Genomic DNA, 129,936 nt, shown 5'->3' on the forward strand with positions numbered 1-129,936 from the left:
GAAACCAATCTAAATTAAAATGAATTTAAACAGATTGAACGGTTCAGACATTGAATTAGACCAGTCTAAAATGGTCTAAAATATTCATTGGATTGGATTGGACCTGATCCATTTGTAATGGATTCACATTGGACTGGATCGGATTGGACCAAATCTAGTCCAATTGACACCCCTAGCAGAGATGACGGCATTAACCCAATTAAATAAATATTTACACAGATGCTTGGGGCCGAGCTACCCCCATCTTGTATAGCTCCTCTTATTTTTATCAAATAAAAAAACTTACTGAGATAACATCATCACAGAATTTCAATCTTAATTCGGTTTTACTAAGTTACTTCTATCCTATTTTGTAATTACTAAATTAACGTTAGATCGCGATTTCTGATTTTTTTTTTCAATTAGAATTTTTTTTTGAGGAGTTTTAATAGGATTTTATTAATGAGTGTTTTAATAGATTAAGAAATTTTCTTGAGCCATAAGGGTGTAAGTTTATATAAAGAGTAGTTAGGGCAAAACTAAAGGAGATTTTGATTGTCTTAAGTATTTAGTGAAGAGTTATTCTTCCTGTTTATTTTGATTTTTACTCTTTTCTTTAAGTTTCTCTAAATGTGATTTGTTTCCGTATTACATGCCAATTCGACAAAACTTCGGATTTGTAGCCTTGTTATTTGTTTGGTTTGGACTCATGGCCTTTGTCCTAACTCTTAACGGTGGGTTTCATGCAATTAGTGTTTTTTGTTTTGTTTGGGTTTCGTGGGTTGCGTTTGTTGGAGCCCATATTGAACATGTTAGGTTGTGTTTGGTGTTCGTGGGTTTGTTGGGCTTAGTGGAATTTGTTGGGTTTGGGTTTCATGGGTTTGCTTGGAGGCATGTTGGAGAGTGTCTGATTTCGTGGGGTTGGGTTTGTTGGGCCCATTTAATAGGGTTGGCTTTATTACCGTTGGGCTCAGGCGTCAGGCCCACCTTTGTGAGTTTGTTTGGAGGCCGTGTTGGACTTGATGTTTTGGGCCCAATGGCCCGTTGACACCTCAAGCTCGAAATAAAGTTGGGCTTGATGTTTTGAGCCTGATCCCGAGCCTAGAATCCTAAATTCTTATCCAAGCCTGACCAAGAATGGACCAGGTAGCTCGATGACCTATTGATAGCTTAGAGTCGAAAAAAAAATCAGGCTTGGTGTTCTGAGTTTGAGCTTGCAAGCCTAAATTCTTGTCCAAGCTTGACCAAGAGTGGGCCGCATAACCTAAAGACTCGACCTAGCCCGTTGGCAACCCTTAATTAATTAATTAATTAATTATTGGGATAGGATTGGTGTAGGCTATAATTTAAATAAATTATTATTTAATTTAATAATTTAGTAAATTCAATAAATAAAAATTGATAGATAATAATTACTTAATTTATTAAAATAAATAAATGAACAATTTAATTTAGTAAAATAAATAAATAAAAACTCATTTATTATTGGGATGGGAGAGGTACAGGCTATACCAACTAGACCTGTTCATGGACTGGGTAGCCCAATAGTTCAGCCTAACCCTTTAAAAGTGCTAAATTAATTAGTTAAATAATTTGAAATAGCCTTTACCAATCTTGTGTTGATAATACATAAATTTTTATTTATTTATTTACTTATTTTACTAAATAATTAGTTAATAATTTAATAATCTAACAAATTATTATTGCTAGCAAAATAAGACCTAGAATCTGTATATATTTATATATAATTACTCTCTCGCTTGATTGTCTATCTATCTCGTTTATTTTATTAATTATTTTGATTTATTAAAATAAATTAATAATTATTTAACTATTTACAATTATACCACTATATAAAACAAAAATACAATGACAAAAGTCATTTCTCCCTCTTTTACTCTATTGCCTAATGGTCCTGATTATTTATTTATTATTTTATTTTATTAAATAAAATATATTATTATCTATGAATTTTTATTTATTTTAAATAGATCTTTTTTCTAATAAACTTTTAATTAAAAAATTTACCTTTCACTATTTTTTTTCCTCTACACAGTAATTTACCTTTGGCAAGCCACACTAGTGCCCAGTAGTTTTTTATTTCAAAATCGATCATCATCTAAGCCTTATCCCAATGCAATTGCATGGGGTAAAGTTATTTCTCAATACACTCCTATGAATTTGTTTTTTCTTTCTTTCTACAACAAATAATCAAAACATTAATTATGTAGTTCATCATTTTTGCCTTTGTATCACAGAATCAAGATCTCGCATCTGCAGCAACTATCGTCTTGGCAACTTACAGCGACCACCAATCAAAAGCGAACACGTCAGTGTTTATTTTTTTGGCTTTTAACAGTAAGTTAACAGGACACCTGGCACTGGTACAAGGTGCCTGTATAAGCTGGCATTTAACGTCATTGATTGCATTTGCATCACCGAAGTATAAACTGGCTACATCAGGAAAACATCAACCACCAAAAACATAAAAACAACCAACATTTCGTAACTTCTCTAACAATTGTAGTGGATAGTGGATTTAGGGGTGCAAATGTGATCCGATCCTATTTGATCGAATTTAGATCACCCCTGATCGGATCTTCGAATTAGATTGGATCCTATTATCCGATAAGAAATTGGATCAGATTCGGATCATTCCTATTTGATCCGAGAAAATTTGATCTGATGTGTACATTGTAAACGCAAATGCAAATATGTACACGGCATATTTACCCTTTTTTCGGTCCATGAATGCAAATATGATTCACATTTTAAATCGTTTTTGCACTTATCTTGTTTGTTTGAAATCGGTGTAAAGTGTGGGCCCATCATTAAATGCTCTAACTATCTTATTCTCTAATGCCTTAACTTTGGTCAAAAAGTTAATTATCAAAAGAACACAAAATTGTATTAAAAAAATAGGTACAGTAATGTTCTCTTATGAGAGTATAAAAGTGTCAGAAAATATATTTTTGATCTGAAAATCATTATTTTTTTACATATCAAACAAGCTCTCGCAAATACAAATCGGGGTATATAAATACCCTAGTTCAGCGTTTGTATCGCAAACAAACCGAACCTTGAGAAATACTTAGCGGAATAAGTATTTCTTTTGATTCTTAGGTAAGTTATATAATTATTTTTCTATCCATAAAAACTCGTTATTAGATTGGAAAAAATTATTATAACCTCTCATGTCAACTTTCCTTCCAAAGTTAATTATGCACTTGGGAGATAGATATCTTATCCACCCAGAAAAAGTTCTGGGAGTCCCATATGAATCTAGGAAACAAAGCAGCCAATGGAAACAAAGCAATCCCATTCGACTTGATCGATGAAAGCTTATGGTCCGTTTGGTTGTTGAGAAAGGATGGGATGGGAAAGGATGGAATGAGAAATGAATATATTTTTTTCCCATTTTGCATCCAGGGTTTGTTTCTTGAGAACTGTATGATCAAAATTCATTTTCCTGTGTTTGTTTTCTAAGAAAATTTAACAGTAAACATATTAAACCAAGTTTGTCATCCTTTCTCACCTTCTTCAATGACATTGCATAGTCGACCACATGAATGTGTAAATTTGCCACGTGGCAACAATGAGGTGCATATAAGATATCACAATCACATTCGACAAAATGGTAACTATCATGTTCCATATTGTGTATGGTACTTGATTGCATTACATATTGTTTCTCATTCCATATAATATAAGATAATCATAGCTACTAAGTTGATCCCAAGAAAACTAATAATGAACCATTTAAAGCTTTCCAATGCACCTGGATCTAAGTAGCTAGTAAGCAAACTAAACACCTATTCACCTGTTCAAAACCTGTTCATTTATGCAAGAAATTCATTCTTAGAACGAGTTATAACGTACAAATCATTCATTGAAGATCTAATAGATGAACACCTGCCAACCTGTCCACATAACATATCATAATAGATCAAGGAAACCTGTTTAAATTCAGCCATACAATTAATCATTCTCTCATCCATGCATGAGAGCTATTGGATCCCATAAAATGAGATCTTATCCTGTTAGTCACACAGTTCAACACCTGTTCAAATCAAGCATTTTAAGAATTAGAACAAGAATGCATGAATCTTGCATTCATGCAACATTCTGAGATCAACATATATAGAAACTAATTAAGTTAACATTCGTGCAAGTTTATTCCAAATCAGCAAAGCGTAAAAGAAAAAAAAAACTTGTAAAAAATAGGGTAGTGAAAGAAAATATTAGATCTGAGATAACTTGTTACTTGAAGCCGAAATCAAATGCTTTGTTGTTTGTGATTACCTAAGGCTTAGTTTGGAAGGAGTACAAATGTAAATATGTAGAGTGCAAAACCTTATATTCTGCATTATTTAGTATGTATTTGCACAGTATATATTTGTATTTGTACTCTTTCCAAACTCAGCCTAAAACAAAAAAATAACACAACCTCAAATCCAAGTTCAACCGAAAAAAAAATGTTTGAATCAAAAGATATATTACCGTGTCGGAGAATAAAGTCCAGATCTGGAACAACCATATTCTAGAATCCAGATCTGGAGATCGTGCGAATAAACTCAAATGACTATTTGGTTAGAAGCTAGATCTGGTTCAATCATGCCAGATCTAAGCCTACCTTCACCGAGAACACCGGTGATGAGGTCTAGATGGCCAAGGACGGATGGACACGGTGGTGAAATTTCAATGGCCACCCATCAAATGGAACAGGAGAAAAACGGTATAAAAAAGAATGGGAATGAAGAGATAGTGTCAGAACTACACTTACCGTCCGACGGGAACGCCGGAGATATGACCATTGGACAAGAGGAAGGGAGGTGAGGATATTCTTCAAATATCCTTTCTCGGGTTTTCTTTCCTTTCCTTTCCCAGTGTTTTCATTTGGGAACCCACACCCCTAGTGTTTCATTTCCTTTCCTAGGTTTTCGTTTGAAACAAACACACGGGAAAAAGAATATTCTTCAAATATGCTTCATTTCCCATCCGTTTCTCGGAAACCAAACGCACCATTAACGATTTATACCGTCTTAGACAAAATTTATTTCTATTCGGATCGGGTGCCATTGTTGGATCGACTTGGGTTTTGGCCTATTGCGCTACAGGATTGTAATTGGGCTTGGGGGCCAGATCTATCTCAATCTACCTCAAATCTGGAGAGGATTGCTTAAACCTTGTTAAATACATTTTTCAAGTTATAACCAAAACATTAGCCCTTAATAATACTGTTGAGCTTTGAAAAGGAGTACAAATACAAATATGTAGAGTGCAAATCGTTGTATTTTGTATTATTTTATATGTATTTGTATTGTATACATTTGTATTTGTATTCCTTCCAAATGTATACAGTGCTAATACATGTATACGGCATCTTTAAACCTTTTATTTGCAGTGTATATGTTTGTATTTGCACTCTTCCAAAACTGATCTTTGAGAAGAGTGCAAACACAAATATGTTCAGTGCAAAATCATGTATATGGTATTTTATTTTATTTTCTTGTGAGGATGTATATGATTTTTCAAAACCCTGTATTTGCACTGTACGTATTTGCATCTGTATTCTTCCCAAACTGAGTTATGGAATTATCAGTGCTTTGGTGGATTATATTTAACTTTTAAGGGTGAGTTTCTAATAGAAGATATAATTCATGTGAATTATGGCACAAGAATCTGTTACATATCCTTTAGGCTATGTTTGGTTTGAAAGAAAAGGTAGGGAAAGGAAGGGAAAGACAGAGAAATCTATATAAGGTTTGTAAAGGTTTTCCTACTTTTTCCTTCCTGTCCATGCATTTTCCTTCAACCAAACATAACCTTAGAGAATAAATACCTATTCAGGACCCTCACCTTTTAGGTTAGAACGGTTCCTTGACATGGTATCAGTGCCTGTTTGAAGTTCAGCTTCCGTCAGGGCAAAGCCCATTAGAGCAGCCTTTATAGCCTTCCAATTGAGAATATGCCCCTACTTGTGTGCTTTATTTCATGGGAAAATATTCCCAATGAAAGGTTGCAAATGTCGGTTGAAACGGTGTAAACACGGGATTGCCCTGAGGGAAGCTGATCTCGCCTGTTTGACCAAGTGATTTTGGTGTTTGTTCCTTCTCACCCCTATTATAATTAATTTGCGTTGATACCGAAAAAACCACTTTTTCTAGGTGAGGATCAAACATGGTCCATTCATACTGAAATGTAATTAATAAATTGATTATAAATTTACTTGCATTGCAACCAAACACAGCCTTTGCATTTGTAGTTTTTGTGTCGTAATGCTAATTTCAACCTTGGAAGCAACTCCTACTCCCATTAATGTTTTCGTACAAAAGTTATATAGCAATGTTTTAAAAACCCACTTAGAACTGGAAGCACTTTGGTCACCGGTTTATGGGTCAGCGGTCCAACCGACTAATCCGAACAGACAGTCTGTTGCAATTTTAAAAGAATAAAAATAAAAACAGCCAAAGACTGTTGTTAGGATCGAACAGGCTGATGGTTTGACCACCTAAGTCAGCAGATCCTGAATAAGTCAATGGGTTTTTGACAAAGTTCCGGTTCAGGGGTGAGATGGAACATGTTGCTTTAATAATTTCCAGGCCAAACAGTCCAACCATCTGGACCAACGACAGCTCAAAAATATGGTATTTAATGCTGATTTAGGGGTGATCATGCACTAGCTCAGCAGTATAAGAGGGCTTCCTTCAAGCCCGAAATTTGTTGGTGGGCCGGGCCAGACTAAAAATATCACCGCTCGTAATCACCCTGGAGTAAATTACATGCACCTCGACTAGGGTTTCCATTAAATACTAGCCCCGTTTGGTTTGTAGGAATAGGGGGTTGGAATTGGAATCGGAATCGGAATAGGGGTTGAAAGCAAAAATAATACTTTTATTAATTAATAAAATATTTTTCTGATTTAATTCTTTCCTTTCAAAAGTGCGGTATAAGTAGGGGTGAAAAATGGGTCGGTTCTACTCGGAACTGATTGGAACCAGCCCCCACCCAAACTAGTTTCAGGGTCTGGGGGTTTACTATACCCGAATTGACCAGAAGAATCGATATATATTGATTGGCCTTGGTGGAATGTGTACGAAGTTGTATTTTATTTTACATTGAAATTGCATTTAACTAAATTGTGGAATGTGTGTGAAGTTGAATTATGGATTAACAATGATAATGTGATATTATCTTGTAAACGGGAGCGGGTTAGCTGAAGACAACATCATACACACCAGGCTGGGCTGCCTATCACGAGTGAACACGCCAGTGCTCACTGTGGGCCCCATCTGTACTGAATACTGTTGTGTTCAAGTGTGATAGGTAGCTCAGCCTGCTGTGTATGATGTTGTCTCCAGCTCATCTGGATTGCTTGAAACCGACCAGCCCCTATCTAAGTTCTGCCTGATTGGAACCAAATCAAATTTCCCCTAAACCAAATTAACCCACACTTACCTAGGTATAAGTAATTGAAATTGATTAATCCTCTCTTGTTCACCCTTTTCCAATTATTATTAACCTGTATTTTTCTTTCTTTAAAACTTAAAATCTACCAAGTAAGATAAATGGAAACAAAAATAATTTTTTTTTTTTTCGTTTGAAAACCCTAAGATGGATTCCATTAATGGGACTCAAATTAAGATTTTAGGTTGCAAGGTTTCTTGAGACAATTACTTAGTCCACCACTTCACTAACATGTCTCATCAGTTTTAGTGGCTGAAAATCAGAGAAACGCTCAGGTGACACAGTCCTGCATATGGTAAGATATATATCCCCAAATTTTAATTGATAATAAAAAAAGTAGATGAATATTCATTAGATGTTGATGGAACCCCACAGCCTTATTTGACATTCAAATTAATAACTTCTTAAAGTTTACTGGGTCTGAGAGTCAATGTTCTCATCAGTCAAAAACCAGAATATTTATATCCAACTCTTTCAATGTTTCAACCAAAGACGCAAATAATCCATATATATCTAATAAAAAACCGAACCGGTTAGACTGTTACAAGGATCTGTTGATGGTGTGCTTCGCTATGTAGAACCAGATGGTCGTCATCAACCCCAGTCAATTTCCAAGCTCTATCAGCTTCCTGAAACCAATCAGTTTGAAGGAGAAAATACACCATTGATAACAGACAACAAGCCTCAGCTGCCAACAGTCCTAACCACAGCCCCAAGAACCCAAAACCAAGGCGGAAAGCTAACAAGATGGCCAGAGGCATTCCCAAGAGATAAAATGCAGCAAAGTTTATATTAGCTCCTAGTCTGGGCCTGGCACATCCCCTCAGGACTCCACAACCAGTCGTCTGTGGGCAATTGAAGAGCTCGCAGAGGCCTATGATGGGCAAAACCGTGCTGGTTAAGTCAAGAATTTCACTATCATCTGTAAACATCTTCCCCCATATGGAGCTGACCCCAGTTGCAAATGTCATTGAGAGAAAACCAAAGAAGGACGACAGGAGTAGAGCAACAATCATGACTCTTCTAGCTTTCCAAGGCATGTTAGCACCCAGTTCATTACTCACTCTAGTAGACACCCCGAAGCTGATGGATGAAGGCATTATATAAAGCAGAGAAGTTGTTTGTATTAATACCCCCATGGCTGCAACCTTTGGCTTAGGATCTGAGAGCAACCCACATAAGATAATCATGAATTCATACCACCACCACTCCAAACAGACTGAGAAACAACTTGGGATCGCCAGCCCCAATATGGTCTTCCACCCAGTAAGGCACTCTAGTGTCACCCCTCGGAACGTCATTTTATGTGAACCCCAGAAGCAGACGTACAGAAATAACATCAGAACAAGATTGTAACTCGTCCAGACAGATGCAAGCGCAGCTCCCTTTATGCCCATGTTCATGCTTATCACTAGTACAAAGTTTATGGGTATGTGTAGGATCAGAGCAATTGTGGCACAGGTGGCAAGGGGGAGAGTTATCCCTTGTGTCCTTAAGTAGATCCTGAGTGGGTGCAGAAGGGATTGAGCGAAGAGATCAGGAATGGAATAAGCCAGGTAGGTTGAGGCCATGGAGGTGACCATGGGGTCTTGGCCACACCAGAGCAATAACCTTTCCATGCTTAGCCATAAGAAAATTAGAGGCAAACAAGAGAATAGCAGGATTACTACTGTCCTTTGTAGTGTGACAACCAGGAGACTCCACCTCTTAGCTCCAAAAGCTTGCCCACAAATCGGCTCCATTCCCATGGACAAGCCAGTGATGATAGAGTAGCCCGTGATGTTGGCAAAGCCAATGGAAAGAGAAACAGCTGCGAGCTCCAACTCACCCAGATAACCAATGAAAAGCATGGTGATCATGGCTCTTGAATAGAGAACCACACCTGTTAGTGCTGTGGGACCTGAAATTTTACTCAATGACTTCACCTCATCCACGATCTAGCTTCAAACACAAATATAAAATACTCAAGTTAAAGGGGGAGGACACATAAATTAGAGAGAGAGAGAGAGAGAGAGAGAGAGAGAGAGAGACCTCAGTCCATGGGGGTAGGGAGTATCTCTTGTAATCAGTTTGATTGAGGTGATCAAGTGCTTGATGTAGCCTCATCCTTTCTGGGCATCAGCGCGTCTGAAGAGAGGCCGTGGTCGTTGGCTTGTTTCTCCAGTACTCTTTAATGTCTTTTCTTTTATATATATGTAGTTGGGTTGTGGTCTGGTTGCCTAAAAATGACAAGAAAATCTTCTCCCAATATGCCAAGAAATCTGGTATAGCTGTTTCTTACTAAAACACTAAACGACTAAAATAGAAAACTCCAAGTATCTTTATAGGAATCGGTGCCTGAGAATTTTAGCCTCAACAACCAGTGTTTATGTCATTCCCAACATCATCTTCTTTATATACACAGCCTAGGAAATAGAGTATTATAAAATAAATGAAAAAAATAATAGACAAGAGCTAGGGAAAATTCCTGTGAATTCATCTCCCATACCCATGAGGCCTCTTACAAATTACAGTCTTCTTCTTCTTCTTCTTCTTACCTCTCAATCTTGTTTCTTTCTCTGGTTCTCTGTGATCCTGTGTGCCTTGTGAGTTGAGACTTGAGAAGAATCATTGTGGCAGAAATCTCGGCTCATGCTTAGTGGCTGATTACTCTCTCTAGCGTCCTTCTTCTTTCTTAGTGTCTCGCTTGTTTTAAGCACTAACGGGTCACAACTGACTTCCCAACGTTCTTTGTTGATGAATAAGAAGACATGCTGGCTATAAACACTACACAAATAAACAAAGTATGGGAGTGCTCGCCCATTTCACTTGGTTTGTATCTTGTAACCAAGATCATGTAATGGATCGGGGCGGACCCGGTCGGACCTATTCATGCACGCATCTTGCCAAATCTTAATTTTGCTTTCGGTCTGGATCTGGGTCTGTTATGGGCACACCGCCCGGCAGCGCGCTGTGGCGCAGGCATAGGCAGCAGCACACACAGCGGGCCGCCCAGCAGCACGCACCGCCCGACAGCGCCGCACATCAGCCCGGCAGCGCGTACAGCAGCACGCACCGCCCGGCAACACGCAGTACGCACCGCCTGGCAGCACGCAACAGCAATAGGGCGGGGCCCACATGACAGCTCATCAGGGTGGGTCCACACTTATCTTACCACATCAGCTCTGCCTGCCAACTCGTCGCCAGTTACACCATTCCTTATCCCTTATCCCTTAGCTTATCTTATCCTTATCTTGATATTATCTTAAGTAAGAGTTGTGTTACCATTAAGAGTAGGTAATTAGGAGTTTGAGTTCACGTTGGAGTTTGAGTTTAATTAGTAATTTCCATCTGTAATCTCCTATTTAAGGAGCTACGAATTGAAATAAAGCATTCAGTTTTCCCAGTCAAGAGAAGAGTAAGGAGAATTCGGGTGGTCTCTTGGACAAATCACCCATTAGGAGAGTTCGGGTGGTCTCTTGGACAAATCACCCATTCGGTTTTCCACAATAGGTTCTGCATGCAAGGGAAAGCAGGGCTTTCTCCCCGTGGACCGGCCCGTGATGAGATCCTACGCGCGGGCCCATAACAGGGTCGCCCACACCCAACAAGTTTAGAGATTCAATCGGTTTAAAGTCAACTCACAATCTGAACCAAGCCATTTTTATGTCCCAGAAATAGATCACTTGCATTGATTAAGGGATCAAATCCAGTAGGCACAACAAAGTAAGCACTTAAACGGGTACTTGATAAATATTTTAACAACTGTTAAAAGTGGGTATTAATCTTTTTTAAGAATAGGCTTAGGTATTTTGAGGGACAGGTGTCAAAAAAATTTCTAAGTGCTCATTAACCATGCTTTGCCTATCTGATCCGAATTGATTAGTTATGACTTCGTTTGTTTTCCGTTTACCGGGCGGGTAAGAGGTTTCTCCAAATAAGTAATTTTTAGGAAAGTGTTACCTAAGTAATCACAAATACAATGGGTGCAAATGCTTTGATGTTTTCAACATCCATTCTCTAAGGGAGTATTAGTTATTCGAGTAAAAAAATATTGTAGACACTATTATAGCATTGACCCAAACACGAGATTATTACATTTCCACATAACCCACCTATTTACCTCCATTTTTACTGCAAAATGAATGAGACCTATATGGGTTTATCTACTTGGTAGAGAATGGCCGGAAGATCCATTAATTGGTACAAGATTCTCATCATGCCACCAATTGTCCCTTTTGGTGGGTTGTGCGTCAGGAAGACTATCTGTATCTCCTTGGGTCGACGAGAATGAGAAGGCTGATTCATGTCTCATATCTGTTGAGACAGAGTGAGAGAGGTGGCTTTCATGCAAGAAGAAAATTGCTCAAGGTTGGGTCTGCATCTGGGCCACCTTTCCCCAAAGAGTAAGATGTCAAGACTCCGAATAGCCTGGATTCAACATTAAGGGCCTAAGTGGGTGATGAGTGATGACCCATTTTTTTATTTAGGGTTTTGACTTGACTGAAAATTATGTTGGACTTTGGATATTCCGGAAATGGGTTGGGCGGCTGAGCAAACATTTCACCGACCAACCTACAAGTGATTGATGGCTACTGCCGGAGGCCGGTGGAAAGATATAGAAACTATCCAGAACCCGGGACCCAATTGGGTTAATGACAGTTTGAAAATGAAAACACTGTTATGGGTTGCCAATTGGATCCGGTGAGGCGGTGGCCTCCTGTCCACAATTAAGCTGACAGGTGAGTTTGATGATGACAACTGAATCACGGGAGCTTTTCTTTTCTGTTACACAAATAGGCTAATCAATGGCCCGATGACTCTCATTACTAATTCAGTTGGTCACTTGGTATGTAATTGCGGGTTGAAATCCATTCATATAAGCACAGGCTCTCCGTGTTGTGATTTGTGAATGCTAGTTGGGCTTTTCCTGGGTCCAGTTGGGTCTAGTGTATTGCACCTTATTCTAAAATTGGGCTGGGTTAGTCCAAACCCAATCCAGATAAAAGTGAGGTTGGGTTGAAGTTTGGATTAGGTTGAAAATGTAAATCCGATTAAATTTCATATTTGTATAAATATTATATAAAGATGTAAATATGTGTATAAATAATGTTTTAAAAATTGATTTAGAATTGGAACCGTTTTGACCACGGGTTTATAAGTTAGCAATTTAACTGTCTGGTTCGATAGACCAATCGGTGTATGTGTATGCATGCAACTATGCATGTGTATTTTAATGAATGCATAGTTGCATGCATACACTAAGCTAGAAAATTGGATCATCAATTAGGATGTATTTTGAGAGTTCAAATCAGCCCCTCACAAGATTGCCCCCCCACGATGTCCCACAGCACATCCCCACTGTGTATTAGGAACATCTCTCAATAACAATATCATTATTTCTGATATTATCATCAGGAGATATTTCCAATACACGGCAGGGATATACTGTGGAACGTTGTGGGGGCTGATTTGGTCTCGTATTTGAATGCATGATGGACCAACCAGTGTATGTGTAGTTAATGATCCAATATTTACCAAATCATTGGTAAATATTGCATGTGTATGCATGCAACTATGCATCCATACTGGCCAGCCTAAAGGTTAGGTTGAGGGTTCAACAGCTTGGATTTGTTTAATGGTTAGGATTGAACTCAACCCAACCTGATCTTAATGAGAGGGATGTGAGATTCAATTCCAAGTTTAGTGTAAGTGAATCCCAAGTCTTCACTACAACTAACCAAAGGTTTTATCAATTGGATCATTAGGATGTATTTTAATGAATCCACATGTTTCATTGAGAAAAACATGCACCTTACCTCAGCTAGAAAATTCACATTAATAGAAAAATGAGGAACCCGTTTTTTGTTATTGTTTGGGATCAACAAAAGCAAGTGAAGTGGTCATGAGGTATTATTATATTCTCCATAAGAAGGTTCATCTGACCATCTCTGGTATAATCTAGTATACTAGTGTATATGTAAGCAAATGTGACCTAATTTGGCATTTATTAGCAGATTTATTTGAATATATAGAATTGGATCCCTTCTTTCAAATGGAAACTTTTATATATTCTATACAACATCTATGCTAGCTACCATCCAACAATTCTAATTTGATTTCCATATAGTATAGATAGTTAGTTAGATCCCCTCCTGATTGGGCTTGGGGGCCCAGAATGATCTCTCTTTCTCCGAGCTCAATCTCCATGTAAAACAACATATGGGCCAATTAATCTTCAATAACCACCTAATCTTTTGGCCAAGTCTTGGCAGATGATTTGAAACACAACAATTCAATTGAAAGCAGTTTCACTTGTCAGGATACGGAAAAAGATGGATTTTGAAGAGTATATAAAACTTTTTCTATGATTATAAGTGGATTGAGGGGGATCTCCTCCTTTGGCTTTACTCACCACACATTTCAAAATATATAACCTCGTTCATTTTTTTATACAAATTATTTATTCGCTCATGTTCTTTTGTTTATCAGGTAAATAAGATAATAATCGTTTTAGTCATAAAAAACCATTATTGAAAGGGGTAATTTTGTTCTATCCAAGTGTTGGCAACTTTTCCCTTAAGTGAGAAAATTAATTACTCACTTTGGAGATGAATATCAATTTGAAAAAATAAATTTTCTGTGGACCACACATAAATTTGAAAAAAAAAAGAGTTCATTGACCAATGGGAACCAAAATCCTATTGACCAATTTTCCTCTCAAAATCCAAAACACGAATGGACCCTAATGGATTAAACATAAAGGGTAAAACTCTCTTTAACTGTTCATTAAATTTTCAAAACAAGCAACTGAAATTCCTTATCGCCACCTCTAGATCTGTTAGAGATCAATGGGAATGGCTCTAACGTTTCATTAAGGTTATATTTGGTTTGAAAGAAAATGCATGGAAAGGAAAGTAAAGGAAAGGTAGGGAAATCATTACAAACCTTTTATAGGTTTCCCTGTCTTTCCCTTCATTTCCCTACCTAATTTTCCTTCAAACCAAACATAGCCTAAGGGAAGGCCTGTTTATGCCTTGTAGGGCCGTCTTTCTAAGTAGTTTTATAAAACATGGAGTATATTTAAGTAGCTTTGTCAAACCACATGGCCCTTTTATTATTAATTATAAAAATCTTTATTATATATAATGTTGTTACTTGCTTGGCTTCACATCCATTCTATAATAGTTAAATAATAATATTTTAACATATAGTATTATGTAATGTTTATGTTTGCGCAAATGACACTTGACCACCAATGAGTTAAGATATTTAAAGTATAATAAAATATCCTTCCAAAACTAAGGCTTTGTTTGTGTACTTTATGCTTTGTACTTTTGATAGTACAAGAGTAATTGCATATTATTACCCTGTACTTTGGGCACTTTGGTATTAGAACTTTTAAACATGTTACTACATTACTTGAATTTCGGAAAATTATCACTTTGGGCTCAGTAGTTAACATTCCATCAGTTATTTGATGCACAAGATGTTACATGCGATTTAAATGTTTCAAAATCTCAAAATTACCTTTTATAAGAAGACACTATTCAATGTCTTCTTCTTGGAGACTAAACCATAAAAGCAGTGAATAGATTTCCAAATCCACCTCCTCTCAAATATGCCCCAAATGCCATCTCGAAATCATCTCTCGAAGTCATATTTAAGAATTCCTTGACCTAATACTAAACAATCTTGGACAAACAGAGAAAGTCCCCTTAATATAGGTGGCATATGGAAGAGAATAAGTTGTCGATGACTTGTAGAATATGAGAGTATTTTGTGCTCCTCATCTGTTGGCATATAAAGAGACCAATTTGTTGATTCTATAAACATATTTCATCGTTTGTGATATCAAAGGGCAACTTAGTAATTTTACTACCCACTATAACACCCATAAATGGTGTTGAATTAAAGTGTAGTTTCAAGAGTTCAGATATTATAGTGGCATGTTTTAAAATTCAGGTACTAAAGTGAAACTACCCTCAAGGCACATGTAAAAGTAAAAGTAAATTGTTTGAATGAATTTTTTTTTAAATCATACTTTTCTAAGTAAAAGTAAATAATGACATTAGGATATAACAAAATTCTGTACACGTGGTCAAGCCACATACGACATGGCAGAAATGTGTCACCAATTACATTCAAGTGTTATGTGCCATCCATATATGTGTCAACACTTCTTGGCCCAATAGAGAAAAGAACGAGAATAATCTTAGAGGTGTCAAGAATGAATGATCTCTACCTCAAAGAGTCTCTTATATATTAAAAGATATGTATAATTACAAGAATGTCCCTATAGGGCTGAAAGAGAAAAGAAGAATAAGATGTAAAAGTAATATACAACAGTGATTATACTAATAAGGTACATCAAGTTGTAGAGTCTCCACACCCCCCCTTAAACTGATGCCTCGACATAAGCATCAGTTTGTCTATAAAAAAGAGATGTCGAATTCTAGTCATAGCTTTGGTGAAGATATCAGCAATCTGCATGTCTGAGGCTACACGAGAAAGCGGTATAGACCCAGTAGTGAAGAGATCTCGGATAAAGTGGCAGTCCACCTCGATGTGCTTGGTCCTCTCATGGAAGACAAGGTTAGATGCAAACTTGATAGCACTCGTATTGTCTGCATAGAGAGGAATAGGAGTAGGAACCTAAATGCCAAGATCCATAAAGAGAGACTATAACCAAACAATCTCACTGCAAACCGAAGACATGGCCCTATACTCTGCTTCAGTGGAAGACTTGGAGACTGTTTGTTGTTTCTTATACTTCTAAGAAATGAATGAATCACCCATAAAAACACACCACCCAGAAAGTGGACCTATGAGTGTCTGGACAACCAGCCCAATCTACATCAACATATGCTCTCAACTGAATAGGAGAGGAGGATGAGAAGAACAGTCCCTGGGAAGTTGTGCTTCTAACATATTGAATGATGCGATGAACAATAGTTATATGAGGCTGACGAGGAGCAGAAACAAATTGACTAACAACCTGGACAACATGAAAAATATCAGGCTGAGTCATAGTGAGATAAATGAGGGACCCCACAAGCTGGCGATATAAGGCAACATCAGGAAGTAATGGACCATCAGATTTAGATAGCTTAAGATTTATCTCCATAGGTGTATTAACATGCTTTTCATCATTAAGAACAGCAAATTTAACAAGGTCAGAGGCATACTTCTGCTGACAAACAAAATACCCTCGACCACTGTGATGTACGCCTAGTCCCAGGAAATATGTGAGAGAGCCCAAGTCCTTCATGTGAAAGGAATTACAAAGTAATAGTTTCAATTCATGAATGCCTTCAGCATCATTCCTAGTCAACAACATGTCATCAACATATATTTGGATAATGGTAATACCTTGAGGTCGTTGCTTAACAAATAAAGAGTGATCAGAAGAACTCTGGCTATATCCAACAACAACTACAACATCGTGAAAGTGTTCAAACCATGCCCGATGAGCTTGTTTTAGACCATATAGAGATTTTTTGAAGCGACATACTAAAGAAGGATCACTACAGTATTCAGGAGGAGGTTTCATGTAGACCGTCTCCTTCAACTGACCATGAAGAAAGACATTCTTCACATCAAGTTGGCATATGGTCCAAGACTGAGCAGCAGATACTGCTAAAAGAACACAGACTGTGGTGATCTTTGCAACAGGAGCAAAGGTTTCTTCATAGTCAATACCATACTCTTGACTATATCCTTGGCAACTAAACGTGCATTGTATTGATCAAGAGATCCATCAAACTTTAGCTTAATGTTGTAAACCCAATGACTCCCAACAATGGATGCATTTGGAGGAGCAAGGACAACATCCCAAGTGTCATTCTCATGTAAAGCATGAATCTCTACATCCATGGCTTCCTTCCAATGAGGGCTACTATTAGTTTTCTGGTAGGAGCTAGGAACATCTGTGGAGGATAGGACGACAGACAAAGAGCTATGGTTTGAAGGAAAACCATAGCAGCCAGGAGGTCTAGATATACGAGTAGAATGACGAAGAGGAACAAAAGCATGAAGAGTGTCTGAAGTAGAGGTATCACTTACAGGAGTAGTGGTAGGATGGTGATCTTAACCAAGAGGAAGGAAAGTCGCAGGTACAGGGGCTGGAGTACGCAACCGCTTGCGAGAAAAGACGAGAAAGTCCTCAGTAAAAGGAGGTGGAGCATCATGTGAATCAAAGTTTGGCAAAATAAAAATAGACGATGCAGATAGTTTAACAATTTCAGCAAAAAATGAAATGTGCTCAAGTAAAACAACATTGCGTGATATACGAATGCAGCGAATAGAGGGATCATAACAAAGAAATCCTTTGTAGCTAGGACTGTGACCCACAAAGGAACACATAACAGACTGTGCAGACAATTTAGAACGTTCATGAGAGGGAAGACGAACGAAACACATACATCCAAAGACATGAAGCATAGATAAATCTGGAGAATGACCAAATAACTTTTGAAAGGGAGACATATTACTAAGAACTAAGGAAGGAATATAGTTGATCAAAAACACAGCTATACTGGCTGCCTCTACCCAAAAGGAAGGTGGAGTATGGGACTCCTACAATATTGTCCTCACAACACTAAGGATATGTCCATTCTTGCGCTCGGCCACACCATTTTGTTGAGGAGTATCTGGGCAAATTCATTGCATTTGTATTCCATGGTCCTTTAAATAGGATAAAAAATCTCCATCAGTGTATTCTCCTCCTGAATCTGAATGGAAAATACGCACTTGTGATTGAAACCGAACTCACACCATAGCATGAAACAACTTAAATATTGGGAACACCTCAGACTTGTGGCGAAGAAGGTATATCCATGTGTACTTAGTACAATCATCAATGAACGACACAAAATATTTGTATCCAAGCCTAGAAGAGACAGAAGCAATACAGACATCACTATGTATAAGCTCGAAGGGAGAGGTAGCATGCTCAAATATGTGAGGAAAAGGTAAGGTACGACTCTTAAGCAACAAGAAACACAAGATGTATCAAAGGTGTATAATGAATAAACTTTATTCTTAATAAGGCATGAATCAAACAAAGATTTTAATTTTTCATAATGTAAATGACCTAGACGTTTATGCCATAAGTCCCAAACATTATTTCTATGATTCAAAAAGGAACTAGAAGTGGAGGAACTAAAATAAACTGATGATGCTACTATTTGAGGCTTCTCGAACTCCAATGCAAACAGACGACCCAACTTGCGCCCCTTCCCTTTCTCCTTCTCAGTGTTCCAGTTCTAAATCAAACATCCATCCTGAGAGAAAACGAGAATGTTACCTTCATCAATTAATTGGCCAACAAAAATCAAGTTTGTAGTGAGATTAGGAACAAGAAGGATCTTGGTAAGAGGGAAAGATGCAGTGGGTGAAAGCTTAAGAGACAGATCACTACTACCAATGATGTTTAACTTTTCACCATTGGTAGTAATAATATGTTTGTGATGGGTTTTGGTAAGGTTACTAGGTTGGTTAGGGTAGGCTCCTATCATGTGGTTGGTAGCTCCAAAGTTAATGATCCAAATATGAGAAGGAGAAGCACAATAACCGAAAAACTCACCAGGTAAGCCAGTAGCAGAAAGAGTAGAAGGAATAGCAGATGTTACCAGTTGTTGAATGTTTTACTCAACCATAGATGCCAGAGAATCACCTTTAACAAAAGAATCGCCAGTATCGGAGGCCATTTCAGCAAGAAAACAACAGTCCAGGCACAAGGATATCAGAGAACCAAATTCGGCAATCAAGAACTCAAGATGACAGTCCAAAAAAAAAGGCAAGTTTTTAAGACTGTCGAGTCTAAGGCCTTTCAAATATGAATCTGAAGTTTGAATCAAATAAATCGGAGGCAAGAAAACCCTAGGACAACACCAGATCTAGGGTTATAGGTTGATCAAGGCAGCTGATTGAGAGAAATCTATGATTTACCAAAACATCAGACGTCTTCTTCACGAACAATGAGGTATCTTATGTTGATTGAGGCAGTCCTTAAAAACTCCAAACCAGAAACCGAGTGTAGGGTTACAGAGAGCTTGAAATAACCCTTCGATCTGGAGAGAAAAACTTAAACCGTAGGCTAATGTTGAAGGCCTGAAGTCCAAAAATGGAAACTGTACAGTGCTTCCACCCGAAGAAGAAGATCAGAACTCCTTCAAAAACTTCACCAAATCAGATGTTGTTTGTAGGTGGAATAGATCAGGTCTAGGCGATACAAGATCTGAAGTCCAAAGCTGTTGCAGTCCAAAAAAGGAAATTGTACAGTATTGTCACCCCAAGAAGAAGATGAGAACTCCTTCGAAGACTTCACCAAATCAGATGCTGTTTGTGGGGATAATATATCAGGTCTTGGCGACACCAAATTTGATGTTTGGCCTCAAACCAATGTCTCCCAAGAGAGATCTAAAGAAATCTCTCATGCTGGTTGCGCAAAGAAAAAAGAACAAAAAAGGGTTGATCAAGACAGTCCTAGTACGATAAGTTTACTGCTTTTAGTAAGGTTCAAGAGAGTAAGAAAATAGATTAGAGAGCAACCTACTCTGACACCATGTCAACACTTCTTGCCCGAATAGATTAAAGAACAAGAATAATCTTAGAGGTGTCAAGAATGAATGAACTCCACCTCAAAGAGTCTCTTATATATTAAAAGATATTTACAATTACAAGAATGCCCATACAGGGCTAAAAGAGAAAAAAAGAATAAAATATAAAAGTAACAAACAATAGGGACTATACTAATAAGGTACATCAAGTTATAGAGTCTCCACAATATGTTGCCCTACCACGTATTAATTTGATACACCCAATATGGGGCATACTGTATCGTATCTTTAAGCCTTGACACACTTGTTTACAGGTGTTTTTACAAATTCTTTTTTATTAAATAATATATATAATTATACTTAAAATTGAAATTTAAAAAGAAAAAAAATCTAAAAAAAGGCATATTGGTTAAAGTACCAATACACCTTTACCAATATGGCACAAATGTCATTTAGACATGCCATTGAATATGTTCAAATGTCACATGCCATCTATATATACTACAACATAATTAAATACATTGATATACCTATGCTTTCACATGGCATCCATATATGTTGCCATGTGATAGAGTGTATAAGTATGGTGAACATGTTTTACAAAGTATAAAATATGTGAAAGAGCTAAAAGCACAAATTATCGAATGACTTCATGCTTTTTGTATTTTTTGTATTTTTATTATATTTTTTAAAAGTAAAAAGTATGTCAAACAAACACAAAGTGGTGTTTTTTGTACTTTTATACTTTGATGTCTTAAATCTTTTCAACCTTTCATTTTTGGTACACATGTGGATGACATGCCCATTCCACTATTGAATATAAAAATAAATATGATGGTTATGCTACATACAATGTTTGTAATGAGCCATCATGTATCAGTTATCCTCCTTCAACCCAATACATGTCCTTTGTTATGATTCTTGGCTTCCATACGTGATACATGTGGATGACATGCCCATTTCACTATTGAATATAAAAATAAGCATGATGGTTATGCCACATACAATGTTTGTAATGAGCCATCATGTATCAGTTATCCTCCTCCAACCCAATATATGTCCTTTGTTATGATTCTTGGCTTTCATACATGACACCAGTTGCCAAATTAATTTATTACAAGATAGTCATGTTAAATTAAACTAGTAAATATGCATGTGTGTTACACGTGGCAATTTCAGAACATTTAGAACCATTTAAAAAGGATAACTTACCAAAGCAGGGTGTACTAGTGGATTTAGGTTTTATATTTCATTTTCATTGTTAAAAAACAATTCTTATTTATTATATTTATTTGTGTTTAATATAATAAATATATAATATCATAAATGTGCACAAATTTTATAAATTTTTTTTTGTGTTTATATATTTTTATTTCTATATATTTTTTGAGTTTTTATTGTATAATTATGACATCATGTGCTCAGCTTTTTGACTTAAAAAAAAGGCAATCTCAGTTTTAGGAAACTTTAATTTTGTATTCTATTTACAAAATTAATTCTAAAAATATTTATTGCTTATCACACTTATTTTTGTTTGATATAATAAGTTTATAATATATTAGATATGTCAGAAATTTCTATATATTTTATGTATTTTTTGTTTTTATTTAATTTTCTAAATTTTATTATTTAGTTATGACATCATTAGTTAATCCATTTACCTAAACAATTGGATCACTATGGTGCAAGTCAAGTAGGTTGGGCTGAATTTGAGCTTAACCTAGGCCCAAAACTAGGCATTGGACCTAAGGCTTCAGACCAAAGTCAAGCCTAATCTGTCCAACTTGAACCCAACCTCCAACTTGGATTGAAATTTGATGCGCTTGGGTTAGTCTTGGATTTGGGTATGTCAATTAGCCCTATCACAAAATTGGAAATAAAATTTGTGTGTATAATTGTGTATACATGCATGTATGCAAATATATGCTATATATGCATTTACGATTGTATGTATATAATCACACTTGGCTTTATCTACCTAAGGGATAGGGTTTGGGCTCATTGAAAATTTAAAAAAGCCCAAAGTTTTGAGCCTAGGCATAGGTCCAAGTTGAGGATCAAAAATCAAAGCTAGCCTATCTAAAATTACGAGCTGTGTCGTTTCAAGTTCAAGTTAAGCCCACCTAATTTGCCTTCTTATGGACCATTGACGTCAATTAGATGCAAAAATGATTTTCTTTAAGTTAATTTAGTTTTTAATTCTATGTCTATCATGAATAAAAATAACTCTCATCTATCACACTTATTTTTGTTTAATATAATGAATACATAATATTAGATATGCATCAAAAAGTTTTTTTATAAAATTTCTTTATTGTTTTTAATAATTTTTGTCTATCATTTTTAAATTTTTATTATTATTTTTGATATCATGGGTTGATCCATTTTAACCTAAAAGCTTGAACCATTAACCCACCATTTGAACAGGAAAATGGTTTCGTTTTAGGGTGAGTTTTAAATCTTGTATTTCATTTCCATTGAATAAAAATATTTTTATTTAGCATGTGTATTGTTGTTTGATATGATAAATAGATAATATTACATATGTGCTTAAATTTTTTTCACAAATTTTTATAAGTTTTATGATATTTATATTTATATTTATTTTTAATTTTTATTATTTAACTATTAGAACACTAGTTGACCCATTTGCCACGGATGGTTGAACTATTTACTTCCCACTTAGACAAAAGGGGTGGTTTATATAATTATTTTTCATGTTTGTATTAAACATAGGTTTTACATTATTAAAAATATTGGATATAGAATTTATAGATAAGAAACAAAAATACTTTTTTTTTTTGAAATCCCATAGGCTGTTTCATTGCATAGAATCTTTCAGAAGTATAGGTAATAAGATAGTAGGAAAAACCAACCAAGAATTTGATCTTAAAATAGTACAAGCATGTTTTGCCAAATAGTACAAGCATTTTTTTCTTTGAAAAGAATCATGCAGATCAGACATTGGAAAATTGCCACCATAGAAGAGGTTGGGTCCTCTACTAAACTGGAACATTATCCATGGTATATCCATCAAAGTTATACTCATTCTCAAGAGATCCAATGCCTTCTTGCTGCTAGAAAACAAAAGAAAATGTGAAGAGAGTAAACAAAAAGCACCCTCTGAGGCCTTGAGGTTTGACAAAAATACAAAACTAATCACATAAAACTGACCTGCTTTAAAAGTGTAGGCATGAGATCATCATGAACATAATGCGGAGGAAGGAGCAAGTTATCACTGCTAAAATCATGCATGGTTTCATGCTTTATCCTGAAGGCGTTGTTAACAAGAGGGTTATTATTGATGGGGTGCTGAACACTATGTTCTATCTTCCTTAATAATCTGTTGCACATCTCCTTCAATCCATAAAATCTGCAAGTCTTTCCTAACAGCAAGAGCTTCAATGACCTCGGGAGATCCCAATGAATGTTGGCGACACGACCTAAGCAAAACTCCCTCTTGTGGTTGTGAAACACTCAAGACCAGACTGGATATCGTTAGAAGCCCCATCAAAATTCATCTTAATGAAGTTAGCTGGCGGTGGAGACCACGATCTAGAATGCTGACAAGGGAATGCTAGATAAGTTTTGGCACTCCAAATCTTTATGTTTACAGAGCTCTGTGAGGCACTCCTTTAGGCTCAGTTTGGAAAGAGTACAAATATAAATATATACCGTGCAAATACATACAAAATATAAGGTTTTGCACTCTACATATTTGCATTTATACTCCTTCCAAACTGAGCCTAATGATCGATTTAGGACAAAATGCCTCACCCTTCTTTAGTTTTTTGCACCTGGCTTTCCACGAGTCCCACATTATAATAGCACACATTTTAAATGGAACACCCCCATTAAACTTCCATCTACTTTGGGCATATGCCTCGCCATGTTAGTGCTAGTTGGTAAGCAATGGGTTAGGCATCTCCAAAGAAATGTGAGAACCCTTGGAGGTAATTAAAGTCTTTGATGCTCTACAACTCTTTTCAAGATACATTTGGAAATGCCCAACAGCTACATGAAGAACTTGCTTCGTTTTCACACAAATTAGATGTTAAATGAAAGATTTCTAGTGTACAAAAGTCAGGAACCTTCATTTGAAGCTTTTGGATTTTTAGCCATTTTGGGCTTTTATGAGCCTAATTTTTAGGGAATAGGTCTTTTTCATCGACTTCCTGTCTTTCATTACTTAGTAGAGAAAGACCAAATTTTAGTCTTCCAAACATTGAAAACTCGAAAGAGCACACAAAAAGACTTGCCAAACACGCTCTTAGTACTTTTACTTTCATCGTCAACCTTGTTATTTAGTAGGTAGAGGGCAAAGTGTTGGAATCTAGAAGTTTTGGGGGAGATGCAAAACAAAGTTTGTTGGGGGTCTAAGTGTTGTTTCCGGATATGCTCCCAACCAAAGCACTTCCAATAGGCTTTATCTGCACAACTCAAATATGTATGTTTGGACACATTGATGGGGTCATACTTTTGAGATAGCAATCATGTTTGAGATGTGTGGATATAGACCATGTTGGAAGTGTTTTTGTTGGAAGCAGATTTGGACTCCTAATTGCCACCTCGTAAGGGTTGACTATCAATAATTTACCAAAAAAATAAAAAATAAAAACATCAAATATGGGACCGGCTTTTGAAAAAAAAAAAACATACGTAGGGCCAGATTTCAAAAAAAAAAAAAACATGAGGCCATTTAAATTCTCCCACAAATCCAAAATCCTTTCCATTTCCGTACCTCACACTAACCTCACATTGTTTTCATCTGTGCATTAAGAACATTTCTTGTACTTGATTTTGTCATTCATGGGAAGGTGTTCCCATTGCAGGACTGCCATGTGCTGTGAGGTTGGTGTGAGGCACGCTATGTGAGGAGTAAAGTCAAATTTGCTTTTTATTAGGAAACTAGTTCTAATGAATCGCTTAAAATATATAAACATTTTAATAAGTATCAACCCATAATCCGTAGATAGTAGGGCTGACAACCGGTGGGGTCTGGGTCACTTCTAGGTAGAACCAGTCCCGAACTAACTATTAATTAGGACAAAGACCCAAGACCATAATAGTGGGGTATTTGGGTCCTATGGGGTCTTACCCGATTGGCCCGATTATTCTGAAAACTATATTTGTTTATTTAAATAATAATTTAAAATGTAAATTTTCATAATTTTAATAGAAATGATAATAAAATACTAAATTATTTATATGTTAATAAATTAGACATTTTTAATTAATATTATCATATACATTATCTATCAAATTTACTATTTTAAATATAAAATATAATAAAAGTTATAATAAAATTAGAAAAACATTATATATATATATAAATTTAATAAAATAATTAATTTGGATCCTAATCAGTTCACAACAAACAAAAACCCGAACCAACCCGACTATTAATGGGGACAAAATCATGAAACCAGAACTAACATAATCATCAATTCGATTGGATTAATTGGGGCAATCGGGCAGAATCGACCCATTGATAGCCCCAATACATAGCATAATTAATAGGTAACCAAATAAAAAAAAATGCAGGAGATCTAATTTATACAAATAATCTGCTCTTTTTGTTTAGATGCCTCTACCGATCAGACAAATTGTAAACTATTTAATCAAGATCCTGGATCCTTCTTTGCCAGCCCCACGAACCAGTCACTAGGTATTCCGTGGACGACGCATTGGTGGATAAACAATGCCATGCGACTATTGGTTGCATGGCCAACATCTGTTCAGCGTAGCCATTGGAATAGCTGAATCTGTTGAATAATTAAGCTACAGCTGCTTGACCAGTTGTTAGAGCTTCCTTTTGCTCATTTTTAGGGTAAATTACAGGCATCCACCCTGTGTTTAGGGGGTTGTGAAACTTTTGATTCCCTAGATTTTTCTTTGCAACAAAGACCCCTCATACTTTTAGATTCCAACAGTTTGCCCCCTATCAGTTAATATGGATAATCATGGTTTTCGAACTCTCCGATCATTCGGCCTGAAAATCAGTCAAGCAATTGGCTCTGTTTTACCCTTGAATCATTCTTTCGCCAAAAACTGTTAATTTAATCAATGATTCATTGACCCGAATGCTTAAACCGTCAACCAATTTGACCTAAACAATAGTTTTTTCAGATCAGATGGTTGAACTGTTATCCCAGAAACCAGTGGCTAAAGCGGTTCTGATTCTAGATTGGATTTTAAAGCATTAGAAATAATGGTGAGAACTAATGAAATTACACAAATTATAAAATCACCCTTTCTTTTGGTAATGTAACACAACAACACCCATTTTAAGAACAGTATTTAAATGTGAAGCCTCTCGTTCAAGGCATTCAAGACCACTTGCTCGTTTAGCAACATTAGTTAGTGGTTGAAGACCGGCAGTTGTAGCCGGAGAACTTCACAAAAGTTTCTTCTTCATTTTTCATTCAAAGGGAGGAAGCCGCCATGAGTCAAGACAATCTGAATTGATGTTCAACTACTCCATTCCTAGCAGTACAACGAGTTGAGTATAATTAATAAATTAATAATAACCATTGGCTCACGACTTGACTCATCGAATCCAACCCAAAAACACTGATTTTAATTAAAAATACTCCAAAATTATCAATAAATACATAAATTAAAAACTCGTGACGGGCAGTCCACTTGACTCGGTAGGAGAATTTATCACAATAGAATTTATCACAGTAGTATAGATAGGGGGAGGTTTGGAATAAAAATTTCTAAAGGGAGCAAATCATAAATTTCCCTAAGGTATTTTAAGAAAAACTGATTATTTTAAATGCTAATAAACATTATTTCCAGTCCTCCTTAAATTTTGAAAAAAAAAAAAAAAAGCTATAAACTATAAACTATAAAGTGCTAGCTACAAAATAATGATACATGCATCATTTAATTTCGTCATATCAGGGTGTATTGATATTTTGAACCTTGCAAGATAATGCGGTGGGATTATTCCACTCGAATCCTGTTTAAAAATGGGTATTTTCTGATGTGAATTGTTTTTCTTGTTTCCGGTTCCAAGAACAGAATAAAACCAGCTGGTTTGAAAACAAATTAATTCTTAAAACAAAGGGAAAATTTATGATGCGGGGAAGACATGATACTGGCAGAAAGAGTTTTGATCAATCAAAACCCACACGTAAATTTTGATAAACAAACGAGTTCAACTATGATATGGAAAAGATATGATATCTGAAAAACTTCTGATCAGTCAATTGGAATCATAAACGTGATAGCCAGTCGGGTGTAATTTATCAAAATTTATGGGTAAATTTTGATTGGTCAAAACTCTTTTCATACCATATCATAGATTTTCCCTAAACAAAAACATGAGAAACATAAACGTTCAGGAAGATTGGTCTACCTTTAATAACTATTAAACAACCGAGAAGAAGTAGGTAGAGGTTGATCATGCAGCATAGACAGATTGCTATGATCACATTTTCCTTTGAATGCAGATTGTAATTAGAAACATAAATTAATAAACCTCTCGTCTGAATATTGATAATTAAGCTAGCTGTTGCCTGTTGTTGATTAAAATCAAGAGATATTCAATCACACATTCACAAACCCTGCATGGAATGGGAGCATCTGTCTATGAACTATGAACTACTGCACTCACTGTGTAATAATTAATGCTTGATATAAACACATAATTAACAGTTTTCAGAAGGAAGCTCTATGAATTGAATTTGCCAAACAACACTACTTAGAATAAGAAATGGATCGAAAATCAAGCCAACTACACATCCTTCACTTTTCTGTTTGATGAATAGATTAATCAACACACCCTCACAGTTACAGAACAAATTAAGAAACTAATAGAAATCCATATAATTAATACAGTTAAAATCAGGCAATAATAATCTTCAGAAGAACACACAATATGATTAACCATGAAATAATTCGTATTCTCCGTGAGTCTAAGACTGCTGGGTTTGGGGGTATCCTATCCCATTCCGCTTGCTGGGAAATATCACAAACGTAGAACTGGAGAGAGCACCGATTATGGGAGGCAGAATCTTCAGCAACAGCTCCTGATCTGACTTGAACGAGGGATAATAGCACTGGACAACGTTAGGGTCCAGGAGAACCACCACCATGAACACAATCAGTGAGAAGAAAGCATGAACGAAGTCCCTCAACTGAAGCTTGTGGTCTGAGAGGTTTACTGAATCTGATGATGAGGGCCACATTCCACTCGTAGTTGCTATCCCATACTTGGTGTTTCCCTTGCTATCTGTGTAGCTGTCTGTGAAAGATAACACACAGCAGGAGATTCCACAAACAACAAGAAGAATCCCCGTCAAGTACTTGTTACTGGTATTGCATTCGCCATTGTTGGTTAAGACTGGACTCAGGAATTGAAACAGGAAGACCGTCCCGGTGGGAAGAAGCTTGATGAGGTTGCCTACTCCTGTAAATGCTTTGCTTGTGACTGCTTGTGTAGTGCTGCTCTCTGTGCTTGAGCTCTGGCCGTCCATATCTGTTTTTCTTTCTGGGGTTTCGAGTTTAGACCTTGTAATTAATTCTGTCGATCGGTAGATGGATTCTATGTATATATAGGGTGAGGGTGGAGGTGGTGGTGATCGGGTGACTGCCTGACTGGAGTCTAGAGCTAATTAACTGGGAAGAACTTAATTACTTGTACGTAAAATTGTTTGAGTTAGATCAAATGGAACACGTTTTTGCTTCTACTCCTCAGAAGTCAACCCAACATGTCAAACCTTCTTGGGGCTGTGGATGAGTCAGATTTCCATTTCCATTCTAAGTATGCCCAAGATATGTATCACATCCCTGCTTACATATTTATGTGTAAATCCACCCACTGAGAGGCTTGGCATTCAGTGGGATATTCTTTCTTTGGAATTGATTCTTCTTCTTCTTCTTCTTTTTCGGCTTTTAATTTTCACTTTGGTACCATGGTGTAGGACTATAGGGAATTATTATATATAGCATATATACAAGAGGGAATACTGTGATACGTTTCCTCAGACTGCTATAAGTAGCTAGATAATAATAATCCAATAGATAGGCACCCATTTTGGTATTAGACAAATGGAGTATGTTTGATTTCACCTAATTTGTAGAATTAATTTTTTTGTTAATGCTATGATGACCCTTAATTAAGAACCCATGATCCATTTACATTTAATGTAATATCTTTGTTAACTAATTAGGCAGTGATAAGTGATAAGGATCACCTGATGGGCCTGGCCTGTTCAACCACTGATTTGGAAGGCCCACAATACTGTTAAGTTACACTGTCAACATTGGAGATATGGGTCCTTTAGGGTGTGTCTGGTTTGAAAGAAAAGGGACTTATACAAACCTTCCATAGGTGTTCCTAACTTTTCTTTCAAACCAAATACAGCCTTTAACATCTCTTGAGTTGAACAATTCAATGACTTAAACTCCAAACTAGATCTCATACCACCACCCAGCATCCCCATTGGTTGATTATACGTACTTTCTTCTGTCAACAATATACCCCTGAATGCATCTCCAAGCAGCACACTTAATTAACCACCAGTCAAATGCGAAAGAGAAGAAAAAAAAAAAAAAAGAAAATAACAGAAAACCCACCAGTCAAATGCAACAAATTTATTGTTGCTTCATTCAACAAATTGGACTAGGCCCAGCCCATATGACTTTTGGCTACTGTGTTCCATGGGGATTCAATCCATAGTATGAAACACGAACACGCTAACCCTACAGAATTTCTGCTTGTTGTGTTGATGGTATTTCCAGAATAGTATGTACCCGAATTAAAGCACGGGAAAAGTAGGGACAGGCCCAATGCAAATTTCTTAGTTCCACTGTAGAATTATAAATATTCAAATTGTCAAAAACCCCTATTCTATATACCAATGCATGCCCGTGAATTGGCATTAATTCCGAGCTGGCACCTATCCCAATTATACATTGGGCCTAAAAATTCTGACCCTGGGTTGAACCGTTATTCTCCCATTAAAGCACTCCATGAATTTTATTGGTCCTTTTTTATGAAATTGGTTGATTAGCTGTATGTGTAAGCACTTGGTATTATGATTTGTGAGAAGAGAAATTTTTAGGTGCCTGGAAATACAGAATTGGAAATATTCTCTTTGTATGTTGTTGAAAGATATTGGGAGAAGTACACTGCAGCCCAATTTAGAATTCTGAAATTACAGCCCCTATAGTCTACTAATAGCCCCCTATAAACCGCCATCAATCCACAATTAGATTCATCCCCTGTACAGTAGGACTAAAATTTTTTAGCTGAGCTGATCAATCATTCTCCCATTATGTGGTTTGTTTTGTGGGTACAGATGTGGAAAAAGTTTGTGGATAAGAGATATCTGCTGCTGATGACTTACTGACTTATTATTCTATGTGTATGAAATACCGTCATGTTTTTTCATGATTCATTACTTAACCTATTATGGACGTAATAGGTAATACAGCCCGGCAAGCGGCGGGAGGCAGACCCGACTGAGGGTCAAATCAATAGGAATGAAAAATGCATGCAGCTAGGAGAAATTTATTCAGAGAAGTATGGATAGGCCTAATGCAGAATTCTGAATTCGACTGCAACTCTATAAATATTCAAAAGGTCAAAAACCCACACCCTATGCATTCCTATCCGCCCATGAATTCTGATCTTGGGCTGAACGGCCATTCTCCCAAATTTATTATACATGGAAATTGAATGTATAGATGATTGACAGTTTGACACTTGACAGATAGATAGCCGAAATTGAGATGAAGCAACAGACAACAAGAGAGAGAGAGAGAGGTTTGGTAGTTAGAATTCAAGAGGGAATAGGAGAGAATCAGAGATCAGCTACTAGTCTTTTATTCATCATACTCATAATTTCCTATTACTCATGTGATGAACAAGATCACTCGGGATTTGCTTTTCGCACCGTTGGGCAGCAAGTGATACATAGCGAGCTCGAACAAGATTTTTACAATCCTAATATACTCCTTTTTATATCCAAAAAGGAAACAAAACATGCATACATGAACATCAACGGCAACAGGCTGGTTTTGGTCTAAGGATGAATATTGCACCAAATTAAGTTATATATAATGAGCTAAAATTGTTAGGGATAGGGTTTTAAAAAGCTAAAGGCGGATGCGAGGCGATTGGGTGCCATAAGGACAAGGGATAAGTTCAATGTGTTTTCTAACACATCTTTTCGATTTCTTTTGAGGGATTACACAACAGGGGTAGCCCATCCCTCGACTTAAGTGCAGACAGGATTTGATTCCGAGTACGATCAGTAAAAGACGTTACCAACCAGCTGATTGACACCTTGTTATAAAAATAATACCATATATAAATCTAATTGTTCAATATCAGGAATATGGATTAGCAATGTAATAAGCAAAGCATTCATGTTTTGTTTTACATCTCTATATGCATTTGTGAAGAATAATCACTGTGCATTACATGTGTTTTAGAAGAATAGATTATTAGTTATGAGGTAAACGGGGTAAGAAGAAAGAATGAATAATACAAAAAAACAAAATATATAACAACAAAAAAAAGTATATTTTTTTTTTACATTTATTTAGTATTTTTATATTTATTTATCTATATAATACACCGATACAAAAAAAGCATGAACTATTCATAATAATTTCGAAATTAACATTGAACTTTTAAAATGAATAAAATAGAACATGAAATTAATTATGAAATATCAAACAGAATAAGAAAAAGAAAGGAAAGGAAAAAAAGAAGAAAACTTTGAAATAACAGATCCCGACTGAATTTTAAGGTCAAATTAATAGGACAGCTCTCTGGAAATGGAAATGAGAAATTCATTATACCTGAAAATTGAATATACATGCATGGATGATTGACAGTTTGACAGTTGACAGACAGGTGGCTGAATTGAGATGAAGCACAAGGCAACAAGAGAGAGGTTTGGTATGTTAGAATTCACGAGGGAATAGGAGAGATCAATCAGCTTGTCGTTTATACCAACGGAGGGCTGGCTCGTTGGTGTGTTAATCGGTTTGTTCCAGCATTGCAATCAAATCTTGTAAAACCTTATATATATTTTATATTATTTTGTATATTAGCGGAGGGGGCTTTGCGCTGCGCTGCAGGGGTTCGCTCATAAACTATCAGGTTTGAATTCGATTTGAATTAGAAACTTGAGTTCGAGGTCGAGTTTGGCTCGAGTCAAAGGCTCAAAAGTTCAAGCTCGACTATCTTTGATTGCAGGTCTCTCAAGCAGTCGAGGTGCCAAGCCGAGGTCTCCCTCAATTGTCGAGGTGCCAAATCAAGGTCTCCCTCAACTGCTGAAGTGTCGAGCTGAGGTTTCCCTAGCAGGCGAGGTGTTGAGCTAAGGTCTCCCTTAGTTGACAAGGTGTCGAGCTGAGGTCTCCCTCAGTTGTCGAGGTGCTGAGCCGAGATCTCCCTCAGTGATCGAGGTGCCAAGCCGAGGTTTCCCTCAGTGGATGAGGTGTCATATAGCTCGAGCTCGATTCAAATTAGAGAGACTTAAGCTTGAGCTCAGAAGTTCGAGCTTGGCTCGGCTCGAACTCGACTACCTTTGATTGCAAGTCCCCTAGTAGTTGAGATGCAGAGCTGAGGTCTCCCTTAGTTGGAGAGAGAGAGAGTGGCATTCTTGTAATTTATAAGGAGAGAGAGAGATGGCATTCTTATAATTTGTAAGAAAAAGAGAGAGAGAGAGAGAAAGAGAGTTGCATTCTTGTAATTTGAAAAAAAAAAGCAAGAGAGAGAGAATTGGTAGAGAATAACATTCTTGTAATTTCTATGAAAAAAAAAGGCAAAAAATACTGTTAGATTCCATTTCCCTCATCCTTAGACCTTCTTAGGTACACATTTCAGCTTAATATATTTATATAGATATTGATATAGATATTTGTAATATACATATTTAAATATTTATATTCTTTCACAACAGAGCCTTAAGAAAAAAAAAAAGGTAAGGCAAAATTATTAATGATGCATGGCACCTAATATCAAAAACAAAACAGCTTGTCATTTCTTATTCATGTTCATAATAATTTCTTATTATTACTCATTACCATGATTAGCGTATACACAGCGCAGTGCAAGTGGTATATCCACTAAAAAACTAAATCGATTGGTTTTTGGTTTGGATTTTATAAAAATGATCAGTTTGGTTTAAAATAAAAGTCCATGCATGGTTGGGTCAATTGAACCATGAGCACTCCTAACATCAACGATAATGAACTGGCTTTGAGTTAGGAATACTAATTAAGTGCAAGCTCAGGCGTCTTGAGGTGTAAGCCTTTAATGAAAAATTAAAATTTACATATAATCCATAAATAATGAAGACGTGAGAAAAAGATAAAACTAAGATTTTATGTAATTTTACAAGCTTTGTTTGATATATTAGACATGGTTTTGAATCCTACTAGAGTAGTTTTTCTTTACACTATAAGAGCAATATCATACAAATCTAATTTTCAATTCAAGGATATGAACTAGCAAAGTTAAAGAACAAGACATTCCTATTTTGTTTTCTACACTTTGCATGCCTTAGTGAAGAATAATAACCTATTTATTGATGCAAAATTATGGTAGTGCAAATGATTTGGGTGCAAATTTTGATTTATTTTGGTTTCAAATTTTACCTTTGTTTGGTTGCAGTATAAATGAAGTAAAATAAAACCCAAAGCAGAATAAACTAATGTCTAAAACAAAATCAAACAAAAAAAAATGTGTTTGTTTTTTCATTTGCACTACCATACATTTGTACTAGTGCAAATAAAATTGAATTGCAACCAAACACAGCCTAAACAACAAAAGTAACAATATGACTAAAAATAAACTTAAATACTTGTACTAAACGTGCATGTGAAGAAATTTTAAATAATAATAATAATAATAATAATAATAATAATAATAATAATAATAATAATAATAATAATAATAATAATTTATTATAATAATAATAATAATTTATTATTATTATTATTATTATTATTACTACTACTAAATTTTGTGTTCCATTTCTATCTAAAAAATAATAATTTTTATTTAATATGATGATTATATAACATTAAAAATGCTCCAAAATGCCTTTGACAAAACTCTATACTTTTTTACTTTTTTTGTTCAATCTTTTTTAAATATTTATTATTCAATTATGACATCATGAATTTCTTTGAAAAGTTGGATCATTGATCCATCATTTAGATAAGAAAATAGCTTTGCTTTCGGATCAGTTTTAAAGTATATATTTCATCTACATTATATAAATAATTTTTACTTATCACACTTAATTTGTGTTTGACATAATTAATATATAATTTTTTATATACTCTTTTGATCACTCGTAATTTTTTATTTATTTTAAATATTTATTATTTAACTATCAAATCATTAATTAATCCATTTGACCTAAACCACTAACCCACAACCCAAAAAAAAAGTTTGATTTCTATGTCAACATTAAATTTTGTATTACATTTCCATTATTGATAAAATTGTATCTTATGTATAATATTTATTTTTGTTCAATATAATGAATGTATAATATTATAGATGTACCCAATATTTTATTTTTTATAAATATATAACATTATATATTATGTACAACATTTATTTTTGTGATTCTTTTTTTGCTATTTCTAAAAATTTTATTATTTGGCTATGACATCATTTCATTTCTAGTTTGATTTTAGTTTTGGCATTCCATTTTCATCATTTATAAAAATACTTCTTACATTTCATACTTATTTTTGTTCAATATAATGACTATACAATATTAGTGACATGTCCAATTCTTTTATTTTTTTGTATATATTATATTTTTTATTATTTAATTATGGCATTATTTATTAACACATTTGACCCCAAATGGTTGAATTGCTTACCCACCACCGAGAGGGAAAAAATGGTTTTGCTTTCAAATTATTTATATTTATATTATTAAAATTAATGTTATGGATTTAATTAGTAGAATTTAATAATGAGAAAGATATATCTTAAATATAGGATTTAATAAGATAATATACGTTAGATATGAGATTTAATGAGAGATAATAGGAAAATAGTTTTACTTCCAATTGGTTTTAAATTTTATATTCCATTTCCATCATTAATAAAAAACATTTCTTATTTATGATCAATGTTTTTGACCTGTTGTTGACTTGGCCAATTGAGTCATTCAAATTGTGTGTCACTCGACCTTGATCCTAGGTTTAGTTTTGTTCAAACTCCCCCTTTCAATTTAAACCATCTAACCCAGGCGGTTCAACCATTGCCTCGTTCGACCCAATAACCAGGTTGTAGGTTGCGCACTTAATTATGTGCAAACTTTTGGAAGCCATAACTTTGCACTCCAACGTCTGATTGGGGTTATCTATTTTTTTTTTTTTTTTGAGTAACTTTTCAAGATTTATACATCCCAAGGGCCTTAGGTGCCTCGTCTTGCTATTTTTGTGAAAAAACCCTTTTTGGCCCCAAATTGTAATTTTAATATTTTTATAAATAAAAAATTAAAATCTGAATTAAAAAACATAAATAAATGTAATATAATACATATATTATATGTAATATATGTAAAACATAAGTATACTATTTATTGATAAAATATGTATTTTTACACACACACACCCATATAGTATTGACGTTGAGCAGTTTGACTCGTTTGACCTTGATAGTAAAATCGAGTGACCTGTGACTTAAAGGCAAAAGCGTGTTGGCTGCCAAGTCGGTTTTTAAAACATTTTTTATCATACTTATTATTGTTTAATATGTCAAATATATGATGTTAAAAACGTTTCCATTTTTTAATTTTTATATTTTTTTGCATTTTATATATTTTTGAATTTTATTATTTAATTGTGGCAACATGGATTGGCCCATTTAACCCAAATGGTTTAATTTCTTACCACCACCTAGATGAAAACACTATTTTTTTTTACGTAGATATTAAAAGTATAAGTTCTTATGTTATTGAAATTATTAATTTATTATGTATAGATTTAATTATAGAATTTACTACCCTATTTGCCCTCATTTTTTATCAATAAATTTAAATATAGTGGGGTAAATTCTGTCCTTAGAAAATTCCAGAAATATTTTTGAGGCTATTATATATATATATATATATATATAACAAAGCATGAACTATCCATTATGAGTTAAGAACTAATATTGAACTTTTAAAAAGAAAAAAATAGAGCATGGAACTAATTATGGAAGATCTAAAATTGAACTGCTGAACAAAGCATGAAGAAGAAGAGGACTAAGGACTTACTTGTTGCCTCTTTTAACTTTGCCTTCTTCTCCAATGGAGCAGTGAAGCTTCTTCTCTAAAACACCAAGAGAGCCTTCTCATCATGTTCGGTTTTGATCTCAAACTCTTAAGTCTCGATGGATATTGGACAATAAACCCTAATTCTATTCTTTATTTTTTTGTCTTAAATTTCTATTTTACCCTTATATAAACCTTCATACTCAACAATATTAATGGGACAAATATCTGAGACTCAAACCTTAGAAATTATGAGGCCAAATGCCCAAAGATGTAACCCTCGAAATTAGGGTTGTTCATAAGAAGGCCCAACCCGACCAAATCAACCAACCTGAACTGACCCAACCCGAGTCGTCCGGGTTTTCATCAGCACGGATCGGTTTCGGGTTGTGCAAATTCTTAAACCGACTCGAACTGAACCGACTTAGTTCCTAGTTCAAACATGAAGTTCCAAAGCCCATTAGGCCACTTAGTTTTTGAATGGTTGCAAGAAACTTTGGATTAGTGAATGGTGATTAATGAACAACTTTTATGATTAACTTTTCATTTAAGTTTTATCATAGGAGATGGCTGAAATGATGTTCAATTTATGACTGTTTTTAAAATTAGCAAGATTTTATCACAGGGATGAACTTAGAACCGAAACCGACCCAAACCGACCCAACTCGACTCAAACCGATCAGGTCGGTTTTGCTTAACATTGGGTCAGTTTCGATTTTTATGTCAAGTAACCCGATCAAGTCAAGTCGGATGGAAAAACCGCACCGACCCAACCCGACCCATGAACAGCCCTACTCGAGATAATCAATGCATAAACCTGGTGGGGTCTGACCGTCTGAGACCATTGAGGTGAGGTCTTTTTCTTTTAGCGTAGCCTTGAGGGGTTCAATGGTCATTTAAAACATTGGTCCCATGAAGACCCACAAAAAATCAAATGTTGGTAGATATTAATTCCACAATTGATAAATTCATTGTTGTTTTATTTCCTTATTGCTTTATTTAGAAAGTTAAGGCCTATAGTTTGTTTGCAATGCAATTTCATTTGTATCCGTTGCTTTGTTTGTTTGAAATGCAATTCCGTTTGCATTAGTACAAATACATAAAAGTGCAAATAAGAAAATTGCAAGTTTGGTCCATTTTTACTTTAGTTAACTTTAAGTTTTATTGAACTTTATTTACAATGTAAATAAACAAAACAAACTAAGCAAAACCCAAAACAAAAATGAATCAGAACCTCCACTGAAATCATTTGTCCTCTCATATTTTTGCACCAATGCAAATGAAATTGTACTGCAATCAAACACAAACCCGTGAAAACCAATGGGAGTGCATTGATTGTAAATTTTGTGTTATTTCTGCTTTAAATTTCACTTTATTTTATTGTTTGCAATGCATAATGCATATGAAGTAAAACAAGGGTCTGGATGTAGTAGGCACCTTAGGTAAGCATAATGAGTGAGTACCTAATAACTGTGTGACACCTCTCACAGCTAATGTGCTTTTTCATCTAAAAGTTTTTATTTTGTTAGAATTAATAAGTAAAAAACGTAAAAGGGGAATCGTAGAGGAGAAGAGACGTACCTGGTCAAAATTTTGGCCTGAACAACAATGCTGCAAGAAACTTTTAATTTGATCCGATTTGGGATTGTTAACACTTGACTGGTGATGATTTTCTTGGATTTCGGTCGGGGTAGCCACCAGTTCAAACAACAGAATTCACAGAGTAGGAGCTCAATTGATGATTAGAATGACAGAGCAACGGCAGTGGGGTGATAAGAAGGAAAACTAGGGAAGTAAACAGGACCGGAAGAGGTTGGGTTTCTATTAAAATCGAATGGGAAATCTGGAAAGGATTGCATCGCCATAAGTCATTTGTTCTTGTTGATGGGGAACAGAGAACATGGAGAACTGCAACTGTGGCTCATGGGAGGAGGAGGAAAAGGAAAGAAAAAAATATATATAATTGATAAGGGAAGAAAAGAATGAGGGAAAGAGATGGAGAGGATGAGAGAAGAGGGATCACTGGGGAGAAGCTCAAGGCGGCCGCCGCTGGTTCGCCTTCGGAAGAAGAAGACAATAAACAGTAGAAGAAAAATAATAAAATAATAGATAACTCTTGTCTAACAGAACAAAAATGTTTAGATGAAAAGCACATCAACTGGGACAGGTGTCATAGTATAGCAAAAACAAAGCACAATTGACACTCCTCTCGTTTGTATTCCCGACTCGAATGCCCGTTTGCCCGAACGGCCTGGTTTGCAAGCCCACTTTGCTTTCACCCTGTTTTACCCCCAACATATGGCCACCTAGAGGAATTCAAAAGAACTCCCCTATATAGCGCCTATTCTGAATGCACAGAGAGGATGTGTCGTGGGGTGCATTTTGTGAGATGTTTAGTCTCAAATCGTGTTTTGTTGGCAGGAGAATTATGAAAACTCCGCAACTCTTAGAACTTCCAATTCCGAGTTCTCCTAACTTTGTTGGTAACATTAATATTGGCAAAGTGATCTCCTGCTGTCTTCCCTATAGCAGCTGCACCATCATTTTTAACTGAAGCATCAAAACTTATTTTATTTGATTGAGCCGAGGGGTTTCCAATTCCAATTAACAAGGCTAGCTTCCTTCATCCTCTTCAAAGGATTATCATTGCTATGTTTTCTGGAATAAAGGAAATTTTGGTAGCAGTATTTTCTATGATAATTGCATTTTTATTTTTAAGGATAACTGCATTTCATATTTTCCAAAAGTTCCAAAGGAAATAGTTAGGTTAACCTCTCCCCTTCTTTATTGGATCAAATGTTTCCTTGATTTTAACAATCTTATGTGTGCATGCTTTCATCTTCTTTGGGTTTAATATTATTTGTATGTAAAATATATATTTTTCCTCCAAAAGCATAGGTTTGTTTGCAATTGAAATCTGAATCAGATGCAAATTTTGCACTCAGTCCAGTTTTGCACCCATTTGCTTGTAACAATGATTTGCACTCTTATTTGATACAAAATTTGCATTTCTTGTTTAATTTGTAGTTATTGGCAGTGCAAATTTTACATCTCAAAAACTGATGCAAGTGCCTAACCGTCAAAAACTACACCATATTTTAAGGGACAGGTGTCAAAAAAATTTCTACGTTCTCATTTAACGTGCTTACACCGTTGTCCTACCTGATTTGGACTGTCTTAGATGGTGTTTGGTGCTGTTGTCATTTATCTTAAAAACTACACCAACTCAGTTCAATGCCACCTAAACGTTTTTCCTGAAATATAGTTAAATCATTTATCAAATAAATGTTTGTCTCATTTATCTAAGATCCATATGTTGATGTAAGCCTTTTTTTTATGTTTTCTCAACACCAAAGCATTTTTTTTTCACTATTCAGCTTATGGGTAATGTGCCTAGCGGTAAAAAAAAAACGTAATAAAATGAACATTTTTCACATTTTTTCTTATTTTTCACCCTTAATTATAGTCCCTGAAACAAGGGTCATTACCACGTATATTTTTGGTTCTAGTGTGTTTCTTTGTAATTTGTGTTTTACTTCTTTTTTTGTGTCTAATAGGTAGGAGACTAGGAGTATTGGTAAAATACTCAAATTTCTATTGTTAGCAACCTTAATTCAAAATTACAAGAAAGAAACAGAATTGATTTTTGATTAGCTTCAAAATTTTGATACATATCGGGGCTTCCCAATATACCCCTACAGGAGTTGTTTTAGGGAGTGAACGGACCCTTAAACTGGTCCCTTTGAACCAGATTTGAAAAAAAAAAAAAACAAAAACTATCAATACTGCCCAATATGCCTACACTGACGTATCGGGCATATTAATAGATATGTACAAAATGACAACAGCCGAACCACCACCACCGTGAATAGAGCCGAACAAATGGTCTGAATCACCTACATGGCATGGCAGGTCCCACTTTTATGATGGGTCTCGGTCAGAAGGTGAGATGTGTGGTGTACGATCATGTTAATAGGTTGTTGGAATGATTTTTTGTTGGCAGGAGATCCCAAACTCAATATAAATAGCCTTTTAACCACTGGCTCTTGTACCCAACACGTAGCTTCTCTTGTACCCAACACATAGCTTGGGCTTTGGAATAATTTATTCACCACCACCGTGAATTAGATGGCCATGGGCAGTTCACATCCATATACAGACCCATTCTGAGAAATAAATAAAGGAAAAAAGAAAAAAAAAAAAAAAAAAACAGAAAAGGGAGTGAAGAAGGAAGAGAAAAAGAAAGGAGAATGAGAAAGGGAATTGGGTACCTACATTGGGTTACTGAAAACAGAGCAAGCAAAGAAAAAAGAAGACGAGAAAAAATAATGGAGGGAAGAGAGAAGGAGATAAGAAAAAAAGAAGAGGAAGAAGAGAAAAAGGGAGGTTAGATGGGGTCACCTAGCTGGTTCGGTTGCACCCCTATTGGACAGCAATGGAGGAAGAGAGAGAGAGAGAGAGAGAGAGGAAAGGAAAAAGGGGAAGAAGAAGGAGAATTAAAAGAAAAAGAAGACAGACAGAGAGAGAGAGAGGAAAGGAAAAAGGGAAAGAGGAAAGAGGAAGAAGAATAAAAAGAGAAAGAAAACAAGAGAGAGATACAGTCTTCAGAGGTATGTCATGGACCTGAGGCTTCAAATTTCCAAATTTTCCACAGCTGAAGTTGGTATTCTTCTCCTGTTATTTTGTTAATTATCTTCTGAGAACCAGAAAAGAGCATGACCTTGTGATAGCTGCCTTGAGACCAATCAGGCCTCCATGTCTGAATCATAACTTGCGCCATGCACACAAGCATCTTAATCTGAGATTTATGCTATTCTTCTTATTACAATTTCAAGTTTTTAACCATACTAATCTGAGAAAGCTACTAACCACCCTACTAAACTGGCAGACCAATTTAAATTTAAATTACTAATAGACAGAGGGGAGATTTTTCCCCCTATCCTTCTTTATATTACATTACAGAAGAAGAACAAGAATGAAGAAAGAAGAAGAAAAAGAAAAAGGAGAAGGAGGAGGTTTACAAACAGCAGCAACAGAGCAGAAGCTTCACCATACTCCATACCCCCAAACTGAAAAATATAAAACAAACTACAAATTCCTGAAATTACAACCCAGCTTTTTCTGCCCCTAAACAAACCTAATTCATCCATCCATATACTTCTTCATGGAGATAATAATGATAGATATAGACAGACAGCTATCATATCTTTTGTAGATTAGACCATTTCTGGCTCGTCCCATATTCCAAATCTTAGTCCCGTTTAAAAAAAATCACGAGAAATTTGAGATTTGAATAATTCCGAGCGACGAGAATGAGGCGTGTAACGGGTCTAGATTTAGGTACCTGTTTAATCTTGTCCCATAATTAAGTTAATCAAGTCCAAGAATACGCCTTAGATCTTTTGTTGCAGAGTCGTCGAAGAGAGCTGGCTGGTCTTTCTTCTTGGAAAAACTCGGCAAGGGAAGAGCGCTAGGAGAAGGTGAGATAGAACAAGACGATCCAGCGTAAACGTCGGACCGCACGGCTACGCGAGGCGAAAACAGTTTCGCATCGGCGATTCGAATCTGCTTAGGCACCATTTCTGGCTTTGGTCCCAACCGCTCCGTGCCGTAAACAGTCTTCTTCGTAGAAAATTCACTTTTTCTATCTGGGTCGAGAGATGATTGACCACGCTTTACGATGGCCGCCTGTCCCACGACCAAATTCTTCGGCAACGACGGTTTCGAATAATCAAAGCTTGCAGTCGATCTATGCGAAACCGAGGGTTCAGTGTGAGTAATACGTTTTCTAGGTTCAGGCCCGATGCTCTGTTTCCGGCAAGGTCTATGGTTGCCGGCGTAGGGCTTGCGGCGAGGAAAGACGGCCGAGTTCACTCTCAATTCATCGATTAAACAGTATTGAGGACGTAAGATCTCCGTTCCCATCTCACAATTGAAAATAAAAATCTACCAATTCCGGTAGAACCTGAAGGTAGTGAAGGAAAAGAGAGAGAGAAAGAGATCAGAGAGAAGAGAAGAGAAGAGAGTTAGACTCTATTCTACTCTTCCTCCTCTTCTTCTTCTTCTTCCTCCTCCTTGACGGAGGATTTCTCCTTCTTCCCTTCTCTGTTTATTGTTTTACTGCCCTGCTTTTGGGAATTTACGTGAATCGGAGGCATTTATAGAAGGTTGGCCAAAACTTTAGCTGTTGGGGGCCAACAGACTGAGAATTTCTGGAGATGCCACGTTATTCTGAAAAAATGGATAAATTAATATAATTATCTTAATTTAATTTTACTAAAAACCAAAGTATGGGCGTGAACAGGTAAACCGCCCAGAACGTGCAACCCAGAAACTGTCTCATCTCAACAGCCTATGCTGTTGGACCCCAACAGCCAAAATTAACCCGGGGCGTTGTGGGGCGGGGATGTGATCTCCCATTGGAAAGTGACACGTGGCTAATTAGGCTGGGTATTCCTCTCTCATATGTGGAATGGTCTCCGTGTTTTTCTCCTCTTACATTTTAACAAGAAACGTGGGAAGTTAGTTACCCAGAGATAAGTAAGATAACAAATAACGTAAGTGGTAGGCCCATCTGGTTGGACAGAAGTTTAATGGCCCATTACCTACCCATTGAATTATGGGGGAAGAATTAAGGCACCCAGCTTTTAAAATTTGGATATTATGTATTTTGTTTTCTTCCCCTAAGGTCACTGCCGTATTGTCTTTGCCTTTCAGTGTGGTACATTTATTTTCTTCTTTTTCTCTCCTATACTCACCAATCTAGCTTCATCAATAAAATAAACCAAACCTGATGACGTGCGTTTTGGCAGTTCTCGGTTGGTAAATGATTCGAATGTCTAGTTCAATAACTCCTATATGTAATGTGGTTCAAATGTGCTGTTACTTAGAATATGGTTAGGATGTCTAGCTGAATAATTCCTATCTGGAATGTGGTTTGGACGTCTAATTAAATGGTTCCTACCTGGAAGGTTGCTGGGATGTCTACCTATGGTGATGAGTTGTATAGCTTAGTGAGGCAACCTGCAAGGAAACAATGTTAGAATGCCTGTGTTGCTTTACTCGGGGTGGGCACTCTGGTGCTTAGTCAATGAGCTGGAGATTTTTTGAGAGAGCTAAAAGCGAGATAGAGAGTTGCGAGAGCTACGAGAGCTAAATTGTGCATCTATCTTCTAAGGTTGGAGGTAAGACCTTTATATAGGCATTGTTTGGCATGGGTATCATGCACCATGTCCGGGATCTCCGAGAAGACGTGCCTAACTGGTCCAAAGTCCTCGGAGGTAGTCGTGCACATAGGCCAATCTTTGCGCCTTACTCGGTTTCCTCCAAAACGTTCGAGGTGAGAACTGACTTCCGAGATACCCGGGAGTGACGGGATGCATGCAGAGTTGGTTGGCAAGCACATCTCGTAGGTCACCACCTAGACCTCAATCAAATCGGCAAACCATCAAGGGAGGTTGCACCTCAAGTCGAGGTCACTTCGATCAATACTGACGAGATACCACAAGTTGACCCTGGACGAGGTGCTACTAGCCATGCACGTCAGGGTGCCTGAGTTGTAGACGAGGTCGCTAGGTCGACAGAGGCAGGTCGCCAAGTCGGCGGTAGAGGCAGATAGGTCACCAGCTAGGACTCCATCATTTTGGCTAAGACAAGTCATCGCTTAAGTGATACCAAGGTGTCATCTAACCTTTTTAAGATGCCATGTGTCAAGAAAAGCCTACCGGGCCCATACAAAATGACCTATCAAGTATCACCCACTTGGTTATGATTTCTGAAAATCATAAGTTGATAAGTCATATTTGAGACAAGGTACAAGTCTTTTCTTATTCATGATATCTGCTTGCTTCCTCCCTTTACTATTCCCTTAGAATATAGCTAAGTAAAACAAAGCAAAAGGGTTTTTCTCTTTTGTTGGGCTTGAAGACAACGTTCTTTCTTGTGTTGTGGGCTCACTTCACGTGGGCCAAATACAATGCCAACCATTGGTTGTGACTTGAGACCAAAAGCCATGGGCCCCTCATTGGATTGGTTCGTTTGGACTCATTCAACCTCCAAGCAACACCCATACTGTACTGTGTACCATGATGGGTGAAACTTCTACTTTTTTTTTTTTATTAAAAGCAAATTAGGAAAGCAACAAAGATGCATAGAGGTAGCTGCGATGGTGTGTCTCAGGGATCTTTGGGAGGGCCTAGTTGAAGATTCAGCTGCTTTGTAGAGCAATAAGTTATTCAGAGAGGCTGAAGTGGACAACCCTTCAAATAACTAAAAAACAGCCAAGTTGGGCTGTCAAGATTTCTTACTAAACGTTTATACCATATGAAGTAGATGTTATTGTCTTTAACTTTGATTCGGATCATAAAAGTTAAATTCAAATATCATATATCATATATGGTTAATTCTTATTTGTACACACGGGACTTACATCAAAAAGACATCTGACTCACAGTTTTCCTTTTAGTTTTGTAGTGTTAAGGTGTAGCTAAAAGACATGGGTCGTCTCTAACACACCCTGAATATGTTAATTTCATAAAGAAATGGTTTATTTTGAATTGTAAATTTTGTAATGGTAAGGAATCAACAAGGAATGATGCTTCTACATCTCTTTGTTTCTCTTAACCTTTTTAATTGACTTGTGGGACAGAGAAATAAACGTCTCATGACTCTCATTGTGCAGAAACTCTAGTTAAAGCATTTATGTTTTAGAAGGAAGAGGAATGTCATTAATAAATAAAAGCTTTTATTCTTTGACTTTTCAAATTTCTTTAGCATAGTACAGTACTTTTTCTAGCAACATTAATAATTCTTCTTAATAGGGCTGTTCACGGGTCGGGTTGGGTCGGTTTGCTACAATTTTTCCAATCGACCCGACCTAGTCGGGTTACCTGACATAGAAATCGAAACCGACCCAGTGTTAAGCAAAACCGACCTGGTCGGTTTGAGTCGGGTTGGGTCGGTTTGGGTCGGTTTCGGTTCTAAGTTCATCCCCGTGATAAAATCTTGCTAATTTTAAAAACAGTCATAAATTGAATGATTCAGCCATCTCCTATGATAAAATTTAAATGAAAAGTTAATCACAAAAGTTGTTTATTAATCACTATTCACTAATCCAAAGTTTCTTGCAACCATTCAAAAACTAGGTGGCCTAATGGGCTTTGGAACTTCATGTTTGAACTAAGTCGGTTTGGTTCGGGTCGGTTTCAGTTTTTTTGTGTGAAAACCGAAACCGACCCGAATCATCGATTTAAGAATTTGCACAACCCGAAACCGACCCGTGCTGATTAAAACCTGGCTGACTCGAGTTGAATCGGTCCGAGTTGGTCAATTTGATCAGGTTGGGCCTTCTTATGAACAGCCCTACTTCTTAAAGGTAGTGAGAGCCGATAGCAAGACTCTAAACTGCATCTCACTTGAGACTACCCAATTTGCATGCCAATTGAACCACAATCGGTAGAGTAAGGCAAGTCACTTGGTCAGAACAATTTGTACTGACTACGACTTAGTACTAAGAACAATATAAACAGGGACACCATGCCCAAATGGAGACCTAGCTAGTATTCATTTAAGAGAGGAGACCCAGATCCTCAAATCTCTCTCTCTCTCTGACTGGAGTCCATGCATGTTCCAACACAGGAAATCATATATATGCCATGATAGGCCCAATCTTTTACACCATTGGATCCTGATTTACAGATAGTCTTTCACAAATTCGCATTGCTAGAGCTAGAATCAATGGTGGAACAGATGGTGTATGTTCATTTGGTCCTAGGCTAGCTAGGGAGCAGTTGAGCAGCAATGAAGATTGGATTATCGGATGCCAATCCAAGGGTAAGATTGGATTATCGGATGCCAATCAAGTAACCATTCAATCTAAAAGTTTAAGTTGGTAGATGAGGTTCTTAAATAGTTTTTTATTCTTAAACACACTCCTCTTTTATGCAAAAGTTTTATTAGGCTTGAAGCATAGGCAGACATAAATCCACCCATATCTTGTCTTTAAATTTAATTAATTATAATGAGAGCGGCAAAAATTGAATATACTATATCAAAAAACTATTCAACCTAAAAGCTTAAGATATTAGATGACATTACGCAATAGGTTTTTATAATTGAAAGTAGTCCATCACATGCACCATTTGTTTTATTGTCACTTGTAAGTTGTATATGGAATTGACCACCATGCCCACAAATTTGTGACTAGGTCGCAGGGGAATGGGATCTGCTCCTCACACGGGGGCGCCTCATAGGCACATCCACCATGCATTGGGAACATCTCCCATAAATAATAATTCATAAATACGGGAGATGTTCCCAATGCATGGTACAATGTGCAAGTGAGGCGCAAATGAAGCGCCCTGTGTGAGGAGCAGATCCGGTCTCAGCAGGCTGCTGATGTACAATTCCTTCCTTCTTCTAACTTACTTTTTTGACCAGGTCGCCTTCAATGACCCCAAAAATATTTCAGTCAAATTGAGTACACTAAATAATAACAATTTGTTTATTTGGTTTTGGAGTTCAAATCTGCCCCCCCTACACACCCCACAGAATGCGCCCTAAAAATATCCCACTAACACATCCCAAGTGTATATTGGGAACATCTCCCAATGATAAGTATGGAAGACGTTCTCATATATTTTATATGTATTTATAATATAATATTTTATATGTATTTCTTGTTTTTATTATATATTATAAATTATACATATAAAAATTGAAAAACCAACAAACCGAATTAATGATTAACCGAATCGGTCAATCAGTTAATTGATCGGCTTCGGTTCGATTTTGATCATGGTTTTCTAAAAATCAATAATACCGGTTCAGTTTGAAAATTAAGCCCATATTTCGATTAACCAAACCGTCATCATCCCCACCTCACTATATGGGTCGTGCACAAATCCGAACTCACTTCATCACTCTACTCTATTAATTAAGTTCCTGTCCTTTGCCAAATTCGGAATCTTCATATTACAAAACAAACCTCAACCTTCCTTATGTGTGGTTATGAATTAATTCTTACAACTTAAGGATTACAACAAACCTAATTTATTTTTTTTCATCACCCATGCATATTTTGTTCAACATTTTTCCGATGAGAAAGGATTCATTGAAGCCTGTATCTCTTCTAGTGTTCTCCCCTTGGTCTCTGGTACTAGATATGCCACGAATACAACAGTTAACCCACAAATACTTGAGAACATGAAGAAGGTTCCTAGCAAAATAAAGAATAAATAAATAAAATTTGTGTTTCCAGCAAATTCATCATTTAAAATTAAGGGCATCTTCAGTACTCTAAGGCTATGATTGGTTTGAAGGAAAAGGTAGGGAAAGGAAGGGAAAGACGGGAAACCTAAACAATGTTTGTAAAGGTTTCCCTACCTTTCCCTTCCTTTCCCTGCATTTTCCTTCAAACCAAACATAGCCTAAATGTAAAGCATTGACATATATACATGCTTCAGTCATCATCACCTGATGAGCTCCATTTCATTAGAAAGTTGAAAGCGTATGAGACAATCCAAGAACCAAGCCAGCTCACCAATGTCACAAGACTACCGGCTGAACTTTTCATGTTTATAGGAAATATCTGAAATCACACAATACTCCATTCATCTGATCTCCAAGTGAGGTTCAAAGTATTGATATGATACGCCCCGTATAGTATCATCTTGGGATATATATATAAAACTGAAATTTGGAAAAAACAAAAAAATAAAAGGTGCATGGTTTAAAGTACTGATACACCCCTGCCGATACACAAAGGTGTATTGATAGTTTTAACCATGTCTCCAAGCATTCTCACCATGTAAGTATAACATGCAATTGATTCTTATAAATTGGTTTACCTCTGACATTATAACCCATGGTATTCCTCCCATGCCCAATGAGAAAGATCCTGTATACACCTAATCACAGCAGCACACAAACCATGGAATATTTACCCATCAAATCAACACAAAAATATATAAAAATAGAAATACATGGAAAGCTTAGCATAATTTTCTAGGCATTAACAAGCCTTTTTCCCCCCAGAAAGTTAGAATTCTTCCAATTCTTTGTTTCAAGTGCAATACAGAATAACTCTTCTACACCAGTCTCCCATGGACAAAACTTATAATTGATTTTGTCAAGAACAACAGAGAACACACATGGCCCCATATATAATATTTCATGAGAAAATTTATTCGATTATATGCATTACCAGTACACCTATAAGTGCCATTATGGAAGTCCCCTCCTTCCACCATTGATTGTCCTGTTTCATTGCAAGGTCTGCATTCAGGGAATGGTAACCCAAGAATATGACAAAGAACCAATGAAGAATTAAAGTACTTAAACTGTATTTATTAGAAACCTGCAAGAAAAATGATGTTCCTACAAGGAAGCAACCCAGGCATGTTCCAGCTGCAGAAACCTGTAAATGTTATATAGTAGTTTAATCACTTGAGTATTTTTCTGGCATTCATCAATATCCTCATCAGAACTTGAAAGTTGGAGAGGTACTCTTCTGCTATTCTTACCATTAAAAGTTTTCTGCGTCCAGACTTATCCATTAAGAGCACACCGAATGTGGTCATAGGAATCTGCAGAGAGGAGCATCTACATATATTAAGTTATCAACTCTATATGCATTGACTCTCAACCACAAATATGAAGGATCTCTGCAATGTCTAGGACCTGAACTGCAGCCATGAATATGGTCCCAATGTTTCCCGAAGAGAAACCTGTCATTATCCACATAAGTTTTGTGTCTTCATTAATGATTTTTGAAGAGTTATTTGAATTTTGAAGCACAATGTTTTTACCTGCTGATACAAAAATTGCACTCGCATAAAATGCAATCCCATTGACCCCTCCAAACTGTTGTAGCACCATCAGCCCAACTCCAACCTAAATACATATTTAATGAATCATAGAGGGGTCCAGAAGTGATGGAACATCAAATTCACAGCTGTGACAGAATTAGGAGTCTCACAATAAGAGAATGTGCATATTTCCATTGAAACAAATCTAGTATTCTAGCTTCTGAGAGGCGTTGAAGGGCCTCTGTGTAGTCCTGGAAAACAACAGCAGAGCGGTCCATCTCATAAGAACCCATTTCATTTTTTATTCCATTAAGATATGAAATTAGACAATTCCATACTCTGATCTCTGCTGATTCTTGAGAAATATCAGCATGCTTCCCCCGCAGGCGCTGTAATGCAGCTTCTGACTCTTTGGCTTGGCCAACTTTTGCCTGAAATAACATTTGTATGATAAGTTGACCCCTTCTACAATCTATATTGGGAACTTCACTTGACATGATTTGAGATCTGACTAACCAGCCATCTTGGAGATTCAGGAATGAAGAATAGGCCCAAGAGCTGAACTAGGCATGGAATAGTTCCTGCATATGAAATCAAATACATGGAGCCATTTGTAGAGTACATGCAATACTGATCAACCAATTCTGTTATCTATCTTTCTTCCCATCTTGGAGTTTCAGTTAAGGTACCATCTCATATCCCATACAAATAGCCCAAAAAATGGTAGAGTTATTTGTGGAGCTCTATTTCTGACCACCTAGGATGTAGGGCGGGGATACAGTATTAGTGATACTATTCAAATTAAGCAGATGGAACTGACCCATTAGTGCCAAGGTACGCCAGGTCACTATTGTTCCAAATAGGAATGTAAGGGATGCACCACAACATATCATTAGCTGCAGAATAATGAACAAAGAAATAAGCCAAGGGCCCAAGGTATAAAGAAAGGGAAGCATGCTATCTGACCAAATTCTCAAGAATATGTTTTTTCACTTTACCTGATTCACAGTCGTAAATGCTCCTCTTATATTTTTGGGAGTTATTTCTGCTATGTACACAGGAACCTGTTAGCCATTTGTTTTCATAATCCTATCAGTCGCCTTGGATATAAGAACATCAGTAAACAGTTGGCACAGGATGCATTTAGAAGAAAGAGTAGACTTCCACCCAGCTTACCACATAAGAAAGGAGTCCAATTCCATATCCCATGGACAGTCTTCCAATGTCGAGCCACCACACATCCTTTCATGTTCAAAATGTATTGAGCATATATCATGGCCAACCAAACCAAGTAAATACAGATTATACCAAAGAAATTGTTCTACTTTCTCCCTGTTCAAACTTCAAAGTGTTTATTCCTTCTATTGTTTAAGAACAAACCTTGGAGAAAAAAATTGCAAGCCAGCCCATGGTGCAGAAAATTTCTGAGACCCCCATTGCCTGTTTTCCAAGAAAAATCAATTTGAGCATAACTGGTACATACAGGTTGGTTAGTTATTACAGACTGCAATGCTACATTGCTTTGGGAGAGCAACAGTATCTATACTTACACCTCTCCGACCAATGAGATCAGCAATCCGTCCACTCGTTATTGCACCAATCATTGCTCCAATTGTCAATATTGAGCCAAAGACTGAATACTGCTCTTTAGCACACAATAACAATGGAAATTGTTAATAAAGTTAGGGAAGTTTCATTCATATGAGAACCATGGTTCGCAATATCAACGATATTTGGCTAAATATCCCTGATATGTCTCATTTTGCTAAGTGGTGATACAAAGTTTTCCGGGAATCCTTTTTTTCAAATATCCCTGATATTTTGCAGATATGCCAGCGACATTTTTGGATTTCATTGATAGACTATACATTTATGGTTTAAAATTTTAGGATATTGCTAAAAACTTTTCAATATTTCATTAAAATCATCATAAATTTTTTAAAAGTATTTTTCTAAAAGAACCTGTGGAGAATTGGTGATTGGATAATTGGTTTATTATTTTCATATGATTCACTTACTATGTCACTATATTTCAAAAAGAAGAAGAAAAATGCATATAACTACAAAAGAGTATTCTTCAATCTAATCAAAACATATAGTAGCAAAAAAAAAGACAAAAGTCAAAATAGCAAATAATTGACATATTTGATTAAGAGAAGATGGCTAAAAGGCTAAAAGAGAGATAGAGAGAGATAGCTATTTAAGTCTCTTAATTTTCTCCTATATTTGATTTGTATGGTTCTTTGCTATGGTCTTTTGAGCCTTGAGTATTTCTAATTCCATGTTTCTTATAATGATTCCTTAAAGGTTTATTAACTAATTCCATGTTTCTAGAAAGCTTTTCTGATTTTTTAGATTTTCCAAATATCTTACCGGAATATCTCCAAGATATTTCCATGGTGAAATGTCCATCAATTTAGAAATTATGAACCATGGTGAGAACTATAGTCTATCTATCAATGCTAAAACAGAGCATTCTCTTTCTGTTTACTCACTATAACTTGGGGATAAGACAACTCATTGACCATGTTCCAGGTCCAAGAGCTCTAATTGATGTGGGTTCTGAGTTCTGAGCATTTGTCACAGAAACAAAATTGAGCAATAGTCCATTGGGTTCATCTGCTTAATTGGACTATGTTTGATCATCATTTTAATCACATCATGGCATACTACAATAGGCCATTTTCTGAAATGGTTTTGATGCTCCCAAGTCCAACCAATAATCATGCTCTGTTAAGCATAGACAGAAAGAGCACATCCTGATCCAGCTGGTTCAGCCCAACCCGAGCCAACCTGACCCGAGCTGCACAATACATGAGAAGAGTTTGAAGCAAGAGTACCTCTGCCAGAGAGAGCCCAAGATCGTTCATAATTCCGAACTCTGTAGGTGATGAATATCCAACCTGCATGAGATGAGGATTACCCACCACCACCAGCGCCATTAACTCAAGTCCAAACTATGTAAAACAGTAGATTTTGTTCGAGGATTTTCGATGTGCTAGTGCTACTTACAGCGGACCCGAAAACGTAGGAACCCGAGGCAGCGATGAAGGTGCTCAGTACAACTACTGCTATGGAGGTGGAGGATGTTCCTTCCTGCTCTACATGGCCACCGCCACCACCACCACCTCCACTACAAGTTTCAGGGTTTTCTTTCAGAATCAAGGGCCTCGATGTATCTCCTTCCTCTATGCTTTCTCTGTCCATTCTTCTTCTTTTTTCTTCCGGATCTGGAAACGAGGCTCAGAAAAGGAATGGGTGGGGGAAGTAAGGGGAGGCTGGACAAGGGAGCAGAAAAAAGAAACAGAGAAGGCGATGGGGTTTTGTTTATTAAGGATTACAAGGACGAGATGGAGAAATGCCGGGCGGATTTTGTCGTTTGCGATACTCATCGTTTCGTTTGTCCTTTTTTATTTCAACAGCCAACGTCCTTGTCTGTGTTTGTCACATTTCCACGGCTTCATATTCCGAACTCAGTACGTTCTTCAATCTCATTTGTTCATTTATTTTTAATGCGATAATAATAGGGTTCTTTTTTAGGAGAAAAAATTGAAAGCAATGATAATGTTCCGAGTTCTCCTTCCAATTTTAGGTGTAATAATAACCTCAATTCAATCAATGAAGATATCTCCGCCATTGATGTGCTAAAATTTGAAAGGGGTAATTTAGACGCTTTTGAATCAATGTGTTCTTTTTTTTTTTTTATAAAAGAATCAATGTGTTCTGCACGCAGTAGGGAATGCTGATACAATTGATTTCTCTCTGTGCCAACTTGAGGGAAGGGGAAGCATTGTACCTATATACGATATATGAGGAAAGATGGGGTTATTCCGCTCCAACAAACCCAGACGATGCTACTAATGTCTCAGGCAGACTATACAACCTTCCAGTATCTTAAAATGATATCCAAAGCGTATCCCGTTGAACTTATAGAGATGGTTTATAAAGCCATCTTCGGTATCGTCACTTGCAGTCGTGAATTCTCTAGGATTCCATGAAAGGCTAAAAGAGGAAGAAGATAAAACATCAGATATGTCATCTACTGTTGTAGCCGAAGGTCTACTTTTTAGGGAGATCTTCTCACTTCTAAACATTATCTCCTTCCGCCAAAAAAAAAATTATCTCCTTCCAAAGTTGGGTTCTATTTCTTTCGTCTAAAAATAGAAAAGGGTCTAATAGAAAGGGTAGCAATCCCAAACGAATGTAGTTGCAATCTTGTTTCTCTTGCTTTAGCTGTTAAGAATGGAGAGCTAAAGGAGGGAGGTAGGTGAGCCTCCCCTCATAGGTGAGACCTATTTATTAGGTAGATATTTGATGTTATGGACATTAACTAATTTGATATTTGAACTGTCTAGGTAATCCAAAAGTTCAAAGTGCAGAGTTTCACATTGCATCCACATGTTTCATGCACAAACTATTGGAGCATAATGTATCTCAATTTGAAAGTCCAAATGGTGAAAGATATAAATGAGTTAAAACATAAACAGGTTCTGGTTTATATAATCAATGTATGTTTTTCAGATGAAGTGGTGAATAAATCCTGGTAAGTATTCCCTCAGGTCTTTCCGGGGGCAGCATAAAATCTTCTTGCTCTCTCCAACCTGCATCTTATCAATGAAACAATGAAAAAAGGAAAATACCAGCAGAAATGCTTGTTTCCCCCTTTTATTTTCTTTGATCTTCTCTAGGTGGTATTAATTGCAGCCTGAATTTGTTCCAGTGTTCGCCCCTTTGTTTCAGGTACTACTTTGGCCACGAACAGGATTGCTAGTCCATTAATTGCAGCATAGAGGATAAAGGTGCCTGAAAACCACAGAAATAGTAAGTCTAACCTCTCTCTTGTGATTGATAGATGTTGCTTTATTATTGAGGCCCTTTATACACCAGAAAATACAGTAGAGCAATGTAATAAAAAATCCATGTAGTAGCTAACACTAATTCATACAGCCTCTTTTTATGACAGGGGTAAGGCGGGGCGTGTACATCTGTCCCTCCCCAGACCCCACATTGGTGGGAGAGTCCAGATCTGCTCCTCATAACACATACCACCCGCACATCGGGAACATTTCCTGCACTCAAGTGTTCTTATTCATGGGTAGATGTTCCTAATACACGGTGAGTTGTGCTGTGAGGTCGGTGTGAGGTGTGCTCTATGAGGAGCAAATCCCGATTCTTGGTGGGAGCCTCATGCACTGGGCTGCCCTAAGGTAAAATAGGGCCTAAAAATTCTTAGGTTTTCAGTATTCAACATCTTTAGTTTAAATTCTCAGATGGGTTTTATTAGATGATGCTGCAAAGAGACTTTCCCTTTCTCTCTGATTTTTCCTTTTTCTGTTCTTCTGTTTCCTTGCCTCTGTGCTCAGTATGGAGAGTAATCATACCATAAGAGCTCCAGCTCATGAGGAAGTTGAAAGTGTAGGAAATTGCCCATGCACCAAACCAATTCACCAGTGTTGCAAGGCTTCCAGCAATTCCTTTAACATTTATTGGGAATATCTACAACAAAAGCAATTTTCCTTTTAGAAGCATGATACAATTATGTGCACAATAATTAATGAATTGATGAGCCTTATGAATATCAAGATACCTCAGACATTATAACCCAAGGAGTTGCTCCCATTCCTGCTGAGAAGGATCCTATATACACCTGAACTCTTAAACAAGCAAAGGTCAAATGGAAGACCATAAAGGGAAAAGAAAGAAATAATTTTGCAAGAGAAATATATAAACTTATAATTATTAAGATGTTTACAAACTAAACTCTTCTGGATAGACAATCATTTATTACCAGTATGCCAGTTACAGCTAGTGCTGGGACTGATTTGATTGACAATTCATGAACCTGGTTCCAAAAGATATTTCCATTTATTAAATTAGGTGATGCCACAAAAAGGAAAGTTGTTAGGTTTGATAGTTTCAGAGATACCTTTAGATAGAAGGAGATGGCAGTTAATATGCAGCCCAAAACCAGCCCTGATGCAGAAACCTAGAAGACCAAAAAAATGCCTTTTATCCATTATGAGAGGATGTATGCGATACTATATCTTTGATATAAGCAAAGTCTTTCCGTTCTCTTGTTATTACTATTATCATGATTGCTATTTATATTTTATTTTCTTACCAATAATAGTGGTCTCCTTCCAGCTTTATCCATTAAGAATGCACCCAATGCAGTTATCACAACCTGGAAAACAAAATCATTTAATGCAATTTCACAGGGCATGATAATTCAGATTTCAGATGTATTGAGACAAAAAGAGTTGACACACCTGAAGACAAGCATAGGTAATAGTCCCCACATCAGAAGGAAATCCTGAGAGATTAAAGATGTGATGATTTTAAGCATATAAACATATAAAGATATGAGAGATCATTTGTTGAAATGCAGACATCTTTCTCTTCCCATGACTAAATAATAGGTACCACATCAGGCATACTTCTGATGAAGAAATCTTAAATGAAGTTATTTACCTGCAGATACAAAAATCTGGCTCACATAAAAACAGATTCCATTGATCCCCCCAAATTGCTGAAAGACCATCAATCCAACTCCAACCTGATGATTAGAAATTTTGCTGATCAAAATGAAATTTAAAAAAGAAAAGGAGAAGGAAAATAGTTGAGCATCAAGTCCTAATCAACATGTCTAAATGGGATAGCCGGGGGGGCATGGAATTTCAGTTCTACAATTTGATGCAATCTCAATACTAATTGGACTAAGAAAGATGTTTACAATGACTGAACGCAAGTATCTTCGCTGAAACAAATCTAGTATTTTTGCTTTAGGAAGCTGTTGGAGAGTCTCTATATAATCCTGACAGTTAACAGTAAACCCCCATCATTTTTATAATTGTGGGCATTCTCTTGCATCATGTAAATGTGTAGGTGTCTTGAGAATAGAGTTAAGAAATGAGAACTTGGATTTCTGCTGCTTCATGAGAAATATCAGCATCCTTGCCACGGAGCCTTCGCAGAGCAGCATCAAACTCTTTCTGGTATCCCATTTTTGCCTGCAATTATGGTTAAAAATAAATTGATATAGATTATCCTAAATGCTGTTTTAATATGATGCAGTATACAAGATATTTTTCATTGCTTTCTTACCAGCCATCTAGGAGACTCTGGAATGAAAAAGAGGCCCAGAAATAGAATAAAGCATGGGATCAATCCTGTAAGCAAATTATATCCGTCATTCCCTTGTCACAGTACCCAATTCAATAGATGTTCTTTTTTATGTACCTTATATTTCACAAAATTAGTGTAATCTATTAAGGTTCTTAAGATAATTGTCACAGAATTTACTAGTGCCTGAAATATTACCAGTTAGAGCTAGAGCTCGCCATGTTAGAACTGTCCCAATTATGTAGGCAACAGACACACCACTACAGATCATGAGCTGCAGAGTTAGAAAGTAAATACATATTATCCATGACTTTATCATTCATAGAACAATAGATATCCTTCATTTTATCTTTTATTTATGAGTGATCCACATACAATACTAAGAAATCATCCCTGTAGCATATCAAGGACAAAGGTAATAACAGTGAATCAAATGAAGTTATACTATCAGTGATTTTTATTGATTTGGGCACATCTTATGTTTTCATAAATAGGCACACACCATGTGGAAAGAGGAAAATTTTAAATAAAAAGGAATAATAATAAGCAACACTAGGGTGTATCAGGTGTATCACTGGATCCCCAGACTTCATTCTGCAGGACATACTAATGTCTTCTAGTGTGTCTTTTAGCATACTGAAGTTGGGTGATACACCTTCATGTTGCTTGCTAGAATAAGTATTAACTAGGGTTAAGATCTGGTTATGTAAAAATAGAATATGCCCAAATCACACCGTTATATGTTTCTGTGTGTCTGCCCGTATGTGTATATGTGTGTATGTGTATAGATGGATAGATATAAAGATATCTGTATATCTATGAAATTTTTTTTTTCTTTTCTTGATGGGCTGTATATCTGTTTGTTTACGTGAAGGTTTTCTCAACCTGGTTGACTGTTGTCAGGCCTCCTCGAAGATCTTTGGGTGCCATTTCAGCTATGAAAACAGGTACCTGTTCACCCATTTACTCATTAGTACATTAATCTTGCACTTGAAAATGCTGAAACATTAGACACAGAAGACATACCACATAAGAAAAGACCCCCATTCCATATCCTGTTGATAGTCTTCCAATGTCCAGTAACAAGGCTCCCTTTTATGCATCAAGATATAGAGCAGTTTTACTTGTGAGAAATAATAATGCCAATTACGAAGTAATGTTGATGAAAGTGAAGGCTTCAAAACTAAAAGGAGAGAAGAGAAAACCTCAGCAAAGTAAATGGCAAGCCATCCACCAGTGCAGAAAGCAGCTGACATCCACATTGCCTGCTTACATTTCCATGAAACAGTCAACAGTTTTTAAATAGACTTAGTTGTCTTTGTCTTGGAAAATACATGCTTGAATATAATCAACTTCATTTGGTTCTCCCTGTGCTTACCCCTTTCCGGCCAATGAAATCAGCAATAGGCCCACTAGTGATAGCACCAATCATCGCACCAAAAGTTAATATGGAGCCAAACACAGAGTACTGCATATAAGTAAGTGGCATGATTTAAACACATTCATGTAATGTGCAAACTTTGCAACTTGATAATCCTATCAGAAAGCTGGATCTGCTTTCAAAAGTGATCAATAAAAGAAAAACAGAAAAGAAAAAGAGTACTTTCTTAATCCAGTGAATCATTTTATGTAGCCTAATAACCATTATTTCAAAAGTGTACAAAGTGGAACTCCGAGCTGCTGGCTTCATAGGCCTATGCAATATCATATCATAGCTACATAAACCCCAGTGCACCAGTAGTAGACTAGTAGGCACAGCATATATATATATGGAAGCATGCATAAATGCATTACCAAACAGCAATACATTTTGGTTCATGTTTTTTTTTTTGTAAGCCATCTCTATATGAGTTTCCTACAACTTTCAGGCTTTTATGAAGCCATATGTGAAACATTCATCTAGAAATAACAGTCATTTGGTTATTGGCATAAACAAACACCTTGAGTGGGCTTCCCTTTGTTTTCAAGAAGGTGCTCTGTTATCTATCAAAAATAAGCCAAGTTAAATCTAGTGAACAAATCAATCCAAAGAAACTAAATCTGTATGCATACCTGAGCGAGAGATAGTCCTAGATCCTCCCTGATAGCAGACTGAGTAGGTGATGAATAGCCAGCCTAAAGGAAACAAACCAAAGAGCTTCCTAAGAACACCTAACCTTGTCATACTGAGACTATGATCCGAAAAAGTAAAGCCTTTCTGCCCTTTTTTTTTTTTTCTGGAAACTCAGCAACCGACGTGATAAATCACCCTGGTAGCTAAACAGGCAAACAGCCCAGCCCACACCTTGAGGTGTTTCTGAAAAGGAACTGGATTAGCCCTTCAGGGTATGGAAATCTCAAGGCAGGGATAAAGTTGCACACAGGGATGTTCTCATCTGACAGAAATTATATACCATAACCATAGAAAATGGAAATAAAAGCTTGGGTCAAGTCAAATGGTGTGTTTCGTTGCCAAAGACCAATCATCCTAAGACCCACTAACCTACCCAAGTAATAAGGCCCATGGCTCAGAATAAATTGGTTCAGGTGTTCTTTAATCTCCAATAAGACTAGAGATTGGAAGCAGGTTAAGTGTTTCCAAATCCCAATAGACATGATGCTGGTTTTTTGACAAATGTTCATCCTTTTCTGCTTTTGGGAATGAGAAGTGGTACTTACACAGGATCCAAATTCGAAAGAGCCACAAACTGCGACAAATGTGCTGAAGTAAACCATCCATACTTGCTCTTTGCCGCCTTTGTTTTCTCCATGTTCTATATTCCGTATCAGTGGTTCTCTTATCCTTTGTTGGATACTGATAATGTTCTCTGCAGCTTCAGCATCCTGGTCGACGGCCATGTTTAATACCGAGAGGCGAGACCAGATATTTGACTAAGAGATGAGCTTTTAGCTTTGCGCTGCTAAAAGAAGAAAACGAGAGCCGTCTCTCCACACGATGTGTGAACTTTTCAAACCATTGTCTCCTCCTAAAATATTGAATATTCTTTGCCCACAGCCAGTTTTAACTGGCATCACCTAGACAATGAAATCTTTGTCCTTTGTCCTCTCCATGATTATTTATGGACTCCATACACAGATTACTACACTTCATTCAATTTTTCTATGTTCCATCCATTTGGGGTAGGAAAAAAAATATTTTTTAAACAACTGGAGTCTGGAGATGAGTGCTGAACTGAACTTGGTTTACCATCTGATGCTGTAAATTGGTGGCAAAATAACATTTAACTGTAAACAAGGACTAACACCCCATATACTTTCATTTTTTCAGTATGAGGAAGGTAGTAATGATTAATGATTAGACCCCCAACTAATGGTCTATGCATTTATTATCTGAACAGTCAATATTGACGCTGAAAAAGAAGAAAAAAAAAAAAAAAAAAAAACTCATCCTGATACTGTAATGGAGAAGTGAAAGAGGAATCACCACTCACCACCAGGCAGTCAGACCTACCGTCTCAAAACAAAGGAAGTCGACTGGGGGCCATAACTCATAAGAAGGGCTAGGACCCACCATGTATGAGGAGTTTAGATCTGCTACCAACCAGACGCTCCCAACTTGCCCCAACCAGCCATTCCAGCCATACATTGGGAACATCTCTCCATGAATGATGATAAGGGAGATGTTCCAATGTATAGTTGCAATGGCTTGTGAGGTCGTTATTGGGAGCGTCTTGTTGGTAGCAGATCCCTACCCATGTATGAGATATCCAGGCACAGATTATGAATGTCAAGTGTTTGAAGAGATCAGATTGATGCCCCACATGCACATCTATGCATTGAAGAACATCTCTTGTAATTATCATGGGGAGATGTTTCCAATACATGGCTGGGATGGGTTGTGGGGATAGGGCGCTGATGTGAATTCGTATTTGAAGGGCTTTTTGTTGGGAGGAGATCCAGACTCCCTCCTTCCCCCTTCGTTTTCCTGTCTTTATCTTGAAGCAAGTCAGATCCAGATCAGCTGCATGACAGTAGTCTTTCAATGGACGACCAGTCTTGTGGTTCAGTCCACATCTCCTCCCAAAAAAACGTTCTAACATGATCTATGCTGCACATGGTTTTTAAAACCGGATCGGACCGGACGGTTGGACTGAAAAAACCAGGAATCGATCACTTGACTGGTTCTATTTTCCTCCAAAACCGTTGATTTTGGTCAACAAACTGCTGAACCGGTTGATTAACCATTTGAATCGTTTGAACTGTTTTGACCGTTTTTCAATTTTTTTAATTTTTTTATTTTTTGTCAAAATGGGTCAACTGTTCAGATTAAACAATCAGACTGTTAGAACCGATAACTGAACCCCTGACCGATTTGATCACCGGTTCATTTTTAAAAACCATGATACCGCACATCCCCAGTCCCCTATTTTAGGACGGTTTTTTTGGGAGGAGATCCCAAGGTGGTCCAAGTGGATGAAAGAGCTCTGACTTCTGAGCCTCCTCGCATCTCCCTTTTAGGCATTTTGTTTTTAAGTCCCATCTGCAAAAATAAGAATAAATAAACCAACAGAAACATGAAAAAGCACACGGAAGACAAGATTTGACCTTTTTTTAATAATAATTGGCTATATTCACTGATGAGTGATGATGCCCTTCACCTTAATTTCAATTTTCAACTGGGATTACAAATCTAGATTCTTTTGTTGTTTGCAGTGCGGATTTCAGTTGGGGGCTGAGTGTAATTTTTTTTTTTTTTTATTTGTTGCTTTGGATTTGAGTGTCTTGTCTGTTTGTGAGAAGTAGAAATAAGAAGTAAAATGAAGTGACCACTTTAAATAGAATCGGAATCGCGCATCTCACAACACCGACCTTACATTCACATCCCACCATTGAAAACATCTCCCATAAATAATAATACAAAAGTATAGAAATATTCTTGATAGATGGTGGGATGTGCCTATAAGGAGCAGATATGGACTCCTTTAAATAAAGGATAAATTGGTGAATTTTTTCCTAAAGCTTTTGGTTGTTGTAAAAATTTCTCCTAAAAGTTTGGTAATTACAATCACCTCTTCTGAACTTTTTCATATAGGTGTAAGTAGATCCTCTTTGGTATAATTTTCTAAAAAAAAGGCATGAAAATGTCCAAAATACCTAAACATTTAACAAAAATATTTATTTTTCAAATTATCATTTCATATGAATCACTACCTCAAACCCTCTCAATCTTTTTTCTAAAATTTATTTATTTTTCAAATATTCCCTTCATATCAATCACTCAAAGGTAAAGTTGCAATAAATTTTCTTTGTTTTTGTTGTTCATAAAAGTTTGTATTGTTTTTTTTTGTAGAAACCAGCCTTAATAGTAACTGCATGTAGGGGTGTCAACGGTATTCGAAAATCCGATTTCGAATTCAATATTCGACATAATCAAATCGAATTCGAATAATTCGAATATCTAATCGGTCAAATTTGGATATCCTATTCTTATCGAATAGTTAATCAGATTCGAATTCGGATATGACTTGATTTGATTCGATAAATATCCAAATTCAATCGATTACTTAATTCTTATATAAAATATTTTATATAATTCATATATAATAATTATTTTATATATTTATATACTTTATATCAATAAAATATTTATTAATTATCTAAAATAATTAACTAATCAAATTTGAATTGAATCGAATATTCAAATGTTTAATCGGATTAGAATTCGGATTTTCTAATCGAATTCGAATTCATATATTACTTGATCCGATTTGAATTCAATTTGTTTACACCCCAACTACATGGGTATTTTAGACATTTTTATTACTTTTTTTTAGAAGATTCTACTTGTAACTGTATTTATGGGTGCAACTTGGGTGGGCCCAGCTCGAGCCTGAACCAGCTCAGCCCAAAATTTTACACGGGCTAGGCTTGGCCCCAAGAAGTCAAGCTTTTTTTATTTTTTAGGTTGGGCTCAGGCCTAGCCCTTAGGTAGCCCGAACCCAACCCAAGCCAGCCCAATTATATTCATTTATACATACATATTTTGCATACATATATACATAAATATATGTATACATATTTGCATAAATACATTTATATATGTATAATTTTAGAGTGGGTTCATTGACCAACCCGAATGCATCAAATTACAGTGTGGATTGGGCTCGAGTTGGGAAAATCGAGCTTGACCTCAGGCTTGGTCTGGGCTCAGGCCTTAAACATGTCAAGCCTGGGTTGACCTTAAAATCGGGCCAACTTGCCCGACTTGCACCCCTAACTATATTAGAAAGTTCTGCAAAGGTGATTGCAAATTTGTAATTACTAAACTTCAAGAGAGGTTTCAACAGTTTACCCTTAAGGTTGTGTTTGGTTGTAGTGCAATTTTATTTGTACTAGTACAAATGTAAGGGAGTGCAAATTTAAAAAATGTAAATTCTTATTTAATTTTGTTTCGGATTTTACTTTGTTCTGCTTCATGTCTTAATTTACTTCATTTGTACTGCAATCAAACAAAATAAGCTAAAATTTGAAACAAAAATAAGTCTGAATTTACACTCGAATCATTTGCACTGTCATGGTTTTGCATCAATGCAAATTTGTTTGCATTGCAACCAAACACAACCTAAGGCTCAATTTGGAAGGAATACAAATACAAATATGTAGAGTGCAAAACCTTTTATTTTGTATTATTTTGTATGTATTTGCATTGTTCATATTTGTATTTGTACTCTTTCCAAATTGAGCATAAATAAAAGAGAATGGAAGTAGAAGGGTTATTGTCTAGGAATAAGGTAGGATGCAAAATTGTGTTGTCTCCACTTTATATGAAAAACAATTAAGGTAGGATGAAGGTAATCCAAACTTTGCATCAATTGTTTGAGATGCAAAATGTGCATTGCCAATGAATCTTAAAAAGACAAAAGGTACAAATCTTGTATTAGGTAGGAATGCAAATCATAGTTATACAAACAAACAAAAGCAAAACTGAACCGATTACAAATTTTGCATTCGGTCAAGATATGTATTGTAACCAAACGCAACCTTAAGTGGCCATTTCACCCTTCAATTAAATGGTGTTTGAGATGTAGTTGCAAAAATTTGGAGGAGAAGCTCTGAGACGTATTTAAAGACATTGTCTTTAGAACATTATTTGCCCCCATTCAAATGGCCAAATTTGCTATTAGGTTGTAGGCAAATTTGTTTTCAAGATATAACAGAGCCTCGAGTGAGAAACTACAACCAACAAAGCTAAAGAATCTCCAAGGAAACTTAATATGAGACAATAATAATTCAGACTAAGAGAGACAAGTGTTTTATGTTGTGAACTTTTGAAAAGCTTGTGTATAAAATGACTTGACTTACATCCTTTTATAGATTTTGGAGAATCATCATTAAAAAGGAATGTGTTTGTTTTAAGAGGTTCTTTGTACAGTCACATATTCAAACTAATAATTAAGCACATGTGTTGCATATGCAAATTTTTTCTTCATATTAATTAATTGAATTTTAGATATATCATAGTTAAGATAAAAATTGAAAATTAATAAAAAGTAACAATATGATTAAAAATAAACTTAAATGCTTGTAGCAAATTATTATTATTATTATTAAATTTTGTATTCTATTTCTATCATAAATAAAAATAGATTTTATTTGAATAATTATTTTTATTTAACATGATGAATATATAGCATTAAAAATGTTCTCAAATGTTTTCGACAAATTTGTGTACATTTTTATTTTTGCTGTTCTATCTTTTTTAATATTTATTATTCAATTATGACATCATGGTTTTTTTTTGAAAAGTTGGATCATTAACCCACCATCTAGATAAGAAATAGTGTTGCTTTCAAATTAGTTTTAAATTAAGAAAACTTATAGTCAGAATTGGTTGTGCATTTAAAATTATGCTACAGGTTGGTCTAGAAACCAACAAAACTCAAGCAACCGGCTCTACGTTTTTAAATTATAAAAGCCCTCGCCATGTCATCGGAGACTTATGTGGCTATTGCCAATATGGGACTCTTTATAATTAGAAAATATAAAAAGAGTTTTTAATTTCTCTCCCACTCTCTCTCTTTCTCTATCTCCCTCCTACTCTCTCACTCTCACAGTCATCTCTCTCTTCTCAACGACTGTGTGATTTGAAAATAAATAAAAATGGTTTTCAGTTTTTGTATTTACACTCTATCTATCAATTTCTCTTATTCTCTCTTTCTCTTTCTACCTATCGTTCTCCCTCAATCTCTCTCATTTTCTTTATCGGTCGATCTCTCCTTCTCCCTTAATTTCCATCATCCTCCCTCAATTTCTCTCCTGCTCCCTTTCTCGTTCTTTTTTTTTTTAATTTTCTTAAACACTTATATGCATGGTGTTAATCAGACCGTATAAAAGAACATGAAACCAACTTGGTATGGTTCAAAAATCATTACACCAATTTGATAAAAATTCACAAGAAACTCTTGGTTGTGAAATTTAAACTAACTTGATAGAAATTTATAACTTAATTATATAAGTGGTTGGTCCCTTTAGTTTTTTTATACAATCTGATTAATATTATATAAGTTTGTAAGAAAAATAAAAAAAGAACAAAAGAGGGATCAAGAGAAAGACTAAGGAAGAACGATAGAGATTGAGGGGGAAGGAGATATTGATCGAGAGAGAGAGAGTGAGGGAGAAGAATGAGAGAGAGTGTGGGGGAAAGAAACAGAGGTTTTGATTTGGATACAGACCAAAACTGAGAGAGTATGAGAGACAGAGGGAGCGATAGATCGAGACATGACTGCAATTGTGAGAGAGAAGGGAGGGAGATCAAGAGATAGAGGGAGAGGGAGAGAAACTGAAAACCTATTTTTGGTATAGGCTTTTTCCTGTGTCCAACATGGATTAAGAGTCTCATGTTGGCAACAACCACATAAGCCTTAGATGACATGGCAGGGGTTTTTATAATTTGAAATTGAAATGTAGAGTCGGTTGTCAAAGTTTTGTTGGTTTCTAGGCCATCCTACAACCTAATTTTAAATGTACAACTGGCTTTGACTATAATTTTCCATTTAAACTATATATTCCATTTACATTATATAAATAGTTTTTACTTATTACACTTAACTTTTGTTTGTCCATGATATCAATTGAAGCAAACCACTAACCACCATCCAAAAATAAAAATAGTTTAATTTCTAGGTAGACATTAAATTTTTATTACATTTCCATCATCGATAAAATTATTTCTTATGTAAATACTTATTTTTGTTCAATATAATGAATGCATAATATTAGAGATGTACCCAATATTTCATTATATATATGTGCCCAAACATTTTTCTATAATTTTTATTTTTGTGATTCTTTGTATTTTCTATTTTTAAAAATGTTATTATTTGACTATGACATTATTTCATTTATAGGTAGATTTTAAATTTGGCATTCCATTTTCATCATTAATAAAAATACTTCTTACATTTTATACTTATTTATTTTAATTTTTTATCATTTAATTATGGCATTATTTATTAATTCATTTGACCCCAAATGGTTGAATTACTTGCCCACCAAAGGAAGGGAAGAAAACGTTTTTCTTTTCAAAATATTTATTTTTATACTATTAAAATTAATATTGTGGATTTAATTACAAGAATTTAATGATGAGAAAAATATATCTTAAATAATGGATTTAGTGAGAGAGAATAGGAAAATATTTTTATTTCTAATTGGTTTTAAATTTTACATTCCATTTTCATCATTAATAAATTATTTATTATTTATCATACTTATTATTGTTTAATATGTATATTAAAAATGTTCCCAACTTTTTTTATTTCTATTTTTTTCATTTTATCTATTTTTGAATTTTATTATTTAACCGTGGCAACATAGATTAACTCATTTGACCCAAAATGGTTTAATTTCTTAATTACCGCTACCTAGATGAAAACACTATTTTTTCTAGGTAGGTTTTAAAAGTATAAGATTTTATGTTATTGGAATTATTAATTTATTAAATATGGATTTAATTAATTGAATTTAATGCTGAGAAGAAACAAAAATGACTTAAATATATGATTCAATGAACATGAATGCAAGTTAATAACTTAAATGTTGGATTTAATGAGAGGGAACTGAATGCTTGAATATCTTAATTAAAATTACCTCAGTTCAACTCATTTGATATCAATAACCGACTACCCTATTTGCCCTCATTTTTTTATCAATAAATTTAAATATAAAGAGGTAAATTTTGTGCTAAAAAAATTCCAAAAATATTCTTGAGGCCATTCGTGCTTTTTAAAGTAGTATAGATTATGTGACTATTTACAATTGGTTAACAGTTAGTTACCGTTAACATTTAAATGATGTTTCTTGATCACACTTAATCAAGTTATGACTGTTGGATTTAACTTAAAATGTCAACAGTCACATTTTGAGCCTCTTAAAAGTGTTTGAACACACCCTTGTAAATAAAGTGTGGTTCACCACCTGGGTCAGATGTATTTTGCGACTCACAATTTGTGAATTGTGAATTTTGATTTGCAACCCATGATTTGAAATTCACAAGTAGACCTATTCATGGGTCGGGTAGCCTGATGGGTAGGCCCAGCCCGATCTAAGTCGGGCTTGGACAAGATTTCAGGCCCGCGAGCTCGGGCTCGGGCTTTCTCAAAAAAGCCCGGCCCAAGCCCAAGTCCGACTTGATAATGTATTATATTAATAAAAATATATTTTATAATAAAAAAAGCATATATATAATATATTTTTCTCTTTTTTCAAGTAATAATGAGACTTTTCAATATTTTTTTAGGTTTTGAGGTCTTTTAGTATAAATAAAACAACTTTTAATTGAATTAAAAAGGAATCTTTTTTTTCCAAATTTCTAGTTAGGCTCGGGCTCAGGCCCGGGCTTCAAGCTTTATAGTCTGGCCAGGCTTGGGCTCAAGACCTAGGCCCAATGGTCGGGCCGGTCTCGGGCTCGGGCCTGAACATTTTCTGTTAATGTAAAGGCAAAGCCCGGCCTGAACCCGACCCGGCCTTGCCCATGAGCAGGTCTATTCACAAGGACAATCTCACTTGAGATAAGAAACCTGGATTTTTGTGGCTCGTGATTTGCAATTACCACCTGTGACGGTCTTATCATCTCACCTCCTCTCATGCATCTCATGTCATGTCATGTCATTTCTTCTTGTTGCATGTGACCTTAGCGTACCTCCATGTTATCTTAAAATATGTAGTTCCTTTACATGGATGTGAGTGGAGTGCAAGCAAAGTGCACATCTAAAACACCTCGTTATGCCACTTTCCTCCCATTCTTCTAAGGAGTGTAAGTAAGCTCCTATTTAAAAACCTAAGAAAAGTCTTGTAATTTTGTAATGTGAGACAAAACTCAAAAAGGGAGAATACAAAACAAAACAAGAGTTTTGGTGGGAATTAAAAATCATTTCAAAGTTAATGTGTTAAATGTGCTTAATTAATCAATCAAACACCCATAGAATTTAATCTTTAATGTGATAAAAATCCAACAAAAGGCATCCAATAACACATTTTGAACCAGCATGGTCAAATATGGCAGCTCTCTATCAAATTGAGAGGGACTTTTGTATGAGAATCCAATTGAGATGGATGAAACCGATAATGTGATTGGTTGAAATTTTGATTTAACATGCAATAAATATTTGAAATGTGTCATAGTTGAACTCCATATTCATTTTCTCCAAACTAGTAAACATTTAAACCCCAGTTATTCATGTTATATATGTATGTATTATTTTCTCCAAACTGTTAAAAGACAGTTTTGATCAAGCAACATGATACTTTTGTTATAATGTTTAATAGTTACCCAAGACTCTTTGTAGATTTGAAATTTTATTGATAAAAAGTAAATCGAGTAATGTAACAAGTAGTACTCTTGTTTCCATGTAGCATTTCCTCTCTAAACAATAAAATGAACAAGAGAGTCATCGAATTTGTGAACCAACTTTTCTGAGAAACAATTGAGTAACATGTCAGTTTCCCTCTAAGAAATATTCATGGAAGCCTGAATCTCTTCCAGAGTTCGTCCCTTCGTTTCTGGTACTAGCTTCGATACAAAAAGAATAGCTAGCAAATTGACCAAAGCATAGAGCCCAAAGGTACCTAAAAACCAAAAATGAAACTCATCACACTCTGTAGGTGTGTTAAATAGGGCATAAGAAATTTGGAGTTATATGAAGTTCTTCTTTACCATAAGAGCTCCAGCTCATGAGAAAGTTGAAAGTAAATGAAACTACCCATGACCCAGACCAGTTCACCAGAGTCACCAAGCTTCCTCCTATTCCTTTTATGTTTATGGGGAATACCTGAAATGGAGGAAACTCTTAGCCACAATTTCATAGCTCATGCATACTATTGACAGAGATACATGATTTTTTGATAATGAAGTTACCTCAGACATTATAACCCATGGAACTGCCCCCATTCCCATTGAAAATGAAGCTATATAAACCTAATATGAAAAGAACTATCAGAACAAGTTACCTCAAACAAGTAAGAAATTCTTCACATATGGAGTACTACTATTCAGTACTCACCATTATGCCAATGAGAGCAAGTATTGGTACTGAACCTAGTGATATCTCATGTACCTGGTTCACAAAAGAGTCTTGATGTATCTAGAGAAGTTACACAAACTCAAGCACAAAGAACTTAGAATAATAGTTTGGAAAGTACCTTCATATAGAATGATGTACTCAGTAAAACACAACCTACAAATAATCCAGATGCAGAGACCTGGAACAATGAATTAGAATGGTGTAGCTGTTTAGGAGTAGTACAGAAAATTAAATTGGACTATTAGAGCTGAACAATTCCCATACTACAAGGGCTTACAAATAGAAGAGGTCTTCTTCCGGCCCGGTCGATTAACAATGCACCAAATCCAGTTATAGGGAACTGCAATAAAGATCATCTGTATCAACATCAGGGCAAGAAAATATTTGGGTTTCATGGGTTTGAGTGGGGCAACTGAAAACCTGAATGCAAGCATAAATTATGGTTCCAATGTTAGAAGGAAACCCTGAGAGATCATAAAGAAATGGTGAGAAATATATTCTTATTAGTGTAGTGTTGTACCTAACCAGAAACATTCTTAAGCAGGGTAATTTACCTGCAGCCTCAAAAATATGGCTTACATAAAAACAGATGCCATTGATTCCACCAAACTGTTGAAAAACCATCAAACCTACTCCAACCTGATCATCAAAGGTTAAGGACCAAAAACATTAATGGAGAGAAGAAAAATAAAGATGTTAAGAAATTTCTTGTTTGTGGTGAAGACTCACTATGACAGGATACAAGTATCTCCTTTGGAACAAATCAAAAAGATTGGCTTTAGGGAGGAACCGAAGAGTTTCTATGTAGTCCTGGCAAGCAACAATTAATCAATTTGTCAATGTATATGGCTTTTCTCAAAAATTGAATATGGTATGAAGTGAAACAAAGTTTCAGAGATAAAATTTACCAAAATCTCTGAAGCTTCCTCAGAAATGTCTGAATCTCTTCCACGTAGCTTTCGCAGTGCGTCTTCGAAATCTTTCTGGCGCCCAACCTTGGCCTGAAACACAAATGTTTAATCATGTGTCATTTTTCATTGTTAACCATAAAATACCACTGCTATTTGTTCACTTTTAAGAGCTTACCAGCCATCTAGGAGACTCTGGAATTAAAAAGAGACCCAAAAGCAGTATTATGCATGGGATGATTCCTGCAAGTAATTCAATCTATCCATCAATCACTTTCCATCCTATTATGTAGGATCCATGTTTCTTTTTGTTTGTTATCTTTTCCTGTTTCATTCACCTCATTAGAAAACATCTGAAATATATGAAATTACCAATCAATGCAAGAGTCCTCCATGATACAAGGGTTCCTATAATGAAAGTTACTGATACTCCACCAACTATCATAAGCTGCAACAAGCAGTAGTAGAACATAAGCTGCTAACTACACATTAACCAATTATGAATGTAGTTAGCAGTAATGCAATAACCAGTTTCATCATCAACTTTTCCTACCTGATTCATGGTAGCAAGAGCCCCTCTAAGATTCTTTGGTGCTATTTCTGCTATGAACACTGGTACCTATTCATTCGCCAGCATAAATGGTAGAATTTGTTGGAAAGAAGTTAAGAAGCAGAGGTACAGGTATGGCAAACATAGAATAATTGGGGTAGCTAGAAAACCTGGAAAGAAATATACAAATTGAAAAATGAGACAGGAAGAGATGCGATACATACCACATAAGAAAAAACACCCATTCCATAGCCTGTGCATACCCTTCCAATGTCTAGAGACACTGCTCCCTTCATGAGGTCCAAGCATAGAAGGATCAATCAGTTTGGAGGATATGATTTTGGCTGGGTGGGAGTTTGTATGTATAAAAGGAATTTCAGATGACTGAGACTGATGAATTGAGAATTGAGATTAAGAAAAACCTTGGAGAAGTAGACTGCAAGCCATCCTGCAATGCAGAAAACGGACGACACTCGCATTGCCTGATTCCATTAAACAAAGTAATTTAACTACATCCTGCTAATGCTCAAGTTCAGTAGATCTCACTACTGTAAATGGTTTTTGTGACCCTCAACTTACCCCTTTCCGGCCGATGAAATCAGCAACCCGACCACTTGTAACTGCTCCAACCATGGCACCGATATTTCCAATTGATCCAAAGACCGAGTACTACAAAATGTTATACAAGATTAAGGCTGTTTTCAGGAAATTTGGTGGAATAAATATATAGCACATTCATGTATAAATACAATGAAGGATGAGTCTGATATTATATTGATCTGTATAAATTATTTGATTTAAGAATCATTTGTCAACTGTAGACCTTCAACCCACTTAGAGTTCCCTCTTCATCAACTCATTGATCAAACCCCTCATCCCTACCATTTATTGTTTATGACCACATGAAACAAATTTTTCTTTTTCACCATTCACTCACAGAGTATTTTACCATGTATCAGTGTTTAAATTTGAGGGGTTATGGGTATGGGGGATAGGCTACCTTTGGTTGTGTACTTGTGTAGTCACATGAAGCCAAAAATGGAGCAATGGATCTTAGAAGAATTCCACTTTGAACAGTATGACCCTTTTTGTTTCTGTAGTACTGGCATTTTAGTTGTCTCCCCTCTTCTTTCAATCAGTTTGACACAAATAACTCTGTTGGCCCCGGCTCCTACTTTTATTAAGCAATGGACAGCCCTTACCCTCCTCTACCATGTTTTTCCATACATACATACATACATATGTGTGTGTATTATATGACATCTATTTTAAAAATTTTCTTTGAATCATTTCAAGGGTTTGCTAGGGGAATTTATAGAACAATTGTCAAGTACTTAGAATGCTCTTCAATACTTACTGTATGCTCATTGATTTTTTATATTCAACAGTACAAGCCGTTCCTTTAGGTGCATCTTTTTATTTGATAGGTGAGATGAAAAAATCTGGATTTCATCCTCACAAAATTGGTCCTCACAACACTTTTAGCTGAGCATTGAGAATATCTTTCCATGAATAAAAACATACTAGTATGAAGATGTTTTCAATGCATGACTACGAGTATTAATCAATTTTGTGAGGATGAAATCCCATAATTGAGTTCTATAACACTTGTTACAAAGTGGTTGATTAGTATTAGAAGTAAAGATATAAATATACATGTTAATGCCAATTGGGATCAGTTCCTCACACCGACCTTACAATCATATTCCATCATGTATTGGAAACATCTCCAAGTATGGGAGATATTTTTCATGTGTGACTGGAACATGTTGTGAGGTCGGTGTGAGGAGTAAATCCAGACTCTACTAATGCATGAATTTGTGGAAATAATGATAAGAAACTAAAATTAAGAACTCCTATGCAATATTACACCAGGAAACATGTGATCTAATTTTATAGTTTGCATGTGAACCAATGCAAATATCTGACTTATATTGATAAAAAAATATGGAGAAGTACAGACAGGCCTAATGTAGAATTCTGAATTTTGCTACAATTCTATAAACATTCAAAAATTCAAAAATCCACACCCTATGCATCCATATATGCCTGTGAATTGACATCAATTCCAGCTAGCACCTATCCCAATTGTATTTTAGACCTATGAATTCTAACCCTGGGCTGATCATTCTCCCAAAAAAATTAAGCATTTGAAAGCTAATTACAGATCTACCATGCAGAGGACACCAGTGGGTAGCAGATCCAAACTCAGAAAAATCTGGTGTGCCATGATATGTCACATGTGTGTGATTGCTCAAAAATCAGCTATTCTTGTTGGAATGAATCGAGAACTGTTCGTTCAGATAGTACACTTCACACAGACCTCACAGTCTCATGCCACCGTGTATTAATAACATCTCCATATCCCTATGAATGGTAACACAATACTATATTCCCCATACACGGTGAGATGGGGTTGTACGTCTGTGGTGTGTTTTACGAGGAGCAGATCGGGAGTGAGCGTTGGAATACCTCTGTCCTAAAAGCGTGAATCACGGCCCTCAATGTCTTTGTAGTGGCCCACCTTGAATTGAATCGAAGGCCGTGATTTCACGGTTTTAGCTCAGAGCATTCCGTATGTATACGGGGACTATACATAATTAGACACCATCACGCAACGCACGCAGCCCCTCAATTATAGGAATAGGATGGATGGATGGCCCACATGGCCCATTGCTATAGTGCTACTAGTACTATTGTACTAAGTATAAGTTAGTCAACATCACTGTTTTGTGAAGCAGTCCGATCTGTTCTCTGATTGGTTGGATCTGATAAAATACATGCACCCCCATTCTATTAAAGAGATTTTATGTCGGACACAACTTAAAAAAAATAAAATAAAATAAGGGCCCGTTTGGTTTGCGAAAAGAAGGGTTTAGAATCAAAATGGGAACCGATTCTGACACCTTGCAAATGAAATTCATTTTATTCTATTCTAGCGGATTCCAATTCCCGTTCCGATGTGATTTCTGTATGAACCAAAATGAATTTATTATAGGAATAGACCATTCTGGTTAATGTGAATCAAACGGACCCTCTCAAGCATTGAATACAATGCTAGTCCAGTGTCCATATTATACAATGCATTTAAATGGACAGGTCAGCTAAAAACAAGACGTGAATCAAACGTACCCTCTCAACCAGTGATTAAAGGAAGCAGAGAAGAAGATTGGTAAGATAAGAATGAACAAACCTCAGCTAATGATAGACCAAGATCATCAGTGATCTCCGACTGGGTTGGTGCCGAGTATCCCACCTGCAACCTCGCAATTAGAATTTAGAAAGCAAAAATACATACAAGCATACAGAACCAGAGAAGAGAGGAGGACGTATGGGTTCGAATTCCTGCTGCGCCTAGTGCTATAGCAAAAGAGAACAACAAGTAGCACAACTGAGTTGGAGCGATCGATTATATACTTACACAGGATCCAAACTCGAAAGATCCAGCAACCGCAATGAACGTACTGAGAAGAACCATCCACAGAGACCCTCTGTCGTCGTAGCTCTTTCGCTTTGATTCATCCTCCTGATCCTGGTCCTCCTCGGTAGTAGGAGGAGTCGTCTTGTGCTGCCGCCCGATAAGGGGCTCGGCTATTTCATCTGATCTGTCGTCGTTGCTCTGACCCACCTCTACGTCTTCCCGGTTGTTTCTCATATCTCTCGATTCACTGCCTGCAGAGCAAGAGGAGGAGAGTAATTGTTCTTCTCTCTAATTAGATCTCTTCTTCACTCTTCACCCTTGGTGGCTGCTCGCGCTCGCCCTTAATAAAACCGCCGATGGAGATGTCAGACAAAATTAATCAACTCATCACATATACCACCATGTGAGGCCAGCACGCCTAGCTGTCATGGCTGAGGTAGGTTGTGGACTCCTATTTTGAACGCCTACTCTTTACAATCAAATCTCTGGTTGTGTTTGGTTTGATGTAAAATAATTTAGGCCCTATTTGTTCCGGTATTTAGCCGGGTAACTGTTGATATATTGGATACCGTATAAAGATATTCTCAATGCAATGCAAGACAGTAAAGGCTGCTCGAACCCTGACTGAAGCCAAACTACTAAGTAGATAAGCTAAGCAATTTACCTATATGTCAGTAATGCTCTCTCCCTCCTGCCTTTCTCTTTACTTAGATAACTTATATTACATAAAACTGCTAGAATCTCAAAACACTTGTCTACATAAATATACTTATCCAGGTAAATAAAAACGAACGGGACTTATAGATTGAGAGATGTCAGATAAATTGAGATTTGAAGGTAAACTTGTGATTTTTCTCAATTTCCGGACCAAGTTGAACATGGCCCAAATGTAAGCATGCATTTCTTTCTTTCTTTCTTTCTTTTTTTCCACACAGGGCGCTCGCTATACGGCACCTCCCACCTATGTATTAGAAACATTTTCACATGACAAGTACGGGAGATGTTCTCAATCCACGTTGAGATGTATTTGTAAAACGCTTGTGAGACACCATCTGTTGGATGCCAATCTAATCTCGCATAGATCATTATATTGAAATGTGTTGGGAGGGATTTTTTTATGACAGGATAATTCATGACAGTTGGGAGATTAATTTGGACAGCTGTGAGTTGTCTTACTAAGAATGGTGGACTGAATATTAAAATGACATAGTCTAATAATTTAATAAGATGAGGAGATCAGATGAGATATGGCATTAATTAATTGTGAAACATTAGGATTTTCTGTTTGATTAATTTGAATTGAAGAGGAGACAGAGATACTGTGGCCACTGGGCAGTCTCAAGGGCCAACTGACCATGCATCTCTACAAAATACAATTGCTAGAAAAATATTAAATTTTAGGGTAAATTATAAATTGTCACCTAAGGTTCAAGGTGGGCCCAAGTTAGCATTTTACACTGTTTTGGGTTTGGGCCTTCAGGTTGGGTCCATTCAAATTTTTATAAATGTCCAATCCGAATCCATCCAAGTTGCACCCTTACTCTACACTTTGGGGATAGTAATACTTAGCCCTCTAAACTTTGATTTGTTACAAAGACCCACCCTGAATTTTTAGATTCCATCACTTTGCCCCTTGACTTGGTAATGGACTTGATGATAAAGGTAAAATTTCTACAATACTTGTCCAAAGTTTGATGGGTTGAAAGAAAAAAAAATGTCAAAATATCGAAAATAGATATGTTAATGCATGGTATGTACTGTTGTCTTTTGTTTTTTATTTGCAATTTTTAGTAATTGTATTTTTCCTATTTTTCTTTGTTGCGTTTTCTGTAATTTCCCATTTTTTCTTTTTCATCAATTTTCTGCAAAATGGTCTCATAAAACAATATAGGACCAGTTTAAAATTTTAGAAATGTTTAATTAGACATACACATGACAGTCACATAAGAATCTTTTTTAAAGTTAAGTAACAAAATGCTAAAGACAGGGCAAAGTGCTGGAATTCAAAAATTTAGGATGGACCTTTGTCGCAAATGAAAATTTAAGGACTAATTCTGTAATTCACCCCAAAATTTTTATATAAATTAAATAAGCAAACATATTATAAGCAGGTCTATTAATTAATAGGTCAACCCCACATAACCATCGGTGAGTGGTCAGAATAATTCGCTCATTTTAGACAAATTTAAATTAATATAATATTAAAATGTTGAAATATTCAGTGACTATTATATACTGATGTTACCTAAACAGCTTGGGTTCAGCATATGGTCCACGTCAAAAATTTTGGCATGTAGTATAAGAAATCTCCTTAATTATTTGACCCAAATAGAGAGGTGAACATGTGAATTCAAAGTTTCTCGTACCATTGATTCCAACTCCTTAGTAGTACTATTTAAACAACAGTGCCTTGTATGATTTAGAACCTTTGATTTTAAAATTGTATGGTTTGGTTTGAGAATTTCTCAAATCATAATTTTCTAATTTGGTTTGATTTTTTAAATTTTAGAAAATATATTAAACTGTAAACCCAATTATTAACAATATCTATACTATTATAAAGTGGATACTTGCTTTGGTTTTGGTGTAAGTCATAAAGTTAAATTTGATTTTATATTGTTAATTTATATATTTACCTTTTATTTGCACATGTGAATAGCACGTGTGCATGTATGTATGTATATATGTATGCATTCATTTAACATTTCATACATTGTTGTTGTTTGTTCCAATTTCTAACTTGTAATTTGATGTCCAATGAGCTATTAATGTTAGAAAAGGTGTAAATATAATTTATATAATGGTAATATATGGCACTTGTTAACATTCCAATTTGATATTTGAATTATATTTGTTATTTATGTAGGTATGCATGTTATTGGCGTAAAAAAATATGCATGTTATTTGTGTTTTCTCTAATTGGATTAAAACCAATAGAATGGCACAAAATGTATTAAAAACTAAACCAAATGTAATAGAACAATTTGGTCTGGTATGGATTTAATACTAAAATTGTTTGGTTTGACCTAAGAATTTCTCAAATCATAATTTACTGATTGGGCTAAGGTCTTCTCCAAACTAAACAAAACAAGACTATGTACACCCCTAGGCCAGGGTGCCCTTACTTGCTTGTTATGGAGAGATTGAATTGGCTCCCCATAGAGCATGCTCCACACGTGGCCCATAGCATATTTATCTATACTATCTATAAAAGTACAATGGATGTGGTTGGCATCCAGAATTTTCACTAGACTAAAATATACCACATATAAGGTTTAAATTAGAGGAGCAATGGTAAATATGTAACTTTGTTTTTTCATTTATTGTTTATAAGAAAGGACCCTTCCTTCTCATTTAATACTTGTTACAAAAAAAAAGAACACACAAAACTTTCATTCTTTTTGTTCATAATTGTAAAAAAAAAAAAAAAGTCAATGGAAAAAATGTTATTTAACATTTCCATTTAAATGCTTATTAGGGAAAATACACAAAAATCCCTTTTTTGTTTAATAATTGGAAAACGACCCATGGTAATTGCTCAAACCTCCCTTGAAGTTTGGTAATGACAATCACTCCCCCTAAACTTCTTGACACAGTTGCAAATAGACCCCCTTTGTATAATCTTTTAACAAGAGGCATAAAAATGTCCAAAATACCCATACAATTATTATTGAAGCTGGTTTATATATAAAAAACAATATAAATGTTATGAACAACAAAAAAAGAGAGTTTAAAGTTTCAATTTTACCTTTGAGCAATTGATATGAAGGGCGAATTTGGAAAATACATCAATTCCGAAAAAGAGATTAGAAGGGGTTGGGGTAGTGAATGATACGAAGAAAAAATTTGAAAAATAAACATTTTGGTCAAAAGTAACTATATGGATATTTTAAACATTTTTGTGCTTTTTGTTAGAAGATTCTAACAAAGGGACTACTTGCAATTGTATCAAAAAGTTCATGGGAGGTGATTGCATTTCCCAAACCTTAAGGGGGTTCAACAATGATAAAAAATTTTAGAAGAGGTTTTAGCAATTTACCCTATCATTTATTTAAATTAAAAAATTGAAAGTACATCTTATATTCTCAATAAACGATGTTGGACCACATTAACCACCATGAAGAGATTTCCAACTTGAAAATGGATAAGCAATTTATTCTTTAAACTATTTTCTTGTTTCTTTTTTAATATTTTTAACCTATTTTCATTGGTTCAGTTCTTGATCATTAAGATATCAGATGGTTTTCTCTTCTTTATTCTCACCATATGATGTGTTAATTTTTCATTTCCGTTACTTTAAAACCCATATCATTGGATTACAAGATATCTACAAGAGTAAGTGATATTTTTTATAGTAGTTCATTGTAAGGATTTTAGCGATTGAAGGAGCTGATGTTGGACTTATCATATAGAAGTTAATTCTTGCAATGGTAATGAGAATTCAAATAAAATTTTGACAAAGGTAATTGATAAAAATTATTAATTTTATTAATGAACCATAATAAATAAGAATTTTATTAATTCTCGTTACCTTTGCAAGAATTTTATTTAGACATCTTTATATTAATAAACCATAATAAATGTGATAAATAAGAATAATTTTTATAAATGTAGAAATATAAAAAATTGTGAAATAAAATTTGCATGTATACAAATAATAGTCCCATGAAAAGTATGGGAGATGTTTCCAATGCAAGGGTGGGATGTATTATGGGGCATGTGGCACTCTATGGGGAGCCCGTCACCCTCTGCTGTCAAGGCATCAATTGCTTGATGTCTAGTCTAGGACCGACTCTAGAGAAAAGTAGAACGTATCAAGCGCAGTTTTGTGGTACATTAGAATGAACGATACATTGCTGTGATGATACCCTCCCAATATTGTTGGCTTTTGTTATTGAATGCAGTCAATGATGATGAAAGTCCATAATCTTAATTGCTATTGAGGAACTAAATTTGATTTTATGAAGCACCAGTAACAATGTGACTACTGATATATTTTCTGTCTGTTACATCTCTCAGCAATAAAAAGGAAAAGAAAAATCAATGAACCATTGAAAACAACTACAAACATGTTCTTTCCACCATTAGGTTTCTCAAGAGTTCATGGAAGCCTGAATTTCTTCCAGGGTCCGGCCTTTAGTCTCTGGTACTACCTTGAAAATGAACCCAATACCTATTGCACAAATAGCAGAGTAGACAAAAAATGCACCTGAAACAGCACAAAAACCAATTACCCAGGCTATCATGGTCAATTGCTAGTACTAACTTCTACAAGGTCAAAAGGCCAATGCAAGACTAACATTGTCAATATAGTCATTAAGGGTGGACAAGAATCTGGCTTTTCACAAGTTATTCAAGCTCGAATCGGCTCTATCTAAATGGAGCTTCAAGCTGAGATCAATCCCAATATATAGGCGTGTATGCTAATTGAGCCAAGCTCAAGCCCAATGAAACTTGGCTTGTGAATCTCACAAGTCTAATCGAACTTATATTAAATATAATATTTTTAATTTTTTATATGTTAAATTTTTTATTGTTCATATGAAGCTTGGCTCACTTTCGAGCTTGAGCCGAGCTCAGCTCGAACATATGAGCTTTTGAGTCAATCTGAATTCAATCTCATCTTTCTATCTCAAATCGGACTCGAGCCTCATGTATTTCTGTCAATCCGAGCTTGAATAGCCAGATATTTGGCTCAGCTTGAATCCATCCCTACTAGTCATTCCTTTTGTGCATATTAGAAAATTATTTTTTATGGGATCTTTACCATAGGTGCTCCAGACAGAGAGAAAGTTGAAAGTATAAGAAACAAGCCAAGAACCAAGCCAATTCACCAATGTCACCAAACTTCCTGCAATTCCTTTCAGATTTATGGGAAAAATCTGTAACAAATGTAAATGTAATCCAGATGAGAGGCATGATTTTTTTTTCATTAATTGTACTTAGTATCAATGGATATTAGAGGACTTCATCCTTCAGGAATCTTGAAAAATTACCTCAGACATTATAACCCAAGGAACTGCTCCCATTCCCACTGAGAAGGAGCCTATATAGACCTGATCTCAACAAACAAATGAACAATTAAAGGCAAGGTACTTAAATTCAAATTTCAATATCCATCTCCATGTATGATATGAATTTAAGCAAAAAATGTAATACAGAGAAGAAATGCCCTTCTAAGAATAATCTATTTTATTACCAGGACACCACTGAGTGCAAGAACTGGAACCCAATTGAGAGACAACTGAGAAGCCTAGTTCCCAAATGATAGAAGATTAGATAATATATTGGATGTATACCAAAAGAGAAAATTATCAACATTTGCTAATTTTCACCTTTAGATAGAAGGAAATTCCTAGTAGAAAGCTGCCTAGAAACAACCCTGATGCAGAAACCTGAAATGGCATATTCATCAAAAACTTTTGAGATAACGTGAGTGCAGAATTAAATAACTCTTGCTAGTGCCTTCTTCCTACCAGTAAGAGAGGTCTTCTTCCAGCTCTGTCAATTAAGCTTGCACCTAATGCTGTTACCACAACCTAGAAATTATACAAACACAAAGTGTAATTCAGAAGCCCTTGAGAAGAGCGGTTCATTGACATTGAGATTTGAGATATGAGAAAACCTGAAGAAGGGAATAAAGTATGTTTCCAACCTTGGGAGGAAACCCTGAGACCACAGATGGGAAAACCAAAATGTTTTGATTAATAGCTTTCAAAGAGTTCATGCAGGGATGATCTTAAGGAAGGAAAATTTACCTGCAGATGCAAAAATTTGGCTTGCATAGAACACAATTGCATTAATTCCACCTAATTGTTGAAACACCATCAACCCAACACCAACCTAATTACCAAGAGATTATTATATTGTAAGATGGAAGGCAGGAAATCCCACAATCCAATTATGAAAACAAAGGACCTAAAGAACTAAGTCATTAATGGGTGTGCTTATGCATGTGTGCACAAGAGAGAGATTGAGAGATTGAGAGAGAGATACAATTACTGCACAAGAGATATCTTCTCAAGGAGTACTTAAGTTTGAAGTTGTCAAGGAAAGAACCTCAATTTCACACTTTTCTTGAGAAATATCAGCACCCTCCCCACGAAGAGTTCTCAGTGCACTTTCAAACTCCCTTTTGCGACTAACCTTTGCCTGTAGTAAGGATATATGTGCATCATTTTTGTCATTCACTTAACTAATTACCATGGAAATTAGCCAAGCCGATCACTCACCAGCCATCTAGGGGACTCTGGAATGAATTGGAGTCCCACAATAAGAAGAATACATGGAACTATACCTGCAAGTAAACCCCACTGTGTCATCAATTTCTTTGTCTTGCTTGCGCCACATGATCTTCTCAGAAAGGGTAACAAGTGACAATACTGAATAGTTGTAGAGTGTGAAAATACCAATTAAAGCTAGTGCTCGCCATGTCAGAAATGCGCCCAATGTAAAGGAAACTGATATTCCAATAACTATCAAGAGCTGAAATTAAATGATAACTCAATGAGATAATTGATACTTCTATAACTGCCCCATTTCTCTCTTCTAATATTAACTACAATCACAAGTTTAATACCAAGCCTCTTCCACCTGATTTGCTGTTGCCAGTGCTCCCCGAAGATTTTTAGGAGTTATTTCAGCTATGAAAACAGGTACCTATTCACTCAGAAAGGAATGAAAAGCATGATTCAAGATATGCGTAGAATTGCATCAATATGTTTGTCATTTATCCATAGGAAGAGATAATCTACAGAGGGAACAAAATCTTACCACATAAGAAAGAATTCCAATACCATATCCCATTAAAAATCTCCCAATGTCAAGTGAAACAGCCCCCTTCAGTGTGATCCAGATATAGAGGGTGTGAGAATTTTAAAGATATTTTTTTGACCAGGTACAAATCTGAAATAATGAGTGGAGATGCCACAAACCCTAGACAAATAGATCCAAAGCCATCCTAAAATGCAAATGGTAGATGACATCCTCATTGCCTGCTTCAATGATAAAAAAGAAAATCAAATTGATTCAACACATGCACACATAAATTCCAAATGCTTTATTACATAATCTTCATCAGTACTTACCCCTTTCCGACCGATAAAATCAGCTACATGCCCACTTGTCATTGCGCCAATCACTGCACCAATATTCAGTATTGATCCAAAAACAGAATACTGCATGGCAAGGAAAGGAAAGGTTAAGTTCCCTATCATTTTATTTTGAGCTGTACCTTATCTATCTATCTATCTATCTGTATAAGAAGACTTCTTACATCTGCCCATTTTTGGAGAGGTTAATATGCAAGCTTAAGAAGTTATTAATTTCAACAGTCATGCACAACTATCCAGTTCTGTAAACTAGTTCACCTTGCCTTAACAAAATAACCCATGAATTAAATATCCCTACTTAATGAAAGAGGACACAAAAGTATTAAAGGGAAATTCCTGAAATACACCTGACTGAATCTTTTCTTATCAAAAAAAAGAAAAGAAGAAAAGATATTGAGCAGAATGCAGACATTGACAGAGAACATTAGAAGATAGCAGAGCTAACTGGCTGCTGAATGAACTGAAATCCAAGATATGAAAGATTTTGTTTAGAAAGATATTGTTATACATGTATATATGGATAAAGTGGCAATTGATTAAGTAAAGCACATAATAAAGACCAAGTATGGAGCCAAAGAAAGAACCTCAGTTAAAGATAGGCCAATATCCTTCATTATGCCAAACTGGGTAGGTGCAGAATATCCCACCTGCAGTACAACAGATCATAATCACCAAAACCGCTAACAATTGGAACACATTTGCAGACTCTGCATTTATTTTCTTTGGAGAAAGTCAGAGTTCCAAACATGTGATAGAGTAGGATTCAGCTCAACTAAGCTGAGAATTGGGGTATCAAGGGTGATTATTAACACAAACGTATAAATATTTCCAGATTTTGCTTCTGGAGCAGGACAATTTGGGCCAAACTTGACCGTGCTACCTGATCAAATTGAATAATATGAAAGTCAAATTCATTTGAGGTGATCATATCCGAAGTGCAAGCCCTTTGAATAACAGAAAATGCAATCAACACCAATCCTCTTAGATCTTGGAACAAGTGCAGGAAATAAATGGCAGATCCCTGTTAATCTTAGAAGACTTGGTTTGCTCACTGAACGAATAGAGTGCCTGATCCTAGTAGAGAGAGAGAGATGAAGGTAGAATCTTAATAATCAATACTTACACAAGACCCAAATTCAAAAGAGCCACAAACGGCAACCGACGTGGTGAGTAGAACCATCCTTAGCCCTTTATGTTTAACGTGAGATTCAGTTTCTTCACTTTGTGTTCCCATAAGCGGTTGTGACATAAAAACATCGTTGCCATGCTCCACCTCCCTGTTTCTAGCCATTCTGTATCTCTATATACAAAAACAAGGAAAAAGGTGATTTTAGATCATTCTGCAACCAGAGAGAGAGAGAGGTAAAACTAAATTGGGTCCTTCAGTTGGCAATTTGGAACTAGGACTGTGAAAGAAGTTGACAGGATAAAATGCAGATATCACTGGAATTCGAAAAAGAAACTAGTCCATTAACACAATATGGTTCAAAACGTTGGTTTAACACAATGCAGACATCACTAGAAGTAGAGGGACTCAGAGTACATGGTTAATGGTTAATGCAATGCAGGTGCAGATACTGATCTCAAGAGCTTTTCAAAGAAAGAAAACAGAGAGAGAGACAGAAAGAGGAAACATCTCTGCTAAAGATTCTACTTCAAAAAACCAGCAGACAAAATCCAATTTAATTAATTATCATATGGCATACGTACGGGTCTCTGTATTGTGAGGCTTCTCAGTCTTGTCAGTATTTATTTTCTCCATTGATGAATTAGCCTTTGGTCTGGTTGAGGTGGAAATGAATGAGAGGAATACATGCTAGTATCTCTCCTGTCCATAATTTGATATCCTTGAATGCCGGATCAAAAGAGGTACTTTTGGAGTAGACTGTCCCATCTCTCTCTCTCTCTGCGAATTAATACGTGTTTTTCTAAAGCTGTACGAGGACCGAAACCGGATCTCCTACCCTTAGAGGACACTACAGCTGTACATGTAACACCATCTCCCATGAATGGTAACAGGCGCATATGGCAGGGTCATAGATGGTGCCACGTGGCATCAACCGGATGAGATCCTGGCCGTCCACCTCTAACTGCCTTCAACTATTCCAGGGAAAGGTCAAGTATAAAAGGGGAAGTCCTGCTTCAAGGTAAAGCCATCTGGTCCACTCTTGCTCTCTAGCTTTCCTTTTTTCGAGTGATCTCGTCTAAGCCCTTGTCTCAAGCCTATTTAAACCCCTTTCAAGCACTTGACTAACTTGACCATTGGAGTCTCCGCCCTAGGGATAACACCCGGGGCCTCTGATGTGTGCTCTCTCCTTGCTCTCAGGTTGGACACATCAGCCTCGGCCAAAAGCGAAGTTACATTGTTGCCCTCGGCCCATCCTAGGCAGCAACAATTGATGTTGTTTATGGGAACCGATCTTAAGACTTCCCCTAAGAAAACATTTAACTCGAAACAACTAGGCTTTTGAAAATGGCTAACAAACAAGATAACAATCAAAACACTCAGAACGTGGTCACCATGGACCGATTCAAACCAGTCATCGACAGATTGGACAACATAACTCAAAGACTAGATGAGGTGGGGCGCCCGACAAGAACCCACCCGCAAGGTGGCCCCCCGTCGAGAGCTAGGGGCAGTATAGTGGGCGCTCCACCTACACGCCAATGGCTCAGCGCCCCCTCGGCCCCCACAAGGCCGACCCCTCAACGTCCAACAACAACCACCAATAGGCGAGCAAGCCCACGTCGAAGACATCTTGACTCCCCAGTCGAAGGGGAGATGATCCAGCTAGGTCTCGTGTCAATTGCCAGGACCGTGACCACTACCACTGTATATAGAGCCGTCGGGACGAAGATGGGTGCTCCAATCACTACAGCCCTCCTCCGAGGGTTGGGGGCTGACGCTATGCCTCTCCCCCACCAATATCAGACCTCCGTGATCTCGTCAATGACCGTCGAGCCTAAAAAGCTCAAGATGTGTTGGCATCTGAGAATTTAGGGAACCGAGCTGACCCGTTTTGTGTTAGAGAAAACCAGGATGAGGCCCAAGCCCCCATCGACCGATGTCTTGGCAACCTATAGGTGCAGATCGGCACCATTCAAGACGAAATCCGACAGGTGAAGGAAGGCCAAGGTGATGCCTCCACAAGTCAAAACCCTTCATCCACTAGGGTGGATGCCTTTATTGACTCCATCTCGAAGCCACTCCCACCTAATTTCAAAGCTCTCACTTTGGAGACGTATGATAAAACCACCAACTCGAATGACCACTTGGAGAGCTTCCAAGCACTCATGCTTCTCTATGGGTACTTCAATGGCCTAATGTGCCAAGCTTTCCAAGCCACTTTCAAGGGAGCAGCATGTAGATGGTTCTCCACACCCCCTCCTTAGTGAAGGAAGGTGTAATCCATCATATGGATGGCTGAACCTTACTGGATGGTTGGACAAATTTTCAAACGAAGGGAGGAGAATACCTGATACAGAATCCACAGATGTAGCTTCCCAAAGTGGTAATTCACGCCCAAATTGAATTCCAAAACCAGCCTCCACTGAAGATGGCACAGCTTCGAACAAAGTCGATTCAACAACACAGATTTTAGAAAAACTGCAATCCAACTGGATGGATTGAATAAGGGAGATGAGCACGATTTTTCTCTGTAATTATTTTGCAAAATTCAAAGAAGGAACTGATCAAAATCAGTCCAAGAATTTGGAGGTCGAACTAGGGAGTCTGGGTGGCAAGAGTAGAGAGAGAAATGAAAGAAGAAGATGATCTGGAGCAGCTCGCCCCCTCCCTTTTTATAAGCCTTAAAAGAGCACCTCTCCTAATCAAATTAGGAGACTTGTTATCCAAATCTTTATTTGGATTTGGACTCTATCATTAGATAGGTCTTATCCTCTTATGAGAATGGGTGCTCTAAACCCATATTCACCCATGTCACACGATTGTTTAAACTGTCATGTGACATCTTGATTAATCAGATTAATCTTAGGCCTAAGGTCCATTAAGCAAGTGGCTCACATCCCAAGTTAGTTGTTGGCCCATTTAGGTTCAATTTGTATGGTGTGGGACACCAACATTGACCTTGCTTAAGACCACATGGGTTTGGCCCAGCCTCTGTGAAAAGGCTTGGCCGAATTCACTATGAGCCTCTTGCCATTGGCGGGTGCAATACCGATCTTATTTGTAAAGGGAACGAGTGGGATCGTTGTACTAGTTGCCAATGAGTCTTTGATTTGACAACCAGCACAAACTAATGAGTGGAAGGTAGGATGATGGACCAACGTCAATCTACTTGAGTATTCTGTATTGAGACTCTTCAAAACCATAGCAATTTGATCTTTTTCATTTGGCCTTTTTAGCACTTGGGCTGCCTGGGCCCTCCACATGGAAATAAATTATGTAAATGATTCATCAGGATGTTGCTTGATCAAATCTAATTTCTGCCTAGACAAGTGAATATCTGTATTATATGAGTAGTGTGTGATGAAGGCGATAACCAGACTTGGCAAAATACTAACTGTGCTTGGATATGTATTCATTAGGTAGGTAACAGCTGGTCCAGTTAAGCTTCTTGAAAACATTTGGACCAACAACTCATCAGTTAGGCCCATTGGTCATAGAGTTTGCACATACATCCTCACATGGGCTCGGGGACAACCTGTCCCGTCATAAAGGTCAATTTTAGGCCACTTAAATCCTGGGGGAAGTCTATGGCCTGTGATTAAGTCCAAGTCAGCCAAATCTAAATGATTGCCTTACAACTTGCTAAGGCTCTGTTTTATGCAAGCCGACCTTTGGTCCATCATACTTTGGGTCAGAGGCATTGGTGTTTCCCCTTGCATTTGGGTTTGGACTAGAGTAGAAGTCGAGGGTTGTAATTGGGTCTGAACTTGTTAAGAAGGCCTCTGAGAGCAACCCAAATATGAGTTGGGGTCCTGGGCTTGAGGAACACATGATGCTTGAATATGAAGAGGGTGCCCCTGAGAACTAGTGGGATGTAAGTAGGTGCTTTGTGGTGGTGATAGTGTAAGGATAGGTGTAGATGAGGTCCAAAGGGTTTGGGCTTGCAAACTTGCCCCTAGGCTGGAGGTAGAGGAATGGGTTGGGTTGGTTCTAGTGTTTGCAAGGTTGGCAGGGACGAAACTGAGGGTGAAGTGGTTTCTCTTAGAGTAGTGGGTATTCGGTTAATCTAAGCTTGTTGGTTTTGATCTTGTGTTCCCTACAAGTGGTGAGAAACTTGCCCTTGGCTTAATGGGTTTGGAATAGACGAGTGGGTCATCAAGATTGGGCTCTGGGTTGATGGGTTTGCTTGCTCAAGTATTTGCCTGTTAGATGATAGGGTTTGGCTAGATGAGGGTTGGACTTGGTCTTTTGCCCAGAGTTAACTTATTTCAGAACAAAGTAGTTCTATTTTTTCTACTTGTTTCTATTGGAGTTGCTCCATGACCCTTAAGAATTGGGTCAAATCCATCCCTTGACTTTGGTTGGTAGGAGTGGTTTCTTCAATGCCCGAGTTGTTGGTCATAGGTACCGGCTCAACCATCGATCTGCTCTCAAGGGCCCTAGGGGATGTTGAGTCCACCTCTTGATCAATTACAAGATTCAGTGTCTCTAATTCTTCTACCCTAGTTAACCTCCTACCAATTCTTTTCCTATGAGTTGTGGTGTGACTCTTAGGGTGCAGACTTGACTAGAAAGAAAGGAGCTGAGTACCTGTATGGTTCTACTATAGTCTAGTTCAATTGCTTTAACCAAGACAAAAAAAGATGAATGACAAGTAAATGAAGAAAAATTTTCTATGACTTGGGTGTGTAGAAGAATGCAATGTGAAGTGTGTGCAGCCCAAATGAAGCTCAAAAGTTAGAAAATAATCCTTGGAACTCGGTGTTTCAAGTTAAGCCCTCTTAGAATTTCCCCAATGGAGTTGCGATCTGTGGCTACCCGACCTAGAGGGGGGGACGGATTTGGCATGGGGTTTGGAAGGAGTTGCCACATAAATTTTTTTGAATTGGGAATTTAGAAAAACCTGGGACTTTTCAAGAAAAATATTTTGTTTTCTCGGCATTGCCCAATGGGAATGAGATTCTTAGGGTCCGGGGACCAAAGTACGGTGTGAGAAGGTGTTAGGCACCCCACACACGTCCGGTTGAACCGGCCTCTACTTCACCAATGTTCCAAGGAAACTTTCATAATTTTGGGCTAGAAATAATTATCAATCACAAAGAAAATATATGCATAAAAGTGAATTAAATAACTACTCAAGAAGGAACTACAAATAGATTAATTAAACACTATACATGAAAAAAACCGGCCTATTGGAAATTAAAGGCTAAAGGATAACAAAATTAATACAACCTAGAATGATGAATGTAGATAAAATGAGATATGAGAATGATTGCATGCTATTTATTGTAAATATGTCAAAACAGAAAAGAAGAAAAAGAAAAAAAAAAACAAAAGAAATTGCATGATGAATATCCTATAGTTCAAGACTCTAAACAGAAATCCAAAAAAAGGCACGAGGATTAATCTAACAATGGAGAATTATTAGAAGCTTTGTGGGGCAACTAATCAAGGGAGAACTGCTATTTGGTCCAAAAGATAATGGCCTGAATGCAAACGATAAATTGATAAACTAGGCCAGCCATGAAAATATTGACCTACCATGATGACACAACTTCTTTTCCTAATAAAATGCATACTACTAAGTAATCAAGGAAAACTTGAAATAAAATCTACAATAGCAGAGATTTAAATGGCTATGAAATTAAAGAAAAAAAAAAGAATGACTAATACTGTTTATGAAATTAAGCGTTGTAAGGTATTAACTAATTTAATGCAGAATGCAAAATGCAATTAAGCAAAAAGTTGCTATAAAACATGAAGTAATCAAATCTGACAATTTTAACTATTCTATTCTGAGGCTGAAATTAGAAAATCTAAATGCAACAAGCGATGCCAATTAAGAAAGTGAAAGGATTATCAGAAATCAGAAATGAGATGATTCTAATAACTTAAGATGTTGAGTACAACTAAAAAACAACAGCTTCTACAGACAAAAGAAATTCTATCAATGTCTTTGATTAACCGGAATGTCAATCCTACTTAGCTACTTGTGCAGAAACAAAAATTAACTTAAGACAAATGGAAATCGCAAACCTACAATAGAAGAAAGAAACGGAACGTCAAACCTTACGGATCATAAAGTGGGAATCACCTCTCGCCAGTTTTTCTATCAACAACATGGCCTTTATAGTTGCCCTTGCTATGCTTCTTCATCAGACCTTTGAAAACTTTGTGAAATTCTTTGAGTTGAAGATGAATTCCCGGTCATTTGGGAGGTCAAAGACGTTGGATCGAGTATCATTTCTGTTGCACAATTGTTACTTCAAGAATGCTTTCAGCATCGTCTCTTCGATGTATACACGACTTGGGGAGCTCTTAGACTGAAACACTGATATGGGGAGACTCTAGGGACATGAGAAATGGTGGAGAAGGAGTGTAGAACATGAGTTAGGGAAGCTTGGGGCTGCTTGGGACGTGAATGGGGCATTCTCTACACTAGTGAGTGTAGGATCTCTAGGTTTTCTTGTGTGTTTAGGATGTGAAAAATGGGTGATATTTATAGATTTTTTTAGAGGGGAATGGAGGGCTGAGATGGGATATAAGGGAGATCAACGGATGATGTTTAAATGGCTTTTGGAGGGAGATTAATTGAGAGATTGGGCTGTCAAGACAGCTTTGTGAGAGATTCTCTCAATCAATAAAGACAAAGAGTAAAATATTTCACCAATTTACCTAAATTGGACATTCCAAGTTTAGGTGATTGGCTTGATTGATTGGAAGTAGGGGTGTCAATTGACCGGTTTTGGGTTGGACTCCATTCAAATCAAAATCTATTTGGACGAATTGGACAGACCAATAAGACATATTGAATTTGGACGGACTGGACGGACCAATATAACATATTGGATTGGACCTGGTCCGTCCATAATGAATTTATATTGGATTGAGCCAATATCTGGTCCATTGATAGAAGATAAGAACATAGTTGTCAATGGACCAGGTTTGAGTTGAAATCAATCTAAATTAATAGGAATTTGAACAGATTGAACAGTTTCTGGACCAGTCCAAAATGGTCCAAAATATTCATTGGACTGGATTGGACCAGGTTCATTTGTAATGGACACACATTGGACTGGACCAGATTGGACCAAATCAGTCTAATTAACACCCCTAATTGGAAGCTATAACTGGTCAAATCTTAGATTTTTAAGATGTTTCTATAGGCTGAGAAGAAGTTTTAGTCGAGGAATGTCCTAGGTTCGAAGTTATTGTGAAGAGGATTCTAAACAGAGGGCCCGGATCGATTCTAGCTTCGGGTCTCAAGATGGAGGGGCTAACGGTGTCGGAATTGGACAATCTTGGTACCGTTGGACTCAGGATTTCGAGCTCTATCCATATACAAGTTTGGATTTCAGATTTTTTAGGGTTTAGGATTTAGGTTCAGAGATGATCCCGATCGAATGATCGGAATCGGTTATGGTTGCAAGTCATGAAATGAAGGGGTAAGTGGTGTCGGGTTTGGGTGATCTTGTTGTTGCTGGATTTGGATTTTTGGGCTCTACGTACCTATGGTCTCAGATTTTGGATTTGATATGAAATGAGGATTAGGATCAAAATAACTCCGATTGAACGATCAGAATTAGGATGACGGGGTAGACAGTGTCGGACTCGAGTGATCTTGGTGTCGTTGGGTTCAGATTTTTTGGATCTATGCACCTATGGTCTCGGATTTTGGATTCGATTTGAAATGAGGATTAGGATCAAAATGACTCCGATCAAACGATCGAAATTAGTTTCGACTTTGGGTCTTAGGATGATGGGGTAAACGGTGTCAGACTTGGGTGATCTTGGTGTCATTGGATTCAGATTTTTGGGCTCTACGTACCTATGGTTTCGGATTTTGTATTTGATGTGAAATGAAGTTCGGGATCAAAATAACTCTGATCAGACGATCGGAATCGGTTCCAGCTTCGAGTCTTGGAATGAAGGGGTAAACAGGGTCGGATTTGGGTGATATTGGTGTCATTGGGTTTGGTTTTTCGGGGTCTATGTACCTATGGTTTTGGATTTCTGATTTGGTGTGAAATGTGGTTTAGGGTCAAAATGACTACGATTGAATGATCGGAATTGGTTCTGGCTTTGGGTCTAAAGATGAAGGGGTAAACAGTGTTGTATTTAGGTGATATTGGTGTCATTGGGTTTGGTTTTTTGTGTTCTACGTACCTAAGGTTTTGGATCCTTGAGCCCCAACTTTTGTAAAATTCAAAAAATACCCCCAGGTCAACCACGAGGTTAGATGAAGCATGCTTGAAGCTCAAAATGCTGCATAAAGACTAAGGAGCGCAAAAATGGGGTGTTTATTTACGATCCATTTGTTCCATGTTGGTAGTATGGGATGCTAATGTGAGGTATCCCACATCGGTAGAATGGGATGTTGTGGTGGGGTATATATGTGCTTGGGTTCCCTCCTCTAACAACTAGCTTTTAGGGATGAGTTCTCCTAAGGCCCGTAACAAATGGTATCAAAGCCTACACTATGTCTCCTAGTTGCAATCGTGCGGCGCAGGTGGTGATGTCGGTATTGCAGTGTTCGGCCGGGACTAGGTGGACTAGTATAAAGCCAGCTTGCATGGGCGTTGGGACTACGGAAGCGTGGTGGGATGTTACGATCCATTTGTCCCATGTTGGTAGTATGGGATGCTAATGCGAGGTACCCCACATCGGTAGAATGGGATGTTGTGGTGGGGTATATATATGCTTGGGTTCCCTCCTCTAATAGCTAGCTTTTAGGGGTGAGTTTTGGTTTCCATATAACATATAAATATATTTTGCAAAACAAATCTCAAACACAGTTGAAATTGATTGCCGACAGTTTTGGTTTCCATCAAAGAGAGTGCAGTTCCGATGATTCACTTTGTCCGACAAAGGGGTTGAACCTATCACTATGATCACCCACTAAAGTGAATTCTCAAACTGCCCCAACAAACCCAAGTTTTGACCCCCAAAGGATCTCACTGATTGGCATATCAAAGACAACTCGATCTAACACTCAGTGTAGTATCATAATCAAGTCAAAGGGTTATGTGTAACTTTCTAGTTTTGCCCATCAGTCTCCAAGGTCCAGGGTATAACTGGAAAATGGTCTGTGTTCAATGTTTTAAACAAGCACACACTACATATAAGTTGGGTCTAACCCTAGCAGCTGAGACAGGCTACTGCAACTTCTTTGGCAACACATTAGTGTCAACCTTGACAGGATAATCACCCCAAGTCTATCCAACGATTAAGAACATTCTAAACTAACATGAGTCTCATAAGTGTCTAGTTTAAGGGGTAATTATACAGAAACACACCAATTATAACATGAAACAATTATGTACTTTTATTCATTTATAATAAATGTATTTATACATCAATCTGATTGGAGTTAAGGGCATACACTGTTTAACACTTGGTCCATAAACTCATGGGAGCAATTTGCCGACCTCTTCCTCTCCCACTTCATCAGAAGCCAATAGGGGTACAAGTCGGGCGGGTTGGGCCGGGTTTATGGTCAACCTAGGCCCGGTCCTAAAATTTGGGCTTAAGGCCTGAGCCCGACCCAAGCCCAGCCCACCCTATAATTTGATGCACTCGGGTTGGTCAATGAACCCACTCTAAAATTATACATTTATAAATGTATTTATGCAAATATATATACATATTTTTATGTATGTATGTATGCAAAATATCTATACAAATGTTATATATACAAATATGTGTATATATATGTAAATATGTATGCAACATTTACATATATACACACATATATATATATATATGTATAAATGTATATAACTGGGCCAAGCTTGGGCCAGGTTCAGACTACCTAAGGGCTAGGCCCAAACCCAGCCCAAAATATAGAAAAGCCTGACTTCTTGGGCCCAAGCCCAACCCGAAGACCAAAAATCCAAGCCCAACCCTATAAAATTCCGGGTTGGGCTGTTTGGGCTCGGGTTGGGCTTGCCCAAGTTGGACCCTACTAGCCGAGAATGTCAGAAGACTGTCGTCTCACTCATGTAGACCATTTCAAGAAGGAAGGTCTCGAAGTTTGAGACCTCGACCCCTCGGTCTCCAAGCATGCCACAATCAATAATCTCCATCCTAGACCCCTCAAATGGTCCATCTCCGAGACACCACTTAAGAACAAGGCAGAATTTCTAAAAAAGGCGCAAAAGTACATTGTCGCCGAAGAGACTGAGGCTAGTGAGCGCCTCCATGAACTTGAGACCAACCCCAACCGAAGGGCCATTGAGAAGAAGTTGCCAACCCCTTCCTTTAGCAAATACACACCACTAAACTCCACCTAAACGCATATCCTCATGCAAGTAGGGAAGGAGGAATACATGAAGTTGCCAGCCAAGATGAAGAGGAACCCCAAGAGGGGTAATCCGAAGAAGTATTACAAGTACCACCGCAGCACCAGCTGTGATATCGAGGACAATTACGAGCTCAAGAATGAGATCGAGTTCCTCATTCACCGCAATCACTTTAAAGAATACATGGGGGGTGTCGGTGCCTCATCCTCACAACAACAACAGCATCACACCCTGGTAGGAGTCATTGACACCATCGTTAGGGGCACAGCCTCATGTGGAGTGTCAGCCTCGGCCAAAAGGCGTATGCTAGGAAACTCAACATCCAAGGACTGGTACCCAAGAAGCCGAAGCCAGACGATGTCATCTCCTTCTCGGATGATGACTTGAAAGGGGTCTTGGTGCCCCACGACGACACGTTGGTGATGTCCATGACCATCGACAACTACATGGTGAAGAGGATACTTGTGGACAGCGGCTCTCCAATAGACATCCTCTTCTATGACACCTTCAAGAAGATGAATCTTGCACAGGATCGACTACAACCGATCAATGAGCCACTGGTCAACTTCTCTGAAATCGTCATCAAGGCAGAAGGAAAATTCACCTTACCAAACATAGCAGGGATAGAGGCATAGAGCCTCGACAGGTCACTGATAACTCTGTATTTTGATGCCTTAAGGGCATCATTTCAGGGGTATTTTAGGCCTTAGAATAGTCAAAATGTCCCCTCTTCCTAGTTAAATTCAATATTGTGACATCTTAGGGCCTTTGTGCAAATTCTGGGAAAACTGGGGAAGTTTCAACACTGAAAATGTAGTTTTTGGGAAGCTGGTGTGAATTCCAGCTGAGAGAGGGGGTGTTTTTTTGAAAAACTGAGCACAGGAGGGCGCCTTCTATCTGCTAAACCCAGAATGGCGCCCCTCCTACTGTATTAGCATACTCCCCTCTCCTTAGTAAACCATAGGGTGCCTCTCCACTCATTCTTTTCATCTCCAACAAACCCTACTCGCCCCTAACTGCTAAATCCTCACCTTTCATCCCTTCCTAACACCTAATCTCCACCCTCCATTCTAGGGCACCCTCTTTAGAGTGCATTCTAACCCTAGGGTGTCACCTAACTTCTAATCCTCACCATTCATCCTTTAGCCACTAGATCTCAACCCTCAATTTCATTCTCTATCCCAGCCATTCACCCTAAGGTGCCACCCACTCCTTTTAATCTCCACCTTTCATTCCTAGGCGCTTAAATCTCCACCTTTCATTCCCTACAAATATTGGGCGCCCTCTCCTTTTCTTTCCAGCCTTAGGATCACCTTAGAACAATTCTAACCCTCCATTCTAAAACCCTAGGGCACCCATATGTCTATAAAAACCCAGCTACCGCCCCCCCTCTTTCTCTCTAATCCCAGTTTTATAGACCATTCTCTATAAAAAGGACCCTAGGGGCCCTAGAGAAGGGGTTGGTCAATTCACCCAGTTCACAAGGCTAAGATTTCTTGAGGAGTTCAAGGGTTGTACAAGAGAAGGACGCCCAACTCTTGTCAAGAGGGGTTCCTGCAAGCAGTCCAACCAATCTACAGCTACCACCACAGGATCTAATCAACCATCCATTTATTTTCTTTATTTTCTTTCATGTTATTTTTATTTCAGCACAATCTTCTAGATTTAATTTTTGTTCGTTTGTGTGTTTTGCAGATCCGAATTCACCCAGTTCAAGGCTAAGGTGTCTCGAGGGGTTCGAGGGTTGTAGAAGGGAAGGACGCCCAAATCTTGTTAGGAGGGGTTCCTGCAAACAGTCCAACCAATCTGTAACTACTGCCACTGGATTTGATCAACCATCCCTTTTGTTTTCTTTATTTTCTTTTAGGTTGGATTCTACCCCCAGGTAAGATGGAAGGTTGTTCTTGAGAAGTTCAAGGGTAAAGGAAGAGGAGAACGCCCAAGCAAGAGGAGGGGTTCCTACTTGCACTTCACCTAGCCACTACTCCCACCTCTAGATCCGGATCCCAACCAGATTCCCATAGTTTTAGATTTACCTTTTACGCATGTTTTTATTTTCCATTCTTTAATTTCCAGTTTTTTATTTTATTCCTGCAATTTATTTTTATCAAATTTAATTTTTGTCTTCCTTTCTGCAGATCTGAAATTCAGCCAGGTAAGACAAAAGGCCCAGCTCGAGGAGTTCAAGGGTCAAAAGATAGATCCGAAAACTGTTACCTCTTATCGAGTTGCAGATTTTTTATTTAGTTTTTTTTATTTCTGTTATTTATTTATTTTTCTACCATTTTTACTTTCAGCATTGTTAGAATTTTATTATAATGGATTCCAATTCAGTTAATTAAATTTTGTGTTTCTGCAATATCAAATCTTGTTATTTTGTCCGGATTGAAGTACGTAACAATTTTTCCCTCGCTTCCCTGTGGATACAACCCCTTTCTCACCACTAACTACATTTTGTAGTTATTTTCAGAATAAAAAATTTATAAATATTGAAACTAGTGTTCTGAAGTGGTTAAGGACACGTTTCCAGACACACCAGTCACCGAGATGATCGAACTCTTGGTCGTGAAGATAGGGTCCCAATACAATGCCATCATTGGGAGGCCGACCCTTCATGCACTCAAGGTGGTCATTTCGTCCTATCACCTCAGCATGAAGTTCCCCATCGAGGATGGCGCCGAAGTCGTCAGAGAGAACCAACAACCAGCCAAGCAATGCTATGTAGTAGCACTAAAAGGCAAAAATAAAGAAGCTTTGTCATTGCAAGAGCTCAACCTCAAGGACGGGCCAGCGAGCCGAGGCTTGCTGGCTAAGGACCTCGTCTGGGTTCCCATAGATGAAGTCGAGCCCGAGAAGACGGTGCATGTCGGGTCCCACCTTCCTCTAAACACACTTTTCGAACTGGTAAGCTTCCTCAAAACTAATGTCAATGTTTCTGCTAGGTCTGCCACTAACATGCTAGGAATTGACACTTTGGCCATTACTCACAAGCTAAGCATGGACCCGAGTTGTAGTTCAATTTGGCGGAAAAAGAGGAACTTTGCACCATAAAGTTGGAAAACAATCGGAGAGGAGGTAGACAAGCTACTCGATTTCGGCTTCATCCGAGAAGTACATTACCCTAAATGGTTGTCTAATGTGGTCATGGTTAAGAAGGCTAATGGAAAATGGCAAATTTGTATTGACTTCACAGACCTCAACTAAGCCTACCCCAAAGATAGCTTTCCTTTGCCGAGGATCGACCACCTCGTCGATGCCACTATAGAGTACGAGTTGTTAAGCTTCATGGACACCTTCTCTGTATACAATCAGATCAAGATGCACCCCGAAGACGAGGAGAAAACATCGTTCATCACCAAGCATGGCACCTACTACTACAAGGTCAAGCCCTTCGGATTGAAGAATGTTGGAGTCGCCTACCAACGGCAGGTGAACAAAGTCTTCAAGGACTAAATGGGAAGGAACATTGAGGCCTATGTGGATGACATGGTGGTGAAAAGCCTGAAAGCCGACCAGCACACCTCAGACCTCGGCGAGACCTTTGTAGTGTGGAGAAAATACAACATGAAGTTGAAACCTAGATAGTGTGCCTTCAGCGTCACCTCGAGCAAGTTCTTGGGCTTCATGGTCACTCAACGGGGCGCATAAAGGCCAACCTAGAGAAAATTCAGGTTATACCTGAGATGGAGCCACCTCGGACCATCAAGGAAAGACAAAGGCTCTCCGGTTGAGTGGCTACCGTTGAAGTCGGTTGACCGTTGCATACCCTTCTTTTGAGCCATCAAGAAGATGAACGACTTCTAGTGGACTGAAGATTGCCCTAAAGTCCTACATCGCCTCACCCCCTCTACTTACATGGTCCCTCCCGGGAGAAACCCTACTCTTATACCTCTCTGATGGGGTTGAGACCATCAGCTTTATTCTAGTATGAGAAGACGAAGGAGTGTAGAAGACGATCTACTATGTTAGTAAGGTCCTCTGCAATGCTGAGACCAAAAACCCCAAGGTGGAGAAGCTAGCCTTTGCATTGGTGGTCTCGGCTAGGAAACTCAAGCCCTACTGCCAGGCTTACAACATCACAGTATTGACTAGACAACCCCTCAAGTATGTACTCTCCAAGTAAGAGACCTCGGGTAGTGGTCCATTGAGTTGTCTGAGTTTGGCCTGCATTAACAGCCAAGGCCCGCTATCAAAGCACAAGCCCTAGCAAATTTCTTGGTAGAGTGCACATTCGGCAAAGACCTCGGACAGGCTCCCGTAGAGAATGAAGAACCTCAGCCGACCTGGAGATTGTTTGTGGGCGGGTCCTCTAATGCTAAAGGAAGTGGAGCAGGCCTCATACTTCTCACCCCATATGACAACAAGGTGGAATATGCACTACAGGTCGTCTTCCCTGCCTCCAACAATGAAGCCAAGTACGAGGCCCTCCTAGCTGGACTATAGCTTGCCAAAGAAAATGAGGGCCAACGCCCTGTCTAAATTGGCAAGATGCTCAGGATCGCCCCTCAACCGAATTATACATGTTGAGAAGCTTGTGTGCCCCAACATTGAAGAGAAGCATGTGTGTCTAGTCCAAGCCGAGTCCTATTGGATGGACCCCATCCTCGCCTATCTGCAACACGAGTAACTTCCCTCCGATAATAATGAAGCGAGGAGAGTCTGACGACAGGTAGCCGCCCACTACGCTCTACTCAAAGGCAAACTATATAGGAGATCTTTCATTTTGCTCTACCTCCAATGCCTCTATTGAGAGAAGGGCGAGTATGTTGTCTGAGAGATCCATGAAGGCATTTGTGGCAACCACTTCGGAGGCAGAGCCCTAGCACAAAAAGCACTGAGGCAAAGATACTTCTGGCCGACCATATACAAGGACATTGCCAAGCTAGTGCAGAAATGTGATTGATGCCAAAGACACTCCAATGTCTCCTATAGGCCAGCCACAACCTTCTCGGCCCTCAGTAGTCCATGGCTCTTTGCCAAGTGGGGAATGGACCTCATAGGACCCTTCCCTCAAGCCATTAGGAGTAGGAAGTACCCTATCATCGTGGTAGACTACTTCACCAAGTCGGTTAAGGCCGAGCCCTTAGCGACCATCACAGCCCAAATGATCCAAAACTTCTTTTGCAAGAGCGTCATCTATCGCTTCGGCATCCCCCACATACTCGTCACTGACAATGACAAACAGTTTAACAATGCAAGTTTCAGAGAATGGTGTGGCAAGGTTTGGAATAAAGGAGCAGTACACCTCAGTCAGTTACCCCAAAACCAACGGCCTGGCCAAGGTCATCAACAGAAACATCCTGGAGGGATTTAAGACAAGGTTGGACAGAGCCAAGGGTCTTTGGGCTGATGAGCTATACAGCATCCTTTGGGCCAATCAGACCTTCACGGGTGAGGCCCCATTCAAATTGAGATATAGAACCGAGGTTGTCATCCTAGCAGAGATCGGCCAGTTGACACTTCGTACTGAGGTGTACAATGAGGTTGACAATGATGAAGAATTGAGAAACAATCTAGATCTGTAGAAAGGCATTCGAGAGGAGTCTTAGGTCAAGGTTGCAACGTATCAACAAAGGGTTGCCAGCTACTATAACTCTCGAGTAAGGGAGCGCCACTTCCAAGAAGGTGAACTCGTCCTCAGAAAGATCATGGTGCCCGAGCCCGGCATTAGAAAGCTTGGCCCTAACTGGGAAGGGCCCTACCAGTACCTCATACTTGGGGCTCCGAGAACCTACGAATGTACTACCAATGATGTAATCTCATGTATGAAAGCATATCAATGAAGTGTGCAAAGTTCCTTCCACCTTGGCTCAAATTTTTAGTGTAAAACATTCTCGCTCCTTTTGATTGCTAGGACCCCTTGGCCGCACTTCTAGTTGTAACACACAACCTTCACCAAGGTTATGCGCTCAAACTAGACGACAACCAAGGAAACGACTCTCGAAGAGTCATAAACCTACTTGCTTTTTAGCTAAGGCAAAGCACTTTGGGGACCTCGACCACGGTATCAGCCAGCGACGTCGGCCCACTACCTAATGCAAACTAAGGCAAATAAACACACTAAAACAAGCAATGCTACTTCGCTAAGGAAAAGGCACTCTGTGGCCTCGGTTGGGCACCACTTGCTAGGCCACAGTTGCATGTAAGTCCATTCACTAAATCCCTAAGGAAGGCTAAACCAGGCAGACAAAGGTGTTTGCCTCTCTTTCCTTCTCGCTAAGGAAAGGGACCCTGAAACCTTAGTAGCGGACCTCGGCCTCGGCCTAACTAACTTAATGGGGAAGAAGAATAAACCTAGTGAGCTAAGGCAATCACCTCCCTTTCCCTCTCGCTAAGGAAAGGGGCCCCGAGTCCTCGGCGATGAAGCTCGGCCTCGGCCTAACTTCCTTAACTTAAAATTCCTAAGCAAGTGCCTAAGAGATAACAACTTTTTCTGCTACTTGTGACCTATCGAAGGGGGGGAGGCATCGGCTAGGGGTGATCATTTCAGCCCGGCCCACACAAGCCTGGCCCAAAAATTCCGAGCTTGGGCCTGGGTTTTGTGTTCAGCCCCGACCCAGGCCCGCAAATTTTAGGCCTGGGCTTGGGCTTAATACTTCAAGCCCGAGCTTGCATATATTTAAACTTATACATTTTGTGTGTAATGTATACATATGCATACATGTTATTTTACATTATATTATATATATATATATATATATATATATATATATTATAACATGACATGTATAATTTATATTATATGTAATATTTTATATTATATAATGTATAAAATAAGTTTATATGCATGTTATGACATTTAATATATAGATATGTAATGTTTTATATATGAGTGACATTGGCTCGGAATCCAGCTCGGCCCAACCCGGGCCTATATAGACTTAGGCTAGGGCTTATGTTTCCCAGAACCCCGAGCTAGCCTGGGCCCGAGCCTAAGCTATAGTCCTTATCATAAGTGCAAAACCCAGCCCATGATCACCCCTAGCATCGGTCACTGGCACAACAAGAAAGAAAAAGCAAGGAAAGAAAAAGAAAAAAAGAAGGCACAAGATAAACAAAAAAACTCAATCTATTTTTCATTCATTTCCTTTGTACTGTATGTCACTGTAAGCTTTACAAAAGGTCAGCCTCGAATGGGAGAGGCTGAGTCCCTTATAAAAAATCAACAAGCAAAAAACAAAAGAAAAATCAGAGCAATACGGGGAGGATGGGCAAAAGAAGACTTCATGGAGGAGACCTCGGCCCTGTGGGAAGCATCTTCAAGCCTCGACATCCACACGCTTGTCAGCCACCTCAGGTTGTGCAGGTTGCTCGTCACCGACCTGGCCCTCGGAGGGTTGCATCATGTCGGTTGGCCCTAATGCCTCGGTCACCGAGTCATTCATGGAGGGGATCCCGAACAAGCTAACGTCGAAATCTAGTTGAAGTGCTAGCACCTAGGCCTTCGTGTCTATGATGCCCTCCAAGTAGGAAGTGACACTGAATTTGGCCATCTCGTCCTTGTAGACCTCGGTGGTCTTCCACTCCTCAATAGCCCGAGCTGAGGCCTCTTGTGCTCTATTCTCCACCTCCTAGAGCTTTTCCCCGGTCTCCTTTAACTTCTCTTCGGCGTCGTTTAGAGAGGCTCAAGCAACCTCAACTACTCCCTCTTGGTCGAGACCCCGGCCTCCATCTCCTTCTGGCGGCCACGCTCCTCACGTGTTACTGCAATTGATGCCTCCCGATCATTTTTCACTTTAGCCAGCTAATGCTTCAGTTGGTCGATCTCCTCTTGGGAGGCCTTTAGCTATTGAAGAAGGACCTCCACCTTGTCGCATAGGCCGATGGCAGTGGAAGACATCCGCAAGAAACAAGTGATCATTAGTTGAAGCAAAGCAAAGAGAAAAGTTGGCTAAGTATAGAGAGAAGAAACCTCACCTCGGTTAGTCGATCCAATAGAGTGTCCCGAACACTCTCGATGTTCACTTGGGTCTAGGACTGATTGTGCCCTGCTGGAAACATCCCGGTCACCAGGGCTCATCCGATCCTTGGGGTGCTAAGAGTGTCACCCACTTGGACGCTCCAACTAGGGTGAAAGATTCTTCTTGCCGCCAATGGCATGTCCTCGCGGTGATCAGAAGAGTGGAGCCCTAACTGCCACGAGCCCCCGACGGTGCCCTCATCTGGGTGCTTTCTCATCGCCAGTCTCTTCCCCCTCGGAGGATAGGGGGCCTCAACATGTCTCTTGAGTGTGGGTGCTTTTCTCCTCTTGACCTCGACGGGTGCCTTCGCCTGAGGCAATTTATTTGGGGTGGTCATCTCCTTCAGGGCAGGTCTCTTCAACGGCCCCTTGCCTGATCTCCTCTTGGTGGATCTATCCATCTGCATGATGCACTCCTTGATGCTACCATCCATCTCTACAATACAAGGACAAAAGTAAGTCAACGTAGTCAGCCGACAGTAGGAGTGCCCATACCGAGGCGGGCGGGGCTGAGACCAGCCCACACCAAGGATTCCTCCGCTACCAAGGGCTCAGCGTGAATCATCCCCATCAGCCAAATCCAGGTCATCACATCGGCCTCATCTTCTCGGCCAAGATATCTAGCCTCCCCCAGTTAGATCTGAAAGGCCATCCCTTCAAACAAGACACGAAAAAATATTTTTTCTTCCTGTTGTGGACAAATGACAGGTTGTCCATTACTCTACCCCATCTGCCCTGGAAGTAGAACAAGTCGGCCCCAGCTGGATGCTTCCTCAAGGTGAACAAACATTAGAAGATGTTCACGGTGATGTACACACCACGAAGGCGGGCCATCACCAACATGGTTATGATCATCCTAGCAGTGTTGGGAGCTAACTAACTGAGGGAGATGTTGTAGTAGTTGAGGATCTTGGAGATGAGTGGAGGAATGGGGAATCGAAGGCCGAAGTGGAGGTAGTGCTTGTGCACACACCTCTCCCCCTTAACTGGCTACCACGATCTGTCATCGATATTGGGGACTCTAATCCTATAGCCCCCAGGAATATAGTACATTTCAGTAAGAGCCCTCACTTGCTCCTTGCTGAGTTCATTGTCTAGATCGGAGCATGGATAACACATTAGAGTCACACCTTGGCCTTCGGTCTCGACTAGATCCTCAAGGGTTGGGTCATTGACCTTCTCTGACTCCACCACTTCGAGACATACTAAGAAATTTCCCTACAACGTCTCCCCTTGGCATTGTAGAGTCGGTACTTTCATCGGGATATTCCCTACCCCGCTGGTCGCACTCAGCGCCTCCAGGGGCGGTCCTCTCCCTCAATAACTAGACTCCAAGCACCCGAGGTGAGTTCTTGGATTCATTGTCGGTGTCCTCACTGTTGGATGAGGTGGAACATGGAGTGCTGGTGTTAAAGAAGTCAAGAAGGTCATAACATTCAGGACCGGAATCTGAGTACGACAAGGTTCCAAGAGAAATCCTTTACCTAACAAGTTAAGTTTGAGGAAGAAAGCTAAGGAATCGGTTAGTTGGTGGCCAAGGTCTGTTGAAGCACAAGCTGAAAGCGAGCAAATGGTAGGGAGATGTAGACCTGTTCATGGGCCGGGTGGCCCGACGGGCCGGCCCGGCCTGGCCCGGTCCCCAGACGGGCTTGAACAGGTATATAGGCCCGCGGGCTAAACCTTGGGCCAAAAAAGCCCGGCCCGCAATAAATTCGAGCCGGGCTCGGGATTTTCCAAAATAGCCCAGCCCGGCCCGACCTATAAATAAACCTAGAAAACCTAGTTGAATACCCCTCTTTTTTTCACCTCTTTCCCTTCTTTTTCCAACCAAATTCTTCTTCTCCACATCCTCTTTCCCTTCTTTATATATATTTTTTAATATAAGTAAATTTTGAATTTATATATTTTTTTAATGTAAATAAATTATGATTTATATTGATTATTGAATAGGGAAATTTTCTAATTTTTTTTTATTAGGTCGGGCTTCAGGCTCAGGCTCGGGCTTCGGGCTTTCTATTAGGGCCGGGCTCGGGCTCGGGCCTAACATATTTCTGTTAATGAATAGTAAAAGCCCGGCCCGACCCGGCCCATGAACTGGTCTAGCCTCAACCAACAACCCTATTTAAAGGAAAATGTACAGCTCAGACCGCTTCAATCCAATGGCCATAGAGCCACTGACCTGATAGTCCGAACTGACGTGTGCCACATGGCGTCGACCTTGGGAATGCAAAACGACACCGAAGAAATTAGTTAGTCCGATCGATGAACCCAAGTCAGAAGCAACCCAAGTCGGGCGACCCACTGCCTGTCTCGTGCATGGTCATGACCGATCGATGCCAATGCCCGTCCTGCGTACGGATCAACAACGATGCCCGTAAAGAGCACAATCGACAAACACTGATGCCTCACACCCGTGCTGGATACGGCACCACACTCTCGGCCCACTATGATCCTCCAAAGAGGTGAGAAGTCAACAAGGAAGCAATTGCCACTAGATGACCAAGTAGAGCTCTCGGCAACCGAGGCCAACACCTCCGTGCCACTGTATGACGCTCTCTTCGACCAAGCCAAGGCCATTGCTCGACATGCCATCCAATGCCTCCAGGAAGCATCATACTACTCTCTACGATCGAAGTCGAGGTCTCCGTTCAACACGCCACTCGACCTCGGCCACTATGTCGTCGAGAGTGGGGAGCAATTGATATAGGCGCATATGGCAGGGTCCCAAATGGCACCATGTGGCATCGGTCAAATGAGATCCTAGTCGTCCAACTCTAACTACCTCCAACCACTCCATGGCAAGGTCAAGTATAAAAGGGGGAGTCCAGCTTCAAGGTAAAGCCATCTAGTCCACTCTTGCTCTCTAGCTTTCCTTCTCTTGAGTGACCTCATTTGAGCGCTCATCTCAAGCTTGGTCCGACCCCTCTCAAGCACTTGACTAACTGGAGCGTCAAAGTCTCTACCCATAGGATAACACCTGGGGCCTCTGACGTGTGCTCTCTCCTTATCTCAGGTTGAACACATCGGCCTCGGCTAGAAACAAAATTACCTTGTTGCCCTCAGCCCCATCCTAGGAAACAACACATGTAAATACGAAAGATGTTCGAAATATACACTATACAACTTCAGTGTCTTGTGGGTAGAAGATTCAAGCTCCGAGGGACCAAGGTGTAGACATGATAACAATGGGGACTCATAGGAAATGTCCACCCAATCCAATGAGTATCCATTCCAATCCCCGTTTGGGTGGGTTTTTTTCCCTTTTATAGGGCATGTTTTGGGATTTTAGGATCCGTGTAGGTGTTGAATTTAATAATATTTTGAATTTTATGTAAAGGATAATTTATAATTATATGTTTTTTACATGTCTTAATCAAATAATTGGAAATTTTGATGTTTATTCATGTTATTATACTTATTTATTGCTTATATATAACAAGAAATAATTGTAAATTATGTGTTCTAAATCCAACCTTTCAACTTAATCCACCCCACCCTCAAATGCGGGAACGACAGGAGATTTTGAATTTTTCATGTGCTAGAGGATTTGGATTTTGAAAATCCAATCCACTATGGGTTTTCGAGAAATTACAAGTTGGAAGGTGCAAAAAACCCAATCCACTATAGGTTTTGGGGAGAGTACAACTTAAACCCACCACCCCATTGCCATCCCTAATCCAATGCAACCTTGGGCCCATAAGTCAACCATTGGAACAAAGAATGATGAATGATGCTAGTGCAATGAGTGTAAAGAACATTTTTAGAAGACATACATTAACACATAAAATGATAAAACATGATATCATGGTGTGGAGATAATTACTACGTGCCAACTGATTCTTGGAGCACGGCTCTCCTTGGTTAGTTGTTTTTGTTCTCTCAACAAAATAATAAGGGGTAATAGCATATAAGGGTAACTTTTTGGGTTTAATATCAATAAAAGTAATATATTTAAAAATTTCAAAAATAGGTTAACTTTTTAAAAATAATATCAATAAAGGGCAAAAACATTGTTCATCTTCTTTTTCTTGCCATTTTTGTTCATCAGAGCCGCCACCACCGTTGTCCGCTGTCCAGCAATATTGTCGAAGGTGGCGGCGACAACACTGGTGGTTTCTCTATCCAACACTACCACCTCCGCCTCTGCCTCCAACAACATTGCTGGAGATGGGTGGAGACAGAGGTGGCGGCTGCAGCGGACAAAGGAATGACCACCAGCGCCACTGCCGCCACCTCTACCTCCGGCTACCTTCGGCAATGTTGCCAGAGGCGGAGGCGGCAGTGGACAGCGGTGGCGAGTGGCGGTGGACAGTGGCGGGTGGGGCTCTGGTGAACAAATGGCAAGAAGAAGATGATGAACAGTGTTTTTGCCCTTTATTGATATTATTTTTAAAAAGTTAACCTATTTTTGAAATTTTTTTAAATATATTACTTTTATTGATATTAAACCCCAAAAGTTTCCCTTATATGCTAGAAATCCAAATAATAATAATAAAATTGCGTGGTGAAAGTAAAATAATTATATCCCTTTTTAGAATTGAGATTGATTTTTGTTGTTTTATCCAAACCAATTGCGTCATTAACAATATATAAAGTTTTTTTTTATTTTCTTATAATTTTTATTTTTTTATTATATTTTATGTCTAAAAGGATAAATTTCATAGACATTATATGAGAATTGAGAAATGAGATAATTTTGGTTAAAAACAATTGCTTTATCAGAAATTAACTTCTAAGTTGTAACATCATAGACTTGCTATCCTAATTAATAATTAGTTTGGTTCTCATTTATCTTATAGGCTGTGTTTGGTGGCAGTGCAATTTTATTTGCACTAGGACAAATGCATGGGAGTGCAAACAAAAAAGAATGTAAATTCTGGTTTAGTCTTTGTTTCAGGTTTTACTTTATTAGACTGTGTTTGTTTGCAGTGTAAACCTCATTAATGTAAAACTCCATCGATAGGGTTTTACACCAAACCATTTGAAAAAATTTAAACCACTGAAAAAGTGAGCATCGAAAAAAGTGATTATTGATGTACTACGATTTTTATGGATGCCATTTTTGTACCGTTAATCAATGTAAAACCTCACTTAGTGAGGTTTTACATCGATTTATGATGTAAACCTCATCTCTATCCAAATGCGGATAAAATCGAACTGAAAGTACCGTTATATACTATCCAAATGCGGACAAAACCGAACCGATAGTGATCTTTTACACCGCAAACAAATGCAGCCTTAGGTTTCAATTCTTATTTTAATGCACTTGTACTGCATTCAAACAAAATAAGATAAATTTTGAAACAAAAATAAATCATAATTTGCACCAAAATCATTTAAATTATCACAGTTTTGCATTAGTACAAATAGATTTACTATGCAACCAATGCAGCTATAGAACCAATGAATAATCGGTTCAGGATTGGTCCACCCTATTTCGAACCAGACCCAACCCATTAACAGTTTTAACTTGAAGCCTCAGCTCTCAAGAATGGATTAAGGTTGTGTTTGGTATGACTGCAGTTTCTCCGTAAAACGTTTTGGGTTGATTAATAGAAATTGTGGAGATCATGAGAAAGATGAGCTGTCACATTATATAAGAGAGTCAAATCAACTGAGAAAATGCATGTGGAAATTGATCATTTCTGTTTAGAGTTGAAACATCAAGTGGTATTTTAACACCAATTTTCATGAAGAAACAGTAATGGTACCAAACACAACCTTAATTTAGCTTTGACCCCAACCTTACAAATTCTCATTTAGGCCAAAGTAATTGGTAAACCAGAGGTTGAGACTTGAACTCCATTTGAGTAGCTTGATCATCCACTCAATTAGCTTTGATCCCCTCATCATCATAACTCATAAGCTTTGATCCTCATCAGCAAACTGATCCCACAAAGAGAAAAAAAGAGAAGGTTGAGGAACCCAAAAAGCTTTGAGTAAGTTTTGGATGCTCCATCATCGGTTTTCAATTCAAAACTCAAAATGGTGTTCTCTGATCTGATAATAGAAATCTATCTCTATCCATGTATGCACTACTGTTACTGTTACATTGGTTTGTAATCTTTTGCATAAACAGACATCAGGAAAATAGATTTCTTCTTCTTGAGTCATCCACGTCGCTATCCTTGATGACCTGTGCCAAGCCGATGCACTCAGTCATCGATTTTCATCTTACTTTATGGCCTACAATTACAACTCACAGATAAACTAACTTGCACCAACAGAACATCAACCTCTTCTTCTTCTTCTTCTCTCTCTCTCCATCATCTACTCATCCCCTTCCTATCCACAATTTCATACTCTATTTTCTTATTTCCATTTACACGACCATCACCACCACCACCACATATTTTCCTCTTTTTCTCAGAGGGAGGGAAGGAGAGAGAGACTCCATCCGTCCCTCGTCCAATAAACCAGTTGCAGAGGACTACACACAGTGACACAGACACCCTCTTTCATTTTCTCTGGTTAAACCAATCAGAAATTGAGAATTAAGAAATGCACGCACAAGACTCGGGGGTTCCCAATTTCGATCTTCCCGAGGAGGTCCTCGCTGTCCTGCCGTCTGACCCTTTTCAACAGCTCGATATCGCTCGCAAGATAACCTCCATCGCCCTCGCGACACGTGTCTCTAAGCTTGAATCCGAAGCTTCTCGTCTTCTCGCCAATCTCACTGAGAAAGATGCCTACATCTCCGAATTACATGCTCAGATCGAGGCCCTCGACGCTTCCCTCGCCGATACCGCCGATAAGCTCGCTCGGGCCGACGAAGAGAAGGTACCCACTACTTCCCCTCCCTCTCCTCTACGGTTGGGTTTTCCTTTTGCTCACTTTGTTCTGTTTCTGTGTGGTTACAACTTACAGGAGGCTCTGTTGAAGGAGAACGCTTCCCTGTCCAACACTGTAAAGAAGCTTAACCGAGATGTCTCCAAGGTAAAACTATCCCCATCCTCCTGTTTTTCGTATTCCAACCGAAATTCTGCGCGTCGAAATCTTTTGAAGACTGAGATTCTAATAGAACAATCAATTAGTGCCTTGAGGGTGGAACCAATCTTCTGATTTCTTTAACTCTGAATGCTACAATATCCTACTCCTGCTACAAAATCAATTCTGTTGACTTCGCCATTGTTCTATTGGGGACCTTTCAGATTTACCATATAGCATTCCTCTTGGCTTTATTCTTTGTTTAATCCTTATTGACCATAATCTGATTTACAAATAAACATCTATCTCAGCTTAATGCCACTCTCAAACTGGCTCGATGCCTAAACCAAATTCAACTGTTTAAAGCATTACCAGAAGAATACCATTAATGATATCATTGTGTTTTTCCATTTCGTTTGAGTGCACAACCTCATCATCTCTAAATTGGAGCCATTTCTGGTTTATTAAGAAAAAAAAATGTATATAATTGAGCTGAACCTTCCTCTGATTTTAAAATTTCCCCTATCATACATGCTTGCTTAGCACAACTTTGAAATTTCCTTCCATTAGATATCCATCACATGATCTTAATGTGAGGCCATTTGATCACAGATGAAATGGCTGAACAGAATGACTTATTGTTTTGTCTTTTAGTGGATAAAATAATCAAGTAATAAAATACTCAAGGGTATAATAATCAACCCAATTTCTGCTCCATCCAGTAAGGAACTTGTAACCTCTTGAATAAATTATTCACTAAATGCCAAAAAAATAAGTCTTTTAGTCATTCAGTTCAGCCACTTCAGCTGTTATCAAACATCCCCTGAATGTTATTGCACGACTTTTACAAATTTTCATTTTCATAAATCCAATAATACCCTGCCATTGCAAATTTTAGATGCTTTTTTTTAGAGAGAGAAGATAACAAGGTATTATATTAATTAATAATAATATTAAAAAAAAGGCTGTACGAACAGAGACAGTAAGCACAGGAGCCCAGAAACAGGGCATTGCATTTCTACTGAATAAATCCAATCTATTTACTCCATTTTTGCCAAACTATCAGCTAACAGATTTTGATCTCTTGGAACCCATCTGAAAGAACAAGCAAGTTTAGATGTTATTGACACCGAGATGTCCTTATTTTATGTGGGATAGTTAATTGTCGATGTTACTTCCTCTCTCCTCTTGTAGTTCAGGACAGGACACAACCATTTTGGCATTTTGATGATTGGGCATGGATTGAACAGTTTGACCACTAGTTCAACCGTTTCACTCATCTAAACAAAAAATGAAAAATTAAAAAATTAAAAATCAGAAATGGTCCCAGATTTTTTTAGAGCTGTTGTACAGCAAAATAAGCTTAAAACAATAAATGTCAGAGGGTATAACAACTATTAAAACATGTACCAGTGGTATGTTTGACCAAAGTCCACACTTCTAAGAACAGGGCAACTAAAAATCCACTTTGGCCGTTGGTTCCCTGTTCCAACTGTCCTGCTGTCTATCTGGTCTGGTCTGTTATCAGTCTAACAATGTTGGTTAGGATTTTGAGAATGTTAGAAAATTTTGAAAATTAAAAAAATAAAGAGTTTCTGAATGGAACAGGTTTTTTAGGTGATACACATCAGTAAAAAATCTACGTACAAGCAAGAGAGGTTATTAGTATTTTTCACAGCTATAATAGGAGGTGAGCATATCAAGAGGTGGCTGCTATTGGTCCCACAAGAACATTGTTCTTCATGGACTGTTGGGAGCTTGTCAAGAAAGGTGACTTAAGGAGCCATATGAAGGGAATAAAGTCGATGTTTTGAATATTGTAATCATAACAATGATAGAAAAATGTAATTGTAATAGGAATTAGGAACTGTAATAAGGTTGAGTTGAATTGAATTGTGATTTTTATCATAAATTGTAAGATTACTTCTATCTTTTAAAATTTTGTCAAAATAATTCAAAATATATAGTAAAAGCTAACATATAAAGAAATATGGTTTTAACACATTTTAAATCCCTATTATATGAGTAGTTAGTAATTACTAAAACGAAGTTTACCATTTGTACATTATAGGTGTAAGATAATTTAATCAAGTTTTGACTTCAAAGTTGATTAACACACACATAATGGCTTTTTAACCTACATATGATCTCAATGCATGCCACCCACCCCTCAATGCTTTTCTGAGAAAGCACGTTATGGATGACTAAGTTTATGGTTATATTCTTTTCTTTGATAATTAAGCATTACCACCCTACTATTATCTTTATCAAATAAACATTAGCATTAGCAGGTGATGGACCCCTCAATTGTGGTACCAACTTTTTTTCTTCAAATAGTTGTTCTTGGATTTCATTAACGAGTATTGTAATAGATATCAGTAAGTGCGTGTGGAAATGGAAAAAAAAAATTAAAGTAAAAACAATGTTACTGTTCTACTTTCTGAATCCAAGTCCCTCTGCTGCTTCTTAGTAATATATTGTATAACCAAATTTATTCATGATTCAACCTCAATTTTCTTGTCTTCTCTGGAGTAAGTTTTCACCATTTTCCACTTGTACAGCTGGAAGTCTTTAGGAAAACTCTCATGCAATCACTGCAAGAGGAGGAAGAAACTTCTGTAAGTCATATTTTCTATAAATTATTTCTGCATTTACAGATATTTGTTTTGCAACTATTTCTTATATTGATTGTTTATAACTCTTGGATATCTTACTCTAGTGAATTTCCTAGATGCATTTAAGATTTTGACCACCATCCTGACTAAATCCCTTTCTGCAGCAAGCAGCAGCTCCAAAGATTGTTGTGAAGCTGATGCCAGGTTAGCAAAGCTAATACTTCTAGTTCACTGTTTGGTGGTGTTATAAGATTACTTATAAACAGTTTACTGTTTAGTCTAAGTATATTATTAATGACAAAGTGCGGTATTAATTGATTTTTATTACAAAAAAGCAGAGAAGAATGCAGGGCCACTAGGTCTCCCCTGAGAGGCTTCTTGGGTCCCAAGTTGAATTGTTGGGTTGCTCAAATCTTTTCAATCTGCCGACACTTCCATATTTCATACAAACATCTTAAAGAATTAAATAGACTCTGTGGCTCTCTCTGTCACACAAACACATATAATCCCAAAACAGATTTTGGATTTTCTCATGACAATAGTTCTGTTATGGTTTCTTGACCTACCAGAAATGGACCACTGAGCATCTGGGTTTCGAATTTTTGCCCTGATAAATTATTTTGTTGACTCTGCTCTATCATTTGTAGACCATATGAAAATATTATAATAAGGTTTTCTGATTTGTTTCAGGGGAAAATGCTATACTACCACCTTCAAGGTCATCTTCAATTCAGAGTCAGTTTTCAGAAACAGGAAATTCATTTACAGAGGATGGTGATACAGATGGTATGCTGGCATTACATTTCTTCAATAGTTGTTGACAGAATTGTTGTGACTGCACATACACATATCATGAAGTGTTTTTTCCTGAAATTATCTTCATTTTCATCTGACGTAGTTGAAGAACTACTACTCTTTCTTTTTTTCTTTTTGTTCTTACTACTAATATTTTGGCAGCATCAAGGCCCCGAGTATCACAAGGTCTTCTGTTAGCATCCCAAGCCAGCACGCCAAAGGTTTCACCTCCAGTTTCCCCTCCAAGTCTTTCTGTATCAGGATCTCCAACAAGAATGTCTAAACCAGTTTCACCAAGACGGCATTCCATTTCCTTTTCAACCTCGAGAGGTATGCTTGATGATAGATCTTCAATTTTTTCTTCTGTTTCATCAAGCCATCACAGTTCAATATCATCAAGCTCTGCTGACTTTGGAAGCCAAAGTGGTTAGCTCTGAGAACCTTCTTCCTGATAGTAAGGATTATTCATATACTAATTAATCATTTCAAGCAGAGTTGACACAACTTCCTGTGATATACATCATACATACAAGTGTGGATTCATTAATCATCACTCTGTACCTGTAGTGTGAATAAAAGCTGTCTTAAACTAATGTTGTTTATCAGTTATTTAGTAATATACTTATGTTTCTCACATTGATCTCATTTTTCTTTCTTCTTTTTTCCCCATCAATTTGTTTCAGGACGGACCAGAATAGATGGGAAAGAGTTCTTCCGCCAAGTTCGGTATATAAAAAAGCACACTTTCTTAGAATTTTGGAAAGATATATACATCAAAAACTCAGTATTTTACTTGATTCTTTAAATATTCATCAATCTGCATGGCTCTGCATTCTTCTCAATAGTCAGCATTCACCATATATAGTGCCACTTTGTGCGAATAGAGTCAGTTCCTAGTACACATGAACATGCCTAAAGATACTTGTACCTTAATTCCATTCTTCTAAAAGAACACATCAAGTAACCAAATGGTTAAGTAGTTCACTTCCAATTTTTGGAACAAGTGCTTCCCCAACGTTCTGGGTCCAATTAAACATTGAACAGTGTTGAGGGCCCGAGAATAGGATCTCATCACGGGTCGGTCCACGGGGAAAACCTCCTGTTTTCCCTTGTTCCTTCCTGCTCTTGATGAACCTATCTTGGCGCCTTGGTGATTTGTTCAAGAGATCACCAACTCTCCTAACTCACTTCTTTAATTGAATATTCGATATCCTCATTCAATAATGGTGTCTCCTTAAATAGGAGATTACAAGAGTCCTAATCTTAGGGAGTCTCCTTGCTAAATAGGGAGACTTCCAGTTCTATCTTGCTAAGGATAAGATAAGTTAATCCTAATCTGATAATGTACTAATAAGATAAGATAAGAGCAATAGAATAAGATAAGAACAAGCAAGATGATATAATCTAATCTGGATGAGACTGTTGTTGCCGAACTGGGTAGGATGAGAATCATTGAATCACTGCTGCTGTTGGCGGTGGGTCAGGTTCCTGTTGCTGCCAGCGGCGATGATACTTCTTCTCAAGGAATGCGTCCATAACATTACTCCCCTCCTGGACTAAGAGCTTGTCCTCAAGCTCGAACTCCGGATACGTGGCTTGGAACTCTGCCAATGGGATCCAGGTGGCTTCGGCCGATGGTAAGCTACCCCATTCCACCAAGACTTCAAGAATTCCTCGATTGAAACGAGAGCGGGTGAGAGCCGTAGGCTGGGGAACAAGTTTGCCATCTTTCAAGGGTGGCAGGGAAGGGACTTGGTCCGGAGGAACACCCGAAAATGGTTTCAGCAAGGAGATGTGGAAAACATCATGAATCCGACTGTTCTCCGGCAATTCCAACTGGTAGGCCACACTGCCAATCCGCCGTAGAACCTTGAAGGGCCCATAGAACTTAGGGGCCAGTTTTGGGGCAGCCCTGTGGCGCAAGGAGCGTTGCCGGTAGGGCTGGAGTTTTAACCAAACAAATTGTCCTGGTTCAAACGACAGTTCCCGGTGGTGCTTGTCATAGTTGAGCTTCATGCGGGGCTGGGCCTACTGTAAGCGAAGGTGGACGTCGGCTAGGAGGGCGTCGCGTTCTTGTAAGGAGTGATCAATTACTTCCAAACGAGTAGAACCGGGCTCATAGGACAGCAAGCGAGGAGGGTCCCGGCCATAAACGACACGAAAGGGAGTCATGCCGAGGGAAGAATGGTAGGCCGTGTTGTAACAGTATTCGGCCCAAGGAAGCCAATCCACCCACCGTCGCGGTTGATCCCTTACGAAGCAACGGAGATACATCTCGATTGTGCGGTTGACCACCTCCGTCTGACTGTCGGTCTGTGGATGATAAGCTGAGGAGAAGGCCAGGGTGGTGCCGTGCAACCGAAATAACTCTTTCCAGAAGGCACTAGTGAAAACCGGGTCCCTATCACTGACGATGGATTCCGGTAACCCATGTAAGCGAAAGACATGTGTAAAGAAGGCGAGGGCAACTGAAGTGGCACTGTACGGATGTGATAGAGGAATGAAGTGGGCATATTTAGAGAAGCGATCTACTACCACGAAGAGGACCGGTTTGCCACCTACCTTGTGTAGTCCCTCAATGAAGTCCATGGAGATGTCGGCCCAGATCTGTGTCGGGATCGAAAGGGGCTGAAGGAGGCCTGCCGGGTGTAGGTTTTCCCATTTATGCTGTTGGCACGTGGAGCAATTCTGGACAAAATTCCGAATAGAAGTCTTCATACCTCGCCAATGGAAATCAGCCCGGACGCGGTGTAGCGTTTTCTAAACGCCTTCATGGGTGGAGTTATGGATGCTGGTGATGATGGTGGAAATCAACGGGGAGTCTGGCGGAAGATGTACCCGGCCTTTATATAGTACCAACCCGTCTTGAAGCGACCAATTGGAGTCGGCAGCGCCGGACTTGATCTTCTGGACCAAGAGCGACCATTCCGGAGACTGTGGCGTCGCCTTCTTAATGTCGTTTAACAGAGAGATCCGGGGTTGGGAAATTCCATACAGAGCCATCGCGTCTTCATCTCGCCTAGACAAGGCATCAGCTGCGTGATTGGAGGATCCCGCCTTGTATTCCACCCGGAAATCGAACCCGAGCAGTTTGCTAACCCAATGCTGCTGAGGGGAAGTGGTGAGTCGTTGCTCCAACAGGTATTTGAGGTTGTAATGATCAGTTTTGACGACGAACGACTGCCCCCACAAATACGGCCTCCAGTGCTGGACGGCTCGGGCTAGGGCGATTAGTTCGCGCTCATAGGCTGGAAGCTTCAGATGTCGATCGGCCAGTCTGCGGCTGAAGAAAGCAATCGGGTGCCCTTGCTGCTGTAACACGGCCCCGATACCCATTCTAGAGGCATTGCACTCAACTATAAATTCGAGAGTGAAATTTGGTAATTGCAGGACTGGGGTGGAAGACAAGGCGTTTCTCAGTGTTAGAAAAGCTGCATCGGCTGCATCGTCCCACCAGAAGGAATTTTTCTTTAACAGGTTGGTTAACGGGGCAGCCAACAGTCCATAATTTTGTACAAATTTGCGGTAGTAACCTGTTAATCCGAGGAACCCGCGTAAGGCCTTGGCTGATTGAGGCTTGGGCCATTCCTTGATAGCCTGAATTTTGGAATTGTCAACCGTCACACCTTGCCCATGGATGACGTGGCCGAGATAAAGAACCTGCGCTCCCCGAAGGAGCACTTAGACCGTTTGAGGAAGAGTTTGTGTTGGCGTAGGAGCTCGAAAACGGTCCGCAGATGGTGCATATGCTCTACCCATGATTTGCTATAGACAAGGATGTCATCAAAGAATACTAAAACAAATTTTTGCAGATGGGGCTGAAATACCTCGTTCATCAATGACTGGAATGTGGATGGGGCATTGGAGAGACCGAATGGCATGACTAAAAATTCGAAGTGGCCATGGTGGGTTCGAAAGGCAGTCTTCTTCACGTCACCGGGAGCCATGCGAACCTGGAAATACCCGGACCTGAGGTCCAACTTAGAGAAGTACTGAGCACCATGCAGCTCGTCTAGCAGTTCGTCCACAACGGGAATAGGGAACTTATCCTTGATCGTCCGGCCGTTGAGCTCTTTGTAGTCAACACAGAACCTCCAAGTTCCATCCTGCTTCGCCACCAAAAGAACCGGCGAAGAGAAAGGGGAGTGACTCTTGCGTATGATCCCTTGTTTCAGCATCTCTGTACATTGTTTTTCTATCTCGTCCTTCTGTAAGTGAGGGTAGCGATAAGGCCGGACAACGACTGGTTCTGAACCCGCCACCAAAGGAATTCGATGGTCGCATGCTCGGGGAGGAGGGAGTCCCTTGGGCTCCTGGAATATATCTGAAAACTCGGCGAGGAGTTTTTCCATGGCCGCCGGTTTTGTCTGAAGTGTATGGACCTGTGGTGTCTTCTCTTTAACCCTACAACCGTGCCACGAAACTTGCTTCCCATTTAGGTGGAATGTCATTGTGATTGCGCTGAAGTCCCATAAAATTGGGCCTAGGGTAATTAACCATTTGACCCCAAGAACAATATCGAACCCATCCAAGGAGAGTACAAATAAATCAGCAAAAAATAGTTCAGAATTGACCTGTATCGGGACATTCTTACAAATTCCCGGACTGTGAACTCTTTCACCGTTTGCGACGGCTACCTGTAGTCATGGCCGGAGTTCCATTGGTAGTTTTAACTGGAGGGCGGCATGTTCACTTATGAAGTTGTGTGTGCTCCCTGAATCGACGAGAATCCACACCGGTTGACCTGCTATTTGTGCCTGTAACTACATGGTCTGAGAGGTTTTAATACCGGTGATCGCATGGAGAGAGATCTCCGGCTCAAATACGACGGGTTCTTCTTCATCCTCCTCTTGCTCATCGACTAGGAGGCAAAAAAGCCTCTTGCACCTATGTCCTGCTGAGTAGAGGTCATCACAGTTGAAACATTGGCCCCTCGCTCGGCGTTCTGCCATTTCTGCCCTGGTCAAACGCTTAATGGGTGGAGCGGCCATGTTGCTACCTGCACTTGTCACCGATCTAGAGGTGGTGGTTGTGTGAGATCTCAGTTCCCGGCTGGTTGCAGAAGAGGGGTTCGCTGTCGCTGACTTTGGGGGTGCCCATGAGTTCGGTGGAGGACCCACATTGTAGGTCCCGCGGCTGAGCTGCAGCTTGCGCTCGAACGCGCGGGCTAAGTTCATGGGGGTTCTGCTAACCCTGTCGTGAACATGTCCACCTGCTGGTCCGGTCGCACTGAGGATGCCCTCGCGAGGAGGGTTTGGAACTGGCGCTGGTATTCTGCTACCGTGCCGGTTTGTTTAAGGTTAATCAGCTCGCCTAGGGGGTTGCTAGTCAGTGGGGGTCCGAACCTAAGAAGGCAACAGGACTTAAACTGGGGCCAACCGAGCCTGGGTTCTTCTTGCTCTAACCGATAGAACCAAATTTGTGCCTCCTCTGTTAAGTGAAAGGCGGCTAGACTTACCTTATCCCGGTCGTCTGTCCGTTGATTCCGAAAAAACTGCTCGCACCGATACAGCCAGCCCAAGGGGTCTCCGTTGTCGTTGTACAACGGGAATTCTAACCTGCTGTACTTGGGGATGATTGCGGCTCCTTGGCTAATGGGCTGCTGTTCGCCGGAAGACTCCGGCAGATCTGGTCGGCGGCCGCTAGTGGTTGTCCCCCCTTCAGTGTTCCTTTCCTTGCTAGAAAGGAATAACTCCATCAGACGCCGCAGCTCCCTTACTTCGTCTTTGATCTCGCGTACTTCGGAACTGGTCTCCACAAGTTGGTGCTCGAGGTCGTGGACCCTGGATGGCAGCTGCTCCAGATCTCCCATGACGCCTTGCTCTGATACCAAGTTGTTGAGGGCCCGAGAATAGGATCTCGTCACGGGTCGGTCCACGGGGAAAACCTCCTGTTTTCCCTTGTTCCTTCCTGCTCTTGATGAACCTATCTTGGCGCCTTGGTGATTTGTTCAAGAGATCACCAACTCTCCTAACTCATTTCTTTAACTGAATATTCGATATCCTCATTCAATAATGGTGTCTCCTTAAATAGGAGATTACAAGAGTCCTAATCTTAGGGAGTCTCCTTGCTGAATAGGGAGACTTCCAGTTCTATCTTGCTAAGGATAAGATAAGTTAATCCTAATCTGATAATGTACTAATAAGATAAGATAAGAGCAATAGAATAAGATAAGAACAAGCAAGATGATCTAATCTAATCTGGATGAGACTGCTGTTGCCGAACTGGGTAGGATGAGAATCATTGAATCACTGCTGCTGCTGGCGGTGGGTCAGGTTCTTGCTGCTGCCGGCGGCGATGATACTTCTTCCCGAGGAATGCGTCCATAACAAACAGCATCATCAAACTACCTCTTCCACATCTGATCTCTGTATATGTTTCATCAGGAGCCGCTTGTCTTATGAGCAGTTTGGTGCATTCCTAGCCAATGTCAAGGAATTGAATTCCCACAAGCAGACAAGAGAGGTACATGAAATCAGCCATCATTTCTCATTTGGTCAATTTTTAACTCTTCCAAATACAATCCTTCATTGCCCAGCTATTTCTGTGAAATATGTCTTTGACCTTTCTATCTTTATGAACGAACATACTTTCAGGAAACTTTGCAGAAGGCAGATGAGATTTTTGGACCAGATAATAAGGACCTCTATAGCAAATTTGAAGGATTAATCACCCGCAATGTTCACTGAAAGCCCCAACATATGGAATAAAATTGTTTTTCTAAATATCAATGTACCGTTTTTTGTTCCTTCTTTAGACTTTAGCTGTATCTGTAAATAGAATAGTCTCTTGGCTGTCATTGTGTGATTCTATGTACAACTCTCCTTTAGTTTTTTTTATTATTTATTGGTTGTATCTACTAATCAAATTTCAACAGAAGTCTTGTTTTAGTAAGTACCAAATGTTCATCTTGATTTTAATCAAGTAATGAATAACATAAGATAAAAATTTTCCATTCTTGTATGGAACATGTGCAAAATTCATTAGTTGCTACTGCAGGCCAATTTTGAAAAGCAGAACTCATGGAATTTCTGAAGAAATCCCAGGCGGGGTCTTGTCAGGGGTGGACTGGATACAGACTTGAACCTTCTTATTGCATGAAGTGGCTGCTTTCGTATTGGAGGTTGCAATCTCACCCTTGTCAGCCTGAGATTTTATCATTTGCACCAAGCATTCCTCCTTGGAAGGAAATCTCATATCTTGTATGGAATTCAATTTTTGTGAAGATACTAATGGGGAATTTTGATTTGACCTAGAGGTAAGATGCATTGTCCCAAGATCAGGTTCCGAATTTGACTGTTGGTAACTCTAACATCCACTGTAATTGATGGGATGGAAGGTGGAACCAAGACCAGAGGAATTATGGATGTGGACATAGAGTGGACAAGGATGGGCCCCAACCCACCCTCCCTTTCTTAAACCTGGTTCTTCAAATTTCAAATTCAGGCATTTCCATAACAAGAAAATTTTATCTTCCCCAATTTAGGTTGAGTATGAAGCCATGAAGGGGAGATTGCTCTGCTCAACCTGGTAATGGTTGGAAGTATCACGTTTGGCAAGGTTAGAGAAGATAAGCAATTCCGCATAAAATGGCAAGAAATATCCATTAATGGGATGCATACGGAGTTTTCAATCATGGAAGTTTGCCTTTCAAGACATGAAACAGATACTGGTCTAAATGGTGAACAGCTTACTTTTCTGAATCTATCTCATCCTCCTTACACATTGACATCTTGCACCGAGGCAGATTTCTGGCTCACAGTACAAATTATAATTCTTAGCCCCCTTCCTTGGTTGGGCCGTTATCGTGTTATGCTGGTTATTTCTATTTCTATTCTGTCTAAGTTTTCAATCAGAAATGATACAAATATAAACTGTTGAGTGGGTTGCCTTGCATGTGTGCCTGTAAATGAAGCCACTAGACCTGGCAATCGGATTGGGTTGGGTCAAGGGGATATTGGTTCGAGCTTTGGGTTGGGATGGAAAAGGTTAAACCCTAAACCTAAATAATCAGGCCAGGGTTAACTCACAAGTAAGAAGAGTCAATGGTTCAATTACCCAGTCAGCAGGCAATGATTTTTTTATCAAAAATATGGATTTTGATGTAGGCGCATGTGGCAGGAACCGGATGGTGCCATGTGGCAGAGCTAGGAAGCAATTCTGGTCGTCCGCTGCTAACTACCTCCAGTTCATCCCAAGCGGGCTCAAGTATAAACAAGTGGCATCACTCCCTAGGTAAGCTATCTTGGCTCTTTTTGCTCTCAAGCTCTCTGGGTGATCTCGTTTGAACACTCTGTCCTCAGGCCTCGTCCAATATCATTGTTACGCACTTACTAACTTGACTGTCGGAGACTCCGTCTCTAAGATAGCACCTGGAGCCTCTGACATGCTTCTCCTTCCACATGTCGGACTTACAAGCCCTCAGACATACCAGCCTTATTATCCTCGACCCATCCTTGGCAGCAACAGATTTAATCGTTCAATTCGAATTATTCAAACAGTTTAACCATGGGTCAATGCCGATTTGGAAACATTGATGTAAAAAAAAGGTGATTCGGTGGTGATCGGTGACCCGGGTTGGGCAAGTCGGGTTCATGGGGTAGGTCGAATTTTTGCCAGATGTAGAAGCCATGGCTCATCAAAATAGGTGGACCAACCTAACATGGCCTGTTGGCTGTTGCATCCCAGATTTCTTTTTACAAGACGTCAATGCCAAACAAGAAGACAAAGCATTTCATTACTTGCTTTTATTTTTAACCATGTATATGGAGGAAATGTTATCTAATATTTGTCCAAACAGCAACCCTAATATTTTTGTATGGGTAAGAGCAACCGACATTTATCTGCAATCGATCAGGAGGAACCAAGCAATATATTCTCAAATCTCAAATGGGTTAAAACCTAATTTTAACGATTACGTCGGTCTCATTAATGGTTCTATCAGACGCCTTCACCCCTTTGATTGGACCGAAACAACCCAGAAAAAGTATTTGTCTTACAATATCCACACAGACCAAAACCTAACCCTTAAACAAATCAAGTACTACACATTGCTGAGAATTGAGAAAGCAATATCTGTACGTTGGTCAATCACAAAATGACTCTAGCTGTGTGTCTGCGATCGAGGTCGGTGCGACTCAAAACAGTTTTATATAGCTTCAGACCTTCAGACCAGTACTTTGTACTGTCTGTATATAAGGCCGAAAAGGATCAATTTCCGCCATATGTAAATGTAGCTAACTGAAAATATTGATAAAAAGAAAGAAAAGATGAAACCCAGAAAAAAGAATTCATTATGGAACTATGGGATCAGACAAAGTTGAGGATCGACCTGGTCTGATAGTTTAAACATCGGCACATAGGTTGGTTGCATCATCTGATAAGGAATTACAATTACTTCTGTGGATAGAAGATGAAAGGCTTAAACATTTTAACAGATTTTCTAACAGACGAGAGGACACATGCATTGGATTTAGAAACACGTAGTTATCAGCTCAGAAAACATCGTTCTCACTTTTGCCATTCTTCTGCAAAAAGAAGTGAATAAACAAATATAACTCAGGAGATGGTCTGTCACCACGCCCAGTTCTTATTTAACAAGACTCATGCTAGGGTCGGTCGTATTTTGGCATCTGATAATTACCATCTAGAGCACACCAACGAACCAGAAAAAAAAAAAAAAAAAGTATTGAAATGATGATGGATTGGGCATTGACAAAGAGATTTTTTTTCATGGAATAATTTCTTCTATCTTACTCCTTAGCAAAGGATCTAGGAAGCTTTCAAGATTAATGACTGTAGTAAGATTGAAGATTCTAATAATTATCAATGTTTTAAAAATCAATCCTGATTGAATCACTCAAGTCAAATGGAAAATTTTTAGGGTTTTTTTTTATATAAATAGCAGAACAAATAGAATAGATGCATATTAAAAAATCATCCAAAATGGATAATATATAGATCACCCCAATCAAATAAATGAGTGTGTAACATATGACTCGACGATCAGGTTGAATGGGTCAATGGTTTAACTGTCCAGAGTGGATAATTTTTTTTATCAAATTAATGGTTTTTTGTCAAAATCTGATTTTAATAAAAAATAAAACCGTAAACATAGCTAACGATAGTTTAAATGATTCAACCAATCGAGTCAATGAGGGATCGAAAAATATTGATAATAATTATCAGTGTCAGTATAATTACTATTGATTGATCTCATAGTTGGGACAAATCAACATCCTAGAGTAGTAAACGAAACGTGCCAACTTCTTTAGTTAGGTTGAGAGCAAGATAAGAAAACAATAGTACTCCATACTCATTATTATTTGAATCATTTTGCGTGAGAGATTGGTTTGTGGCCGACGCTAACAAAATCAGCTGAAGAAAGATGGTCCTTTTTCTTTAGGATCTTTCTCTGAATCTTCATCCTTTTTCAATCTCAAGTTTTTCACTTTTCAGTAAAAAGAAATCTGCAAGAGCACTCTTACCGTCTTACGCCATTGGAGCTCCACCATTGTTTTATTGATAACCAGAACGAATAAATAAGTATTGTCTGTGTAGTCTGTGTCCATTTTCTTTACTCCATGTATTCTGAATGTGTTCAGGCCTGATTTGCTCTAAACAAACAATATGTCATATAGTTTTTAGGCATGCGTTTCATTACATTGAATTAATCATTTCTTCAACAGCAATTAGGGATAAATAGCATTTGTTCCTATTCAGAGATCTGGGTTTGCAATTTGGGTCCTGATTTTGAATTTGGTTGGGATTGGTTTTGCCTCCTAATTCAAGTATTCAACCCCATTAAGAGCAAAACCAATAACTTGGTATAATTGAAGACAGAAGAAGACATTTAGCAAAGTTAATCTATTGTCATCAATTTATCAAATTAAAGGCTTGTTTGTTGTAATTGGGTCAAATCACTTCATACCCAATAAACCCATTTAAAAATTTCTGCCTTTCTGGGTCTAATATCCTCGTACAAAGTTACAAACCCTATAGGATAGGCCGATAGGGACCAGATCTACTCTAATATATAACCCAGTCCAGACTCCAGACCCGGCCTATTAAATGAATGTTTAGGGTAAAAGAAACATATGGCTCAGTAATAAACTTCAGAATCTACAAAAGCGATTATCAAAATTTGTTACCAATATTTCTTGCTTATAGCGTTACTCAACAAACTACATTAAAAAAACATAATAATAAAGTGTACTCTAATGTGATGATAGGAGAGCTAGGTTTTAGGATCGGCCCCTCATGGGGGGTAGTCTAGACTAGGGAGTCTAGGGTAGGATCCTCTATAAGGGATCTCATCAATGGCTTTGGCTCTTAAATAATACTCATTTTTTTAATTTATTAATTTTCACAAAAAAAATAAAAACACTAATGATCATTTTCGAACTCAGTCACATATATTTATGTATGTTATTTTATGTTACAATTTATATTTTATATATGAATATTATAATATAACACTTATGATACATATTATGCATATTATTTTGTTTTATATAATGTTTTTTCTGCATATATTATATGACACTTGACATATAACATAAAATATTATATAGATTTAATATTTTATGCATAAAAAGTCATAAGCCTATAACCCGGGCCAGGCTAGGCCCAGCCCAGGCTATAGCCCCTTATAATAGGTGTTAAGCCTGACCCGGTCCATGACCACCCCTAATGGCATTGCTGGTCACAATGGGTTGAACCAGTGATTTCTCATTATGGCAGGCCTACGTGGAAGAAATGGGTCCCCGTAGTCAAACACAAGATTTATGTTCGAAGATAGAGTTGTTTTTATGGGTTAAAATTAGGGGTTTTCATATTAAATGTCAAACCGATCAAACCGGCCCAACCTAATCCAAGTTGGTCGATTTTTAAAATCATTGGTCGGTTTCATTTTGTATGAGAAAATTAACCAACAATTTGGTTCGGTTTCGGTGAAACCAAATCGAACCGAATCGATCCTATATTTTTAAGTAATCATTAATTTGTCCCTACCCTATATGTTAAATGTTGATATATTTTATTTGTGTTTTGTTTGAACTTTGAAAAAAACGGTTATTTATGATAAAAACTAAAAACGTAAAACCAATACATATATAATACAATGGTACAATATTTAATTTAGTTTTGTATAATAAATATGTTGACAAAGAAATCAGTTTTGCATAAAAAACTAATTGATTTAAATATATATTTTGGTTTTGCATAAAAACTAAAAAGAAATAAACTTAAATATAAATAGATATTTAGATATAGATAATTTAGTTTAAAATATACATAAAAATCGACTAAACTAATAAATCGACCCTTCATGTTTGGGTCAGTTTTGCTTCAAGGTCAGTCGATTTCGGTTTAGTCAATGAATAAACCGACTATATTGGGTTGGTTGAAGAAAATGACTCAAACCGACCCAACCCGACCCGTGAGCACCCCTAGTTAAAATTTTGATTGGATAGTTTGATTTAAAATCATACTAGCGGGGACTTGTGCAGTGCACGGGATTTGTTAAGTAAAGTTAAACAATAAAACACATAAGAGTATACAATTCTTTTATATTTGTAACTTTTTAAATAATGATTAACTATTTATATTTTATAATACTTTCAATAACTTTTTACAATACAAAAATAACAATAATTTATTTCAGCTAAGCTTGTTCATCAAATTGATGAAACCAACCAACCCGACCAACTCGACTTGAATTGCTCAGTTTCTAATATTTCCAGTTGAAATTTGGATCAGTTTCGCTGTGGCCATTTATAAATTGACCAAAATCGAATGACCCAACCACAAATATATATTAATATTTTTATATATAAAATATAATTTTTTAATACGGGAAAATGGGGAAATTCTCATATTTCTTAGTCTCAAATATTTCATATTATCAATTTATTTTTTAATAATATTAATATAATTTTTAAAATTTAAAATTAAGTTTTCAATGTAATCTTTTAAACCAATTGAGCAAGCTGAAAATTAACCCAAACCAATACAACCTGATTTACTTGGTTTTCACTAATGGTTAGTAGATTTCAGGCGACCAACTCCCCAACCTGACCATGTCGATTTGGTTGGCCAAATAGCCTACAATCGAACTAAACCAGGTTGTGATCAACACTCCTAATTTCATCTAAATTAATATTTTAATCTCTAATAAATAAAAGTAGTTTAGTCTCCAATAATTATTAAAATTTATAGCAAAAATGCACAACAATTGAAAATATATTGATAATAAAAATAAAATAATTACAACAATTACAAAAATACTAAAAAAATATATTAAGTTAGTCAACAAATATTGTAATCTCAAAAATACAATAAATACAATAAGTATAATAAATTAAATTTAAAATGTTAAACAACAGTAGTTTAATATCCAATAATTATTAAAAATTTTCTGTTAAATAACAAACAAATATAGATTTATACATAATAATTGAAAATATATTTATAAAAAAACTATAAATAACTGATGAATATACAATAAATATTAATTTTAGTATATTAAATATATAATAAATATATATTAAGATTTTAAAATCATTATTAATGAATATTATTTTTCTTGACTTATTAATTGATGTAAGTAAAATTGGTTATTTAAAATATTATTTAGTTATTTAAATAATATCCTTATTTAAATTTTATAATTTTAATTATTAATTTAATTTAATAATTTATAAAATTATAATTTATTCTATTATTACATAATTTCATTATTAATTTTGTAAAAAAATTGAATTATTATTAATTTTAATATTATGTTATGATTATTTTATTTTATTTTTTAATTTATTGCATAATTTTGTTATTTAACTTTTAAAATATAGTTATGATGAGTATTTTGTTATTTAAAATATTTAGTTATTTAAATATTTAAATAGTATATTAAATATCTAAAATACTCATTATCTGAATTTAAGATATTTAGTTATTGAAATATTTAAATAATATTTTATTTTTTAATGTTAAGTTTCTATTATTTGAATAACATTTAACTTGAATAATCTAAAAAATCATAATTTATATTGTTAGTAGATAATTTCATGATGAATTTTGTAAAATATAAAACTATTAATAATATGAATATTATTAAATCTATTATAATTATTTTTTGTATTTTTAATAATTATTATAAAATTTATACTATTATTACATAATTTCATTATTAATTTTGTAAAAATATTACATTATTATTAATTTGAATATTATGTTATGATTTTTTTTATTTTATTGCATAATTTTGTTATTTTAACTATTTAAAATATTGTTGTGTTAAATATTTCGTTATTTAAGAAACATAGTTATTTAAATGTTTAAATAATATATAAAACATTTAAAATACTCATTATATACATAATTTCGTGATGAATTTTGTAAAAACATAAAACTTTTAATAATATGAATATTATTAAATCTATTATATTTTTTTGTTTTTAATAATTATTTTAAAGTATATACTATTACTACATAATTTAATTGTTAATTTTGTAAAAATATTAAATTATTATTAAGTTGAATATTATCTTATGATTTTTTATTTTATTGCATAATTTTGTTATTTTAACTATTTAAAATATAATTATGTTAAATATTTCGTTATTTAATTTAAAATTTCTTTAGATAGAAATAGATAAAAAGTGGCAAAGATGATAAATAGGAATTAAAGATAATTTAGAGAGAAATTCTCTAGTAAATTAGAGATAAGTTAGGAGATAAATAGGAATTGGAGATGATTTAGGAGTAAGTTTAGGATAAATTTTAGGAGAAGAGGTTGTTGGAGAAGGAGAACATCTCATTGGTTCTTTAAAAAATTACATGGAATAAAAAAATAAAAAATGAAAAAATTTCTTGACAGCTTTGTTTTAATATTAATATATATATATATATATATATATATATATATATATATATTATATGCAGTATACCAAGTTTCATCAGTGTGTGTCTATGTGTTTGTGATAAAGATTTTATCCCTTTTTTTCTTGTATTTTATCATTTTTCTTTGTTGAATAGATGACATTGAAAATTGTTTTAAGTATACATAGCAAATTAAACAAAAAATCTAAAAAAAAAAAGTTAAAAACCATGTGTCAAAGTGCTACTACTAATACACAAATTTCAACACTTCAAAAAAAAAGATCTCACTGAAATTTCCTCAAAGATAGGCTTTTCCCAACCTCAAGATAGGCTTTTGATTCTACACTTACCTTGTTAAAATGGGTTTTCAGTTGGCGGTTTTAAGTGCTTTTACATTCTCCATGGTCCACAGTCTACGCAATAAACAGACTTGAGAAATTCTGGACTGCTGTTGAGTGTTGAATATTCTCACCTTGAAATCAAAGATGTTTATCAATATGTCCATTTCAGAGCTTGTTTTTTTATTTTTGTGAGAGTGAAAACCTTAGAGGAAGGGGCGGTTTTGTTAAGGGCCGAAGGCTTGAAGTAGTTAAACTGAATGACTCGTTGCTTTGTTTGTTAGTAGGGAGGGCAATTTTACTCATAAAATTGAGGCTATTCCTAGTAAATTAGTAAAATATTTTTAGATTTAATATTGATTTTTTAAAATATTTATAAGTTTTTTTCTCAAATTCTTAAAATTTCATATTTCTATTTTAAAGTATACCTAAATTGTCATAATTCAATTCTTAAAATATCCCAAATTCTCATAATCCTATCTTATTTATAAAATATTCATAAATTAAATTATTTTTAGGTGATTGTCTCGGCGCAGGGAAAATTCGAGGATTCTTCGTCTTTGATGGGACAAAGACGGGAGTAGAGTATCTTGAATACGGGGTGGGGATGGGGATGAGGTGCACCACCCTAAACCTGCCCTATTGCCATTCCTATTTGTTAGAGAGGAGGTACGTTGTAGTTTGAGGGTAAAGGCATGGTTTTGATAACCAGAGCAGACCAGACATGACTGGTTGACACGAGAACTGGTCAAGTAATCGGTTTCATTTCACCCTAAAACCACTCCTAGGACAAAAAACTGTTGATTTTATCAGCAACCCACTGACCTAGCCAGTCAAATCATCAACTCGTCCACCTAGACAACAGTTTTGGCCCTTTTGATTTTATTTATTTTATACTTTTTAAAACAGGCCATCCATTCAGATTAGACGATTTGACCATTTGACCCGAGAACAAGTGGCCAGAACAGTTCTATGTCCGATCCGTTTTTTTTAAACCTTGCTCATTGCTTAAGGGCCTTAACAACACTTGCGAAAATGAGGTAACCGGTACTTTCAAAATCCAATAGTCAAGTCCATTTGTTAAAGCCACACAATGCCATTTACGCCTTCAAAGTTCAAACATTTAAAAATCCTAAATTTACCTTTTACATATTTTATGAGACTGCTTTGCCCCAGTTCTTAACCTCTTTTTCTCATTTTCTCTCTCTCAAAGTTGAATAAACAAGAGTTGAAGCTACAGAACAAATTATGTTTGATTCCAAAGAGATATACTAATTATTCAGACTCAAACTCTTAATGGGCAATGTATTTTGATAAATTTAATCAGCTAATGAACTTGGACTCGAATATTAATTTTTAAAAATATAGGGTATCTCCTTGTTGCAAATGAAAATTGAAGCCATTAAAAGTACAGGGTACCTCCCTCTAATTTTCCCAATAATTAAAATAATCGAATCCTTAAATGTCCAGTAATCAATCCAATTTCAAGTCTCAACTTAGCCATTAAATTTCATGAACCACTTCACTAGAACTAGAAGATGAATCTAGCAATAAGTGATTCAGTTCAGCCACTTCAACTCTCATCAAATGGCCCCAACACGTGGTCAACACTGAATTGAATGTACAGAGCATGTTCTGAGTAGATTCTGCCAACTATTGGTGGGATTTAATTTATTTCCTTCCAAACATGACTTTTCTGCAACCATTGTCTTTATTTATTAACTTGTTTCCAAAAAAAAATAAATAAAAGACTGTTGTCTTCATTAACTGAGGCATGGAGAATTGGAGATTATCAAAAACATTTGAATTTCAAAAGTAAAACCAAACCACAGTTTCAGTTTCCAGAAAAGAAGTAAGGCGCTGGAAACGAGAAATCAAATGCTCAATCACATCTAGGAAACGCAGCGTCTGGGAGGAAAACCAGAACCCATTTTTATGCAACTTGATTGCAGGCAAATCGAGGAAACAAATGTTTTTAAAGGGGGTAGTGAGGCGGAGATTATTCTATTTTATTTTACTGCATTCAATGTTTACACAGCTTTTCTGAGCTTTAATTGCTCCACCATTTCCCCACAAAATGCTCTCATATGTCATCTCAGACTGGAAACGCTTTCACATTTGAATTCAAAATTCATGGATGGAAACTGTAGAATGGAGAGGATAGAACTAATTCACCAATCACCAGTACCAGTAGAATACCAATTTGGGGGGTTTGAACGACAGAAACTGCTTCAAACTGCCAACTAACACATTAATCCTAACCTTTTATTTGGTGGGTCATAGATCAATGTCCTATCAGATGGTCTACCCACAAATCAATGGTCTAGATTGATGATTATCGAAAACTCCAAGGTGGGGACAACAGCATAGCCATGAATTGCCAAAGATGGATTGAAGAAAAATGAAGGGCCAAGGTTTATATATAATTTCCCGGGCTTAAGGAATCGTTGCTGGGTTTGCTAAGCTTCGTTCCGGCCGCTGCTACACGTGTCGGTCGGCTCCGAGCAACGACAGCGATTCTGGCGGACTTCTGTAAGGACGAAAAATCTTCACAGGTTTGCATTTGCAGAAATGGCTACGGGATTTCTGAGATTTTGCTACCACTCGAATTGAAAATGGAGATATGGAGAAAAGAGACGATTTTTTTATACATTCCCTTGCATTCGTTGCTTCTCTTTTGGTTTTCTGGCATCCTTTTGCTCGTCTGAGAATTCATGGAAGCTGCTCTAGAGCCTTCAGCTTCTCCATGGTATGCCTCCTTCTCTCGTATTTTTTTTCTTTGTCTCCTTTTTTCTTTAGATTTAGCTTCTGGGTTTGTCTGGTTTTATGAAAATATGAAACATTCATTTCTCCCCCCTGTCTGTAATGGGTTTTCACTGTTTACTGGGTTTGTGTGCGTGGGGGGGGGATGGTATTCTGTCTTTTCTCTTTCCTCTTAAATCTGTTTTCGTAGTTGAGCATTATGTATTTCAATGTAGTAACAAACTCGATTTTGTTTTACGTCGTTTTCTGTTTCCCTCTTTTTGTTCTCATATGGAAAGATAGTCTCGTTTCAATTCTTTCTTCTTTTTTCTATTCTTTCCATCGTGCTTTGTTTTTCGAGGCGGCCGATTTCTTATTTTTCTGTTTTCCATTTTCACCGTTCTGGTTTCAGCTCTCTCTCTCTCTCTCTCTCATTTTCTCTTTTTCGATTTTTCCTTATCATGGGTTCTTTGTAATCTGCTCTTTTTACCTGCGTGTTTGATATTATTATTTGAATGGGTTTATCTCCACAGTGAAAACGGTAACGGCGCCAGTGCCGTCACCGG

General features: G+C 37.6%; 8 protein-coding genes, 1 long non-coding RNA gene and 1 pseudogene across 27 annotated transcripts in view; 4 read left to right on the forward strand and 6 right to left on the reverse strand.

The window, feature by feature from the left end:
- Nucleotides 1–7,772: 7,772 nt before the first annotated feature.
- LOC104586880 (protein DETOXIFICATION 48-like) lies at nucleotides 7,773–10,233 on the reverse strand. Of its 2 annotated transcripts, none has more exons than XM_010244255.2 (2): nucleotides 9,478–10,233; nucleotides 7,773–9,383 (listed from the first exon to the last, which is right to left on the reverse strand). In XM_010244255.2, exons 1-2 carry the CDS (start codon nucleotides 9,550–9,552, stop codon nucleotides 7,980–7,982), a joined length of 1,479 nt encoding a protein of 492 aa, XP_010242557.1. In that variant the 5' UTR covers nucleotides 9,553–10,233; the 3' UTR covers nucleotides 7,773–7,979. The 2 variants fall into 2 exon arrangements, with proteins under 2 accessions (XP_010242557.1, XP_088757845.1); XM_088901719.1 differs by having other exon boundaries at nucleotides 7,774–9,387; nucleotides 9,478–10,232.
- A 17,485-nt stretch (nucleotides 10,234–27,718) lies between these two features.
- On the reverse strand, nucleotides 27,719–28,590 carry LOC104586881 (protein DMP2 pseudogene; annotated as a pseudogene).
- An 18,553-nt stretch (nucleotides 28,591–47,143) lies between these two features.
- Nucleotides 47,144–52,378, reverse strand: LOC104586894 (sugar transporter ERD6-like 5). 3 transcript variants are annotated; one of them, XM_019195923.2, is made up of 18 exons: nucleotides 52,063–52,378; nucleotides 51,891–51,953; nucleotides 50,601–50,690; nucleotides 50,431–50,490; nucleotides 50,227–50,292; nucleotides 50,049–50,114; nucleotides 49,871–49,946; nucleotides 49,567–49,631; nucleotides 49,389–49,481; nucleotides 49,221–49,301; nucleotides 49,051–49,135; nucleotides 48,923–48,969; nucleotides 48,766–48,828; nucleotides 48,600–48,659; nucleotides 48,447–48,500; nucleotides 48,091–48,150; nucleotides 47,717–47,831; nucleotides 47,144–47,459 (listed from the first exon to the last, which is right to left on the reverse strand). In XM_019195923.2, the coding sequence occupies exons 1-18, from the start codon at nucleotides 52,255–52,257 to the stop codon at nucleotides 47,326–47,328; spliced, it is 1,473 nt and encodes a 490-aa protein (XP_019051468.1). In that variant the 5' UTR covers nucleotides 52,258–52,378; the 3' UTR covers nucleotides 47,144–47,325. The 3 variants fall into 3 exon arrangements, with proteins under 3 accessions (XP_019051468.1, XP_088756894.1, XP_088756893.1); XM_088900768.1 differs by having other exon boundaries at nucleotides 50,601–50,695; nucleotides 52,063–52,145; XM_088900767.1 differs by lacking the exons at nucleotides 47,144–47,459; nucleotides 47,717–47,831 and adding an exon at nucleotides 47,841–47,932 and having other exon boundaries at nucleotides 52,063–52,377.
- Nucleotides 52,379–52,389: 11 nt separating this feature from the next.
- Nucleotides 52,390–59,137, forward strand: LOC109113954 (uncharacterized). Of its 2 annotated transcripts, none has more exons than XR_002022081.2 (6): nucleotides 52,390–52,526; nucleotides 53,791–53,871; nucleotides 55,936–56,045; nucleotides 56,125–56,221; nucleotides 57,047–57,119; nucleotides 58,986–59,137. It is a non-coding gene; the product is annotated as an uncharacterized LOC109113954 (long non-coding RNA). The 2 variants fall into 2 exon arrangements; XR_016083921.1 differs by having other exon boundaries at nucleotides 58,992–59,137.
- Nucleotides 53,468–59,010, reverse strand: LOC104586886 (sugar transporter ERD6-like 7). Of its 2 annotated transcripts, XM_010244262.3 has the most exons (18): nucleotides 58,831–59,010; nucleotides 58,225–58,287; nucleotides 57,551–57,640; nucleotides 57,378–57,437; nucleotides 57,199–57,264; nucleotides 57,058–57,123; nucleotides 56,371–56,446; nucleotides 56,155–56,219; nucleotides 55,968–56,060; nucleotides 55,784–55,864; nucleotides 55,522–55,606; nucleotides 55,320–55,363; nucleotides 55,172–55,234; nucleotides 54,977–55,036; nucleotides 54,839–54,892; nucleotides 54,638–54,697; nucleotides 54,432–54,546; nucleotides 53,468–53,853 (listed from the first exon to the last, which is right to left on the reverse strand). In XM_010244262.3, the coding sequence occupies exons 1-18, from the start codon at nucleotides 59,008–59,010 to the stop codon at nucleotides 53,735–53,737; spliced, it is 1,440 nt and encodes a 479-aa protein (XP_010242564.1). In that variant the 3' UTR covers nucleotides 53,468–53,734. The 2 variants fall into 2 exon arrangements, with proteins under 2 accessions (XP_010242564.1, XP_088756895.1); XM_088900769.1 differs by lacking the exon at nucleotides 55,784–55,864.
- An 8,814-nt stretch (nucleotides 59,138–67,951) lies between the features above and the next one.
- Nucleotides 67,952–74,611, reverse strand: LOC104586885 (sugar transporter ERD6-like 7). 2 transcript variants are annotated; one of them, XM_010244260.3, is made up of 18 exons: nucleotides 73,573–74,611; nucleotides 73,345–73,407; nucleotides 70,731–70,820; nucleotides 70,574–70,633; nucleotides 70,376–70,441; nucleotides 70,155–70,220; nucleotides 69,974–70,049; nucleotides 69,780–69,844; nucleotides 69,602–69,694; nucleotides 69,423–69,503; nucleotides 69,248–69,332; nucleotides 69,114–69,157; nucleotides 68,971–69,033; nucleotides 68,812–68,871; nucleotides 68,673–68,726; nucleotides 68,528–68,587; nucleotides 68,327–68,441; nucleotides 67,952–68,238 (listed from the first exon to the last, which is right to left on the reverse strand). In XM_010244260.3, exons 1-18 carry the CDS (start codon nucleotides 73,804–73,806, stop codon nucleotides 68,120–68,122), a joined length of 1,494 nt encoding a protein of 497 aa, XP_010242562.1. In that variant the 5' UTR covers nucleotides 73,807–74,611; the 3' UTR covers nucleotides 67,952–68,119. The 2 variants fall into 2 exon arrangements, with proteins under 2 accessions (XP_010242562.1, XP_088756892.1); XM_088900766.1 differs by lacking the exons at nucleotides 73,345–73,407; nucleotides 73,573–74,611 and adding an exon at nucleotides 72,325–72,441.
- A 3,894-nt stretch (nucleotides 74,612–78,505) lies between these two features.
- LOC104586884 (sugar transporter ERD6-like 8) lies at nucleotides 78,506–85,290 on the reverse strand. Of its 6 annotated transcripts, none has more exons than XM_088900770.1 (18): nucleotides 85,160–85,290; nucleotides 82,807–82,983; nucleotides 82,268–82,330; nucleotides 81,660–81,749; nucleotides 81,507–81,566; nucleotides 81,346–81,411; nucleotides 81,166–81,231; nucleotides 80,982–81,057; nucleotides 80,805–80,869; nucleotides 80,632–80,724; nucleotides 80,331–80,415; nucleotides 80,198–80,241; nucleotides 80,049–80,111; nucleotides 79,908–79,967; nucleotides 79,772–79,825; nucleotides 79,569–79,628; nucleotides 79,340–79,454; nucleotides 78,506–78,781 (listed from the first exon to the last, which is right to left on the reverse strand). In XM_088900770.1, the coding sequence occupies exons 2-18, from the start codon at nucleotides 82,972–82,974 to the stop codon at nucleotides 78,666–78,668; spliced, it is 1,344 nt and encodes a 447-aa protein (XP_088756896.1). In that variant the 5' UTR covers nucleotides 82,975–82,983; nucleotides 85,160–85,290; the 3' UTR covers nucleotides 78,506–78,665. The 6 variants fall into 6 exon arrangements, with proteins under 6 accessions (XP_088756896.1, XP_019051471.1, XP_088756897.1 ...); XM_019195926.2 differs by lacking the exon at nucleotides 85,160–85,290 and adding an exon at nucleotides 83,394–83,533; XM_088900771.1 differs by lacking the exon at nucleotides 85,160–85,290 and adding an exon at nucleotides 83,227–83,367.
- Nucleotides 85,291–98,287: 12,997 nt separating this feature from the next.
- LOC148801762 (uncharacterized) lies at nucleotides 98,288–98,638 on the forward strand. The gene has a single exon (XM_088900419.1). The coding sequence runs from the start codon at nucleotides 98,288–98,290 to the stop codon at nucleotides 98,636–98,638; it is 351 nt and encodes a 116-aa protein (XP_088756545.1).
- Nucleotides 98,639–106,836: 8,198 nt separating this feature from the next.
- On the forward strand, nucleotides 106,837–118,373 carry LOC104586887 (PH-response transcription factor). Of its 4 annotated transcripts, none has more exons than XM_088900924.1 (9): nucleotides 106,837–107,853; nucleotides 107,941–108,009; nucleotides 110,562–110,618; nucleotides 110,780–110,819; nucleotides 111,306–111,401; nucleotides 111,573–111,836; nucleotides 112,094–112,136; nucleotides 117,686–117,875; nucleotides 118,007–118,373. In XM_088900924.1, exons 1-9 carry the CDS (start codon nucleotides 107,575–107,577, stop codon nucleotides 118,097–118,099), a joined length of 1,131 nt encoding a protein of 376 aa, XP_088757050.1. In that variant the 5' UTR covers nucleotides 106,837–107,574; the 3' UTR covers nucleotides 118,100–118,373. The 4 variants fall into 4 exon arrangements, with proteins under 4 accessions (XP_088757050.1, XP_088757051.1, XP_010242569.1 ...); XM_088900925.1 differs by having other exon boundaries at nucleotides 117,797–117,875; XM_010244267.3 differs by having other exon boundaries at nucleotides 111,573–111,740.
- Nucleotides 118,374–128,763: 10,390 nt separating this feature from the next.
- The window catches only part of LOC104586888 (receptor-like cytosolic serine/threonine-protein kinase RBK2), a 4,004-nt gene continuing 2,831 nt past the window's right edge, over nucleotides 128,764–129,936 (forward strand). Inside the window, exons 1-2 of one of the 5 annotated variants that reach the window (XM_019195919.2) lie at nucleotides 128,764–129,377; nucleotides 129,904–129,936. The exon at nucleotides 129,904–129,936 is cut by the window's right edge and continues 80 nt beyond it. In XM_019195919.2, the coding sequence (XP_019051464.1) occupies nucleotides 129,343–129,377; nucleotides 129,904–129,936 (68 nt within the window). In that variant the 5' untranslated portion in view covers nucleotides 128,764–129,342. Of the gene's footprint in view, nucleotides 129,378–129,554; nucleotides 129,776–129,903 lie in introns of those variants that run through there. The other 4 variants (XM_088899539.1, XR_016083371.1, XR_016083372.1 and 1 more) reach the window with 4 other exon arrangements.

The sequence above is a fragment of the Nelumbo nucifera genome, chromosome 3 (genome assembly GCF_055504915.1).
Source record: "Nelumbo nucifera cultivar China Antique chromosome 3, China Antique-T2T, whole genome shotgun sequence".
NCBI classification, from domain to species: Eukaryota; Viridiplantae; Streptophyta; class Magnoliopsida; order Proteales; family Nelumbonaceae; genus Nelumbo; species Nelumbo nucifera.

Excerpts from the sequence above, each read along its gene's own strand:
- LOC104586880 (XM_010244255.2), bottom strand. The coding sequence starts at position 9,552 with ATGAGGCTACATCAAGCACTTGATCACCTCAATCAAACTGATTACAAG. Across the intron at positions 9,384-9,477 it reads CCCTACCCCCATGGACTGAG|ATCGTGGATGAGGTGAAGTC; the intron begins GTCTCTCTCTCT and ends GTTTGAAGCTAG.
- LOC104586886 (XM_010244262.3), bottom strand. The coding sequence starts at position 59,010 with ATGGCCGTCGACCAGGATGCTGAAGCTGCAGAGAACATTATCAGTATC. Across the intron at positions 56,220-56,370 it reads GCGAGCTCTAGCTCTAACTG|GATTGATCCCATGCTTTATT; the intron begins GTAATATTTCAG and ends ATTTGCTTACAG. Across the intron at positions 55,865-55,967 it reads ATGAAGCAGCAGAAATCCAA|GATTATATAGAGACTCTCCA; the intron begins GTTCTCATTTCT and ends GTTAACTGTCAG.
- LOC148801762 (XM_088900419.1), top strand. The coding sequence starts at position 98,288 with ATGACAAACAGTTTAACAATGCAAGTTTCAGAGAATGGTGTGGCAAGG.
- LOC104586887 (XM_088900924.1), top strand. The coding sequence starts at position 107,575 with ATGCACGCACAAGACTCGGGGGTTCCCAATTTCGATCTTCCCGAGGAG. Across the intron at positions 107,854-107,940 it reads CTCGGGCCGACGAAGAGAAG|GAGGCTCTGTTGAAGGAGAA; the intron begins GTACCCACTACT and ends TACAACTTACAG. Across the intron at positions 110,820-111,305 it reads TGTTGTGAAGCTGATGCCAG|GGGAAAATGCTATACTACCA; the intron begins GTTAGCAAAGCT and ends GATTTGTTTCAG.
- LOC104586894 (XM_019195923.2), bottom strand. The coding sequence starts at position 52,257 with ATGGACAGAGAAAGCATAGAGGAAGGAGATACATCGAGGCCCTTGATT. Across the intron at positions 48,660-48,765 it reads GACGCAGAAAACTTTTAATG|GTTTCTGCAGCTGGAACATG; the intron begins GTAAGAATAGCA and ends TAACATTTACAG. Across the intron at positions 47,832-48,090 it reads CATGGGTTATAATGTCAGAG|ATATTTCCTATAAACATGAA; the intron begins GTAAACCAATTT and ends GTGTGATTTCAG.
- LOC104586885 (XM_010244260.3), bottom strand. The coding sequence starts at position 73,806 with ATGAGAAACAACCGGGAAGACGTAGAGGTGGGTCAGAGCAACGACGAC. Across the intron at positions 73,408-73,572 it reads CTTTCGAGTTTGGATCCTGT|GTGGGATACTCGGCACCAAC; the intron begins GTAAGTATATAA and ends GCGAGGTTGCAG. Across the intron at positions 69,695-69,779 it reads CAGAGTCTCCTAGATGGCTG|GCCAAGGTTGGGCGCCAGAA; the intron begins GTAAGCTCTTAA and ends TTTGTGTTTCAG.
- LOC104586884 (XM_088900770.1), bottom strand. The coding sequence starts at position 82,974 with ATGGCTAGAAACAGGGAGGTGGAGCATGGCAACGATGTTTTTATGTCA. Across the intron at positions 80,870-80,981 it reads GCGAGCACTAGCTTTAATTG|GTATAGTTCCATGTATTCTT; the intron begins GTATTTTCACAC and ends GTTTACTTGCAG. Across the intron at positions 80,725-80,804 it reads CAGAGTCCCCTAGATGGCTG|GCAAAGGTTAGTCGCAAAAG; the intron begins GTGAGTGATCGG and ends TCCTTACTACAG.